The sequence below is a fragment of the Haliotis cracherodii genome, unplaced genomic scaffold, assembly GCF_022045235.1.
Source record: "Haliotis cracherodii isolate W230 unplaced genomic scaffold, xgHalCrac1.p SCAF_10, whole genome shotgun sequence".
NCBI classification, from domain to species: Eukaryota; Metazoa; Mollusca; class Gastropoda; order Lepetellida; family Haliotidae; genus Haliotis; species Haliotis cracherodii.
Window position 1 is genome coordinate 28,123,073 of NW_027266265.1, and position 121,896 is coordinate 28,244,968.

The window sequence follows — 121,896 nt, forward strand, 5'->3', positions numbered from 1 at the left end:
TAGGGGACTTAGAGACAAAGTACTTGTAAACGAATTATCATTTGAAGTGTTCGCCAGCTATGGAAGGCAGGACACACAACTCTAAGGAAGATGTAGATATTTTCCATTTGTCTTGATTGGCTTGATTCTATGGCTGCAATAATTGTACATCTGTTTGAAGAAGACAACAAATTTCAATCAACTCATTGATATTGTGGTTACTGTAAATATAAAAACAGTATGTAAATTACAATATATTTAGATTATTGTGTTTTTTCACAGCTTGTGATTAAACTGATTTGAAGTGAAACAAAGTACATCTCCTTCATGTGTTATCTTTGAAATGAAGCCATTTGAACCTCATCTGCCATAAAAAGCGCTTAGAAAATTGCCAAACAGGAACACTTATGAAGACCATACACAAGTTAAATTTGGCGTCCGAGAAGGAGAGAACAAAGTTGGTCCAGTGCCGAAGACACTAAAACTGTTGAAATAATAGTTTACAAGGTGATTGACAACTTTAATTGTATTTCCTGTGTTGTTAGTTGTGGGGGCTGACATGTATGTTAAATTTCTTGCAATATTTTTAATTTTGACCTTTGCAAATTTTGACCATACTGAAAACTGTTATTATGGAGTTACACTTTGGCTGGACAAACGAGTCAATGCATAGTCCAATCAAAATCGCGTAACGAAGTCGATCTGGTTCGTAAACTACCATGCAGATTTTTGCTTGATTGCAGGATTTGCAAAGGAGGTGTACCGCCAACTCGGCATCAACAGATATTTTTCCCAAATCTTTTCATGTATTTAATCAAGGTGCTCAAGGGATACAATGACCCACATCATTACTGCTTTTATTCCAAAGATGGAAAGAAACTCATTGTCTGCATCCTGAAAAGTATGAGTGTTATATCAAAAAACTTTTGTGTAAACTTTCGGGCAGAGTACTTGGTGTATGTAAAGATTACTCGCAAATTGCTCCAGAATTTGGTCAGGGGATGGTTATTACTGTGGTAAATGATATGTGAGGAATATAGATTTTCTCATTCATGTGCAGCGTGGTGACTAGAAAAGGAAGCTGTCAACAAGCAACACTTGTCTCAACTGTACTACAGGCTGCGACTTTATTCCTTCTTTGTTTGTGCCTTATTTTCACACTCTGGATACTGAAAATATTTTGGGCACAATTGATTCTACAAGTGCAGTATTACCCATAAGATCAAGTGTTATGGGTACTAAACCAAATCACCAACTTGAATCATGGGCCCTGAGGGGTCTTGTGGATAGAAATTATCCCCAGCAACCCCTGCTGGTTCTAAAAGGCAACTTAATTAATTAGTAACTTGGTTGACCACGTGTCCACGTACTCAGGCCACATGGGTTGTTTAGATCATGATATGAATCACCGGATTGTCTGGTTCAGACGTGATTATTTACAGACCCCATCTCGTGACCCTATTTCAAGGGTTGGAGGTGATGTAGTCTAGTGGTTAAAGTGTTTCCTTGTCAGCCGAAATAACCTGGATTTGATCCATCACATGGGTATGTGTGAAGATGTTTTCTGACGTCATAATACTGCTGGAATATTGCTACAAATATTGCTCTAACACACACACACACACACACACACTATTAAGTGTTGTTTTTAAAAGTTCAAAATGAAATTTGATGGATGTTTCATATGACAATCTCACTGACAGGATCTTTTCCTGACCCAATCAATACTGTGCCTATTGAAATGTTTCAAATGAAGCTCCGTAAATTAGAGATATTATGTGGGAGTGGCCTCCCTTGTTTCTTAAATCCATCAACACATTCGTCACCACTCTTTACTTTCCGTAACCTGCAAGAAAATTCTCTATTCGGCTTGTCCCTGAAAACACGAGTTGGTCACGAATGCCCTTTAATAAAACAAATACACAGATAATCCATTGTTTATTAAGCTATTTATTTCTTATGATAAGCTGTGGAATATTTACGTCATTCATAAAGTGAAATGGCCATATCTATATATATATATATATAAATCTGTAAAACCGGAAAAAGTATACATTTGTACGTTTCCTATAAATCGTATGTAGAATTAAAATCCATTAATTAGAATTATTACTAATATCAAAACCAGTTTTAAGCCACGAACATGATTATAACATTACTATAAAATAGTTCTTTTAAAGGCGTTAGGACCAATTCACCGAAAAATCCCGTGGTTCCATTTCTTCAATAATCTGCCATACATATCTATCCTTATCCTCCAGCATTTCCACGACTTCATCACAGTACTTCATCTCACGTGCCGCATCTATCTCAAGCTGTTGGACCTCTTCAAAGGTCAAGGACATATAATTCTCCCACCCGTTGAGCAGAAGAGTAAGGGCACAGTTTAGAAGGCTCTCCTCCTGGACTTTCTCAAACACGGCTTTACATTCGGCCGTCCATAGGGCTTTGACGTCGGTCTCGCTAAGGCATTCAGACTCTCTGAGTGTTGTAAGTGCAATACCTGTTTGTTCAACAGACGATCCGCTGATCAAGCTTTGGCAGCTTTCAGTGTCCTTGAAATTATTTTCATCAGCACCATTTTTTGATAGGCTATTGTCAAGTGTGGCTTTGTCCGTACTTGTCTCGGCATCTTGTGGTTTATTTTTTGTTTCCACTTGTTTTTGGGGTAATGTGTTTTGCATCTTGTCGTCATGTACATGATGTTGTACAGTCGGAGGTGGAGAATCTGTCGTTTTTGAGGATGTTGAAGTGTTTCTATGAGGTTTGGAGGGATGTGGACCAAATGATGCAGCTTGTTTCCATGGTGTATCAGTGGTAATTTTGCTTTCTCTCTGTAATAACTTAGGTCGTGACTGGATGACTTTAGAAGCATTCTCGCTTGTGATGGTGAGTATCTTCGCGGTGGACGAAAGAGCCGTTGGCGACATTTTAGATATTTGCGTATCAGGGGTTGTCACACGGTTCTGCAACTGCTCATCCACAGCAGATGGCTGGGTTAGTTCAGGACAACCTATCAGGGTAGTTGGGGTGATGTGTACAGGCCGGCAGTGGTTCCCTATGTCTCCTATTGGCTGATAGGCTATCATGTTTGTTGTATGTACAAAGAAATCATGAATTAACTCAGCGTCCGGAATGGATGAACAGCTTGTAGTTTTGAATGGTTCTTGTTCTTGCTCTTGATTGCTAGAAGTGTGGCTTAGATATGGATGGTCTGTCTGCACAATCTGCAACATTGCTTTGGATGAGACAGTTTCCCAGTCGATGCTATTGTCACTAGCCATGTCGTGGAAGAAGTCAAAGTCGGGAACGCTGCATGGTGACGAGATATCGGACTGATGTTCGCTGATGCCACCTTGGGACAGTAGAGCCAGCAGATCCTGAACAGAACTCGTTGGTTGTTGGTCAGGTTCGTTGTTGTTTGCAGAGGTGGCGGTCGGTTCACTTTGTTTGTCATTGAAATCCTCCGGTTGACTATCCAAATTCTTGGAACTGTCCGGAAATAGATCTGATAGAATCTCAAGATAGATCTCGTTTTCGGTTTGATTGTCGCCCTCTCTGGCAATTTCACTAGTTGTGTCACCTGAGGTTTCCGGGTCACTCTTGTCCATATTGTTTCACTCTCTAAGCTGATTTACTTCACGTGGTCACAACTTTTGATTGAAGCAAGATGTCACATCTGTTTGACTCATTACCGGCTCATGACGTCAACAAACTTTGACGTCACAAGCGATTGCGTCATTAGAACGTCGCCATGGATACTTTTGTATGGCCCCACCCCGTGTCGCATTCTAGAAGACATTAGGGGTGTTAGTCAATACATCGTTAAACTAAATATTAATGTATATTTTTGGATGGAATATTGAAATTTCACGGAAATGTATTTTGATATGTACATGACAAATACGATCGTGATTTTGTTTATTTGGTGTGTTGACGTTTCGAATGCACAAGTAATTCTTTGGGGCTTCAATAATTCGATAATTAATTTTGATTTTTATGAACATATTAAATGGTTTCATTGATTTATTTTTACAAAAACCTTTATGTATGTCGAGTTTAATATACATAACTAGTCTTTCATACAGAATAACTGTTATGTTATAAAATACATATTTCGTTAGAGCCGTCCCGATTTTTCTTACACGGTCGTCTATCTGGTCAAGACTCGATTACTTTGCGTTATATATAGCTGTGATATTGTGCAACCCTTATCTGACGTCTCAGTCGCCAAACCAGAACGAGAAATCTGGGTAAAAAAATAGGTATTGCCTTTGAACTTGTGAATATATTGGTATAATAATTTGTTTCAAAGCGATCTGGGCCCCGTTCCCCAAAGCGATCTTAGCGCTACGATCAGTGTAAGCCTATGTTAAAGATTGGGGGTTACGACCATCTTAGCGCTAATATCGCTGTGTGGAACGGGGCCCTAGCTTTCATTATTTAGATCGTTGTAGAAAATAATTCAAATACGAATAGATATTTCTTAGGGAAAACACGTTTAACAACCCACACCAAGTTACTTCATTACTTGCCTCGCTAGTGTTGTTTTATAGCGCTCTAGCCGTCGTATAATTGCCATATTGCACATGTCTAACAGCGCTATGATATGCACAAACTGTGCATATGAATCAAAGAAAGAAAATGTGTCCCATGATGAAGCGTTCGTAAAATATGAAAAATAACCGTGATTCATTCGAATTCATGACTGATTTTTCTTTGGAAAACAAGGACGTGTGTTAAAATTTAATAATGATACTTTTTTGTCGCGTTTCAATACGAAGAAGAAGAAGAATTTCATGTGAATTTTCATGTGTAGCAATTATCGTGAATTAAGAAACATCCATCCTTAAATATATTTAATGTACTAACGTCTACATTAAATGGCAAACTACTCTAAAATATTGCTCTGAATTTTCACCATGTTTTGTAGTATGGAACTTGTACTCATATCTTGTGAAATAAATATAAACTGATGGGTCTGTCGCCTCCGGCAATAAACCTTATTGCAAAAAGAGAGTAGAAACAAACATCTTCCACTTTAAAATATTAATTTATATTTATCATCTTCATCCCGGAAACACGTTGTTGTTCTACAGTATTCGTCTAGTGTTTCCTATGGTTTTTATTCCAGCTTTGTCACAAGAGCCTGTAAATAATCGAGTCGGCACCATGCAAACCAATGACCGATTGTACCAGCAACGAACCACACTACAGGGGCACCATTGACACGCAATCGTTATAGATAACAACCCGTGTGAGGGCAGTCTCGCTGGGTTCACTGGAGCTTAAGTCATGCGAGGTAATTGCCAGTCGTCATTCCGTCGTAAACTTATATATAACCTTTTACATCTTTTACAGCTTCACTAAAACCACAAGGCTTATATACTGCGAGAACCCAGTTGTGATGTCTTTAGAATTGATCAGTGAATTAATGTCCGATTTTAGACATGGTCGCTATGGCGCGGCCAAATTGAAAATGTCATTTTACTAATTACTTGAATGTAGAGCGTTTGCTAGGAGAGCGGAATGGCGGTGGTTCGATCCCCTGGCCGCGTCATACCAAAAGACGTTAAAAGATTTGTTACGTAATTGTTACGCTGCCTGGCGCTGGAGATTAAGGGGATAAAACAGAGACTGGTCGGCTCGGAGGCAGTATTGCATGTTTGAGTAGGGCATTAATGTTAAACTGCGGCATGGTATCTCGGTAGGCTAGCACTATATTTAACCGGCATAAGTCCGACCATTACAATAATCCAATCACCGGCAAGCATATTTTACTTGAGTGGACTTTGAACATGTCCAACAAATACTTTGATAAATTTGGGACTTTTGAGAACTATCTTTTTAGAACAGGCTGATTATAACATAGTATCGTATTTGAAAGATATCATGTGATATACCATGTGATATAACATGGATCTGAATTTGAACAACCAGTTTGTACATTTCAATGCGATATGGTTTCACCAATATGGTAAACGTCTGAGACCTGCATCACTTTCGACATCAAGGGCTTTTCTCCAACATTAAGCTGACACGCCGTGATATAACTTGAATACTGTTCAAAGAGATGTTAAAACCAAACTCACTCACTCACCCACTCTCCACGATAATGATCCTTGATATATCGGCACCATTCCCATGTCCGAAGGTTCGCTAAAGTGGTAAAGGTTTACGGACAGTGCTACTTATATCTTCCTTAAGTTCTAGCTGACAAGCCGTCATTCAATATTTGTATTTCAAAGCGGCGTTACTCCCTCAAAACTATCTCGGGGCGGTGGGGTGACCTAGTGGTTAAAGTGTTCGCTCGTCGGGGCCCATTATTGGGTCCCCCGCCGTGATTTTCAAAGTATATTGCTACAAGCTGCTTAAAGCCAAACTACCTCCCAACTCACCTATAAATTTTGAAAGTTTGTGTGATTTGGAATGCAACACGTATGTCTAATGTAGTCTTACATTTCATATTTCACATGAATATATCTATTAGTTTTTATTACAACACGTCATACAATACATGGTTCTAGGTTTACATAGTTTTGACATCACTGAGGCCGAAAGTTACAAGTGAGTACCCGCGAAGATCCGGATTTTTAGAATTGGTATTCAGCAACCAATTCTTGTCGTAAGGGGCGACTAACGGGATCGAGTGGTCACTGACTTGGTTGATGTCATCGTATCCCAACTGCGTGGCTCGATGCTCATGATGTCAATTACTGGATTATCTGATCCAGACTCGATTATTAACAGACTACCGCCATAAAGCAGTAATATTGCTAAGTGCGGCGTTAAACAACAAACAAACCTCGCATGACTTAAGCTCCTGCAAACCTCAGCGAGAATTATTCTACACGGGTTATTATCAAATGATTGCGTGTCAACATAACAAAACAAACAAAGGTTCAGGTGAGCTACATTGCCTGTGTCACGTGACCGGAATTCTAGATTCTAACGTGCCCTTGAAACGTTTCCAATACTAATGTCTGTAGAAATATTTAGCTGGAGGGAAGTAATTTCAAAAGCTTTTTTAATTTGTGGTCTGGAAAGCAGACGAGATATTGCTGAAGGTAGCCTAGAACCTTATTCAGAGTCTCACCTTGGGAGGCGGGGGATTATATTCGCATGACGCCATGTTGTTATGACGAATTTCGAAGTACTTTCATTTCATATATCGTGAATTTGCTTCTGTTGGTATAAAAATAGAAATTAATTCGTTATAACCGATATTTTGTTACACCAGACTTATTTATCTCCTTAGTAAGTTTATGGTTTGAAAATTCATTTCAGACGTATGTATAAAGAGTGTATTGATATACACCCTGAATTATAAATCAAAGTAAACTAAACTATGATTTAAATTTTGATTTTCTAAATATTCTAAAGTATATTGGTGTATAATTTGTCATAAGTAACCAAAACACCGGACAAACCCAAGGCTTTACGAAAATCAGTTTGTTTGATGCATTCCGGCAACGGACTCGGACTGGTTTTGGCTCAGCTAAGTGTCTATGCAGAGTTATCGAACCTGTGACCTCGTAAACGTTCTGTTGGCAGGTGCGCGCGTGACGTCACATAAACGGTAATGCGCCTGCGCATTTCCGGTGGTCCAGACGAACGCCAGTGTGGAGATAGTTGACAGACTGGAAAATGACAGAACACGGAAAATACTGCTTTTATTGTGGGAGTATAATACCCCTTCTCTAAATTTAAAGTATGCCCAAATGTCTACTAAACTCCGTAAGGGGTTACAAATCTGGAAAATACGTTGCTGGCAACGGTAGGTTTGAAATGTTAAAATTCAGTGGTAGGCCTACAGACGATTGAAAATGTGTTTATGTTGTTTATTGAGATGTTTTTCTTCGTGAGTTTACTAAATCTTTCCAAAAAGAATACAAAATTATTATTTGTTAATCAGTTGAATTATGGTAGGAATTGACTTTTAGGCCCAAGGTATGAATAAAGTTTCAATATGGCAGGTGCCCGAACATCCATCGAAACCTTACAGGATTTTTCCATATCTCGTTTTAATAGCTATAGGCCATACTTTTCTTGTCATATGATTGTAACAATTAGCATGGCACTCTCAATCTAAACGCAATATATTGATACGTTGGCTACATTACGAACCCACGATAATGTTTCGGGCATGAGTAGGCTTACCGTCTTCGACAACGATTACAACTGCCAATTTGATGACCTTGTCGAACTTGTGAAGTTGTTTTCTTTATCTTTATTCACTAGGCTAAGTCTCAACCAACATGGTCAGCAGGGTACAATGTAGCAAGTATGCCAGTGTGGCAAAAGGTTTCAGACTATATACATCTACAGGGTTAGAAACAAACAGGTTTTGTCTACTAGGCCTAGTCCTTATAATGATAACATAATTATAGCAAAGCCCTTAGGATACCTTTATTCTCTTGTGCCTATATTCAGCCCAAAGTCTGCAAAATATCTCAGTGATAGATCTTCAAGGTATTATCATAACTATATTGTTAATTTATAGGTTTGCAAAGGTGATTGGAATTTTTAAGATTACATGATAAAAAAGGAAGAAAATGCTTTATTACTTCCATATTATGTCATTGAATGCAATTCTAAAACTCGGGATTTAAGAAAGTATCAATATCATGCCGTTTCCCCCCAATTTGCCTGTCATGGGCATAGAGTTTGTAATCCTTAATATAACCCTGAATGTAAAAACTAAGATCAATTGTAATTTCACATGGTACGAATGAGTTAAATTACAAAACATGTTAGAAAATTGCAATGGGCAGTGAAGTGTTCTCTTGAACAATTTTTATATTAAACTTTGCCGAATATATTATAAAGACTACTATTACAAATAACTACAGTGCATCTATACACAGTAGTCCCTACAGAATTTTACTCTTTAGAGCCTAATAAATATTTAGGTACAAATATAAAACACTGGTTACATCAAAATATCTGTCCAGCCAGAGTGAGGATACAGCTATCCATGTTTGAATGTCTGATTCATTGCCAGTGAAATATTTTCCATGTGCGGATATTAAAATGCTAAAGTTATATACACAATACATATCTATCACTCAAACTGAACGTGGTATATAATCGGTTAAGAAACCATAAATGTTGAAAAAGTCATCTAGGTGTAATTTTATCCGGTAACCATGCTTTCAATTCCAATATTTAGATATCAATAAAATATATGTTCGTGTTCCAAAAACTGCTTTTACATTATCTTGATGTCAGATATATTCATTGAGTGTCAGACACGTTTTGAGTGCAAAAGATATCATACGATTTGTTGATTTGTATATTTGCAAGTATATACAATATCTAATGATGATGTATTTACGAAAAAAACAATCACATTTGAGTCCTAAAGTTGCCTAAGTATACAGAGCCTCAGTATCCAACTGGTGCCAGTTTATGCACCTCTGGTCGCTCTTTGGTGTGTCGGATTGTTTAGTATATCCTCCAGTAGTCAAAATATGCTTGGATCTGTGCAGAGATTATGCTGTTAGAAGTACCAGAGTACGTTCCATTTTCAGGCCCTGAGCAGGCCTTTTGGCAGGACCATGCAACATGGTGACAGCTGATGACAAATGACCAGTGTCCGCCTGGAGCAGAATTGAATTTCAAAAGAAGGAAATAAGCTTAGCATAAATAGATCTACTCATAAATAAATATGTGAGAGTAAAAACCTAACATCAAGACTTTAAAATTGCATCGAAGTTAATTAATCTTCTGACATTGTTTTGTATTTGAACATGTATAGTTTTTGTTTCAAGCTTTAATTTTGGTATATATTTTCCAATATATATGTATTTTTTATAAGAAATGGTCTCATGTAGTTTTGCATGTCTGTGCTAGTCTGTGTGGTTCCATTGTACACAATAGGGAATTTTGGCCTCTTTTTTCAAATTACATCGTCAACATATTCAAGGGTTGGAACAAGTGACCAATATCACAGGTGACATAGAAGGGCGGAGAGTGGCCAAGGGGGGTGCAGAGAGGGTCAAAAGTTGATGTTGAGCCAAGATAATGGAGGCCATGTCAATAAGCAAAACCACTGTGTAACAAAGTATATTATCAGGCTGGCTGCCTGACAAATTGTCAAAATGATTAAAGTTCTATACAGAGTTTACACTGCATAAATTACTTTGTAGATTTTCTGTTTCTGTTTCCAGTGTACGACCCATTCGTGATGACCACTCGGTCCGGCCTATCAATAAGCACTGCGCCACGTGGTCGTGTGAGCGCAGTGGTAAGGAACATACCCTCCCCAGTACCGACCGATGACCCACCACCGAGTGTGCCTCCTAAAAAGAAAAGCTTTCCAGTGAAGCATCGCCCCCTGAGTCACTTGTCGTTTGTCACACGTTTCTATATATGCCGTCGTCTTCCAGAACTTGACCTTGCAGGTGTTGGACCCCGAGACTTTGCCAACTGGCGAGAAGAGCTGATGGCCTTGAGAGACGTTCATCGGTCAGAAAAAGAAGAGACGTTTGAAACGCAGGGTAATGATTCTATATTTGTCATGGGAAATGCTGAAGATACCGATGAGCATGTCAGAGTAGATGACACCAGTCTGAACAGCGAAGATGACTGCAAATTGAACCTCATGACAGCGGAGATATCAGATGGTACATCCTATGTTGACAGAATGCCAGCAATCTTTTTGAACTCGCCATTATTACACAGAGAGCAAAAACTTCTGCAGAGTAGTGTTAATACCAATAGAAACAATAAGACTTTTCAATCTCACAAGTCGACATCTAATGGGACAGGAGTTTCTGGATCTTCCCAGACACTGCCATGTCAGAGCACCTACCAACAGTATTGTGAGCCAAGAGCTGGCACATCAAACAAGTTACTAGTAGACGATGATAGTCAAGATAGCAGAGACGATGAACTAAGTCTTTCCACGGAGAATGATAACTTCAGTGAGAGCGATGACAGTTCAGGTGAACAAGAGCTTATATGTCGAGACTGTGATGTGGAATTCTCATCTTTCTCTGCTTACAAAGCTCACATGTGGGTTCATGGAAAAACCAGAAACAAGTGTCAAATTTGTGGCAAAATCTTTACAAGATCCTGGCTCCTGAAGGGCCACATGCGCACGCATACAGGGGAACGCCCATTCCGCTGCTCATATCCTGATTGTGACAAAGCATTCGCTGATAAGTCGAACCTTCGCTCTCACATGCTCATCCACACCACACAGAACAAGACCTATTCTTGTCCAAAGTGTTCCCGCGCCTTTGCCCAGAAGAGATACCTCCACAAGCACATGCTTGAGGTGTGTCGTATCATCTAACCTCCAAGGTGATCATTTCGAGACATACTTTATGAATTCAGAAACATTGTTAAGATATTATACCACTGTTATTGTATGGAAGCACGTCTTGTTTCACATACATATCCTGTTGACTATGAATTTGACATTTGTACCAAAGTATTAATCTATAACATTGATTTGTGACATAATAATTGTATATACCCGTGACATATTTAATCTAAATTATATGCTTGTGCTATATCGCAAAACTGTATATATGGACATTTCATGTTAATATTTATTGATTTATTTAGTCACCTACAATCTTCCTTCTGTAATTTGGATTTCGGACTAAGCTCAATCAGAGACATTCCTCAGACTTTACTGCATGGGCAGTCTTATTGCTCTTTTAACATTGCATGAACTGTTCTCAGATGATCTACTTGTGAAAATAAATTCTCACCATTTGGAGCCGCTTTGTATATACTTTAGTTAAATAAACCTATCATCTTCAAGTAGCACTGGTCTGAGTAGTGAAAGGGAATTGGCCAAAGTATTTTTACACCATCTTTATTTCCAGTTTAGGATACACTTGGATTAATGTAAATAACAACAAACAAAAGTCTGTATGTGCTAACTTTTTCGATGTTACCTTTTATTTTTAAAAATATGTCACAAGGAGAACTATGTTCACACACTGTAAAGCTGGTGTTTAGAATGTAAAAACATGCAAGACATGTTAAGATCTAAACATGTTCAGGAATGTGTTTAAATCCTAAAAGGGAATGCACGTTTGCTGTCTAGTATCTAAACACATTAATGGTATAAACACATGAATTGGGCTATCTTCCCACAGCCTAAATATCACCTAAATATTACATGCCGTTAACAACGTGAATTTTAACATGTTTGCGACAAATTGCATATTATGTGTACTATCCCAACAATATTTTAGACTTAGTTGTTAAACACAGTCATAAAATATGTTTGTACCCTAAACACATCGACATTATGGGACAACGAACGCCCTTAGGTTGGTGCGTAAGTTCTGAACTCATTGTTTAGAGTGTATTTGCATTTAATGCCGTCAATGTGTGATTTCCTGAAGGTACTGAAGGTAATATATATTTAATTTCCCCCAAAATCAAATTTTATACCGCGTTTCTTTTTGTCGTGTATATCACAATTCTACCAGTATGAATTCTACTTTGAAGGTTTTACATTCAATTCGTTATATTCCACATCTAAAAAACAAATGGTGAAGTTGACTACGTGTTGTTCGGCAAGGGTGGGAACTGGACTTTTTTAGTCAGTTAACTCACTTGCCTCGGGAAGGTGGTACTAAGTAGTCTTTCATAATATCATAGCGGCCTAGTGATATCAGTTAGGATTAAGAATGTAACTGGTAAACCCTTTTTGCTGATGACACGAACAGTTATCCATAGCTAAGATACTAGCGGTCCTGACGCGTAAAGCACGTGCAACAAGCCACTCGCCACTTGTTAAAAACACAGTCAGTCGATGCAAAATACGCACATTTAGAATATTCTGAACTGTTATCTTATTTCTTGAATTCAAAAGGTGTCGAATAATAGGCATGATTAATGCAGTCATGACCTACAAAGTTGTTGGATGTTAACTCGGTTACCAACAGTTGATTACAAGCAGATTGGCACAGAAACATCGGCAAAGTAACGAGGTAAAGGACCGTCCAAAGTATGGAAGACCTGGCGTGACGACCGTACGCGAACCTACTTACTAATGTGCCATGGTACTATTTTAACACACCTGAAAGGCTAGCTGAGCCTATGTCATCGCAGGTCGTGCTTAAACTTTTTACATTTTCACTTTCTCCGAAATAACCTCATGGATTCAACTGAAATTGTGTGTGAACGTTTCTTACTACAAGGGATTCAATTTTGTGCTTCAAAACTTAAGGGACTAGAAGCCTGAATCTATAAGGTGAGATGGTCACCATATGTAGTTCCAAGTTTGTTTAAGGTCTCGTGGTCGAAAAAACATATTGGAAAATACGAAAAAGTCGCATATCATTCATCAGCATCTCAGAAACTACTGGACTAATAAAGCTGAACCTTTACATGTTTGTTGGTACTAATGACACCCCTATTAATTCAAATGGTCGAATTCGAATTGCAATATGGCTACTGCAGCGGCCACAACAGCAGCCACCAGACAGCAGTAAAAAATATCTCCTTAGAAACTACCGGACCACTGAAGCTGAAATGTCACATGCTTGTTCCCAGCAATAATGACAGTGACACCCCCATATAGTGTCAAGAGATACGAATCCTATTTGCAATATAACTGCTGTGGTGGTCATATTGAAAAACTATTCATGACCACATTCTATTATTAATGTACATAGAGTAATGAAATTGTGTAGTTGTGGGATTCACATGCTCAGTATTTTGCAACATAATTTTGACCATGCTCTTAAATTCTCTCATAAGACATAAGTTAAGTAGCCGTCTCTGGGGAAATTTCAAACTGTTGAACACATATCCAGGTGAGCTACAGAGTCGTGGAACTATTTTATATATTTGATTTTTCAAGCTTGAGGGCAAAGTGCTCAGATGATCCAGAGAAGGATTCTCTGCTTGCAATATGAAAGCTTACACGCTTCCCTGCCTATGATTATCAATGTAACGGTATGTGCTTGGTGACATGCATCAGTTAATGCTGCCAGAATGTGCATGCCCTATAGCATGAGTTTGCTGCCTTGCAATAAGCAACACTTTCCTGACACATTAAAACACCCATTGTGTCAGCCAGTGTTTGTTTGTTTGTTGTTTAACGCCGCACTCACCAATATTCCGGCAATATAACGGCGGTCTGTAAATAATCGAGTATGGATCAAACAATCTAGTGATTGACATCATGAGCATCGATCCACGCAATTGGGATACGACGACATGCATCAACCAGGGCAGCGAGCCCGACAACCTGATCCTGTTATTCGCCTTTTACAGCAAGCATGGGTTGCTGAAGACCTATTCTAACACGGATGTTCCGGTGTATTTCACACAAGATTAGATTATTAGAAGGTTGTTCACTGATGGCAACACCGTGTCTTCAGAAAACACCAGCAACTTTCTGAATGAATCACACCTATTGTGTGAAAATACCTACAGATGGCAATCTCTTAAAATAGCAAATGAATTGCAAATGTTTGTAGCAGCCTTTCATCTGAAAGTAATGCAAAACACGTCTGTGTTCAAGGACAAGAAAAGCTTCAAGTTGCATATTAATAAAGTTAGTACTACGTTGGGTAGAGTAGTCAGCAGTCCTCCGTTAAAGGGACTGCTTAATGCGTTTGCTCAAATTTGACCGTCGCAAGTGTTTTTGCCAACCTCATGCTTACAATCAATGTTTTGAGACTTCATACCTGATATTCCTCACCTACACCACTGGTGAAGCTTTCCGGACGGATTGTGACAATAAAGGTTAAGGTCACTCATTGTGACCTTGGCGTCAAGTGTAAGGGCCGCTGGGGGTCACATTAAGAGACATGGCACATTTATGTCGAAATGTGTAAAAAAAATTGCCATGTGTAAAACCTCTGTTATTTCCCAATGTATCATTATGAAATATTTATACTGTTTTATCCCATCAAAACTTCTAGTACTCAGTTTTGCATATTCAAATTCATCGGTATGATATGACCTTTATATCCCAATGAAAACATTCAGATGTACCTTTATTGGTACTTTTATTGACCAGGTTAGGATTTCAGGTAGGAATGTAAGTCCCTACCAACCTATGCCTGACTAAATGGAATTGTGTGATTACATGCCATCGTATCGCAACTGCGTGGATCAACGCTTCTGATCTCAATGACTGGATTCTCTGCATGGTCAGTATTCGGCGTAAAACAAAAAACAAAACAATATTTTTGTGTGATGGAATCGGAATGCTCGAGAAAATCCAAGTAAGAAAGGATGGCTGATTTAGTTATTGATGCTCTCTTGATTCAATTGTACACAAACAAAAGTGTAAATCGTAAAACCTAAGCATGATTTTTCAGCGAAAACATGTAGAGGTTTGCGTTTCGTCTACATATATAAGTCTTGTCGGCAATTTCGCTTGTTTTCTCAACAAAAACAAACAAACAAACGTTGATTGGGTCAGTCACGAGCTGTTCTCGTTTGTTTATACATAATTATAAGCGCTGACAGAAGACTTTACCTGCTTTGAGCTCCAACGGAAGGAGCACTGTTTAGGCACCGTACAATATGGCAGTCCTGTCGCGCTAAATTCAAGTCTCTCAAACACCACTTTGTATGTCAGCTACATTTTATGATGCAGATCAGTATTTCAGTCAATGGTTACCTTGAATACAGTGGCAATGTCTCAATCTCTCGATCGACACAGCACTAATCATAACCAAGGCACCATCGGCGCTCTTTGTGGCAGGCGACTTGAATGGGTCCGGTGGTCAGGCTCGGCGACTTGAATCGGTCCGGGGGTCAGGCTCGGCAACTTGGTTGAATGTGTGTCGTTGTACCCCGACGGCGTGGAACGTTGTTCATGATATCAACCATTGTTTATCTGGTCAAGACTCGATTATGTACAGGTCGCCGTGATATAGCTGCAATATTTCTCAGTGCGGCGTTCAACAACATTTACTGTAGACCTACGTTGGAAATATACGCCAGATCGCGGAGCAACAATATAGCCCCTCTTTCAACGATACAGTAATACGTCTATAGTTAAAACACACAACAGATACTTAATTCGTCTCAAACTAGAAACACATGAAAGCTAAGTACCAAATGCAACTGATTGTTTATTACAGCGTGAGCTGATGTTTATGCATGGCATTATACAGAATGATGTACATTTGTATTCGGGAAGTACATATGTTCTCGATAGCATTACGTACCACGTCCCGACCCCCTGCTCTGAAGTCGGACCCCCGGGGTTAACACAGCTGACTTAGGGTAATATTACACCGCAAAACGTTTCTACTAATGCATCTACCGTACGCTTGCAGCGAAATGAGATAATGATAGTCACATGTTCGTACATAATCCTTTGAAATGTTTTTAACACAGCTTAAAGGAAAATGACGCAACTTTGTTTCTGACATCATCGTTTGCACATACACGAGTCCAGAATAGATTGTTCAATTAAATTAGTTTCTATAGATGATTTTGGAGATTGTCATCTTATTAATCGCATATATTAACAGAAAGTATAACAGAGACGTTATATAGTGTATGCACTTTTATACTCAAATACACATAATGTTGAAAGCCAAGTCATGCATTTTCAAGTGTGAAAATTATGCTGCTCGCGCGTATTTGTTTCAAAATCTCGTAAAGCTACTTGAGCGTGAATTCTATCCAGGTGTCTATTCAAGCTGTCCGTGTTTGCAAACTTGAAACTAACATGTGTAACAGGTGTGTCATTAATTCATTCGGAAACTGGACGTTTACCATATTGCACATTTCACTGCATGAATGAAGCTAAACCTTTACCAATACCACATGTAAATTTTGATTCCATTTAGACAGTGTTGGTATAATTTAGGCCTAGTTTAAAGCATAGAAACTCGTTATTGGTTAGTAAATAAAATAACATAACTCCTATATGCAAGTAGGGAACAGTTAGGGGTATATATGTTTATTTACTGACCAATAACGAGTTCCTGCGGTTTTAAGTTTTTCACGTACTTTACTTGCAGATGTCGCTTCTAACAGACTGTCATGTGACCCATTCTTGCAGGCACATGCAGTTCGTAACAGCTGAAATCATCTGTTTTACCTGTTGTTCAGCCGCCTTCTCAGTTTGTTATTGTTCTAAACGTTTTATTAATACTACTTGTGCACATATAGATATAGATATCTTGAAACTGAAGTATTGCCGCCATGCTGCACTGAACTTGTTAAGAAAACGACACAGCGTGGAGGCAGGATCGATTATTGATTTAAGTCAGTCAGTTGGGATGAACGTTGTATGGAGATGAACTGTCTCCCCAACCGTGTCTCCTGGTGATGTTCCTAGCTTCCCTGACGATACAGCAGTCTGCCTGCCCGCTTGCCACACGTTGGCGTGCGCTTCTCTCTCATTACCAGATGTTGGAAGGAATCGCTTCCCTGCCGACCAACCAGCCGGCCAGTAAGGAGAGAGCGAGCGGCCGACAGATCCCGAGCAGCGCCGAGCTACACAGGAACACACGGAACATCTCTCACGATTGAAATAGCGTATATCTTCTCGAGTTCCTTGTCAGACCGATCGACCTTCTTACCCAATCGGCTCTCGCGGCCATATATGGGTAACCAACCTCCCATACACATGTAGAAGCTAGATTCTATGGCGGACATTTTCGCATAATTTATTCACCCTGACGGAGGAGAATTTCGCATCGCCCCGTACCATCCTTTCCCGTGGAATATGATTAAATTTATCACCTCACGGGTTGGAAATTTTGGGGTTGATCCACCGCGGTGTTTCGGAGCCAGGGCAACTGAGGCGAAAGAAAGGTTTTGATTCCATCAGGCAAGGTGTAAACCTTTAACCTTGCGCGCCGCTCAACGAGCGACGTATCGTTTGATTAAACGTGGATCGGAGGACGGATGGTTCTATATACAGTGTGAGTACAGTGTGCTGCCTGCCTATACCTTGTGTGTGTGTCGTCTACTTCTCTACTGCATTTACCGTCAGCTGCAGTAGCGGATCGCCACAGCCCTCCCTCTCTCGCACAAGGGGGACCCTACATACACATATACTAGGGAGTTTACAACATGTGTGTCGGGCAGACTCCAATTGAGAGGAATTAACGTTGGATATTAGCGTAATAATTCTGGATCGGCGTTTCGTTTGATTTCGTATGCTCCAGGTTAAAAAGACTCCTACTGTTACGGCATTAATTTCGTGTTGTGTGTCCTAATATATCTGTCCTTTTGAGTGGAACTGACCGTCTGTTTTATTTCGTTTGCAGTTGTTGCATTTCGTGATATCGAGCTGGTGAGTAGCGTGTTAGGAGTGAACATGCTAGGTAGGCCGGTGTTGGTGTCGCCTTGCCCTGCTACCCATAGCCTGGTCAGCATACGCTACCCTGTCCTGCAACACTACCACTTCGCCGGGATGTGAGGGTAGGCCAGCTCAATCACTGACATTCAGGAGAAATATCTACTGTTAACCTTATCATCAGCTGATTTATTGAAACTGACTCGCCTCATGTTCATCAACGATCAAACAAACTAAATGACCTCGGGAGGGGGACGTTTCGATTTCGATGATGGGGGCACGTACTGCGGGGGCTGGGAGGAGGGAAAGGCCCATGGCCATGGGGTGTGTACGGGGCCCAAGGGCCAGGGGGAGTACGCGGGGGCCTGGCAGTACGGCTTTGAGGTGTCAGGGGTGTACACCTGGCCTAGCGGAAACGCCTATAAAGGCCAATGGTTCCAAGGCAAACGACATGGGTTAGGGTGCGAAACCAAGGGCCGATGGATGTACAGGGGGGAGTGGACACAGGGATTCAAGGGACGCTATGGGGTACGACAGAGCACGACATCGGGCGCCCGCTACGAGGGGACGTGGACTACAGGACTACAGGATGGCTATGGCTGCGAGACGTATGCGGATGGAGGTAGGCCCACTTTCTGTACTGTACACGTCAAGAGTGCATATGTTACCACAGATCGCAGTAACCGCATGCACATCACACATTTCCAATACAGGAAACTGTATCAACACTAACATATACGAAACCCATGCTTAGAACGATCGACTATTGTTATTGTTATGATAATTACCAAGACAAATCGCATCATCGAAAGTCTGACAATATATTTTCGCGAGACAATCTGGTTAATAGCATTCATGCAAAAAATGTTAACTAAATACGTCAATATAAGTCCAGGTCCGGTTATGCTTTCCTTCATCACGGCACACCTAATGACATGGCGAGTTTCAGGATAACATGCAGTTATATTGATCATATAATCTATATATGCAATATATATATATATATATATATACGTTGAGGCACTAAACGGCCCCTCCTACTTGTGCAAAATTTAAGTGTTGTATTTCACTGTGTGTGATGCAGATGCCTTTCCCAAATCAAACTGATATGTATCATATAGTAATATCAAAACAACACACATCAATATTGTTTACTTTAAAGGTGGTACATCGAATGACGTCAGTATCCAATTGCTCAGCGTCTATTCAGTGTTAACCCTCCTTTAATTCAACGAACGTATTGTGGGGTGTTCTAATTTGTGACGTTACGAACAATAATAATTACGAACGTTAATACTAACACTATGTCCATGCTGACAGATGCCTTTAAACGCGTTGAGTCAGTCATAACAATCATCATCTATTTGAAATGTTTTCGAATGATTTCAACCATTCCCAGATATCAATAAACCGGCAGTGTCAGGCTGACACGGCATGGCGTGTCAATCACCGCTCTCTCTCTCCTTACGCCGAATAATACTGATGTATGACAATAGCTTATGTGCGTTTATATATATATACAAACGTTATGTGGCGCATATTCCTTACAAATAGATCACAACGACGCATCACAATGCGTAGACATTGATGTGAGATTCACGGTTACAAATACCTCATATTTTATGCTGCATTGGCCGCAAGCTGTTTTTAAATTGATTCGTGTAAATATTTTACTCAATTCCCGTGACAATCGATCCGACATCAATGCAGTCTTTGTGAGCGCCGTAGAAATACAATGCTCTAGTTGCGGCATTCAGATACACATACAAAACACTGCCAGGAAGACGATTCAGGCCGATTCCGATCACAGGGGAGTCAACCTGCCCAAACACATCGTAGTACGCGACGGAACAGAGTTCAAGGGACGTAATGAGCTCCCCACTGCAAATATTATCTGCCATCTAGTCCCAACCCCCAACGTCGATACACGTGCATGAACTGGAACGCAACAATACCCCCAAGTTTGCATCGATCTATTATCGATCGCTTGTATCACCCTTTTCATCAGCATATATCCAAGGTTTTAATGGGAACATAATTAACGGTGTGTGCACATGTCGTCGACAATCAGTGACTATTTGTCAATGTTATGTCATAGTATCGGTATTGGTATAGACTTCGATTCTGGTGTTGTCACGTGGTTGTAGCGTCAACACGCCCTTGTAGCTCTCCGTCAGCTCTGCCAATTAAAGGTTCAAATCCCTTGGCCTGAAAATAGATTGAAATCAATGCACGTTGATAACCCCTGCTAATTTCTCCTGTGTTGGTGCCAGTAATGGCCTTAATCCCAGGACGTATTCAGCAACATGCCACACAGTCACCTATACAGTGATATAGGCTTCGTTCTGCTTTGATATACCGACAGCCTTGACATTCAATATGGCAGCCATCTCGTACCTTCACTGAGTAGCCATATTAACCAACCTTTTGCTTCCGATAAATTAATTTGTCCGTCTTGGCCATCTCTTGCACCGCGTCATCACACGTCGACCAGTCCTGGATTCGAATCAATGGATTCTATATTATCTGGTGGTGTTGGCATATATCCATGACACATATATATCTTACACGCTTCTTAAAAAACTTTAATAAGTTGACTTCATCTATAAAAAAACAAACATTGATAGTTTACATGACAGCCGGTTTGCGTGACCAGTATTGACTTAGCCAGTGTCTGATAAGTGATGAGGAGCGGTCAATATTTAGGTTGATGGTTCTTGACAAATCAGGACCGAGGGCCTTTGTAAATAAGAGCGACAAAACCCTTTCCATGTTCATAAGAAATGCAGTCGATTGTAATATTTCCGACTATATCATAAGCATGAGTTTATGAATCACTATCAACTAGTGATGATATATACCGCGAGTTCGCGAAAAGGTGCATGCCCTGCCCCGCCGGTGGCACCCGTCCAGACAATTGTGCATTGTGCATGCGAAGCACTTCGGGTAGGATCATGGAAAGGTAGACCCTTATTATCCCGTTACTAAACTCATCACATACAAAATGTTCGTTTAAATACAAAATCAGTTTTCAAAAGTGAGAATACTGGGAGAATTACTTAGAAATGACATACAGAATCATAACTTGCACACAGATATTTTAACCAACCACGTCTCTGTTATGTCAGGGGAAAGAAATCACGATTAGTGTCAAGTGGCAACAAACACATTTAATTGTGACCATTGATGCAGGTCCAGGTTCCTGGTGATGGGAAAATTCCCCAAATGTGCTCATCTATTTGCCAGTGTTGAAAGCAAACGCCCTACATTGTCTAATGGAATATGCCTTCTATGAGAGGACGTGACAGCTGTAACTATGTGCGATTCTATGCAGTTTTTACTATCAACATAAACCACAGGTAAATTATGTCATGAATATTCATACAGCTGTTAGTATTCGATTCCAATTGAAACGTAAACGTGTTTGTAAATAATAGGATGTATACAGGCGAAAATGACGCTTCGCTTGAATACTGTTTGATCAACAAGATCTTCGAGCGCTGTCTTGTCCCATGAAATTACATTAGCTATTGGATTTCAAAAAGACTTCTAAAGTGGTAGAGTTTTGTGTAATCAGTGAAACATAGCATTCACATTATTATGCGTGCTAAATACGTACATGCAACCGTTCAAAAGGAGTTGACTAGTATGTTGTTTTTTAAGGTCAGTTTAGGACTACATATAGGGTTGAAGGGGTAGCCTAGTGGTTAAAGCGTTCGATTGTTACGCCGAAAACCCGGGTTTGATTCCCATCACGGTACAATGTGTGAAGCCCATTCTGGTGTCCCCGCCTTGATATTTGCTGGAATTTTGCTAAGAGCGGCGTAAAACCATACTCACTCACTTAGGGATCTCGGACACATCTACTGATACAATTATTGCGAGATATAAAACAACAAGTATTGATTTGTGACAGCATTTTGTAAATAAACACCAAAATATTAGCTTTATCTCAAAAAGACCATGTGCAACATTATGCGCCTGATTTTCTTATTTGCTGTTGTACGAAATGGAAGGGGTAGAATAGGTCTCTTACAACCCAGCAACCCATGCTTGTCGTAAAAGGCGACTAACGGGATCGAGTGGTCAGGCTCGCTGACTTGGTTGATGCATGTCAACGATCCCAATTGCGTGGATCGATGCTCATGATGTCAATCACTGGATTGTCTGGTCCAGACGTGATTATTTACAGTTCGCCGTCATATAGCTGAGTTAGGCGTTAAACAACAAACAAACATACAAAAACGAAACGGAAGGCCGCCCACACCGTTACACAATTACCTCAGTCATAACCTAACGGCGACAGTTGGACAGTGCTCCAGACGAGGGTATGCCCACGAATAAATGTAAATGTTCTAAGTATGATTGATTGATGAACGGTACACAGGTGACCCGGAGAAGGTGACTGGGCGGTGTATACACACAGTCCACCCTGGAGGGAGGTTGGGGGATACCTGATATAGATTAATCTTTTACAACTTATCAATCGGCGACAGTAGGAGGCGGTCCTCTTTTTTGTTCCATTATCTTGTGTTGGGTTATGTAGTCGCCTAAGTTTAGCCTACCTTTTTGTTTGTTTGTTTGTTTTGTTTGCTGTTTAACGTCGCACTCAGCAATATTCCAGCTATATGACGGCTGTCTACATAATCGAATCTGGATCAGACAATCCAGTGATTGACATGACGAGCACCAAGCCACGCAATTGGGATATTGGGATACGATGCCATGCATCAACCAAATCAGCGAGACTGACCACCCGTTCCTGTTAGTCGCCTCTTACGACAAGCATAGTTGCCTTTTACGGTATGCATGGGTTGCTGAAGACCTATTCTAACTCGGATCTTCACGGGTAGCTTCCTTCTCGATTCGGTTAAATCGTTTTTGAAAGCGAGCAATTTACTTCTCGCCCTGTTGGTTTCTTTGTTATTGTCTCTGCAGACGGAGAGATGTAGTCACTTGAAGGAAGTATAATTATTTTGTTATGTACACTGAAACATAGGGCTGGGATTTGACTGGAAGGATAACGTCTTCACTCTTCCCCAGATGCCATCTTGAACGGGCTATTAGCATATATACGAGCAAAGAAATTTATTGTATGGACGCCAGTACTCGCCCCGGAGCTCGGAGGGCTCTCTCTAATCTCTCATTTCACCACTCTGATTACTTTTTTACAAATTACTTGAAAGACGGAGGAACCTATTAATTTCCCTTGAACATTATTGTCAGTGTAGACGCTATCTTCGTGTTTAATATCGGCCTCTTTTCTCCCCAAAGGTCAATTACAAGGCTTTACTAACTCTACCGCATGGCGATATGTGAATGACAAGATTGAAATGTATAATCAGGGAAATATAGTGTTGTCACGAGACTCTGCGGGGAGGCCACCACAAATGCATATTTTAACCCCAAATCTGGCGTCAGGGTCAATGAATTATTCGTTGTTATTAATATTACAATACAGTTACGTTCAACGCTATATGACAAGCACTTGTATATACACTTAATGATCTTGTATATATAGATATGGTATTGATTCATGGGATATTTCAATGACATACTCGTATCGGATACCAGCCTAACAATCAATGCTGGTATATATCGAAACACTATTTTAGGGTTTCCGTATTTTCCAAAGGGAAGATGATCATATTGATAAGAACTGCTTGTACAAGAGGACAGTTGTTGTTAAAGTTCCGCCACAAATACAACAACAGACGTTGCACCATGCATAAAGACGCGTGACCATAAGATGACCTTGAGAGCTGAGTGCGGCTGAAGGTCACGTATAGATGAGGCAAGTGAAGACATGGACTCGGGAGATGGGTGGTGTGGTATTGACAGCTGATCAATATCATTGAGCTACGCGGTCATTACGATCCGCGGACACAACGCGACTTCATGCCTAACAACATTTACAGTGGCCGTATTAATATCAGTTTGCATGGCCAAAACCAAGTCAGTTGTGTCTCGAAGGGTGTATATAACATTGTCTGTATTTGTTAGGGCGCATACTGTGCTGTATTCTTCTCAGCAGCAAGGAAAGATACAGTCCTCGCCGGGTTTCCAGGAATCTGCTGACGAACCGTTTCGGCAAGCGGTGCGTTTTGGTAGCTGCTTGCGATACGCTATCTCAGTGAGGGCGCATGTCCCTCGAGGCAGCATGTGTATCGAATTCAGGGCCCGTGTTCCACGTGCATAGGGAAATACATCTGAACGTAGGTACTCCTTGCATGTTGACGGGAATCGTTACCATGACAACGTCATGGCGAATACAACAATCGCCGTTATGACAATTGCTCATTCACTGGCACAACACGCCCCTTCGCTACTAATGAACACAAGAATCCACACTGAAAGCCCCGTCTTAGTTAAGTAGACTTGCTGGTTGTGGTTAATTGTTTAGAAATATCTCAAATGGGCTTGTGTAGCTTCGTGGGAGCACCTGAGACTCGATCTGTACAAAGCTCTTGCAGAGACTCCCCCAACCACCATGTTGACGACGGCACTTAACGGTGGAACTGTGACTGTAGCGTTCGGTCATTATGCGCAGGCGTTAAACAAGTCCGGTTTAATGCATATGATTATTGATATTGAAAAATACACAAGTTTGTTTTAGAAGAATTGGTTCAGGGCCGTTTATAAATGCGTACATTTTGTTAGTAATCACCTGAGAACAATCGATCTCGTAGCTTATGTTTCGTCAGATGAGTGATGATATTGACAAATGATCGGTTGGGGGGATGTTTTTTTCTGTTATTCTTGTACGCAAAATGTCCTCGCTTTTTTTCCACTCTGTTTTGTCATTCATAACATGGACGGTTGGGGTAGGCTAATAGTTATAGCGTTCGCTCGTCACGCCGAAGGCATGGGTACAATGTGTGAAGCCCATTTATGATACGCCCCGCCCCGCCCTGGTATTGGAGGAAGGTTGCTTAACGCGGCGTAAAACCATACTTATTCGTTCATAACAGTATAAGAGCTCTGTTGACCTGTGTCTGAGGCTCGAGATTGATAGACACATGAATGAAAAACCGCACACATACCAATCTTGCAGTTTAGTATATGCAAACTATTTACAGAATCCAATGTCATGCGTAAACTAAGCCGAAAATAATTGACTGTGAACATTTTGTTAATAATCCTGGGTTGTACTCTTCAAAGGTTAGTTATTACAAAAATATCGTAATTCCTGATCCTTAATTATAACTATTTTATGGCCATCTACTGTCAATATATACTACTCAAAAGAAGTTAAAGAACACCTGATGTATTCATATTACTATACTTGGCATGACACGTCTCTTATCTGAAAGAATCGGGTGTTGTTTAACTTCTTTTGTGCTCAACATCCCGTATTCTACGTCCACCCATTGTGTAAAGGGCCCTGCTTAGTATGGTGAACCTCAAGTTCGAGGCGCCACGTGAATGTGGTCCTCTATGCCACAGCTGTCATCCCCGTAGTGTCAATGAATGGCGACTGTCAATAACGTACGCATTGTACGCTATATATATGCACACATATTACCTAACCCCACAGCATGGTGTATAGGGATTGTATTGGATTTCTCGATGTGCTGTATGTATATAGATCTACTGCAGCCACGCCAAATATTCCCTAACATTTTGGAAATAGATTTTAGTAAAGGAACGCGATTTCGAGTGGGACTAAATTGTATTTCACATAGAAGAATGTACACTATGTCATTACCTTACGAAAGCTGTTATCATTCTCGGTGAAATGCCGTTTTATTGGAATGTTTTATATGCGGTTTATAGGACATACCTTTGCTCTATATCGACGTATTCGAAATAGATGATTGAGCAGGTTGCATTTTGATCATACAGGTTTGATCATTCGAATTATTTTCAATATCTGTGAAGGATGGCTATGTCATAACGATAACTCTAATCAGGTTCAATTTTTTGTTGATATTTTGAATATCTGTATCTTCTTTTAACGTTCGCCTTTCAGGTGATAAGGGAAACAGCACATATGACGCTGCCAATCAGGGTAAATATATAAAGAACCCGGATGGCAGGAGCTTAAGTCAAACTTCTCGCCTCTCTCGTCTCATTTAGAGAACAGTAATGAGCGCTTGAGGCCTTATCTCCCTTATCATAGAACAATCGCCACTAGGTGGCGCCTAATTGGTCCAAAATACTTGCTTATCTCCCAGCCATGTCGTCCGTGAAGCCCTTTCGGAAGATGGCCAAGATATCGAGAAGGCGTGAAAACAGTAACATAATCTTTGGTACGACCAACCCATTGTCGCAAACAAAGATGATTTGTCTCAATTATCAACTTGCGTTCGTGACGTGTGTCAGATATACTCGTGTGTATAAACCGTGTCAACTGACAATACTTGAGGCAACGTTCCTTCCAAGTTTTATGCTATTAAACCACATAAACCTCGTTTGGCAGAAGCAACGTGATGAACATGCCGGGTGGAATTTCCTGCTGGAATCCTAATTGATTAGTCGCTGTTATAAATAATTCAATAAATTTGAAATCCCTAAAAGAGGTTGAACACTGTAAAAATGTGTTTAAAATGTAAACACATAGAAGGCATGTTTTGATCTAAACTTGTTAAGGAATGTGTATAAATCCTAAACGGAATACACATTTTGGCGTGTTGTAACTGAACACGTTTAGGGTCTAAACAGTGAAATGAGCTATGGGACAAGGAACGTGTTTAGGTTTGTGCTCAGGATCTGAACTCATTATTTACAGTAGATGACGTACTCAAACTCCGAAAATCTGCAAAGGTTAATATCCTTGATGACTGAAAAACACCAAGCTTCGAGTTGCTTCGGGCCCAGATATAGCAAGTTGGCCACAGTGCATATGCCAAGGTTTGAATGAACCCGGACAAAGTTTTAATGTACTAATTAACACAAGTCTCCTTTTACGTTGATTACATTGTACGGAGTTCTAGACCCTTGGTTGATTTTCCTGAAATGTACCCACTCGCATGATTGACTTCAGCACACATCTTTGTGATAGTCAAATATCTAGGGAGAAACGTCTGAACAGTCCTGTGTTGCCATATAACTTTTGGCCAGCATCACCACTGACTAATGTATATGACTATTGTAACCACCCTGAAGACACGGTCATTGTTTTTGTACCGTTCTTGAAACAATGCACTCATGGCTGTGTCGACCTCATCAGTATGCGCCATTGTATCCCTACTGACTGAGCACATCGGCCTTCTGGTATTGACGACGATGTTAATGGATGCGGTTTCGGCTTTTGATGTGCGAATCGTCTGAGTTTGTTGAACTTTAATATTTGTGTAATCGTGAGTCTCGTTAGTTAATTCTTTTCCGCCGCCTTGAAAAGTAGTGGTAATTGTTAATCTGCACCATCACATAATTCCCTGAATCTGAAGCAATCCTTTGGCTGTAATTGGTCTTCCTTCGGTTTTTGTAGGAGCTTTCTTCAGAGGCTTCGACAGACCCGTGAAGATCCGGGGTGGAATATGTCTTCAGCAACCCACGCTTGCCGTAAAAGGCGACTAACGGGATCGGGTGGTCAGGCTCGCTGACTTAGTTGATGCATGTCATCGATCCCACTTGCGTAGATCGATGCTCATGATGTCAATCACTGGATTGTCTGGTCCAGACTCGATTACTTACAGACCGTTGTCAGGTGGAATAATGCTTAGAGCGGCGTTAAACAACACACTAACAAAAAAAAACAACTAAAAAAAACCTTCGGCTTCGACACATGTATTGCCTCTTTGACAAATGTTTGCTATATCTAGCAATATCCTGCATATCTATTCTCCATGATAATGGATAACACGAAGCTACAGATGAAAACACCTGTTTTATAATGAGATGAGTAACAGCAGCACGTTCTTGCCGCTCTTCACTCCATTGTGATACCAACACCTGCATATTAGAAGGAATGTGTTTCATGCACTCTGTCGAACTTTGTACTTTGATACCATTTACCGGATATTTACGAGATAAAGTTTTAATTATACCATGCACTTCCTACACCTAATGTCCATGTCCTCGGCGGAAGTAGAGTAACCTCCCCTGAATGTCGCACCTGTTTCAATCTGACATTCAAGCAATATGTGCAGTTATTTACAATTTGAAATGGAAGAGGGTATTCCCTGATGAGTACAAATAAAACGCTGCCATGAAGGCCGTTACATTAATCACAGAAAATGCGTGTTTTGATATGGTAAGTGAATCAGACCCCCATTAAAGTGGCGTGCTCATCCTAAATCCGAGTGAGGCTAGACGATGGTGAGCGTGCTCGCCAAGCAACACACTGTGACGGCTTAATTTGATTAAACACAAATCCATGAAAGCTGTTAGTACATATGTCGGGGGGTTTATTGGCCGTAGCATTCGCATTTACACCTGGCTAGCTGCCAATCAGCTCGTCTGATTTCACAAGAATTAGCTGGGAATGGGAGCGTAGAATGCTTTGCCAATTATACTTGGGCGAAAGTGCGTGATGCATTTTGGTCATCCCGACTCCTGATGTTATCGACGGAATCATTTCTCTCTGATTCAAGGTCGATGCCTGCAAATTCCTACTGCCAAAGTCACGATCTGAGATTTCCGAGTCATGTGAACGCTTCTGACTGAGTCATGCTGGCATAACTAAACAAGAAAAACCTCGTACCTTTGGGGTTGTTGTCGCACGGGTGGACCAGTCGTCGTCTAAGGCGCCGCGATTCGCTGTGCAGAAACCTATGATTGTGGGTTCGAATCCCGGTTCGCCCCGATTATGTTTCAAGGTTTGTCCGCACCATACACGTGCTCGTGGGTTTCACCGAAGTGGTAAACGTCTGAGATCTGCATCACTTCGGGCTTTCCTCCCGCATTAAGCTGACACGCCGTGATATACATGGAATACGGCGTTAATAGCGGCGTTAAACCCAACTCACTCACCCACTCACCCAGTACCCTTAGATGTCTCCGTCGAATATGATACATGATTTAGCTAGGAATATTACTGGTCGAGTCATGTGTAATATACCTATGTCAATGAGTATCATTAATCCTAGTCAAATGTATGCCTTACATATATACCCAGCCGAACGAGGCAAACCTGCAACCTCTTGCTGTACAAGTCAATTTGGTTGTGTTCAATTACACACCGGTAGCACGTGCACTGGCGTGAACCTGGTTACGTAACTCTTCCTGACGCGTGTGTCGACCTGTTTGGAAGAGTTATGCAATAACACACATACTTACCAACCAATAATAACACCAGCTTGCGTGGATTATAGAGTATCTGTTTGGCGCCGAAAGGTCTGCGCTTCCTTTTTCTCATCAACATTGCCCAAAATCTACATCTCATCTTCAGATGACCCTGCTCCAACGCCCAGAAACATACGATATCACAGACCCATTATTTGCGGTATAGTGAAATTGGGATCCATCGCACGTAGAGGGACGTTCTTTAAAGGACCGGACATATGTTAGTAGGGTAGGGAGGATGTCAAAGGAATCAGGAGAGGGACACCCCCAAAAAATGTCAGTCTGTAGTGAAATTTAAACTTCTTTTTGCATTTTGTCTTTTCGGGGAGGGTCATCCAAAATATGACATGCATTCGGGGAGGGTAGTTATTTTCTGTAAGTTAGTGCATCAAAATCCTCTGCCACCTCCGCCCCACTGTCAAAAAAGCCTCCGTTCCCCTGCCAACTCAGGTCGGCAGTAATCAACATACTTTATTACTTACGGGCGTACATAGGCTTATTATAGCCGTTTATGATTTCGGTCGCAAAAGAACCAAATTCTTCCCCAAACATTAAGCTAGGGTCCGTACCATAAGGGAGTTGAAGACGTTACTGTCCGTCTGTATGTGTTATAATTAGCGATGATCAAAGCGAGAGGTGTGCCATGTTTTCGGTGGCAGCGGTGGGAGTATGGCAACACCTGTTTTCACTAACGGAATGAGTAAAGACCATCTTTAGCTGATGAGCTAGAACCTCCTAATGGATGCGAGCTAGGCCCCTCCAAGCCAACCCATGTGTTTGCCAAGCTCGCCCAGCTCCATGGTGACTGCAGCGTACTAACGACGGTGCTCGTACATACGCCCTGAAAGGATTTCGGTGTTTATAGTTGTTGGCGGCGATGAAGTGTGTCACATGACCAGCCAGTCAGTTGTCAACACGAAATCTTTTGATTTTTAATTATTTAAAGTAGTGCTTAAATGAGGATTCTTTTAAGTGTGGAGCCCATTCGTCCGTTACTTCAGTACGACGTGAGACAAAGGATTATATGAAGGCGTTCTGCAGCGTGTAATGTGATCAGGTCGTAACGTTAGCATTAAACCTACTCCCAGGCGTAACGCTATAATACTGTGTGATTACTGTTTTAAACGACAGTCAATACAGTACACTACGGTTATAACGAACACGCTTATAACGAACTTACGGATATAACGAACTTACTTTTTTGGTCCGACTATTTGCTGTAGTTATGCTGTATATATGCTTATAACGAACTACGGTTATAACGAACTAAAATTAGTAGTCCCTTTGAGTTCGTTATAACCGTACTTTACTGTAGTAGCCATACCACGTCATGGGTGCTTGTAAATAAGTGACACGGGGTCAACAAATACCGTTGGATGTTTACCATTGTGAGTGAGTATGGTTTTACGCCGCGTTTAACTATATTCCAACAATATCATGGAGTGTGGCACCAGAAATAAGCCCTTAGCGTAGCAACTCGACCCGTGCCATCAGAGCACTATCACGCAATCACACAATCACGCAATGCTCTGACCATAAGCATGAGGTTCTGGGGACAGATGTGTTTAGACTCTTCGTCGTCACATTGACTCTGTTATTCTTCGATGGGCCCATTCATACATCTGTGATTCGTTAATCAATGACGAGTGACTATCGTATATTTTAATAGTCAGATCGTGATACCAACATGGTCACGTGTATATTTGACATTTACTGTTATTGTTGCTTTGAACTACTCACCATCGCAGTTGATACAATGTCAGCTTCATGACCGTACATATAATCGAAATGTTATGTAAACTATATACGTGTGTAGGCGACGTTGAAGACTATACAGACGTTTATTGCCATTTTACCTTACAAATGCTGAATTCTTGTGAATGAACATGTCTTGTTAAACAGTCTCATCTCTTTATATAGGAAGATATAGTTTATCCCCCAGAATGAGACCGTAGTTTTTAACAACACTGTTGATTTAGCGTGCCGCCGAAGAGTTGATGTGAAATGGGGTTTACCGTCGCGCACAAGATTATTGAACTTAAATAGCGACACAGTATACTGACTCCGAGCCGACCAGTCCTTGTTTTAGCCCTCTTAATGCCGAGCGCAAGACAGAGTAACAATAAGTACCATCTTTTAACGTATTTTCCTCTCTCCGGGCGGACGCTCTACCACTAGACAACGGAGGCGGTCGCCGCCGAAGAGGGTTAGTATGTGACTTTATACCCTTCGACCTTGACTGCGCGATATGACGTATGTTTAACACACGTGGAACATGAGGGTTGTGGAGATGGCTTTGGATAACAGATTCGGGATGCGATGGAGAGCTGACGCTCTCTCAAAACCAAAAATTTCCCTGAAATACATAAGTTGTTCCATAAACATTCGGAAATAATGTATTATGCCTACGACTCGTGTGTTTTCTATCAACGCCAACGTCTGTTTAATGCAGTACAGGACCGCCTCCTCGGTGTAGTGAATAGAGCATCTGCCAGCAGAGGCCTGTGGTTCGATTCGCTGGTCGCATCATACCTAACATTCATTAAAAGATGGTACTTGTTGTTACCCTGTCTGACGCTTGGCAATTAGGGAATAAAACAAGGAAAACTCGGTTAGGTGTGTGCTGTCGGTAATCACCAACTAAACAAATACCGGAGTCATAACATTTTATGATCATAATGATGTAAAGTCTTCTCAATTTCATATGTGACATTTCTCTAAGAATTTTGAAAATTGACGAAACGTTTAGGCTTTGAGCCGTATAAATACAATCGAAACTGAAATTAAAGATATCAATTAGTTGTGAGATGGAGCCGTCATAGTCGCTTATTACATACCCCTTTCATCGGGCTTTTACTTGGTTCTGACTGTCGCTATAGAAGTTTGGAAATTGATTCTGGCATTCACAACAATAGTAATCGTTGAACAAAAATAAACTAAATGGAACTATTTATTGCCTATCTTTGAAGTTATGATGAAAGCAGACGAGGACGTGTGTTACCATTTGTAGAACTTCAGCGAGTAGTCTTAACCTCCTGTTTTATAACCTAACCACGTGATGGTATTCCGGTAGATTTGTTGAATTATATCGGTATTTGATTCACTGCCTGATGCCACATCATCGTTATCTGCCTGGATGAGTTTAACGGCTATTACCCGAGACAAACTGAAGAGGTGCACCCCTGCTTTACGCGATGATGGGAAGGCTGTATCATACATGACTTCCCACCACTTACCTCCCTTATTATCATTTGAAGGAGCGAAAGCCGACAGGTAGGCCACGTGGACTTATCTAGGTTATGTTTTCGTGCACGTTGAGGTAGCTACTTCTAGACAATCCCTTGGCGCGATATGCCATCGAATTCCTCGTAGCTATAGCAACGAGTCATGGCCACAGTTTTCAGAGAGATCGATTTTTCTTGGTTTTTCCAGCAGTCTACACTAAGCATACCCATCTGTGCTGCGTTGTACTCGCTCATCACCTAAGCCACAATAACAAAACTATCTTTTGCTCCATAATAACGTGTACCCGTTTTTGTGGCGGCGATGGTCCCAGCAGGTTCAACCACTACGACTAACCGGAGTACTATTTTCCGCCATGCAAAATGGAGCAGACGTGATGCCTGTCAGTACTACTGAATTATTGCAATGCAATCAATTACATGCTCTTTTTTTCATCTTATAGCGATTGATGCTAAACTGGCAACGCATTGCGACCATTTGGCCAATGAAAGTTATTTTCCGCACGCATACACTCACGAGATACAACTGATAGTGCTAGCCTTGGGAGCGTTCACGGTTTCGCAGCTAGATTTTGTGGAACAAGGCTTGTCCGACCTTAAGGACGATTGCGGAGCCTACCCCTGGAATAGCGCGGCATTAGTGTTTAAATTAGGTGTATGCTTTTCTACATTTTCTTATTTGGTGATCTAGTATGTCGAGTTGTGTTTCTTGTATCTTCTATATATGGAATGTCGAGTTGTGTTTCTTGTATCTTCTATAAATGGAATGTCGAGTTGTATTCCTTGTATCTTCTATATATGGAATGTCGAGTAGTATTGATTGTATCTTCTATATATGGAATGTCGAGTTGTATTCCTTGTATCTTCTATATATGGAATGTCGAGTTGTGTTTCTTGTATCTTCTATATATGGAATGTCGAGTTGTATTCCTTGTATCTTCTGTATGTGGTTGTGTCTCCAAAAGTATGTCGAAATGCATCTCCTATAGCATGTCCTATATACTCTGACCAGCTATAACTTCATATATCGACTTGGTCTGTAAACCATCCAACCACGTACCATCATCAGATACCTGACCTCAAAGCCTCATTCTACTTCAGTGCTACATGATACTTCCAATTATCTCCTTCGCAGTCCAAGACCAAAAGGGTTGAGTGTTTTGAGTGCCTTGCGTTTGATTAGTCGAGTATTATCACATACATTCGCTAGTGCTGGTTGTCTTGTACATTAGCTAGTGCTGGTTGTCGAGTACATTAGCTGTTGCTGGTTGTGGTGTGCATTAGCTATCCGAGAAGACCGCGTAGTGATCTAGTAGTAGAGCGGAAGGTCCGGGGTTCGATCCCTGGCCGCGTCATACCAAAAGACGTTAAAAGATGGTACTTGTTGTTTCCCTGCTTGGCGGTCTGCATTAAGGGGCTAAAACAAGGACTGTGGACTCGGACTCATGCTAACTGCGGTGTGGTAGCGTACCAGCACTATATGACCGGCATGAGTCGGGACTAGAAAAAGCAGACACATACAGATGCATGTTCGTCGCTATTTGAGTGATACAATCTTGAAAGCTACGTTTCATCGCACCACCCCCTATAAACATCCGGGCTCTAGAGTGACATCCATGTTCTTGACCCTTGAATATCCGGGTTAGAATTGGTCTTCAGCAAACCATGCTTGTCGTAACAGGCGGGTATGCTTGTCGTAAGACGCGACTAACGGGATCCGGTGGTCAGGCTTGCTGACTTGGTTGATGCATGTCATCGTATCCCAATTGCGTGGATCGATGCTCATGATGTCAATCACAGGATTGTCTGGTCCAGAATCGAATAATTACAGACCACCGTCATTTAGCTGGAATGTTGCTGAGTGCGGCGTTAAACAGCAAACAAACAAATGGTAACAGAGGACATTACGACATCATGTGGAATAAGACCAGGCCGTTGCATTGGTGGAGGGTAAAGGTTCTCAGCATACAAGATCCCCGTACAATAGTGGCACCGTCATAGTCGTATCGCAATAGTGTGCTTGACCACTGCAAGGCGTGTCGTCATCCTACAGATGACATCCGTACTGGTCAGGCTGCTGACGAGGTTAACCTCTTTGGTTTTATGGACAATGCGTCCAAGCTTGGATCAGAAGATCCGTGGTTCGAATCCCGTCACATGATTCGGAAATGTTATGGCTACACAGTGTAACGATAGTACACATGACCAAATAGTTACCCAATTGAAACACCTGTTGCCTCGAGTGTAATAGAATATCTTGGTGCACACTGTCACATGCTGGTTTTCCAGGGGTACTTGTCCTGTACCTGACCCAAGGTATAAGCCTTCTGTATCAGGACATTCTGTCGTTATCATGACCTCCTCTGCTCAGTTTTCCTCAAGAGCATGACGAACATATTGCCACCTAGTACCCTCAACCTGCAGCCTCACCGTAGTGTTGGCTCGCAGTCCCTTCAACATGACGAACATATTGCCACCTAGTACCCTCAACCTGCAGCCTCACCGTAGTGTTGGCTCGCAGTCCCTTCAACATGACGAACATATTGACACCCTGTACCCTCACGCTGCAGCCTCACCGTAGTGTTGGCTCGCAGTCCCTTCAACATGACGAACATATTGACACCCTGTACCCTCACGCTGCAGCCTCGCCGTAGTGGTGGCTCGCAGTCCCTTCAACATGACGAACATATTGCCACCCGGTACCCTCACCCTGCAGCCTCACCGTAGTGTCCCTTCAACCTGTTATAGCTCACTGTTTATGTTGAATTAAACTGCCAGGGAATAGAACATGTACCCTTGAAGAATGCATTTGACCCCAAAATTACATACGTTATTAAAAAGTCACTCGGCTGAAAACGCATGGTCCAAAACACAACGATGATACCCGTCACAAATGGCCATCCTATTTCTTGTTGGTTTCATTTTCAGCCACCATCAAACATGGGGGGAAACTTTCTTTTGTCCGGCAGTTTACATTGCCCACTGATCACCTTGCCCCGGTGCCCCTATAGTTGAAGGTACACTGCTGGTCAGGACGTGGCTGCCCCATCACACATCCTATCATCTGACAGGAGGAAGACACACTTTGCAGTTGTAATTTCATTAATTCAGCCCTGTGGCTCCCATAGTTTCATTGTGGAAGTGAGATTGCTAGCGGCAGCGGTCAGTTCTGCTCTGAGCGCTGAGAATTCGATTTGGTTGCGGACATGATAGGGGACATATTGACTGCTGTCGCCTGCTAATCGAACATTATTAACGCTGGCCCTTGAACCCGAGACGCCCAGATCACCAGGATCGAAGTCTACTTGTGGGCATTCAGATGGCCCGTCCGGCGATTGATGGGGGCACGTATGGATGCGCTGTGAAAGGAAAGGTGGACAGGGGTTGGAGCCTTCTAGTCCTGAAGACACAAATAATCACTAGAACACGTACAAGGGCTACTGTATTACTGAGCCATTTATTTTCAGATTATTGGAGATACAGTGGTATTTTGCGGAAGGAGTTGAGTGCTCACGCGTATTTTGTTATCATGGTCACGTGCCTACCGTAGATGGCGGCACGGCTTGCGGAGCTTCTGTTGTCCTGGCAGGGAACATCGATATGATTAACAGCTGATCTGACGAAGATGATGGTGATGACGACAGGAACTACTACCCTTTGACCACGTGACCGCCGACGACCACGACGATGATTACAACAGCCACAGCAGATGCTTCCTGGGAACGCATCCAAAATACAATAATGATTATCATCTTGAGAACCATCAAAGTTAGTTATCTGAAAACAGTAGCTTCATTTAAAAACAATCGAAACCCGCGATAAAAAAATATCCTTAATCTTTCATCAGCGAAACAATCTTGTTCCAACTGTTTGTCTTTTTGAAGCCGACGCCTTTAATTCTGTATATGGATAAATAAATGATGACTATTTGTTAGACTCACCGAGGTCTGACCTAGATCTCCTTTTAAATGAGTTTCCCACTTAGTCTGTTACTTGCAAAACGCCAGTGATCTCAAGAGGCTGGTGTAGCTTCTGCTGGGCCTTCGTCGATTTCAATAAATGATTTAAGCCGGAATGAACCTGTACTATGATTTGAAACAGTCTCCTTAACCAGCAGTTCAAGCGTGTTCCTGTGCCCACCGCCAATGTTCATCTTATCAAGATGGATACTACTGAAAAGAAGTTAAAGAACAGCCGATATTTTATACGACTATAGTCAATGGCATGGTAGAGTATAGTCATATGAAAAAATGGGTGTTCTTTAATCTTTTTTGAATAGTATATTTCAATATTTATGTACCGCACCAAGGAATCATGCATCATTATACGTTTTCAAACGTAATCTGGATGCTCCTAGAATAATGTTCGTCGCACAGTCCTAATTTTTCGAACATGTCTGACCCCTCAAATTGACTATTTTTCATAGTGTATGATGTTTTCTTATTCAGAAAGGGGCGGTGGAGTAGACTCGTGGTTAACATGTTCGCTCATCACGACGAACACTTGGGTTAGATTCCCCATAGCGGGACAATTTGGAAAGTCGGTGTACCTGCACTATAAACACTTCCAGCGAAGAAGATATCCAGTCCTAGTCTGTAAATGTCGTGAACTGATGCTGATGCTATATCCAAGCATCAGCCTGAACCAGCGGCTGTGGTCCAGCAGTCATCACGTGTCAAAACAAGCTATATGAACCACTAGGGAAATAGTACTTGAAACATGCAAGCAAAATACACGTTTGGGACTTGGCATTTTTGCCATACCAACAACTACGGCAAAGGATGGGCCTTTTTATCTGTCACGTTCTTCCTATGACAGATGAAACGTAATTTGTCTTTGCGAATGTGAACACGTGATCTCGCTCCACGTTAGTCAAAGAGTAACGATACAGGGATGCTGGCATTGTTGATGGCAGACATGTATGATGGCGAGATGACGTTAGTGGTGATAACGTCGGCCTCTTTAATCTGAAGAAAGCTCCACGTTAAGATACGCTGGTCTCCTGATGCATACAATAATGGACGTTATCTCGACGCTTAAAGGCAAATGATATACTCATGTATCACTGTGTCAGGCATTTGGGGGAATAGTTGCTGATTTCGGAGCCATCGACTTCTATGTCTGGAAGCTGTAGATACCAACCAAGAAGTTATTGTGGAGGCCACGGGGCAGTACGGTGGGGTCAGGTGGTTATAGGTGGGTTGCAGGTGGATAACGTGGGTGGATCGGCTAGGTGACTTCTCTCAGGCTGAGAGAAGAGTGTTAAAATTGTTACTGGATCTCCAGTGGGTAATGTGAATATATCCTAGTTGATCATTTCTCTGATGACGAAAATTCCTGTGGCATTGTAACTGTGCATTCCACATCTCTTTCTTAAGGGGATAGAAGAGTCCATTGAGTTAGATATTGTGGATTACAGTAATCGACAGGTGGATGTACAAGCCAATTCAGGGGCGGTCGGGTGGCCTAGTGGCTACAACGTTCGCTCCTCACGCTGAAGGCCCGGGTTCGATTCCCGACATGGGTACAATGTCTGAAGCCCATTTCTGGTGTCACCCGCCGTGATATTGCTGGAATATTGCTTAAAGCGGCGCAAAACCAAACTCACTCACTCACAAGCCAATTTCGTATCACATTATGATGTAAATATCTGATTTCAGTAAAATATTACCTAACACTATTTCAAAAGTTTATCAATAGCTTCTTGAATTGACATAAGATTAGCTGATATGGAACCTTAGCTACCGTGGTATACTTGGTTGGAGTGGCGACTGCGGTACGAGTGACCATAGGGATCAATAGCTAACCGGGTCTTGGTGCCAGACTTCTGACTCTCCATCAATTCCCAGAGCTGCCACTGATTGTCTTGGAGAACAAATGTATGTCAGTGCCGCCGCCGACACCGGCGTTCTCCCACCACCACCTGGTCCTCGGGTTGTTCTGGGGGTCGTCCTGCAACTGGGGAGATGCAGAGGTATTCTGGAATCTTACGTTTGGATCCATGTTGCACAATCATACGTGCACCATACATTTGTACCAATTCCCAGTTGAAATATTTAATTCATCATAATTTCTTTATAGAATAATTACCAACTCAGGATGAAATCAGGATTAAAGATAATTATATAAATGAATGTGTTGTAAAACGAATCAAATATTTTGTAACGAATAATAACCTCAAAACGTCCTGCCAGTTCACTTACAGAGAAGTATAACTGGTTTGTGTTGAGCCTTCTTTACGTTTTAACTATATATGATGTGATTTTGAAACTAGTGAGTTGGTATAGAAGTTTTATTGTAACAATTTATTTTGTGACTGAAAGTTTGGGTATGTTATCATTACGTAAGTGTAATACCCGTCAGAGATGGGTTGTAACATACCTGTATCATTGAGGGCCATCCCTGAATCAACCTCGCATTTTCAGCTTGATCGTACCATTTACTTACCTCTTTGACTCTTAACGCTGCACTTGAATCATCTCTCCAATGCAGCAATACAGTACCAACTTCATCAACTACCTGAACCCACGATTAGCATCAAGTAGCTTGCTATATTATATCTGAATTCAGCTGAACGTTTTGTCGTTCCCTCACGTCCACGACAGAGTAACAACTGCGTAGTTCTCATAGGGCATATCCTTGACATCACAATGGGCATACATAGCCTTGACATTCACCCTTCGCTAACTCTATCAAGCTACAGGGACCCGTCTTTCCAAAGAAGTCTTAGCGCTACGGATTTACCCACATACTTTAGCAAAGCCATATTATGAAACTTTGCTGATGTATGAGAGTTACTGTCGTAGCGCTAAGTTCGCATTGTGCAAGCGGGCCATAGAACGCTAAGTTCGCTTTGTGCAAACGGGCCCTAGATCGTTTCTGCCACCTACTTCATAGTATGAACTGTTTCATCACTACCGGGCTCGGTGCTACGTGCATTCTCCAGCTTAACACCTATGTACTGATTGCCTTCATTGCCCCCGATCTGAAGTGATTGTTGAAACTGTAAATGGGTAAGGTGGCCACACCACCTCTCGCCACTACCGGTGTCATTACCCTGTGGTATAGAGGTCATGATCAATGTGGAATGAGTCTGCACCTAGCACTGGCAACAACTGCTCTGCGGACCCTGAATAATTCATGCCTGTCCATCTTCTCTGACTTTCTCATCATCTCGACCTATGTACCATACAAATACATGTTCAAGGGTTAAACAATTCGCCATCGCGCCCTCAACGCGCTTTGTTATTCAACTAGTGGCAGAGGTCAGGAAGAATCAATGCTAGAAGTCACCTTATTGTTCACTGACACCCCAGCTTGTGTAGATATATGGTGAGGATAGAAGCTAGCAACTATAGATACAAGGCAGATAATATTTGCACTAGACTTGCTTCAGATTCAATGGGCAATATTTGTTGCTAGGTTTCTTTCGAGGTTAATTTCCTTGATACATCTTTACAATAAATGTTGAAAGACAGATACAAAGAAATGTTCAAATTTTAAGCATATTTCTAATCCCTCAGTTTTCTTTTAGTTTAATATTTAAAAAATAACGGAAACAGTTAGGTGAATAGTGGATGTCATATCATTGATACTGCATAGTATACTTGTTATACATTTTGATTGAGGAAAACCCGGATGCTAAGCTTTTGGCGATACCTCTTTTTACAGTATGTGAAACTATACTGCTCTTATAATATTCACAGCTTCGACAGAAGTAGAGTTAAAGTTTTTAACCGGGGAATTCCGCACTGACTGAACTGAACTATACTGTCGGACAATCAGACTTTATCTTTAATCGACCGCTGGCTACACGTAAAAACAGAAAAGAAAATGGAGCGAGGCTACGAAATTAAAACGGAACTGAAATATATACACGTTTGTAGAACACTCGAAATGTGCCTCCCAACTTTAGAATCGGTCCCTGTCAGAACAGACGAGTCAAGGTGAATCTATACAGAGAGGGCCGATTGGCCACGGCTAACCTTTACCCCCTGGAGATGGTGCGGTCACGTGTCAGTAATTCCGCCGTTATCCCGCATCTACAGAGCACATTAACTTCATCAAGGACATATCGATCATCCATGTTAGGTAAATTACTTCACAGCTTATACTTGGCTATAGATACACGCTTAATTACAGCCATGTGGTGTCAGTAAATGGGGTCAGAATTCCAGATTAATCACGTACTTACGCAACGAACCAATCGACAATCCGAATTCAGCCTCGTATTAGTAGCCGGATATGACGTCAGTATTTTGGATGGCAGTCAGGAAAGTAAGCGGGGTGGTGTTAGTTGACTGGATTTGTGTCTAATATGGCTTTCGTGTCAGTCGGATTCTTCAGCTAGAACTGATGTATCTGACACGCTCATGCATGTAGTGGTGGCTACCATATACCAAGCTCACACTTGGCACATAGACCTGTTCTTCCGATTTATATAAAGATTTAATTCGTTGTGTGAGATATGTCAGACTTGTATTTATCGTTTTAACATCATATTTTGAAATGGACGAATTGTCCTGCGGACATGAAAATACTGTTGTCATTTCCACATGCTCAGGTGAACGTGTGTTTAACATCAAAATATTGGCAAGTATAAAGTGTTCAAGAACACGTGTTTGTAACAAATATACAAGCCTAGCTGTAAACATCCAATGCACCATACGTTTATATTATTTTATTAAGTATGAATTCAAGTAGAAAGGCTCTCGAAGCAAGTCTAACCATTGCCTCGACATGCCTTCACATGCTCTGCATCCGGGTACCGTCAGAGTTGCAGGACCTTCTCGGTCCGGCAGAGAAGCGTGTTTGACAAGTTTGTTGCTCAGTGGCTACAAATATTTAGCTTGCATGTGATCCGTCCGTCAACACTGCTGTATGCAGGCGGCCAGCCAGGCCTGATTACAACACCCATCTGCCACAGATTGACGTTTGCTATTGCACTCGTGCCCAATGTTTTGCGAGTGTGGACTGGTGTATCTCATCCTGCGATGGTGTGGATTTATCTGCAGCGAACATACACCAGCTCAGGGACTTAACCGACCATGTGGCGGTTCATGGTTAGGCACTGCACAGTGCACAGTGAGTGATTATGCTTTCAGATGCTAAAAAGCGACGTTGATACCTGGCTATCTATCAGAATTATTTATTGCTTTTGGTTGCAAATGAGAAAAACAATACTAAGGATTTTTTGGATATTTGATTCGTGCATGTTTCATCGAACAGGAACAGGAAAGAGGAATGTTTGATTGAAAAGTGTCGGTAATCAACACGTGTTTTGATACAATAAAATACCATTTCCATGCTACCACTTCCATGCGACTAATTGTTGCCATGTGTAAGCGATGTCCCTGGTGCGAGCTCACGTACACGTTTCCCCCTTGTGCATGGTCTTGTCATGCCGTTGTCATGTACGGTCATGGACTCTTCTTGTCAAAGTCGTGGAGAGCCTTAGTCCAGCCTGTTGCCCGTCACAATGGAAGGCGTGACCTAATTGTCGCAGTGATAACACGTTGGGAATGGATTATGTTTCTCAGATTATCGATCAGAACGAGAGCGCTAGGCTGAAATTGACTGGTCGAGTTCACCAACAAGCTGTACTTCGCTGTGTACACAGCCGACTCAACTCGTGGTCGGGAACAGCCGGCAAAGTCGTCTCTGACGTCTTACAACTGCCCGGTTACATAACATATCAGAGTATTACGTTGTGTGGATGTCCTGTGTATTGGCACTTCCGGTATGGTCAGCGCATGGACAAGAAGCGGTCAGGGTGTAATATCTCGACTGCCATTTCCTGTGTAGAATGGTGGTAACAACATTGCTAGTGTATGGCTTCCGCTGTCTCAGTTTTGGCTTCCACTACTCCTTGAAACCAGCAATATATTTCAGTATTTCCGGTCAGGGAAATTGGCAAATATTACATAAATCCTACGAGGTGAGGTGAAATGGGTTTAATGTCGCGTCCAAGATTATTGCACTTATATAGCGACGTACATGCAAGTGTGTGTGTGCTTGTACTAGTCCGATGTTATGCCGATTTGATAGTGCTAGCCCACTGAGATACCATTCCGCAGTTTAACATGAATACCCCACTCAGACACAGTATAGTGACTCCGAGCCGACCAGCCCTTGTTTTAGCCTCGTAATGCCGAGCGCCAGGCAGGGTAACAAGTACCATCTTTTAACTCTTTTGGTATAACTCTCATGGGATCGAACCTCGGACCTTCCGCTTTCCGAGCGGACGCTGTACCACTGGACCACGGAGGCGGTCACATATATCCCCCAAAATTTAAGTACGTGATATGTAAAAATAGTAAAAACACTTTTAAAAAATGGTAAAAGCAAATCCAAAGAAAGAATGAAAAGGGATTAGTTGAACTATGTTACGTGCTGTCTTTTTTTCTACAAATCTGTTTTTGGCAACTGTCCATGGCGTTACATTTCGAAGAAAGAGCAGATAATATGATACCTATTATTGAAGAATTTTATATTTTGTATATCATATGGATGGCTTTAAATGTCTTATGAAAAAGATACTCACCCAGGGCTAACATTCACCGAGATTTCTATTTGAATTCAACGTGTAACGTCTTAATCACATGATATTCATGGTGGAGTAAAATAAAAATATATGTTACATTAACAGACACCCGTTGCTAATATGAAACTGTTTTACTGTTTTTTGGGACTGATACATATCACTGTTCCGACTAAACTATTTTTGTAAATGACCTATATTCTCGAGTTCCATTCCCCGTATTCGCTGGTAGGATATAGTACCCGTCATGCATCTTGCACTTGTGTATACATGCATCTGCCTGTCTGTAATGTTAAACCGTCTTAGACAGCAGTGAGATGTTTTTGTTGTGTATCGCGAGATCTGATGGGGAATACAGCAACGCACATTAAACTGGATATTTTCCCTACCTAACGAGAACGTCTAAAGAGGAAAAAGGCAAATTTCCAGTTAGTGCTGTCCGAGAAAACGGGTTTAATTCATTTGTAAAAGTATGTCTTTGAAGGAGCAATCAAACCCGGTCTGAAGGGTTGGGCTGAGTGAGTGAGTTGGCATTAACGTCGATTTGTATATTATTTATGTCACGGTTTGCCAGCTAAGTGTGTGAGGACATTTATATTTACCATTTTGGTAAAATGACACGGAAAAACCAAGGGTCTGTCGTGTTGAGTCTTGGAATCAAACCGACGACCGGTGATCCTGACACGATTAAGGGAGGCAACTCTGCATAGCCAATTGCGCTGTAGAGCCCTTGACCACTCGTGTCCATTCATGGTGATAAGTAAACAATGTCTAGGGGTACTGATACGTTCTGTTCCTCGAGGATGTGTATAGTAATTTATCCTGCATCTGTGCGTCGGGCCCTTAGTTCTTTGATATAGACTGAGGGGTTGATCGATGCCCATGAGTTGCCATGACCTCCCCTGATCAATACATACTCGACACTTATCGCCATCCCGGCTCATGCCATCCGCCCCACCGGCAAGGATTTAAAAACTTGATAGATTTTCAGACGATCCAGCTTCGAGTTTAATTGATAGTTGTCTCCCCTTCGCGATAATGTCGTTCAAACCACACGCCTCACTTCACAACTGCCATTTTGATTTCTGTAGATCATTTTGGATATTAAATGTCAATGAACTCTATTAAATATGTATTTATTCGTGTTTCTAAGCTACATATTGTACGCTTAATCTGTTGGACACAACTTAAATAAACGTGCAGGACACAGATGTCCTTCCCCAAACAGACCTTCATCTGAATCAAGCAGACGACAGATGGCATTGGGCGCGTGCTGCACGAGCGCTATATTTGGGCACGTGCAGCACGTGTATCACGTTTCTTTATCACAGAAGCTGTGGTCGTGTTAACGTTATAATACAGGTCCAGATGATATCGTCGCCACTCTTTCAGCGTTGGAATTCATCACGTTTCTATTAATACAAGGTGGTGACGCATCTATTATCACTTGTGCTCCTGTGAAGCTACCTTCCCATCTGCACGGTTGTGCAAGTGAATGAATGGCCAGTTTGGTCAACTTTTTATTATTATGGAGATATAAAGGAGAACGTCGTATGTTCTGGCAATTATCACATGTCAATATTTTCCGTCTTTGGTTGAACATAAGAGGTTTGATTTGGCCTCCAATAGGAACCTACTTCACCGAGCGGAATTCCCTTGTATGTTAACAATGACATGAAATAATACTTTAATGCATTCTTAATAGAACGACGTGATTAAACACTGGATGGACATCGAGATTTCTAGAGGACCGCCCACACAATTCTCTGCCTATTCCAGCAGGGATTAAACCCAGGCTTAATGATATGTAGATCTCGCCCCCCGTCCCCTCACCGCACTCTCCTATATTGCCGGATAACGCGATACCCTGTTCAGGGTGATGACGATCGAGTTGTTTGCACGATGCTGAACCCATACTATGCCATCTGTGCGCGCAACTGGAATATACACAGTTGTCATGGCAACCATACTTTTGTTTATGATTTGTTTCTTTTCCCCTACCTAGTCAAGTTGAATACCATGTTCCGTGACAAGCAGATGCATATAGCGGAGAGACTGGCGTCTTTGTGGGCCAGTTTGTTGGTGTACTGGACCAACATTGGGATATAATGATTATCTCGACGGCTCTTGGCAGTTCATTCCCCTTTGGTATTAACCTGGTTCTCTGTTCGGGAAGAAAAGTAGGCCTACATTTAGCTGCCTAGATATTATTACAACATACGTTTGAGACTTGTAGAAGGGGTCCGACTTTCGTTTACGGTTGGATTTATCTAGTTTTAAGGTCATGAGGTCGTTGCATGACAGGAGCATGCTGGTCTAAGCCCTTGTTACCAATGGGTAAAATACAAGTCCTTTTCTATGCTGTCCGACCAGTGTTTTATCATAAGTTCTGTATGAAACGCATTAATAAGAAAAAGAAACGCTTAAATAAATAATCTTTCAGGATCATATTGATCGTGTAGGATCTTCCTCAATCTACGTCCGTTGATTCCCATTCGAAGGTTATGGCTCTGGAGGTATTGCTAAGTACGGTTGGGTCAAATGCAGCCAATCTACATTTCAGGATGCAATGAGTTGGAAAGGGTACGGATTCGATGGAAACGGATCACATTGGCTCCATGACATTGGAACAGTTTCATAAAAAACGTATACCAATTGTATACGTATATAGCTCTGAACAGTTCCCTGTAGATCATTGACCCAGACTCTGCCAGCTGCTGTTCAGCCCTTGTTCAGTTCCTGATTTAAACATAGTGATCTCCATATCCTGCAATTGCGTAACCCAGTGGGCAACCGAGTCGAAAAGCACAAGTCAGAGCTGATTTGGATGTTTAACTAACCCTGCAGGAAGAAGACCAAGCAAAATGGCAGATGCATACATGCACCACAGTGAAGTAAATAGGTCATATTAGTATGGTCACGTTCCTTGGTTTCCTCGGAATGCGTGAAGTATGGTCAGTACATTTGGGTCACCATCGATGCGTTGTATTCTTGGGTTTCGGTTCTCTTGTACCCTCATGTCCTTCGCTTTCCCCAAGGTCGTCGTCTGTATCAGTGTTAAAAGACACCATGTGGGTCGATGTTGAGTGGCCACCTGAACCGTAGATGCAGAGATTGATCTCCCAAGTGTTCTGGAATGTTTGCCAACATTGTTGGATGTTAAAAAGACGTGAGGTATGAGAAGGATTGTCGACATCAGCTCCCTCGTCATGGAAGACTGTGATTCTAAATATACCCCTAGCAGATATAGCGAATCGTGGGTGTGGTGATATCTTCGTTAACACTTGTACAGCGCGTGTTTAGCACGAGTAGCTAAAGGTGAATCGTCAGAACCCTACTGTTACAACAAGAAGCCACGTCAAGACCTTTACCTTTTAATCGCAACCCTGCCAATTCACCCAGCCGCAGTTCGAGGTGTTTGCATGTTCATTCATACCATCTACGAAAGGCTAACGTTCAGGTACACAATTGTCTGATGGATTTAGCGAACAACATGGAGTCTTTAGACCGTGTATAGTGTAGTTATTTTAGATAACCAATCTTCCCGAGCGGATCCACAGAACCATGAATTTATTATGAAATAAGTTTATTCCCAGGCGAGATGGCCTGTGCATCCAGCTTGGCAACTATCTGTCAATCTATCCCCAGTCCATCTATCCATCCATCTATCTCAAGTCCATCTATCCATGACTCGTTTTATCTTAACCCCCATGCACATCGTGATGTGTCGTCTGCTGCTGTAGTTGTCGTCTGCTCATCCTAGGCTCGGCGTAAGGTAGGCATTGTCTGATGGACTCCGACAAGAGGATGCAAGCTTCGGCATCATTCCACACAAGTCAGGAAGCAGTCACGTGGAGAGCTAAAGTGATATACGCTTGCACAGTCGGCCATGAACACAACTATCGCAGAGAACATTACTCTTTGGAGTCGGCCATTATGACGACCCCTTGCAACTGTTTGACCCTCTCCGATAGTTAAGGCGCTGACTGTATCTGTACCCTTTAATCATGGTCTTACTAGAGTTCGGGTAATGGGCTCCATGTTGCGATATGCCACTGTTTTACGAAATTGTATGCCAATAAAACTCTAAACTCGACTGACCTAATTTCTTTAGCTCCTCAGTGTTTTGCCCTCAGATATGTAACCGTAAGACAACCTGGTCCAATTCTTGAGTATTTTGTTTGTTTGTTGTTTAACGCCGCACTCAGTGGTATGACAGTCCTACAACACTACGGTCGACTCCCTGTCAAACTACCTGGTATTGAAGGAAGCATACCAGTGTTATGGTATGACACAACAAAGAAATCATACAGTAGGAACACTCAGATTTTTTGTTTGTTGTTTGTTGTTTAACGCCGCATTTCAGCAATATTCCACCCACGCTTGCCGTAAAAGGCGACAATGCTTATCGCAAGAGGCCACAAAGAATATTGATTGATCATGCTTGATGACTTCATTGATACCGTGTCATCGTACGGACAGCGTTGGAAGTTCCTCATAATGTCAATCACTGGTTTGTCTAGTCCAAAATCGATTAGTGATAGGTCGTTGACATATTGCTGGAATTTTGCTCGGCATTAAACAACAAAGTCACCCCCAAAACACAAACAATCTAGTGTCGTAAAATGATTATGATGATGAACTGCAAAAAGCTTCTAATTGCAACACAAAACCGCGCTATGTAACAAGGTAGCCTATATGCACAGATGGGCAAAACGTAAATATTTTGAAACTCGGCAACATTTTATTACCCCCCCCCCCCCCCCCCCATTAACCTATTCTTGCAAATATGTGTTTCACCATGGCAACCAGACGTTAGGAACGTTGTTTCACAGTGTCGTCATATTACCTGAGGATTTATACGCATGTGATAACATTTAAGCCATATCGTTGAAGATAACTCGCGTATTACTTGGTGCCATATAACACCTCCAGACGGCAGGACTCGTCATGGGCTCGTGTTTTAGTGCTGGATGCGTCTACAGTGGCAGGGCGACAGATGGGTAATAACTCGCCTAGAATTTCCTTCCTTGGGTTACGTACATACTAACATTTATCTTGGTATTTGCTGTTTTTCGTAAGATTGCTTAACATTAAATTTACCTCTTCAGAACGTGGTTACATTTTTGGTGTTTTCTCCTTTATCAACGAGATGCGTGTTTATGCGTTCAGAACACCTGGTATCATTACTATTTGATAATGATTTATAAACACATGCTCGTGATATAGCCGGAATCGTACAATCGACTCTGCTTTATGCAGAGTTTCTATTTGACATGTCAAGGGTTTTGTCGCATTGACATCATGACATTAGTAGGCATGGCTAGCGCCCTTTCTATTATTTTACACATCAGCTAGTCTTTCTGGGCAGAAAACAACCAAACAAAAAACGAACAAAATATTATGTTCGAAAGCAAGCGTGTGCATGGTAGTTTTGTTCTGTTGAACAGCAATAGGCCCTAAAGACAATCTTCGAGCCAAAATAGAAATCCCTTTCCACACACTTCTATAGTTCATGTTGATTAAACATGTCACGCAAAAGAAATTAAAAAAGTTATCTGAGTACACACATTTTATAGTGTCTTCGTTTTTGTAACATCGGACCAGTGCCGATTGTGAACTTGTGAAGTAAGCAAACATCCTACGAGGTGAGGTGAAATAGGGTTTAACATCGCGTCCACGATTTTTGCACGAATAGAGCTACGTGCATGCGCGTGCGCGCGTGTGTTAAAGCCGATTTTATAGTGCTGGCCCACTGAGATACCATGTCGCAGTTTAACATGAATACCCCACTCAGACATAGTATACTGACTCCGAGTCGACCAGCCCTTGTTTCAATCTCTTTATCCCACGCGCCAGTCAGGGTAACAAGGACTATCTTTTAACCTATTTTGGCATGACGCGACCAGGGATCGAACCCCGGACCTTCCGCTCTCCGGGCGTTCTACCACTAGATAACGGAGGTGGTCAAATATCCTACGATACATCTATAGTTTACTAGAAGTACAATGATCATTTACTAACTCCTGTTTCAGACCTTGGAAAGCTAGGAACATTTAGACTACATTTTTCATATACATCTTATAAGAAATCGGATATTATGAAATGATAAAATCGTCCGTATGACATTGGGCAATAATAATAGAATTATATGACTTAAATATCGGATTCCAGTCTCTATGAAACATGTTTCACATGCCAGAGAGGCGTGCTAACTACAAGCATATAATCTACGTTTCAAGAGAATTTGTTATACGATTGGACTATCATTTGACATTGGCTACACGCCAACCGTTTAAAATAACGTGTTTTTTCTTAAGGTTGATCTATTCAACCATAATTATTCGTCGACACTATGCACGTATATAATTTGACCCAATTTTGTTTTACCAAGCCGTGTTTTATTCTTATGAAAAAGTAAACTTTCGAACTGCTTCAATAAAAAGATGCAGAAATGGGCATGCTAGGTTAACGTGAAGAAACTTATATATTTAAACTTCCGTTACGTGGTTCAACACTTTTCCAGCTTTCCCAAATTCGTCCCACCCATTAGATAAAAGAGTCGGTCAATTACGTTGATGTAAAGATACTCTATGTAAAACTATTGTTATGGCCAGGTATTCCCAGCAGCTGATAGATACACATGTTATATAGTTCACGAACACACAATTGTGGCTCTGCTCTGTGGGCACAATACCTGCATTCATCCACACAAGAGAGGCGTTGATTTCTTCCGCTTGGTGAAATGAAATGAAGTCTATGACCCTTGTAAAATCAGACACACCGGCATTTATGCCAAGACTCCCCCAAACTATGAATCGTTGTCGAGCACCTGCATGCAAACCCCACGCCTGGCGCCTCCCTCAACGCCAGATGTCTGGGTGGGGGAAAGACAGATAGCAGACAGACAGCCAGGGTTATCGCAGATCTAAAAACACATTCTCTCTTCTTGTGGTCCGCCATGGCTCTCAATACCAGCCTTGTGAGCAATATGGCGGCACTTCCGGTTCAGTGTAATTAACATGAACTTTAAGCTTCTATTTATTTTCTTTGCTATTTTGGGGGGTTCTGCACAATGTCTCTCCCTACTGATAATTTACAATTCACGGTTTATGTTTAATTCTCTTCGGTAAATTAGCCTAACATGAAATGTCGCCGATAGAAGGTGATCTTTGGGTTAGCTTCTGCATTGACATTGATCGCATGTTGTAGTTCTCATGTATACACTGGTTTTAGATGTCTCTCTGGATGTGCACTGGAGTCTCTAAATATAAATTGTCAATGCAAGAGAATAACCTTTTCAAGATCATCCACCGAAACATTAATATTTGGCGTAAAGGGCAAAATAGCTGCGAAAATTATATGAATGGACCACTGGAAATCAGTGATGATACCAAGTGTGCATGTAAGGGGAGGCATGTCCTACCTTGCACCAGCCATTCACACAAGTTGCATATAAAAGTAAGTATTTATTGCCTTCTCGTTGGGTCTGTCTCATTTTTCTACGTAAAGAGAGCAATATAAGTATTGTCAGTGGATCCCCACCTACTATCCCGGGGCGGGCTGTCTGCTGGTGACGTTTGCAGAGAACTGTTGACCGATGCTGTACAAACCTTTGCCAATCAAGGTATCAAATATATACGTCAATACCTCAGATAGATCGTATTTCCTATTCCTGTCCTAAATTATTATCCTCCAGCTAAAATTAGGATCGAAGGAAAGAACCTGTTTCCATCAAGTATGTATCACTGTTCCCCCGCGCGTCATATTTTATTTTTCCTTGGATATACATTACAATGATGACTGCAGTCTTACCCACCGTCGTCCCAATGTTTCGGTCGTCATCAATGACGTAGACGTAGAAGCGATGTTAGCCATGCAAGACGAAGTGTAGTAGTTCCAGAGAATGCCAACACTTCCCAAGTATACTGATGGAAATGAATAAGGGACCAGTTAGTTTTAGATCAGGTAAAATGATATGCTATCATGAGTTCCCAGCCTTGTCTACCAAATACGCGTTGGAGACAATGCACACGAGTACATTTGATTCTGACATGTGTTGAATTTGTATGCGCGCTATTTCAAATATACTGACAGTAAAGCTTATTACCTTATAGGTTTTTCTTCTCTTTTTTTTTTTTGGGGGGGGGGGGGGGGGGGGGGGTGCGCACGGGTAGGCGCCACGATTTGCTGTGCAGAGTTGCGTCCCTTTGGCAGGCTAGAAACCCGTGATTGCGTGTTCGAATTTGAATACCGGTTCGCTCAAAATATATTTCTAGGTTTGTCAACACCATACCCGTGCTCGTGGGTTTCACCGAAGTGGTAAACGTCTGAGACTTTCCCCCAACATTAAGCTGACACGCCGGGATATACCCGGAATACTGTTGAAAGCGGCGTTAAACCCAACTCACTCACTAACTCACTCACTCCCTCCCTATAGTTGCCAATGTTTCCATCAGTATATATGTCTCTGCACAGGCACATACAGAACCAGGTACACTCTACTGACCACGTTACGAGACGTCTTTGACGTAGATGTGCAGTAGTATGGCTCACGGTGACTTAGTGCAACCGTTTCTGATGATGGATTACATCGTAGGTTCCTACATCCTGGGCAGCAGTAGATGTTCCTGGTGGAGGGGCTGACAGCCAAGACTGGGTGAATAACGACATATTACAGTATGTCCCCCATATCCCCGCCTTCACTCCCTTATCGACCTGTGCTCTGAGTCAAACTCCCTGACGAGACAAAGATTGCGGCTTCCTCTCCATCGCGTATAGACATGTCTTGTCAACGAATTAAATAATCCCGGGCGTATTTCTCCATTAAGCCGTGACATTGTGAAATCAGCTTCTCACTCCCAGATCCCGACAGATCCGAAGTCAGCCAGGCATATTCCAGCGTCCATTTCGTTCAAAGATCTTTGTCAGCCAACTGGCCCTTGATTGTCCTCATTCGTCAAGTTCCGACTCGAAGATTCTAGATTGCAGCCCTTTCATGTCAATAGGCCTCCTACTTCCATCCAATAACTTGCGACCCTGCTCATCAGCTGTATGAAGCACAGTTGGCCATACATTGAATCCAGACTTGCTAATTTCCACATTTCTATTATTTTGTAAATCGAAAATGGTTTAACCTGAGTTTAACCATCATTCCTAGAACGATGTTATTATCTGGAACAATTGGTAAATGAAAACCTGACATGAGTTCGGAAGTTGGAATTTGGAGGCAAAGGAAGCTGATTGAAGTAAGTGAAGATGTGACAATGGATCGACGCTGTACAAATAAAAGTATACTTGTCTTTGGCTCAAATACAAGACGGTTCTTTTGTTGATTTTCACATTATGTAATTATGAATCTATTAGTCCAAATATAAATATTAATCACACGATGAACAATATATACAAGTCTGTCCTTGTGTGGTGGGTTATAGTGAGATACACGTTGATATTGCCCATGAAGCGGTGACCATATAATTATGTCCTTGCAATGTTCCATGTGGGAGAACGGAAGTTTCGGTGATCTTGTTTTGGAACCTCGTATGCAAATAAGTGTCGTAACCCTTTTCATACTCATAAGAAAAGCAAAGAGCGAAGTCAGTTGTACAATTCCGACCATATCGTGAGCATGGGTCTATGAATTCTCATAAAATGGTGATGATACCAAGTGTCCGCGAAAAGGTGAGCCCCTCCTGCCCCACCGGTGGTACCCGTCACAAAGAACATTGCTCGTAATCTGCTTCTTTAATCCAGACATGTTATCCGAACGATCCGCTGGTTTAAGGAGTTTCCTACTGTGAAATGACCATTTGTCATCACAAAGGGCCAACAAGAGGTCCAAAACTATTGCCCAGAGTCCATCTTTGTATAATCTCGCCACACATCACACCACACACAGAGCGAAACTGTCACAGAGATCGGAAGGTATTCTTAGACCAACTTAACTGCGAGGCTTCATCCTACACGTACGTTCATCGTAGCGCTCAGTACAAATAGCCCCTCATCAAGCATATTCTTCCCTGAGTTTCCACTCTTCTCCTGTCACCCTCAAAAGCGCCTGGTGTAAGCCTCTTACAGGAGCAGACGACAGTTTGATGGTCCATCTATAAATACACAGCGATTGGAACACGACCAGTCGTCCGTGGATTTGTCATCGAGGACTGGTTTTAGGTGTGTCTGGCGCTCGTGCTGGGTGTGAGAAGTCAAGTGGTCTGCCTCCTTGTTTAGGTCGCCATCATGAGGCGAAGGAGGCAGTTATACCAGTCATATCCTCTTTGTCACCACATCGCTACTTGGTGATATTGATCAAATTATTGAGACATCCATGTACATCTGAGGCAAGCTGAAACTCACTGCCTCTTAATTCTCCAAATTAATTCTTATGATTTAATGGATTTTTAACGATCTCTTGATGAGGAGAGGGTGTTTTCATTGCTTACTGAGTTCATATATTTGTGCTTTGTTTAATGATATCACGATATCTATCTATCTATCTATCTATCTATCTATCTATATAATGTGTTCTATTTAAGTGCTTGGGGTAGCTTAGTGGTTAAAGCGCTCGCTTGTCACGCCGAAGGCCCGGTTTCGATTTTCCACTTGGGTACTATATGTGAAGCCCATTTCTGGTGTCCCCAGCCTTGATATTGCTGGAATATTTCTAAAGGCGGTGTAAAACCATACTCACTCACACACGATATCGCAAACATACAGGAAAGTCATGCAATTCAGTAAATGAAATGTTTTGGCTAGTGGACAAAAGATTGCAACTTTTATCATGGAAGACATTGATCGATCTTTAACACCTACACATATGATCACCAGTAGTAGTCACATTACTATTGTCACAAGACACATTTGAGATGCACCTTTTCTCTTGAGCTCATCCATTAAAAGCACCTTTACGTCGGAGGCAAGTCTGTCGCCAGAGGTCACCCAGTAATTGGTACCAGGATAGAAACGAACGCCATTTTGAGTCACGTGGCAGGAAGTTAATCCATTGGTGTGCGAACATACGACTAATTGGACTTGTATCAGTCTTGTGTCTGGTTTGATGTGTGTGACACCCAACATCATTCGGGGCAATCGTCTGCGGACGATTGTTTTGTGTCGTGGATAATTTAAGTAAAACTGATCCTGTTAAATAGGCAATGTACCGGTCCGGTAAAGACCAGAGCTAGAGTAGGTCTTCAGCCACCCATGCTTGTCGTAAGAGGAGACAAACGGGATCGGGTGGTCAGGGTCGCTGACTTTGTTAATACAGGTCATCGTATCCCAATTACGTCTATCGATGCTCATGATATCAATCACTGAATTGTCTGGTCCAAACTATAATTTTTTCAGACCGCTGTCTTGTAGCTGGAATAGTGCAGCGTTAAACAACAAACGAAGAAAAACCAACAAAAAATCACAATGTACCTACTGTATGATTTCTTTGTTGTGTCATACCATAACACTGGTATGCTTCCTTCAATACCAAGTAGTTTGACAGGGAGTCGACCGTAGTGTTGTAGGACTGTCATACCACAGAGTGCGGCGTTAAACAACAAACAAACAAAATACTTAAGAACTGGATCCGGTTGTCTCACGGTTATATATCTGAGGGCAAAACACTGAGGAGCTGAAGAAATTAGATCAGTCGAGTTGAGAATTGGCATACAATTTCGTAAAAAAACTGGCATATGGCAACATGGAGCCCATTACCCGAACAATGTGTGTGTTCGACAGTGAGCAGGCCATAGTGTTGTAGGACTGTCATTCCATTGGAAATGGTGGAATAGAAGTGGTTTTCAAGACTTGAGACGGGGATTCCCGTTTAGAATAGGTCCACATCACCCTTTGCTGGTCGAAAGTGATAAGGCCCCGACGGCGTGGATCGTTGCTCATAATATCAATCACTGGTTTGTCTTATGAAGACTCTATTATCTACAGGCGGTCGTGACAGAGGTGGAGTATTGATGAGAGTGGCGTTAAACAAGAACCACACTATGTTAATCCTACAGGCTTGTCGTCAGAACGTGTGGTCCTTAATCGGGTAAATCTCGGAAAAACAAAGGTGTCTGTCCCCTGGTTGGTTGTGTGTGTCGTGTTACCCGTCCGAGTGGTTCTACCAGTGATTGTCTGCCCGATTAGGCTCCATGTGCATTGTGCCGGGATTCCGCTCAGGGATTTACCACAGTTTGTCTTGGTCTGCCAACACGCAAGTCATCCTCCACGCCCCGTTCTTGAAGACCGTACAATCTCAGAGAAGTTGGCACTGTTGTAAGCCCTACATTATCCCGTCAGCACCCACTCCATTACGGCGGAACTACAACACCATCTCTGAAGGTATATTCCCTTGGCATAATTTCTCGGACGAATAAATCAGGTTTAACATGGGGACAGGGATGTGTTCTACTGATCTCTCATCAGTAGGAACGCAAAATGAAGACAAATCTGATGGCTTCCTGACAAGGTTGCGTCAACACATTGCAACAACGCATCCGGTATATTTTAGCGGATATTTGTCAAGACAATGTGAAGATCTTGAAGGAAGAAGCTCGCTTATGTGAGGTAATCTAAAAGCAAGCCAATTTCAGCGCCACGAGAGTGTTACATTTTTTTTATCTAAGCTTTAAACTGCTTTAAGTATGGTGTCTGGTGCACGACCATTCAACTGTTTATCTGATGAAAAACGTTTGCAATATTTTAACTCCTGGATAAGTGAAAGTTAATTGTTGTCTCTTAGATTATTTTTAACAGATATTCTGTAAAATAAGGCCATGGTTTCACAAAGGCCACTGCCGTGAAATCCCCTCGGCCTGAATTCCCTTTCTCCGGACGATTATAACCAACAGCTTAGAGTTAGTTGTAGAGAAAATGATACACAGATTTTGAGGAGGTACTCAGCGGGACTCAATGCGAACTCAAGACGCTCGCCGTCGTATCAACAAACTTACCATTTCACTTCCAGCTACCATAGGGAATGCAAGCATTGAATGTCCGGGAAGAAAGCTTGTTCTTATCTCCAACTGATAACTATGTTTTTGATACCCAGGTTGAGAATTGTCCGCGTTGTTCGAGGAAAACCGATACATTGGTACCAGAAAAAACGGAAATCGCATTGGATATGTTGTTTGCGGCCGGCTCAAGATTCCGTATCGAAAAACTGATTACGTTCAATGCAGGTGTTACTCATAACGAGGTCCTGTCTTATCAAGGACTTTTGGTAATTTTGGCTCCTTCTGACTGATATGACGTCATGCACAGTTGGAAGTAAAGGTTTTGAAGGCGGACTTAAAAAGAAAAACTGTTTCAATCAGTGTAATTTATAGTCTGAAAGGAACCAATCGTATTTGCCAGGATGTTATGTTAAATTGTAACTCCTTTAAAGGTCGACATTATACCTAGCTTCAGTGACGCACATGTGTCTGGTGGTGAACTTTGGGTTCAATGGTTTGAGGACTGGGACTCGTATTGGTCTCCAATAGCGCCACTGACCTTCGCCTTCAGTGGTCAGACAAAGGGACACTGGCGTGGCTCAGTGGACATAGGTAGGTCCTCACTGAAGCCATGGTAAAGGTCACTGATGGGTATGTTCGTATTTTTCCTTCTTTCACAGGTCGGTGGTGTTCGCTGCTTGTGAGCTGATTAATCAATCAATTTACAGCAAGCCCTAGTGATACAGTGACGCACCTGTGACGTCACGAGGCGCGTGCTCCCGTCAGCGGTTGTCAATTAGAACGAGCAGGCTCCCTGCTCATGGACACTCGGGCTATGGCAGGATACAGACTTGCTTAGTGACGATTTCTTTTTGTATCCAAACATGCCACCTCTTGTCGTATATGGTCTACCAGTGTGTGGGTGGTGCATATACACCTAGGTGGAGACAGAGTCACGCCCGAATATAGATCAGTAACACATTCAGTTATAAATAAACAGTATCGTTTTTGCTTTGTGTTAGATCCATTAACTGACTGTGTTTTTATTAGGACAGTTGAAAGGTTGTCCACAGGTACCTCATCACGTTGTGGATGAAAGGTGTGGTAAAGGACCGGTGACTATCCACTATTCAATACTTAATTCACTCTGAAAAGGTGTAAGTTTGGAGTTTAGTAGAACCGCAAACTGATTGGTGGAATCGTCTGCTGCGCACTAAGAACTTGGTGCTTCGTTATACGTAATATGTTGATGACATTCCTGAGACTGTTGCATCGGAGTGTTGGTTTAGTGAGCAGATTGTAAACCCTTATGGTCACTTTGACAAGGTCAGTCTGACAGACGAGGACAGTGTTCAGTGTCTGACAGACGAGGACAGTGTTATGTCTCTGACAGACGAGGACAATGTTCAGTGTCTGACAGACGAGGACAGTGTTATGTCTCTGACAGACGAGGACATTATTCAGTGTCTAACAGACGAGGATAGTGTTCAGTGTCTGATCGACGAGGATAGTGTTTTGTCTCTGACAGACGAGGACAGTGTTCAGTGTCTGACAGACGAGGATAGTGTTATGTCTCTGACAGACGAGGACAGTGTTATGTGTCTGATAGACGAGGACATTATTCAGTGTCTCACAGGCGAGGTCAGTGTTCAGTGTCTGAGAGACGCTGGGTTCAGTGTTTAAAAGAGTGTTTAACCGAGAAGAAACAACAGAAGCCAACAGTTACCCAGATGCAATGGCTGCACTTTATCGTTTGCAAGTGGTTTCCAGTTATCCGACCTTCACCTTGAAGTAATATGTGCAGGTACCGTTAGCGCAAAGAAACGGCTTGAAATACTTGGGGAAGAAATTCCATTCATTGCCCCAAACCCGGTACAGCCAGCAATGACGTCATCAGGTGCGTTAGGGTCAGTTTTCACGTCTGCTTTACTTATTTCCGCGGGAAAAGATTTGATGCCTTTACCTGCCTTGCCATATATATCTAGGTGCCACGGTTTTAGCTGTATGATGTGGTACCCCCTCAACCGAGATGGTAAACTGGCAAACAACTTCAGACGTCTAGGGGGATCTAGTGATTTCCCTTGAAAGGATAATGGCCCAATGAGGCTAAAGAACCAACAGCTGAACGATGATTAACGAGTCATTCTTTCTCAACTGTTTACATTTGTGTCTTTTTACCATTAATATTTTCACTGTTTGTTTGTAGAATCCATGTGTTTTATGTATTCATGGAAAGTGAGTCAATTTAGTTTCGTATCAGTCCGAAACAGTAACAAAACCACTGTTTCGTACATGATGCGAGCTACCGCAGATTGTTTTGATGAATGGACATGTCCTGATATTAGTTGTAAAACAGACCTATGTGAATGTCATGACGTCACCAAGCCTAAAAACACGTCTTGGTCGTGCGTACCGCCACAAGCAAACGACATGTGCCATTACTCAGTCTACAACAGATCGACATCAGTATGTGTATCGCCTTTCATACAATAATCGCCGCATCAGCGGGTTCCAGTTTTGGGTACGTTCTATTTCTGCCGATCTGCGTTATTGGGAAATTACGTTGATATTACCCGCCGACAAAGCAGTAAAGATAATGTGTCGCTCTTGTTTCGGTGTCGTATAAATGTTTCTCTTTTCTGGCGGGAACATGACACTTTGTCGTCTGCGCTGACGTCATAAGCCGCATGAGTACTATGTCCAGATTGGTCTCTGGCGAAATGGTGACAGTATTAATAGTGTTGTCTTCACACATAACATCAAATGCTCCGAGAGGTTGTGTTTCTCTACGTACATAGCTATTTGGGGAAATATTTTGATTAGAAAATAGCTACGCCGACTGTTCACCTGAGGGATAAGGTTGATATTGATGCTAAGGTCAATAGAAAGGAGTGATAGTAGAATATCCATGTTAACGAATACAAACAAACAATTTTTTCTGGAATGTATTCAAAGGACAGGCGTGCTTAGTGATTTGTGAACAGATGACTCATAGATTTGACACTTGACCTCTAAGACACAAAACAGTTTTGCCCAATGATAATTTGTTGAAGACGTTCGCTTGCAGTCTCCTTTTCCGTTAAGTGGGGTGGCAATCGGCATTTCAGTACTTTCATGATTATTCATTAATGAAAGGACCAGATATACAACCATATGCAGTGATAACGATAGTGCTATTAAATATGGACGATTAATGTTTTAGTTTGCACTCACATGACCTATTGTCAGTACATCGGCGGTATGTGCATATCATGAGGAACGTGTTTGAAATGCACACTTTGCAACGTTTCTACCACCCCACAGCTGTGTGCTTGAGATATATACCTCCCCACAGCTGTGTACTTAAAATAGATACCTTAATACAGCTGTGTACTTGAGATAGACACCTCCCTACATCTCTGTACTTGAGATGGACACCTCTCTACAGCTGTGTGCTTGAGATGGACACCTCCCTACATCTATGTACTTGAGATGGACACCTCCCTACAGCTGTGTGCTTGAGATGGACACCTCCCTACAGCTGTGTACTTGAGAAAGACACCTCCCTACAGCTGTGTACTTGAGATAGACACCTCTCTACAGCTGTGTGCTTGAGATATATACCTCCCCACAGCTGTGTACTTGAGATATATACCTCCCCACAGCTGTGTACTTGAAATAGATACCTTAATACAGCTGTGTACTTGAGATGGACACCTCCCTACATATCTGTACTTGAGATAGATACCTCCCTACAACTGTGTACTTGAGATAGACACCTCCCTACAGCTGTGTACTTGAGATAGACACCTCCCTACAGCTGTGTACTTGAGATAGACACCTCTCTACAGCTGTGTGCTTGAGATATATACCTCCCCACAGCTGTGTACTTAAAATAGATACCTTAATACAGCTGTGTACTTGAGATGGACACCTCCCTACATATCTGTACTTGAGATGGACACCTCTCTACAGCTGTGTACCTGAGATGGACACCTCCCTACAGCTGTGTACTTGAGATGGACACCTCCCTACAGCTGTGTACTTGAGATGGACACCTCCCTACAACTGTGTACTTGAGATGGACACCTCCCTACAGCTGTGTACTTGAGATGGACACCTCCCTACAGCTGTGTACTTGAGATATATACCTCCCCACAGCTGTGTACTTAAGATAGATACCTCTCTACAGCTGTGTACTTAAAATAGATACGATCATGTCACATGTCAAAGGGTATTCAAATTTACTAAACTATCTCCTCGATGTTAGCAGAAAGATGGACACCTCCCTACAGCTGTGTACTTGAGATAGATACCTCCCCACAGCTGTGTACTTGAGATAGACACCTCTCTACAGCTGTGTACTTGAGATGGACACCTCCCTACATCTGTGTACTTAAAATAGATACCCCCTAGAGCTGTGTACTTAAAATAGATACCCCCTACAGCTGTGTACTTAAGATAGATACCTCTCTACAGCTGTGTACTTAAAATAGATACGATCATGTCACATGTCAAAGGGTATTCAAATTTACTAAACTATCTCCTCGATGTTAGCAGAAAGGCATAAATGTCTTGAGATAATCCTTTGGCTGCATCACTTCGGGGTTTCTCTCCGACATCCAGCTAACACGCCGTGATATAACTGGCATACTGTACTCAGCGGCGTTAAACACAACTCACTCACTCACTCTTAAATGGTCGTATCAACGATGTGGATATTTGCTACAACTAAATCAATCCCAGACTATCAATTATTTGACAAATCCAGTCAACCAATGTATGCGCAGGGTCCTTTGGACTTGGACAGCCTCCATTGAAAGATTTGACTGCACCTACATTGCCATTAAAATACCATAGTGGTTTATTTACACTCATATGCTGCATCCTGCATCCCCCACATAAACTGCATATGATGCCAACGTCGCTATGAACAGGCCGATCCACAATGATGGCAAGACGCTACATGTATTCCGGCTTTCGGTGGCCTCAACATCTCTACTCGTGATCTTGCTTACATCGGATGCCTCTTCGGCCAAACCTGTTTCTAACTATTTCCTTGATCCGTTGCTATGGTAACTCAGGAAACTCCAGCTGTAGCTCATGCGGCACGTGCAAGCTTGATGAGCGAAAAAGTAGAAAATTAGGAATTCCCTGTGGCTCGTGTTGTCGACAAGGATATCGCCCGCTTCGAGGGGTACCACGGGAAGCTGCTAGCTCATTACTTTAGCTTCAAGTGACCCACACGTCTTTGGTCATATTGTAGTCCTGGCTGAGGAATACTCGGTAATTTTATACGTATCTTTTATATGTAACTTATAATAATATCTGTCTTAATTATGTATTTGATAGAAGTGAGGGACTCAATTACCGTTTGTTAATTTGGCAATAAGGCGTTAACGCGAAACGTATTAGAACATGCGGACATGCCAAATGGTAGCAAGAATGATGGAGGATGGTGATGGGGAGTTGAAGTGTGTTCTGTGATCCACTCACTGTGAATGTTTATCTGACCAAAGAGCTACACTGTAGCTAGGGCTGGGACGGGTAATAGGGGGGGTGGGTACCCGGGTAGTAAATTTGGACTCGTCCCACCCCTAACTGTAGCCTATGGCAAATACCACTACTATGGTCCAAGCCTGTGTATGTGATTTTCAGCGAGCAGAATTATCTTTCGAAATTAAAAGAAAAACGATTTTCTAAAAGTGCAAGATCCAAATCACTGAAAAATTAATACGATGTGTACATGTCTGTATCTTGAACCTCCACCGCAGGAAACCCGTTATGCAGTTTGCACGATTTGTAGGAGAATCAGACGACACCATCTCAAATCACGTCCCTATCAAGCACAACTTTATAATGTTGTTGCTTGGCAGACGACAGTGTTCCGAGGCAAACAGGACCAGTATCTGTCGTTCCCGTCTATATTGACAGCAACACGCAGACAGCACCAATGCCAGTGTGGCATCTGAGAGGCTGCTTCGATGGAGTGAAGCGATCAGGAAGCTTGAATCGAATGTCGCAGACCTCTGATCGAAATCGATAGGTCAAGGTCACGGACATTAACTCCTGTTCCGTTCGCCTCGCCGTCAAGGCCTACCCGGCAACGTCGACCCAGACAAACAGTAGATTGAACGCACATTAATACAAAAAAAAGGATGAAGGGTTAAATACACATGTTGATCATAATTCACATGTCAATCATTGTGTACGCATCAATCATAACGCTTATATAAATCATAATGTTTCCCCTTGTGTTCTGTACGCGGCGTTATGTAGCGGGATGTGTTTGTCGCGATAGGTGACGTTGAAATAAATACATAGTCTGTCTTTACAGACCCTGATACATTTATATCAACTACAGCCCATGCAAGTCTATAATGTGTGGCAAGTCTAGATTACTGCAGTATCAGGAAAATGAAGAGAATCACTGGGCTCCCTTTTTATTAGATTTTTATTAAGATAACTGAACAACTGTTTTTTTCTGTATGATATGTTCATTTCAGAGACTATATGTTAGTCTAACAAATACACTGTATTCACGTTAATTGAAAAATACAATTTTGACTTTTCCTATACGTTCCTGCATAGAGGAGAAGTGCACTGAAACATATGGCACCATGTCGATATTTTCGAACGTTATAACTGTGAGGTCAGACTGTGAGTATATTTATCAATAATGTGTGATTTTAAAAAAATATCCAATTCATATACATCCCATCTGTTTTATCGTGCACTTTGTCAACTAGACGAGCATATGTTGGTTATATAATCCGTATGAGAACACATGTTGTGGAGATTCACGAGTTAAGTATTCAATCCAAACAGATGCCGCCTTCATTCGTCACAGCTTCGTTAATCTTTCCGTATACTGTGGTCTAGTGGTAGGTCGTCCACCCGGAGAGCGGACGGTCTGGGTTTTGGCCGCGTCATACTAAAAGACGTTATAGATGGTACTTGTTACTCTGTCTGGCGCTCGGCCCGGTGTCAGTATATTGTGTCTGAGTTATTCATGTTAAAATGCGGCATGGCATCTCAGTAAGTTATCACTATAAATTAGTCTGAACTAGAACAAGTTCTCTCTCTCTCTCTCTCTCTCTCTCTCTCTCTCTCTCTCTCTCTCACACACACAAACACACACACACACACACACACACGTGCATGTGTCGATATATTAGTGCAATAATCTTGCAGGCTACGTTAAATTCCATTTCCCCTCACCACTGAGTGACAGTCCAAGAGGACAAACGGTCGGCAAATCTTCAGTGTGTCGTGTGCATCAGTGGTCTAGTCCAGGCCAAGATGCAATCTGCTTTATCCCATGGCTGGGGCAGGACTTGAGGCTAGTCGTCCAGGATTAATAGCCTTAGCGAAGTGCACGCGGGTCCTAGTTTTATTTCCTTCTCCCGTGAGCAGGATAAACCCCACCAAAGTATTAAATAATCCCTCTTCTGACCGCTACATGTGCGGGAGAGTGGTCGGACCCGGGCCGTCCCCAGGGTTAGAAGCTAACGGTCAAGAAATGGACACGCGATCTCCTCCTCGTGTTGAAATGTTTGGGCAGTTTTGGTCAATAGTCATTTATGTCCGCGAGGTCGCAGCAGGGCTACCTTCATTCACTGACCATGCAGATTGAAATACAGCTACAGAACATGTTACAGGGGGATTACACTCTGACCAGCTGTTAGTCTGAGCAAATTTGATTCATGTCTTTCAAATCCCACCTTATTTATCTGAAAACTATTATTGAACTAATTTTTCAATCCAGCATTTGATGATTACCTAATTACACAGAGACCGTGTCACAATTGGCACCAGTCACTATTACAGAAAACATGATTTTAGGGTAAATGTCGTGCAAGATAGAATCACTGATGGCAGTGTTTATTTGTATTTCACGCTGGCTTGTATTTCAGTCAACCAATGGGTGATCAAGAAAACGATTTCTCCGGAACTATCACTTTATCTCACACAAACGCTTATTCCCAAGGGGGTTGGTATTGGATGATATGAAAGATTTTGTGTCGCTTTTAACAATCTGGCATTACAAAGTGGACACTATTCAGGTATAAAGATACCTTTTCAACCCTACATCACAAGAAGTAACTGTTTTCTCGTCTCTCCGTGTCACAACACACGTACATCACATGTTGCGAGGTGTAGATGTTTAAACATTTAGATGCGACATATCAGGTGCCATATTACAAACTAATCTAAGTGAATGCATATAACAAGTCACATTGACAGCCCTTGCCTTCTCCGAGGTCCGCGCGTTGTAATCAATGCATGTCTGTATCGCCGCCATTGTTCAGATTACCACTGTCAGCTCGTACGGTTTGTAATATCTACCTGTCGTTGTTTGCTGCCCATGGGATCGATACGATATTTGTATAGTAGGGAACAATACCTAGGCTAGTCCTACCTTTAGTTTAACCGCAATCGATGGCTTTGGTTACAGGATATAGTTGCGACGAAGGAGAGGCCTGGTGTGTCTACAATCACTCCAGTCGCCCCTTTCATAATAAGCGAAGCGTGTGATATTACCAATCTACGTTTCCTCTGTGGAACTGGCCAATAGAAAGATTCCTGGTGAGGATACCCTTTCATCGTGGATGTTAGAGATGCTATTAACACATCGGGGAACAAATTACTTATACAAACAATATCCAATTTACCAATAAAGGACTGTTTGTAAATGGGTTTTGCGTTGATGCATTAAAGGCTGTATTATATAGGAACTAACGAGGTAGTTATGGGAACAAGCTGATACGGTAGTCATGGTCCACATTTGTCCGAAGGTAATAAATAACTGGCGTTTTTAAAATTTACGTTAAGATGAGAGTTAGGGGGTTCATGTTATTATTTTATTATTATTTAAAAAAAAAATTCTTTAGAGGTGAGGGAGGATCAGTTGTGTCTAAAACCATCAATAGTATATAATCATCCAAGTTGGAATTATTCCCATTCGCTGTATATTGCAGATGTGGAGTTGAGCAATGGTCCCTCACTCGCTAGGTACCACAAGAACATACACTAGATAGAGCCTCAAAAACCGCTGAGTTATGAGAATCTTTCGAAATTTCATCGTCTGTAAACCAGGAAGATCTGTTAGGAATCCAACATTTTTTTTATGAGGACTCCGATAGCAAGGAGTAATGTTAAAGAGAGAACAGTCACCTCTCGGAGAGCGTATGGATCCGTTGAATGAGTCTGTTACTATATCGACTGCTGACACACTGGGGCTCAGCGATTGGTCAACAGACAAAACTGTTGGACAGTCAATACAGTTTACGTCGAGAATATACCAACGGGCTACAGAAAGGAATACTTATGTGTGACCTATTTCGAGGCTGCTTATCGATGTTGTTATCGGCATTTGCTACAAAGAGCAGAGCCCAATCCTTGATCCTGGGTAGTCTCTTGTGTGGAAAGTGATGGCACAAGGCAGTTGGATCACAAAAGGAGACCGTTTTCAAGGAATCTGACCATCTTGAGTTGAGTGTCCTCAAACACTGCCACTGTATTGTTTAAACATTATTGACCTAATTTCCTGCACGTTTTACTCAAGCCAGCAGACGACTTCCGCTCCACGAACATTGACCTCTGTACGACCTTGACAATGGTACTAAGAGCAGACGACACATCGTCTTAAGGTCATACGTTAGCTTTAGCAAAATTAAACTTAATTGTCATCCGTTCGGAATGTTGGAGACTGATAAAGCGATTTTCAAATCAATAGCGTCAGCCCGACACGAGAAATCATCCCGTCTCACCGCCAAGGCGGTTTGCACCGAGCGTGCAATTATACTTCATTTTTCTCTTATTGATCCGCTAGTGAAAACAGTCTCATGTAAACAATCCTCCACTCTCAAGCCTCGAGCTAAGCCCTGAGGCTTCTCTCCCTGAAAACACAATGTAGTCAAATTCCTGGTCCTTTTACTATCGCCAAATGACCTACCCTGAGTAAATTCGATTCCATTATCATACTACTGGGTAATTTCAACAGCGGATGCTCGCGGTGCTCTTTGGATCGGAGACTCAAACCAAAATCAAGTTTGGAACACGAGGTGTTGTCAACAGGTCTTCGTGGACAGGTGACCTTCAGTCTGTTATCTTCAAGGTCACAGTTGCCGCATGTCGCTACTCTTGCGGCTCATTAGATGGTCGTGTTCAGAGGAGGAAAACATCCAAGGTTATGCACTTCAGTGAAGGACTTGACACGCGTTTGACAAGTGTAGAATAAACAGTGTGCAAAACGTGTGTTTTGCAGTAATAGCAAGATAGCATAACGATTTCAGCAACAGTATTGCACGCCAAGTGTGTTCGTTTGAGGTCGATAGTCAAATCCACGAATAATATTAAAACACAAGCCAGGCGAGTCGGGCAATCATTAAACAGCAGTGCTTCGTTGATGACAATGTAGTGATTGTACCCTATAAGATTATGAATTGAATTTACCGGACAGGATTTGTGTCACAGTAGCTTGAGACATGCCGTTGCCGAGTATCGCTGTGTTGTATATTTACAGATTTGGTTGTAACTCCGATAGTATCAGAAACATTACGCTCACGTGGACATGTAAATACTTTCTCCATTGTAACGTTCTTATGGAATCTGGACAATGGGCACCTGGTGGGTTGAGGGAGGAGCCGATAGGATCAGGACGGTTTACAGTGTCGGTACACTTGCCCAGGTCCCTAAGGCAATAAGTGTTAGTTTACATCATAATTTCTAAATAATATATGCAATAAGATCAAGTTGTCTCCATAAAAGACAGGAATCCTTAGATGCACTGTCCGCTAATCAAAACTTACCCATTATAAGAATAGAATAGTACAGCCTTGGAGCAAGTCTACAGTTTCGTCGGCGTCTATGCCCCACTGTCGTGCTGGTGGATTCCATTCTTTGGTTTGTCTTGTACTCCGCATCCTGCGGTGGCTTGTTTATTGTTCTAATACTTATGTAGACGACGCAGTGGGGAAAGGGAGTTTTCATATTGTGTTTCATTTGTAACCAAACTTCTAGATTGAATCCGTTCTTGTAGACACACCTGATAACCAGACGTAGATATACGTATGGTAGAACGAAGACTCTTTATTTATCGTTTATATTTAGGGAGGACATACCGGAAGACATTTCTGTTTGTTTGTTTGTTGTGTAATGCCGACATCAGCAATATTCCAGCTATACGACGGTAAATAATTGAGTTTGGACTAGACAATCCCGTGGTTGACGTCATGAGCATCCATCCACGCAATTTGGGTACGATGATATGCAGTCAACCAAATCGTATCTTACAAGCACAGATTTCTTGGGACCTATTCTAACCCGGAATCCCCACGGGTCTGTTCGATTTGCAATTGCCCACGATAGATATATAAATATAGAAACATATAAAATACAACCAAACACTCACTACCCACAGTATCAATACGAGCACGTATCCTATCCAACCCACATCGCCTGTCATGAGTTGGAGTGTAGTCCGCCATTCACCGTTATCTGTTTGTGAGACAATTGTAAACTAGCGTGACAAAGACCGTACAAGATTCTAGAGAGCAGTGATGCTAGAGGACAACCAACCAAGAGGGTGTCTGCTGCAGGTGCATATAATTTCCAAAAAACAATTCTTCTTAATAATCGTGTTACGTTCTAGTGTTCAAACGTATAACTTATGCCACAAGAACCAAGTTACAAACGTGAATTGCCCCGACAGCGTGTGCATCGTAAGATATCTATTTGCGTTCTCGTCATATGTTTTATACATTTAATAGTAATATTAATTTCCCGACCAAATTCACTTAATATGCAGAGAAAAGCAGCTTGAAGATATGAAGCCAAACAAACGTGCAACTGTCGACTTCAGTAGACTTATCTCAGCGTACAGCTAGGTATTTTACACAATAATGGAACAATCATCAGCCTGGCCCGTTAAAGAGTAACGACTTCTTGCAATAAACCATTTTCCATGACGGGTTATGAACGAAGGAAAGATATTCTTGGCTGACTTGTTCCTCGTGCATGTCCGTGATAAACCAGCCCCGAGGACACCCACGAGGATTTACCGATACCAGATAAACTGCCACTACGTATTCTTAATATGTCAAACTTAACATTTCCCATTATCCCGCAATGGTCGTCAGTGCAAGCAGTTTATGCATGTATCATTCCCAGGAATCTACGAGGTCGCGCAGTTATGTGGCTCCGAGAACGCTGGCTTTCTGCTTCAAAGACGTTGTGATTGGACGTCTGCCACGCCGCTAAATCTTTCCGTGAAGACAACGTCTAAGAATAATATTTGTATCGTGAATTGAAGACAGATCTTTGTGATAAGCAATTAAAATATCACGCGTTAGCAGTTTGAAAAATATACGTTCACTTATCAATTCAGATGTAACGCTCTATTTTTACGATTGTAATGCAAGAGTAGCAATTTCATAATGGTAATTTTTGAAGGTTTACACAATTTGCTATGTTGTGCCAAATATTACATTCGTGAAATGCAAGCGACACATTTAAATACTACACTCAGACTACCCTACACCTGCACACAACAAATATATCATGCATGAACGTAAACTATACACGTATTAAATATATATATATATATATATATATATATATATATATATATATATATATATATATATATATATATATATATATATACATACATCCACCCATACATATATATATATATATATTTTTTTTTTTTTGATTTATAGAGGAACCTTTGGGAATAATTAATTATATATTTATCGCTTTTCTCAAACTAAATCAATATATAACGGTAAAACATTTATCGTACATTAGCTATGAATGTAATGGGTTCTGTTAATTGAAAGTTTGGCATTAAGCTTGAGATGTGAAATCATCAACAAAAACTGAGCTCTGTATATATTTCAAACGTTCTTGTGTTTTGGGTACTATTCATCCCTGTCTCGATATGTGTGTTCCGAACATAATGATGATGGCTATTACGAATATTCATTTATAACGAAGTACGTTCTTGTATTAAAATTGATATTGACGTTGGAGTTGTGAATGTCTCTTGTTATACTTGGTATATAAATACGTCAGGATATAACTTCGATATATCCGGATTTGATTGTTATAACATTGGATTATACATTATATATATGTGTGTGTGTGGGGGGGGGGGGGGGGGTGGGGGGGGGGGTGTGTGCATGTGCAGGTGCGTGCGTGCGTGCGTGCACACACACATCCTCGATCACACAGTGTAATATCTCCATTCTGTTACGATAAATACCCCGAGCCTTTTCGAAACCACGGCCTCTTCGTTCTGTGTACCAACCCCACTCGATGATAAAAATAACCGTCCAATCGAAATTAAACTCACTGGGAGACAGAAACTCGGTGCGAACTGGAATATGGAAATAGTGACGTCACTTCCTATCCGAAACTTTAGTGACGAATAGGGCCAAGTATTCATCACAATAGAATGGAGATATAATTCACTGGATATTCGAGGACGTGCACACAGGTGCTGATGCAATTATTGTGTATTATCTGTGTATATGTGCTGGAGATTCATGTTTACCTGTCTTTGTTGAAGGCACCTATCAAGGCCAGTGGTTACGGGGAACACGTCACGGGTACGGCGTACGTCAGAGTGTTCCCTATGGATTAGCTTCCCACTACCGCCCTAATGCACTCCGAGCCTCCCTCACCTCCCTCCGGAGCGAGAACGAGGATGAACAAGTGGTCAAGAACAGGGATCGGAAGTTGGACGAAAGTCGAGGCGGGTTTGTTCTCAAAGCCAAGAGCGATGAAACCCCGCCTCAACGCCGGAAGTCCATCTTCGACAAACAGGGGCGGTCGAGTTTACGGAAAACGCTTATGTCCGGGCTGAAGTTAAAAAAGCAGAAAAGCACGGGGGACATAAACGACTCGCCAAAACGTCAAACAGGTTCTGTCAGAAGTACAATCAGCAACATTAGTCACGTGAGCGCTGACTCCACGCAGTCGGGCATGACGAATACTTCCATGTACACTGACAGCAACTTGAGTTTTGTGAGCCAGGACGACATTACCGACGTGAACGTCACGGAGATGTACATGGGCGAATGGAAGAATGACAAGCGATCTGGATTTGGGATTAGTGAACGATCAGACGGGTTGAAATACGAGGGTGAATGGTATAACAACAAAAAATATGGATACGGTGTTACTACGTTCAAGGATAATACCAAGGAGGAGGGGAAATATAAAAACAATGTTTTGATATCTTCGGGAAAGAAAAATAAATTATTCTTGATACGGACCTCCAAATTGCGAGAGCGTGTGGATAATGCAGTGTTATCTTCCCAGAGGGCGGCACAGATTGCCCTTCAGAAGGCTGACATTGCCATTACAAGGTAAGCCATGTTTACTTCTCGCACTCTTTTCACATCTCGGTTCAACTTGACGAACAATATGCAGTGATACTTAGAAAGGACTTGCACGGGAACATCATTCATCAATCACGCGTTATTTCAGAACAAGAGTGTCACGTTTCGGAAAAAAGAACGACGAATACTTCAGTAATCTACAGGCGACATCAGATATCTTGAAAGATGTGCATAGATCCTATGATAATGTTACAGAAATGAAGCGATGGCGCCTTAAGGGGCGTGAGCACCGTTTCACAAAGCGATCTTAACTGCACGATTGTCGTAATTCAGTGTATAAGTAGGGGAGATACGATCGTCTTAGCGCTAAGATCGCTTTATGTAACGGGGTCCTCAGTAGTGAAAGGGTAGCTTTAGTTTTGAAACTGTTCCATTTGAAACTGTTCCGTTTCTAAATACATCACAAACCTTCAGCATGGTTCCTTTTTCATTGTAAGAACTCTTGTGTTCCCGGGAAAAGCCGTAGGTTACGGAAAGATGCGAGTGGTGAGGATTACAGTAAGGCTGCCGATAGTCCCAAGTAGTCACGATCTGTTCAGACGGACGTTGGCCAAGTATACAAGATGAATTTTGAAACAACGCTGTGATTATCAGTCATATTCATATCGCCAGTGTTTCTCTGTGTCCTCAGCGACATTAAGCCATGACAGGTTTCCGTTCGACAAAACATAGTTACGCATCAGATTGGGTCCTATATAACGGGGGCACGGGTGGCCCAGTCGACTAAAGCGCCGCAATTCGCTGTGTAGAGTTGGGCACCCAGAAACCTATAATGGTGGGTGCGAATCCCGGTTCGCCCTGATTTTGTTTGTAGATCTGTCAGCGCCATACCCGTGCTCATGGGTTTCACCAAAGTGGTAACGTCTGAGATGTGCATCACTTCGGGCTTTCTTCCAACAACAGCTGACACGCCTGATATAACTGGAATACTGTTCCAATCACTACTTTCTCACTACTTTATAACAGAGATACCAATCGCCATGTTACCCTGCTTTGTTCACATAGTTTTCCATTCTCCTTTAACTCTAGGTACTATGGGTCAAATATACATATAATACTCAAAACATGCTAAGGATTCCCCAATTCTCTCATACGACATGGCATGGCGGATTAACTATAGCAATATGAAAGAATCGGGTTGTCCTTAACTTATTTTCAGTAGAATAGAAAAACACATGCGTCCATTTACTGTATTTAGGTTCATATTATGTTAGATGTCCTGATCCACACGTTTCTGGCAAGAGTAAGTATGGTTTCTCAACTTTTAGCAATATTTCAGCAATGTCATGAGCTTCAGACAGTGTACCCATGTCGGGAATCGAACCTCGTTCTTCGGTGTGACGAGCGAACGCTTTGACCACTAGGCTACCCAACCGCTCTTTCTGACAACGTATAGGTTGCATACTGCAATAGATCTGTGAACTAGGTCTGTAGATCACTAATAAAACATGGTTGATACATGTCATCGTATCGCAAATGCGTAGGTCCGTGCTCATGATTGTCACTGGATTGTCTGGTCCAGACTTGATTATTTACAGGCAGTCTTATAGCGGGAATATTGCTGAGTGCGGCGTTAAGCAACACACACTCACTCACTAATAAGACAGCGTGAGGGACAAAATGTATTATTTTGGCGGGTTTGGCATTTACCATTGATGGCAGTAACAGGTTTAAACCGTTATGTGGATGCCACATCTCCCATCGCTCTGAGGATTCGTGTAGAACTGCAGGTAAATCTTCTTTTACGACAGAAAACAAGCCATTTTGAGACTGGTACGCTTCCTTTAACGTGTAGTTGCTGTGGCATCTGTAAAGAGACACATCCGGGTACTGAATTGAATATCCCGTGATGGATCATGGAATGTTAGTGCTTCAGGTGGCGTGATGAACGGGCACTTTGTGTCTATAGACAAGAGATGAGGTGAAATGGGGTTTAACGTCGCGTTCAAGATGATTGCACTTACATAGCGACGTGCATGCACGTGTGTGTGGCTGCTTGTACTAGTCCGGACAAATGTCGGGTTTATAGTGGGAGCCCAGTGAGATACCATACCAGTTTAACATAGATACCCTTCTCAGAAGTATACTGACACTGAACCGACCAGTTCTTGTTTCATCCCCTTAATGTCTGACTCCAGGCAGGATAACAACAAGTACCTTATTTTAACGTAATTTGATATGACGCGGCCGGGGAGCGAACCCCCCGACCTTCCGGTTTCCGGGCAGACGCTCCACCACGGAGGCATCGTCTTGAAATATACTGCAAGCGATGTTTCACTGCACTTCACTTTTCCCCATATTTTTTTCAATTTTATAAAAAAAAACATTCAGTGGGGCCACTAAAAAACTCAAAGGAGCGATGTTATGCATATAGCATTAAGCATTCGTGTATATTTGATGAGCAAAAAAAACCCGGTCATCCATTACCAAAAGGCGCAGTCTCGCCTGGGCAGTCCACTATAATATGACTGGAATGTGGCTAAAAGTGAAAAATAAAATCGCTCTCTTTTGTCCAGTTAAGTATTCAAAACAAATCCGTTACACCCAGGTCACGCATTGTCAAATATAAAGCATCTGCGACAGAGAATAATCAGTCTCAGTGTATATCTGCCGATCATTCCATTGGGCGCGAAAGATATAACAGTGGTGAAAATAACATGAATGGATCACTGAAAAGGAGGGATGACACTTGGCGTTCGCTAAAAGGATGAGTATGTCCTGCTCTACCGGTAGCATCAGCCAGCCTTATAGGTTAGTGGTCTTTTACTCGCGTACCCTTCCATGGCTTGGACTTCATGGCTGCTTTTGGTGACTTCGGGCTTTAATTCATGTTCAATCCAAGGAATCACTTCTGAAGAAGATTTTTCAATGGCTTCTTCCTACGTCCGCTACGGCTTGGCTTCCATGAGGTCGCAGTTCAATAACATACGCACAGGAAGTTTCTTCAATGGGCTACAAGTGAAGCACCATCTTGTTGGGGGATTGGTATCATAATCCTACTTCAAAACGTCCATATGTCGTTATCCAGATTATGATATTCTGGGCATCTTGATGGAACCGCGAGATTCCAGATTAATGGAGTTATTATATTTTAATGCTCCATTATTGATCGTGACAACTTACCGTATAAAACAATTGTTCACATAAAAAATTTATTAGAATTACATTATTCGTGAAGATGTATGAAACAATTCACACTCACCGCCATAAGTTAGTTAAATGCCTTGTTATGTTCCATAAATATTAATGAATAAATGCATTATTTCTTTCGTATTTCTATATTTACCGTTACTGAGCCCAACTGCTGATTTTACCGTTATGTAGCACAAGCACTTTATGACATTTAAAGGGTTCAGTGAAATATATTTTAAGCACAGCATGACTCTTAACAGGCATCGTGGTCATATCGGTACGGTTATAACTTCATTTATACTTAGTTCAAGTTTTGTAATGAGCGCCGCGTTCAGTCGATGAACGTAATGGATAACAAGCTATATAAGTAAATTCATTATGGCAAGAAATAGGATATGTAATTCGATATATTCTGGTACAACGGGATAAGACTATGTTTTAAACCCTCTGCTATTTTGTCTGACACAATAAGGCATGTGATTATTACATACACCTTTCAATATGTTGCGCCATTTATGTACAGCCGCTGAGAACGGTGAGGTTTTCTCGCGATCTAAACAGATGGTTTGAATACAAAATAAGCAGACTGCCAGTCGGGAGAACTAATTTGCGAATACCTGTACAAGAAAACAGTACACCATGGCGGTTAAAGATTCCATTGATGATAAATATATTGTTTTGAATGTATATTTACAATCCTAGTTATATATATATATTGTAGATAAGGATTAGGGTTTCAATATACCATGGTACCTGTATTGCAGACCGCGTACATTATAAGACCATCGCTTGATATGGATTATATTGACTTCTGCGTGTGTTCATTGCAAAACGAAATCTACATGTATGTGCACCTATATATGTCAAGTATTATTCGATAATGCAAATCATATAAATTATTGTGTATATTTGCCATATATATTAATAACGCTTTCTAGAAGGACGGTAAATGCAACATTCGTGTTAATGACCTGTCATATCAGTCCTGGAGTTCGGTTGTTTTGTGTGATGCTTTGTTCAGTTCTGTAATGCTCTGTTGCGTTCTGTGATGCTCTGTTATGTTCTGTGATGCACTGTTGCGTTCTGTGATGCACTGTTGCGTTCTGTGATGCTCTGTTATGTTCTGTGATGCACTGTTGCGTTCTGTGATGCACTGTTGCGTTCTGTGATGCACTGTGAACATACCATGTTCATGCTTTGCGTACTATCCAGGGAGTATAGCCGGTTAAGTGAATTCCTGATTTATGAATAATTTGGCATCTGGTGTATATCATTTGTTATTATCAAAGCAGTATTTGCATAAACGTATTCTGTGGATGTCTAAACGTGGGATAACCTTTCTACACCGTAATAGTAGTATTACAGATGGATATAGTTCCCATTTTATGTTAGAAATGTGGGAATCCGAGATGCAAAATCATATATTTTTGGTAAAAAAAAGTGGATCCTCCACAGAGTTTTACTTTTGATCTATCCTGAACATCAAGATGATACACTCTCATTATTTGACATGCCAACCACCACCATTTAATGTCAAACTGTATCGTTATGTCTTGTTGGTCATTTGCGTCCAGTATTCGTTTGAGCTCAGTGAGAAAACCAGTCAAAAGAATGCGGCATGCGCAGTAAAGACCAAGGTTATGTACACAGTAGAAAAAAACTACACGCGTTCTAAACGCTCAGGAAGTTTTTACAACTATACACGAACATTCGTGCGATATTTTCTTGATATATGTTTTTGTCTATTACATTCAGGCAGCATTCAAAGAATAGTTAATGCTGCACATCTCCGAAATTCTCGAAGCATGATTACCAAGAGCGCACCTGCATTTTAGACTTGCGCTGCCATACGCAATTATCTATATTTCCGCTCACCTTACCGTTATATGGTTTCTGGGTGTCATATAGTTCTGGTTTCTGGTTTAATGTGAAACCGATAGCAGTAAAAACAGAAACGGATGTATTGTTCCGCATCGTGTAGTTTGCGTCATCATCAACAGCTGGTGATTCATCGTTAACATAACTGGTATTGTGTATCTTCAATATACGAACGAATCCTGGGCCGTGAACGTGCTTGTACAACAGATATTGTTCATTCATCCACATATTTTTCACAAGTCTCATTTATTCATTACCCACGCATGACAGCTTCCTCTGTTTCTCTGATATATAACGCCTGTATATTGATAGATTATTTATTGCACAAACATTAAGCATAAAAACTGACAATATATCGTGGATAGTATAAATAACGTTTATATGGTAATCCGTGTGACTAGAAATGCGTTTTCTGTACTTTTATGTTATTTTGTAATTTATGTTATCGATTGCGTATAGCTGGCATAAAACCATGATCCTTGTATGTATGTGGCACTTGTATATACGTGTATCTTCAAGAGTGACACTTTTATAAGCAGTTCATTCAGCGACGGTGGACGTAGAAACATTGCACTAAACGTTATTACATCCTGCATTAGATAGATAGGGATTATATTCTTCAATGCCTACCACCCCGTCATACAAAAGATAGCAGTAACTGTAGACCGTATGTGGCATTTAGGGACAGGAATGGTGTTCTACTCGCGTTTGTATGAAGACCGGCATTACCCTACTGCACCGACCCACTGTCTGCCCTCACCATCTCATACACGCTTGCAGCCATAGTCACGATCTCTACGGAATGTTGCTGCCAAATATGGTTGCCATGGCGCTGTATGCCGTTTCCATGACTACCGCAGGTTCATGTTTTACGTATATTCTTCTTTCGGTTCGGTGATGGTGTCTGGATGGGTAGAATACAAAGGGCTTGTCAGCCGTACTCGAAATTATCCCGTGCTGCTCGGATGGCTGTAGGTTCGCGGAAACTGTTGTAAGCTTCTCCAATGTTCGTATTGGTACACGTAGGGTATACTTGTGGCCATTTGGGTCATCCTTAAGGTCAAGGTCGCTTGAAAATCGAGCAGAAGTGATTTTTAAATGCCATCTATTGTCGCAAATAACGACATTGCTTTACTGAACGCTAAATACACGCGGGGGAGAGTAACCATTAAATACTCATGGAATAGATTAAGTTCAATGCATAGCTGACACTTCATACACTGACGTTCAGTGTGTGTATTAGTAAGCCGGGATCATTCGACTGTTTGACCAATGCAATACATAGAGTGAGTGGTTGAATAATATTTTACGCCTCTGTCAGCAATAATCTAGCAAAATCGTGGAAAACTGTAAATAAGGCGACTAAACTTTTCCATATTCAATAGAAATCTCTGCTAAAAGCAGAGTCGATTGTACGATTCCAACTATATCATTAGCAAGTGTTTATAAATCACTATCAAATAGTGATGATTTCATGAGCGAAAACATGAGCGTGTCCCGCCCCATCGGTGGTACATGTCATAAACACATGCAAAGGCAAGTCAATTTTTCACCTGAAAAAAAACACGGGAACATGTGGTACAAGTCAAAATAGGGAATTTCATCGGCCATCATCTAATCTGGTACGGGCAAACCCCGTTTAATAGGATAAGAGTGAGTGAGTATGTTTTACGCCGCTTTTAGCAATATTCCAGCAATATCACGGCGGGGGACACCAGAAATGGGCTTCACACATTGTACCCATGTCGGTAATGGAACCCGGGTCTTCGGCGTGACGAGCGAACGCTTTAACCACTAGGCTACCCGACCGCCCCTAATAGGATAAGAAAAGCCATTGGGGTACGGTGATACAGACAGGGACGCCACCAACTGCTGGTGAAGATAACGACGATAGTGATGAAGAATAACCTGAAACCTGTTTACTGTTGTGTTAGAAACCATTGTAACAAACTCTACACTTAGTTCTTTCGGCAATAGTACAAGTACAGTTCATAGTATCACGGTGACCGTTGCGCCTTATACACCCGCAGTATGGTTAATATAATTTTACAAATCAGGATGTAACTACTTCGTTAAATTATGCTTCCTAGCAGAAAGTTTTTAAAAAACAACTATGACATTATTTTCCAAACCTATACAGGTTAAAAAGCTATTTCGAGGTCTGCCAACAGGACCAGAAGTGCGTCAAGGGTTTGTGGAGATGATGTAGAAAGTGATGAAACTGACACTGGTGCCCAGGGGGTGGTGCCCAGAAAATACAGCGGTGGCTTTTGCCGACTCCAGAATCGGAAGTCTTCCACCTTGATTATTATTAAGAGAGGCAACCATGTACTTATACAACTAGTTGTGTAAAGAGGCAAGCATGTTCTTTTCAGCTGGTTATATAAAGAGGCAAGCATGTTGTTGAAAGGCCCGTGTTCGTGACTTAAAATGGACCAAAAAAATATCTTCAGCGAGAAAAAGTGTATAGAACTTGAGTGAGGCTCAGCGGGGTCAGTAAATATGGCCGGATGCCTCGGCTTGAGCTGGGTTTTGGGTATGTGTTATGCTGCTCCAAGCAGTGGCATCACCAAAATATGATCATGCATATTTTGTTCTCAAAGGCACCAGAAAAAAGGTTTTATTGTAGTCCCTGTGTTACGTTTAATGCCTTCAATTGAAGTCCATGCATCCAGTTTAATACTGTTAATCGAAGCCCATGCATTAGGTTTAATACTGTTAATTGAAGACCATGCATTATGCTTAAATCGTTAATTGAAGTCCATGCATTAGGTTTGATGCCGTTATTGAACACGTGGTTCTGGTGAATGAAACGGTAATGTTTGCAAAGGAGAAATGTGAAGTGCATCCGTTGTTTGCATAGATACTTTCTATTGTACATTTGGGGATGAAAATGTAGGATGCAAGATTGAAGTTCTATCTTATTATATACAGTTTTGTACAAACATTTTTTTACACATGCAAGTTCCATGGATGTAGATTTTAACTCTTGGTAAAGAACTTGATGTTTGTTTGTTGTTTAACGCCGCACTCAGCAATGTTCCAGCTATATGACGGCGGTCTGTAAATAATCGAATCTGGACCAGACAAACCAGTGATTGACATCATGAGCATCGGCCTACGCAATTGGGATACGATGGCATGCATCAACCAAGTCAGCAAGCCTGACCACCCGATCCCATTAGTCTCCTCTTACGACAAGCATAGTCGCCTCTGAAGACAAACCTTGGTAGTTGAAGACCTATTCTAACCAGGCTCTTCACGGGTAGTAAAGAACGTTCACAGAGGTGGGGCTTGGATGTGGTTTTGGGGAGTGGGGGGTGGAGGGTGGAGTGGAGATTTATGTGTAGTATTATTCTACTACAACAGGGTTGTATTGAGTTGCAACAAACCTGGCCACCGGATGTAGGGTCCATGACTCAGTACAATGTGTGGGAGGCTGCAGACCACGGTGGGAGGGGGGTAGCGTTTTCTGGCAGAAAGGACGGGTTGGGGTGAGTATAAGAAGCAAGAGAGATACAGCGAGCTTTGAAATACCTTGGGATGCAAGGAATACGGTGAAATGACGGGGGGTGAGAGAGAGGGGTATGTGAAGGAAGAAACCAGCTTGCTCTCGGAACCTGGATAGGTTTCATTCATGAAAGGCCATATGGCCTTAGTAGCTCCTGGCAGTGTTACGCAGACGTGGTGTGGCAATGAATCAGTCTCTCGCCTTGCCGGGCGCGTGGCACCTCTCACTACCTGAGCGTTTTTAGGTGGGCGAAAGCTTGAGAGGGTCCAACACCCATGAAAGACCCTACCTCGGCCAAAAACCGAGAGGAGGTCTACCAGTCCAGACCCTAATTCAGCCGATCTCACGCAGGATCTTGTCGTTATTAGGGGGATGTGCAGGATAAGAAAAAATACTGTTTTCGCCATGTAGTCAGTTACCCATGTTGGTTGCAATAGTTACGCTGGTTGTGGTCGTTCGCTTCGATGACAAGTGGATATTCCCGAAACTATTGATACTTAAACTTTCCCAGACTATTGATAATAAAACTCTTTCCTCGAAAACATTGATAATAAAACTCTTTCTCCGAAAACATTGATAATAAAACTTTTTCTCCGAAAACATTGATAATAAAACTCTTTCCTCGAAAACATTGATAATAAAACTCTTTCTCCGAAGTTGATCGCGTTCCATTGATCAAGTATCCAATTCACATTCAATCCAAAGCACACCTGTCCGATATGGTACAGGTCTTCATTTAGTAGTGTTGTAACATTGTAAAGCTGTCTTCGATCCCAATTGCGTGGATCGATGCTCATGATATTAATCACTGGATTGTCTGGTCCAGACTCGGTTATTTACAGACCGCCGTCATATAGCCGAAATATTGCTGATTGCGGCGTTAAACAACCAACCAACATTGTTAAGCAGGATATCAAGATGGGTGAGTGAGTTACCTTTTATAGTCACATCGGCAGTATTTCAGTCATATCGTGACTAACAGGATGTAAATGAACTGGTGTTTAGACCACCGCTCGTCAACAGGGTTGATGAAACAGGCTCAAGGGATGGGCGGGGTGATTTCACGATCAATTCAGATACTAAACGGTCGTCAATTTGCATAGGTTCCAGTATGGACAAAAAAGAAGAAGTAAAAACTGAATTAAAAAAAACCGGATATAAATTCTGTTGATTGGATCTTTTGATGAATATCAGATATACTAGTCTCTCACACAGACCTTGAAACAAAATACCCTTACATGCTTAGTCTTGGTATTCTTTAGTTTCAGAAGAATGAACAGATTCTCTTGGCTGATTTCTATTATATTATAAGACAATTTCACAAAATATGACATTTTCATTTCAGAAACTAAATGTCAGTTTAGTCGTATAGATTGTATTATAACACTTTAACAGGTTCAACGTCTAGTATGTGTCTTTTAACGCACGTCCGTTATATAGGTTTGAAAGTGGATTAAATACTCCAGGATGTGCTATCGATTGAGAGAAATATGTCATGCCGGTAAACATGTTGGTGATAGTTGGATTTAAGTATGGTATTGATAACGTGAATAAGCTGATAGCAAAATACATTGGAAGCATTCCAAAAGCATACTAGATCGTATTGACCTTATTTTGTTGTATTTGTTGTAAACACGAGAGGAAGGGCTAAACCTTGCTACCATTTAACATTATAGGACTGAAATTCCTTTCTAAATTCGACTTTATAATGAATGGTGTTTGTCAGCTAATGTAAATATCACCCATTCATGTCAAATACATAGGTTAGAGGTAATTCCGTCTTACCCCGGAACGGAAATTATCGCTGTAGTTTAAAACAGCCGTCCCGCAAAACACACCAGCTACTCACGTGCAAGGCTGTAGGGGAAAATTATTTTCAAATCGTAGTAAAGAATCTCAGTGCGTTATGAGTTGCTGGATTTTATTTCCCCGAAGGCTGGAGAAACATATCGCTCTTACATTTCTGTTTGCAAATTGTAATTGCAATACAATCGTTGTTTAACTTGGCAAAGCAGTTGTTATGTTTCGCTGGGCCGGGAACATGCCTCCACGTGTGCGATTTCTACGATTAGCTGTTTAAAAGCGACATAAAGGTAGAGGCCATTTTGTCCGTGGTTCTGTCAGTCTTAGGAACTGAACACAATGTTATGTAGAGTGCATTTACAGAAATATACAGATACGGTAACATTTACTACGTCAAAGCCAACATTACTTCGCGGACTTTGGATCTTAAAAGATATTTTTGTCCGTGTGAAAAAATTGAAATCACGAAACTATTTAGAGGTGAATACTGACATGTGTGTCGCTGAGTGAAACATGTTTTCAAAGACAACAGCCTGTGATGCATCAAGAAATGTCTTTTTGCTTCTGATTGCGATGTTCCAAACTTGACATGGTAAGCCGGCTGTCATCCAATCGGAGTGTACCATCTTGTATTACACAGACTCAACTTCCGGTAGGGCGATGCGCCAGGTCTAGCAGACAGAACGCTTATGCCTTGAGATACGTTTCACCATGACAGGGTGTCGACGGAATAAAGAAGTTTACATTGTGGAAAGAAATGATGCTGACAGATTAGATCATAGATTGTTTCATATATGTAATGTTTCTGAGGTTGGCTACAAGTATTTGCGTGACGTTGTCGTACACATTGTGGTAAGATTTCCGCCCACAACCCCCTCCCTTCAAAAGTTATATGTATGCATTACCGCTCAATCCTTTTAATCATATATATTTTTAAGGGGGGAGACGAGTGGAAGTTTGACCTAACCTAAAACCTCTCTAATACAGATTTGAGCGGTTAACTGTAAATGGGACTGTTTGTTTGTCTTTTTGCTGTTTAACACCGCACTCGGCAATATCCAGCCATATGACGGTGGTCTCTAAATAATCGAGTCTGGACCAGACAAACCAGTGATTGATATCATCAGCATCGATCCATGCAATTGGAATACGATGACATGCATCAACCAAGTCAGGGAGCCTTACCACCCGATCCCGATTGCGATTCAACCCTAGACCTTTACGGGTCTGAATGCGAATTAAATATGGTATGCAAAGATAGACAAAACATCACGAACCTACTAACATAGCTGCATTTTGTGTATTGACAAACCAAAATTTTCTGGGATGAGTGATAATTCTTCTTGGTGAAGATTTCAAAACAATCTTCCCCATGTATAGTATACAGTTGTTATACTTGTTATTTTGATGTTATTCTTACTTATTTCCTGTGTCATAACCATTCATTGTACAGGGATTCATACAGGATTGTAAACTAAGTGCCCTTGTGCAAATTGTGATTTTTCGGGGGGATTTTCATAGGTATTTTAACAATGTATTTTCATATTAAATTAAATACAGTAATGTAAATCTAACTAGTAAAGCCTATTACTCTATTTTGATCCTGTTATCCATGAAATACTAGTAACCAGTACAAAGCCATAACATTCCTTATACTGTATTAGCACCAAGTGGAAATGGTTAATACCAATTTGGGACAATTATGGGCATTTGCTGTAGACTTGGGGCCGAATGGTCTAGATAAATCCTTGCTACAGGTTATTTGTTATGGCTTTATCAATAGATTTACTTGCTCGTACAACAAATTAATATGTCACTCGTAGAATGATCGGCCTGATGGGTGATTCAATAACACAATTCCCCTGTTTGATCAGATCTGCTGCCAACATGGAGTATGCATCTTGTATGGTGATGTACGAAGGAAGCCAGGTGGAGCTGTGTTAGGAAAGCCATGGCTTGTGCTGGATGATACAGCCATGTTTTAATAATGATCAGATTGCCTGGCATATTTCTGATCAGCCTCAGTTCACTTTTTGCAAGTTTACATGCAGTATTGCCACGGCAATTTCACCATTCTCGCATAAATGCATGTTGCGCAAGTCTGCCAGTAATGCCCCCTTATACAATACATTGTGGTGTAGCCATGAAATCAGGGTCTATAGATAGATCCTGATTTTGAATCTGTGCAGGACTTTGGATTAAACATTCTGGAATATGTACAGGGATCTTGATAGAGTCAGGAATGATGTGAAGTTTGCATCTATGAATGTGTGCCAGTATATCATATTTTAGGCAATAGCTAAACAAAATCTTGGTTATTTCCAACTTGAAGATAATCATGAAATTAGAGATTTTTGCTATGAAGAATGTTGATGGCATTAATATATTGCTGATGATATGAATACAATGCCCCTAGAAACAAGATTGTCTACTGGTCTGTTCTTCAATCCAAATGCCACCGGCTCCCGGCTTGTGTAGGCTTGCCCATGTGTTATGCATCTTGTGTTTGCTTGGAGTTTGTGTTCAAATTTTGAAGTAATATCTAATCCATAGAAGTGCAGCATGGAATATGTAGTGGTTCACTGGATGAGTGGAAGTGAATGTTGTTTAATGCCACAGTTGGCAATAATCACGGTGCAGTCGAACCCCAGTACCTCGAACCTAACAGGACAACTATAACATTTGAGATAACGAGGCACAATAGAGATATATTGAGGCGGTCAGGAGCGTAGTGTAGTTTCGAGATATCTGTATTTTCGAGATAATGAGGTTTTCGGTGTTCGAGATAATGTTTGTTTGTATATCAAGGGGCATGTGAATAAGTAATAACAGAAATAATCTTTCATTAATACACAGCACATCTTCAGCATCTGTGTACAACCAGATCGGTCTTTAGAAATATATGATTCTTGCCACACCTGGTATTGTGGACTAGGCTTTGAGACGTACATGTACCATGGAGGACACAGGTGTTCTGTGAACATCAATATTGCTGATCAGATGTGTGGGAGTGGAGTATGTGCTAAGTGCAGATGCATTAAATGATATTCTTATGTTTTTTTATTGAATTGGTGATAATGATGTCAAATAGAGTATAATTATCAAGGCCAATATATTACAGGTGTTTTTGAATAATTACTGGTTTGATGTGATCACATCTGAAAACTATTTTCGTGAAAGTAATAAAAGACACAATCAATCATCTTTCTTGAGCCTAATGGTATTGATACAATGATAACAGTAACAGTTTATCCCCCAGAGTGAGTGAGTGAGTATGGTTTTACGCCGCTTTTAGCAATATTCCAGCAATATCACATCAGAAATGGGCTTCACACATTGTACCCAAGTCGGGAATTAAACCTAGGTCTTTGGCATGACGAACGAACGCTTTAACCACTACGCTACCCAACCGCCCAATATGCCCTAGAAACTCCGGAGGCAAGCTTGGCCTGCCAAACTGGGTTACCATCTACTTCCTGTCCACGCTGCTGTTGCTTAATTCGCCCAACTTGTGACCTGTGTGCTCCACAAAGGACCATATGGTCACTTCTGTCAGTCTACTACAACATTTCTCAAAGTGCTCAACCCAAGGGTTAATGTAATGACCATCCATTGATTACCTGTGCCTATAAGAGTCTGAGTAAAACTTGATTTATGTTTATTGCCCTGCCATTAGATATTACAAACATTTGGTGACAGATGTGGACAGATCAAGTAGAAGGATCTGTCAAGCAGTAAAATGACTTGAGCTGGGTTCAGACCTGACATTTACCACTGACGATGGGAAGTGCCATTTTGATAAAGAAATGGTTATAATGCATTTTTGGAAGGTCACTTAGATATACTACTATACTCGCTGACTAAACAGTGGTGGTTCACTCATGAAGAAATACTAAACTAGATCAAGATTTGGGTCCCAAGCAGTATGAGTTATTGAAACCCTAAATAGATGTGGATGTGTCTTTATTTATTGTAAAGAACCTTAATCAGATCACATTAGAGTATAGGGTATGGACTGGTGAAAGGGAACACACTCTCAGCATATGATTACAACAGTCAGGAGTGTATATGTCAAGCTCGTCTCCTTGAATAGAGCCAGCACAATTCCAGTGTTCATGTTTAAGATATCCATGAAGATATGGGTGACAATAAGTCTTCAGCAACCCATGCTTGCAGTAAAAGGCAACCATGCTTGTCGCAAGAGGCGACTAACAGGATCAAGTGGTCAGGACTTGCTGACTTGGTTGATGCATGTCATTGTATCACAATTGCATAGATCAATGCTCATGATATCAATCACAGGATTGTCTGATCCAGACTTTATTATTTCCATACTGCCTTCATGTAGCTGGAATACTACTGATTCATTTCACCATCAGGTTTGTTTGGGGGGGGGGGGGGGGCAGTCTTCTAAGGTGCTGTATTTTACTGTGGAGAGTTACATCCCTTAGGCATGTCCTATTGCTATAATTGTCAAATCCAAGATTTGCCTGATTATGTTTCTTGGCTTCTCAGCACCATGCCCATGCTTGTGGGTTTCACCATAAATAAGTGTCAAAGACACGCATCATACAACAGTTTCTGGCAGTAGACCAAACTCACTCACTCACTTTTATGACTGAACATGCTGAGTAAGCAGAAATCATTATATGATTTATATGAGATGTGCAGTGCTGCAACTCACACATCTTGGCAACAGAAACTGCAAATCTAGATGTGTCAGCTGTTGATACTTTCAAGTATCTACCAATAAATTATAAATGGTGTATATTTCAAGAAATAACCAAAAAAATACATCTGGTTAATAGTTTCTTAAATTTCTCCCAGAAAATATTTCATCAATATATGCAGCCCTCATGTCATTTTCTTAGAATATAAAACAAAACAAAGGTATATCATGACTTCCTTGTAATTATTTATATGTATATCATATACATCTTGTCAATTTATGTCAGATCATGTGTAACTATTTGACAGATAGTAGCTTATCTATCACAAGACAGTATTTTTAGACAGCTAGAAAATGGGACTATAAGTCTGCCTCAGCATCACAATAGAAGCACTTGAAGATAAGAGAAGTGTGCCACCATGCTCTCACAGCTCCATATATCTCCCGTAAAGAGCCAACCTGCTCCTGGGCCCTCGTCCCTCGCTCCCTGTCACCTCTCCACCAGCTGCGCTCGGCCTCAACAATGCCTTGCATTCCTCCGAGTATGTTTTTGACCCAATTTATTGCTAATCAATACTTCTCCATCAGTGCGACTTGAGTCGGTTTGTAGACCATTGTTCCAGTGGTGGAAGCTTTCTTTACAGAGTGACGCCATCAGCTCCAGAGGAGTATCTGGTAGTCCACTGAAAACACATTAACGCTAATCGTTGGCCAATTGCAGTTTTCCATTTCATTTGGTGTGGATTGTTTTTGTGGCAGGGACGATGTCCCTGACCCACACTGGCTCCCAGCTGTTGCTGGCTATTGTAACGACACCTTGATGTAGCAGGCTGCAGCGATCAATATGTCGTGGTGGACGCTTGTCTGCTGACTGCTGAGGCTCATGATGCTGAGGTGCAAGCAGTTGCAGTGTTGGGAACATCTTTGTATCATGGTTACCCATGAAACCCTTGATTCTTGCTTAAGCAGAAGATCCAGAGTTTGATGATGATTAAAAAGATAAATTCCTTTAGTTTGAGATCCACCCATCTAAATCTTAAATGTGAAAATATTTAGATGCTCAAGAGAGTTTCGGTAAGAGAAACACATAAACACTGCCACTGAATAAATGTAATCAACATATTGCACAACAAACATGCCAGGAATGTGTTATGAACTGGCCCAGTCTTTCCTGTGTTCCAACCGCTAGGTAAGTGGGGATGTTCATTGTCAGAGAAACTATGATAATTGGAGCTCATTGGCTTGAACTGTAAAAACCCTTAATGTATATTTTTTGGGCTAGAGTCCCTGCTCAAAAGCCACAAATTGAGGGAATTAACTTTTTCATCTGACATGAAACTATTTAACTTTGTCAGCAGCATTGCTGTTTATCGTGTAGTATCCAGTAGGTGCCCAGTCCAGGTAAATTGGAATCCTTGGCACTGAGAAGGCAGATTGTGTTTGTTTCCCTGAAACAGTTAATTTGAGATTGCTGTCTTCAGATTTTGTAGCACAGGTGGGTGTAGGACTTGCAGATTCTGCATAAAGTGTTCTGTGCATAGGTGGATCCAGAGGAAGGGTCCAGGGGGTACGACTTTAGTGTGTCCTCACCAGGTTGATGCTACTTGTGTGTACAAATAGAAATCTTCATTTCTACTGGGTCTGCTGACAGAACTGTCACTCAAAGCATGGCCCTGGTCAGTTTCAATCCATACTGTGACCATGTGGCAAGCATTGCACCAGTAATTCCCAACAACCTTTGAACAAGGTGTTGGAGTGTTGGAGGTAAATAGGCCTGTGTGTATGTCGGCATTGTGATCATGACAGCAGTGGCTCCTCTGTATGGGGAGTCATATTGCCTGCTGAAACTACACTACCGACATTCGGACGTATTTGGACATCAGGGTGTAGTTGTAATACTGATAATTAAACAACCATCTTCAGAGTTTGGTCCCAAGGTGTTCAATCCTGTTTGTAACCAAATAGCTCTGTTATTGGGGTCCTGGTTGTGTTTTAGTGTTGGAGGTATCATGGGTCATTGCTAGCAGGGCACCTACTATTGAAATTGCAACCTTATATTTATATCTATGTGCTCCAAGGGCATGTAAAATATTATTCGACTTTATGTGTCGACACAACATTGATACCTACGAGCTTTATTTACCATACTTTGCAGACCATTGCAGATTAATGGTTACCTTGACGTCACAATCAAATGACATCACTAATGTCTCTGCTACTGAAGCTGTTAGCAGTACTTTTTACACTTAAGACACTGCTTATTACTGTCTTCAAACTGAAAAATGTGGAAGAATGATATTGGATGATAAATAAAATCTCACTCTCATGTCTTTTGATATCAAATACATCAACTCTCGTTGATAAAAGTGGAAAAAATCCGAGACTTGCCGAGAGACACTGGTGAGATTCTATATATCACTAGTCTGTCATGTGTGATTCATGACACATGACACAGTCATCAGAGATTTGAGATTTAACTTATTTGGCTAACTTATTTGGTAGTTTGTGCATCTGTGTTTCAAGTCTGATAAATATATTTGACCAGGATGCAACTGGTTATGTCTGGTGCAACTAGCTTGTCATGTCAAGATACATCTGGTACCAGTTATTTCAAGTTCCTTAAGTTGAGCCTTGGATAGTGTTATATGAATAAATGAGTGAATGTTGTTTTTCAGTACTGCATCAAGGTTATGGCACCAAACTTAAATAAAATCCTTGTTGAATTTAATGTTCTTTAGAAATGAAGTCAAAGTCATCACCAATGTGATAGTGTCTATTGATCAACTAAGATACACATAGATTTGTTTCTGTGAACTTTTGTACATGACTATAAAAATGGTTGGCAGCTGACATTTTCCTCCCTCAACAATCAGTTATTGTACTACCATAGAGGAGACCTCGGATTACGATTCAAGGATAATGACTTTGAAATAACAGCAAGTAAATAGTTGGAGCAGCAGCATCATTCATGTCCAGACACTCAATGGTAGGGATAGAAGCTTCGTCTACATTGTACTGTCATGGATTCAATTCAAAGACTCTCTGTACAAGATTGTTTTTCTTACTGTTAATAGTACATGAACTTTTGGTCGTCAAGAAACTCGGCACAGTACTGAGCCTGTTTGATGAGGCTTGATGTGATTTTAGTTTTTTCACTCATCTCATTTAAGATGTAAACTGAGTGGAGTTTTATCGGATGAACTGTTGTTGGCTGGTTGTGTTTTGATAACTGCCAGTGCTGTTTAAGTTCTTCCTTGTAGTGTTTACAATCATCACATTGATTTGGCTGTTTGTGACCCATGTTTCTGTGTGCTGTTTAACTAAGTGAGAACTTGTCCCAGTCATCTGAGGCTACGATATCTCGCTGTGCAGAGTTGCACAACTGATTAACTAAGTGAGAACTTGTCCCTGTCATCTGAGATACAATATCTTGCTGTGGAGAGTTCCACAACTGTTTAACTAAGTGAGAACTTGTCCCTGTCATCTGAGATACAATATCTTGCTGTGGAGAGTTGCACAACTGTTTAGCTAAGTGAGAACTTGTCCCTGTCATCTGAGATACAATATCTTGCTGTGCAGAGTTGCACAACTGTTTAACTAAGCGAGAACTTGTCCCAGTCATCTGAGATACAATATCTCCCTGTGCAGAGTTGCGTCTTTTGGTCGTGCTGGAATCAGATGACTGATGGTTTGAATCACATGGGTCATGATTATCGTTTTTGGTTTGAAAGTTCCATTCCCAAATTTGTGGGTTTACGATTGAAGTAAACGTCCATGACCTTCAAACAATCTGGTCGTCGATACACTGAAGTTGACCTCGAATGCGAACATTGGTGACTTGATGTGTAACCATAGAGATCTAGGTAATTCTTGTCATTAAACAGTATATCACATGGCTAACCACAGGAGTGTGTCCGGTGCCTCTAGGATCAGGGTCTGTTGTACAATGTGCCACATTTATGGGTCTGGAGTGTGTCCGGTGCCTTGATCACTAGACTGATCACAACCCTCTAGGATCAGGGTGCGATGTACGATGTGCCATGTTTATAGGCCTGGAGTGTGTCTGGTGCCTTGATCACTAGATTGATCACAACCCTCTAGGATCAGGGTGCGATGTACAATGTGCCACGTTTATAGGCCTGGAGTGTTTCTGGTGCCTTGATCACTAGACTGATCACAACCCTCTAGGATCAGGGTGCGATGTACAATGTGCCACGTTTATGGGTCTGGAGTGTGTCCGGTGCCTTAATCACTAGACTGATCACAACCCTCTAGGATCAGGGTGCGATGTACAATGTGCCACGTTTATAGGCCTGGAGTGTGTTCATTGCCTTGATCACTAGACTGATCACAACCTTCTAGGATCAGGGTGCGATGTACAATGTGCCATGTTTTGGGGCCTGTGCCAAGAAGCATCCTCGCTCTGTGAGTCAGAGAAGACGAGTTAATTGCTGACTCGACAAATACTCATGACATACCAACGGCATACAGAATGTTTATTTATGTAGTGGAAACATGGCAACTTCATATGATCCCAGCAAGCTTGAAGAGAACATGCTACATGGGGATGTCCCACTAATAGATTGTGTAATTCTGGAGGTGGAGAGTAGGTGTGGTCTCTGACATTGGGGGGCGGTACTTGGGGAGGAAGGGGATGTGGTTCTAGCCAGGAAATGATTGATTACCACATGTGGCGAAGTTGTGTAACAGTCGTAATTAGGCGGCATTTGTTTCATTCTCAGGTGTTGATGGGGCAGAGTGCAAGTGGGTGAGATCAAACAGCAGGAAAGTGAGGTAGTCGATGTAATTAAGAGATGGCCATGAGTCAGAAGAAATCAGATTGTTCGAAAAAAATAGGATGGTAATTGTGAAATAGGGATAGCTGTGTTTCTGAGAAATGGTTTTACCATTGTGTTACCAAAGCCTTAGTGTAGAAATTGAATTTGAGTTTTTTTTAATAAATGCCTGAAGGTTAACTAAGCTTCAGAACATGGGAGTGAATATTTCAGCCAGCGGCAAGAAAAAGCGAAGCTATATTTTGTGAATACCTGTCGACAAAGATTAGTAAAATTACTGGTAATATATCACAGATTTGTGTTTGAAAATAGGGTGAAAACAAAGATGAGGCAATGACACAACAGTTAAAAGTTAGGCCGCCATACCAGGGACTGTGGGGACTTTGATACTTCTGCTCCCCAGACCCATGAAGATCTGGGGTAGAATAAGTCCTCAGCAACCCATGCTTGTTGTAAGAGGTGACTGATGGGATCGGACGGTCGCTGACTTGGTTTACGCATGTCATCATGTCCCAATTGCGTGGATCGATGCTAGTGATGTCAATCACTGGATTGTCTGGTCCAAACTCAATTATTTTTGCTGGAATATAACTTGGAGCAGTGTTAAACAACAAACAAACAAAACTTCTGCTACCCCAACAGGATTAACACCAACTCTTTACATGGTGGTGATTGTTGACAAGTGTTGCCGGAGATAAACACCAAGCAAAAAATGGTCAGCATCATAGCAGGACTGGAGATAGCAACAGAGTGTTACATGATACAAGAATAAATGTCTGAAGGGTGAGAGGCAGTGTTGATAAATTGGTAGTGTGTAAGGTTAGACTTTACTGAAACACTTTGAAATGTAACTTCATCTTTTTGTAATGTTGGACAAAATGGCCACAAAAATCAGATCAGGTTGTTCTGTGTATTTAGGCATGAGATAATCAAACATGGAAATGTCATTTTGTAAGACAAATCTATTGCTAAAATTGTTTTCTTGTCCTTTGAGTTAAGGTTGATTATAAATATTCATTGTGTCAGAATTCAGTGAAATACAGATCATTTGTAAGCAAGCTGGTGATGATGATGAAGATGATGATGATGGTGAGATAGTATCTGTTTCTGTTGTGAAATTGTTCCTTTGTACTATTTTACTTTTTTCGTCCAGGGGACTTATTCCTAGGAATAGTTTTTACTTTCAAATTTTTTCCAAGATACATTTACATGGGCAATAGTTGTTTGGGATGGAACTGATAATCATTGACCGCAGTTGTGGTATTCTGAGTGGAGGAGTATGTTTCTGGTTTTCTGTGTGGAGGGGTATGTTTCTAGTGAAAGAAACCAAGGAGAGCTGACTTGAGGAGTAAGGTAGATGAACTTTACTTTTGACATTTGGCTCACCTGTGCACAATGTAATTTAATCAGCAGCTGTTGAGGTACATCAGGGGTGTACATGTGTGTGATATCTTCTGTGGCACTTGGACTGTTCCTTGATTGTGTTGTAACTGTAAGACAAGAATGCCATTTAGACAGAACCTTGTGCTGGAATATCAGTTACGGGAAGTTGTTTAACGCTGCAGACTGAACTATCACAATCGCCTAGACCTGACCGGAATCAGAAAGCATAACCAGTGACACACTCATTGGGGTGTGATGACCCTCTGGCAGCCAAGTCACCGAGTCTGACCCACTCCTCTAGGGTGTGATGACTCTCTGATAGCCAAGTCACCGAGTCTGACCCACTCCTCTAGGGTGTGATGACACTCTGATAGCCAAGTCACTGAGTCTGACCCACTCCTTCAAGGTGTGATGACAGTCCGGCAGCCAAGTCACTGAGTCTGACCCACTCCTCTAGGGTGTGATGACTCTCTGATAGCCAAGTCACCGAGTCTGACCCACTCCTCTAGGGTGTGATGACTCTCTGATAGCCAAGTCACCGAGTCTGACCCACTCCTCTAGGGTGTGATGACTCTCTGATAGCCAAGTCACCGAGTCTGACCCACTCCTCTAGGGTGTGATGACCCTCTGGCAGCCAAGTCACTGAGTCTGACCCACTCCTCTAGGGTGTGATGACAGTCCGGCAGCCAAGTCACTGAGTCTGACCCACTCCTCTAGGGTGTGATGACAGTCCGGCAGCCAAGTCACTGAGTCTGACCCACTCCTCTAGGGTGTGATGACACTCTGATAGCCAAGTCACCGAGTCTGACCCACTCCTCTAGGGTGTGATGACAGTCCGGCAGCCAAGTCACTGAGTCTGACCCACTCCTCCAGGGTATGATGACACTCTGATAGCCAAGTCACCGAGTCTGACCCACTCCTCTAGGGTGTGATGACACTCTGATAGCCAAGTCACCGAGTCTGACCCACTCCTCTAGGGTGTGATGACTCTCTGATAGCCAAGTCACCGAGACTGACCCACTCCTCTAGGGTGTGATGACCCTCTGGCAGCCAAGTCACCGAGTCTGACCCACTCCTCTAGGGTGAGATGACACTCTGATAGCCAAGTCACCGAGTCTGACCCACTCCTCTAGGGTGTGATGACCCTCTGGCAGCCAAGTCACCGAGTCTGACCCACTCCTCCAGGGTGAGATGACACTCTGATAGCCAAGTCACCGAGTCTGACCCACTCCTCTAGGGTGTGATGACGCTCTGGCAGCCAAGTCACTGAGTCTGACCCACTCCTCTAGGGTGTGATGACAGTCCGGCAGCCAAGTCACTGAGTCTGACCCACTCCTCTAGGGTGTGATGACACTCTGATAGCCAAGTCACCGAGTCTGACCCACTCCTCTAGGGTGTGATGACAGTCCGGCAGCCAAGTCACTGAGTCTGACCCACTCCTCCAGGGTATGATGACACTCTGATAGCCAAGTCACCGAGTCTGACCCACTCCTCTAGGGTGTGATGACACTCTGATAGCCAAGTCACCGAGTCTGACCCACTCCTCTAGGGTGTGATGACTCTCTGATAGCCAAGTCACCGAGACTGACCCACTCCTCTAGGGTGTGATGACCCTCTGGCAGCCAAGTCACCGAGTCTGACCCACTCCTCTAGGGTGAGATGACACTCTGATAGCCAAGTCACCGAGTCTGACCCACTCCTCTAGGGTGTGATGACCCTCTGGCAGCCAAGTCACCGAGTCTGACCCACTCCTCCAGGGTGAGATGACACTCTGATAGCCAAGTCACCGAGTCTGACCCACTCCTCTAGGGTGTGATGACGCTCTGGCAGCCAAGTCACTGAGTCTGACCCACTCCTCTAGGGTGTGATGACGCTCTGGCAGCCAAGTCACCGAGTCTGACCCACTCCTCTAGGGTGTGATGACCCTCTGGCAGCCAAGTCACTGAGTCTGACCCACTCCTCTAGGGTGTGATGACCCTCTGGCAGCCAAGTCACTGAGTCTGACCCACTCCTCCAGGGTGAGATGACACTCTGATAGCCAAGTCACCGAGTCTGACCCACTCCTCTAGGGTGTGATGACTCTCTGATAGCCAAGTCACTGAGTCTGACCCACTCCTCTAGGGTGAGATGACACTCTGATAGCCAAGTCACCGAGTCTGACCCACTCCTCTAGGGTGTGATGACACTCTGATAGCCAAGTCACCGAGTCTGACCCACTCCTCTAGGGTGTGATGACTCTCTGATAGCCAAGTCACTGAGTCTGACCCACTCCTCTAGGGTGAGATGACACTCTGATAGCCAAGTCACCGAGTCTGACCCACTCCTCTAGGGTGTGATGACACTCTGATAGCCAAGTCACCGAGTCTGACCCACTCCTCTAGGGTGTGATGACTCTCTGATAGCCAAGTCACCGAGTCTGACCCACTCCTCCAGGGTGAGATGACACTCTGATAGCCAAGTCACCGAGTCTGACCCACTCCTCCAGGGTGAGATGACACTCTGATAGCCAAGTCACCGAGTCTGACCCACTCCTCTAGGGTGTGATGACGCTCTGGCAGCCAAGTCACTGAGTCTGACCCACTCCTCTAGGGTGTGATGACCCTCTGGCAGCCAAGTCACCGAGTCTGACCCACTCCTCTAGGGTGTGATGACCCTCTGGCAGCCAAGTCACCGAGTCTGACCCACTCCTCTAGGGTGTGATGACACTCTGATAGCCAAGTCACTGAGTCTGACCCACTCCTCTAGGGTGTGATGACACTCTGATAGCCAAGTCACCGAGTCTGACCCACTCCTCCAGGATGTGATGACGCTCTGATAGCCAAGTCACCGAGACTGACCCACTCCTCCAGGATGTGATGACGCTCTGATAGCCAAGTCACCGAGACTGACCCACTCCTCCAGGATGTGATGACGCTCTGGCAGCCAAGTCACCGAGTCTGACCCACTCCTCTAGGGTGTGATGACACTCTGATAGCCAAGTCACCGAGACTGACCCACTCCTCTAGGGTGTGATGACACTCTGATAGCCAAGTCACCGAGTCTGACCCACTCCTCTAGGGTGTGATGACGCTCTGGCAGCCAAGTCACTGAGACTGACCCACTCCTCCAGGGTGAGATGACACTCTGATAGCCAAGACTGACCAACTCCATCAGGGTGCTCATGATGTTGATCACTGGAGTGTCTGGTCCAGATTCCATTATTTACAGACTGCCATGAAATAGGTAGAATACTGTTGAATGCAATAATCACCACTGTCATTAGATTGATTATCTCTTGTGGGGGCACGGTTGACCCAGTCGTCTAAGATGTTGCGATTCTTTGTGCAATTCCCTATGCCAGAAACCGTTGATTGTGGGTTTTGAAACCCGGTTCGCCCTGGGTATGTTTCTATGTTTGTCAGCATCATACCTGTGCTTGCGAGTTGCACCAGAGTGGTAAATGTCTGAATCACTTCTGGCTTTCGTCCCACATTAAGCTGACACACCATGATATAACTGGAATATTGTTCAAACCGGCGTTAAAACCTACTCACTCACCTATTCACTCTTCAACTTCAAGTAAACAGTAACTGTTCAGTTATGAAATGGTTCATGGTATTTCAGGTACTTGATGATCTATGGCAAGATCTGTATCATGAGAGGTGAAAGAGTTTCATAAGTTGTTTTCCAGTGGTCATGCTTAGGTGTATTCATCTTGTTTACATACAGTGTATCACCAATAGGCATAGCATGTCAGTAGGCATTGCATATCATGATGTCTCGAATAGTATGGGATCCAATCATAGTGTCTTCCAAAACCATTTAATCAACCTGCAGCAAATACATGAATAAGAATATATCTCGCCTTGTATTTCAACTGTGTTGTTAAATAAATCATTTTTATCTCATTTTGAAAAATGTTATCATGTGATGATCTAAAGAAAGTAGTATTGTTTATATTTTTATTGTTTATTGACTGATAGGCCTCCTGCAAGGTGAAAGACATTCCAAACAAGGTTCTTTAACAAGTCAGTCTTCTTGTTGGAATACTTTCATCCTCGAGAGTCCAGTGTATTATGTCTCTGTTCTATTATGGTAAATACCCTGGTCCAATTCTTCATCATTCAAAAAGCTCGAAATGGATGTCAGTCAAATTACACTGTTCTTTTTGGACTGAAACAAGCTGTAATATCGCCTGTACTCAGCTCGCCTTGTTCCATACCAGCACAGATACAACTCGGGAAAACATTTTTTCCCAAGATATCATTTAATACAGTCTACTGATCTGATTAAATGTATTGAGGGCATGCTTGAACAAGGCCGCAATTTTTAAACCAGATCTATGTCAAACTCTCATTCAGATCAGGAATTTTGATTGGTTGTTGATTTCAAGGTCGTGAGCTAGAAAAATTCAGGACGACTGGTAATAACAGAGATGGAGTCCAAGACACCACTTCTAAAACAAAATTTTATTGGCTAACGGGTACAGGGAATCTATAATATGGGGCTTGAAAATTGAGGATGGAATATGTTAAGTTGCTAGTAGCCTGAGCTGTTCAGATGCCTCAGGTATTCAGAGGTGTTGGCTGCAGGGAATACCAGAGCATGGTCAAATCCACTCCAATGGTGACCTTATTGCCCAAAGGTCAAAGATGGCTGCCAAATGGGAAGCACCTTGGATAAATTATCCATGTGGAATGTTATACAAGTCATTCCCATTTGCTGAGTCGACTAATTTGTGTGGTCGCCAGGTTAACCGCAATATTGATGCCAATGTTAAATGTAGCACATTTCTGCAGCTTCCATCTAATAAAGTTCTGACATATTCCCCCCCAATCAAAGCCGGTAATTAAATGTGATTAGCTGGGAGGAATTGATGGCAAATACGAACAAACAGTAATTAATAGATGTAATCAGCATGTAAGGCCAATTCCATTGCCAGATTGATAATAAGTGCCAGAAATGGCTTGTAGGGAAGGTTTTGTGTTATGAGCATCTAGAAAATTGAAACTGATCATAGGTCAATCGAATATTGTGATGTTGATGGAAGTATGTCCTTTTTTATCAATTTGTGTGTACAACCATAGTTATTTTCTTATGATAATGGTAGCATTCTGAATAGCTTGAGAAACCTTTACTGTAACCTTTTGGATAAGGTTGGTCTGACTTATTGTAGTATTTAAACGGAAGTTACATATGATTTACAGTGGTTTTCACAAATAATTAAGTAGAACATATCAACAGGCATTGTTTGACTTGGAGGTTTGGAACAGGCAATGTGTGACTTGCAGGTTTGCAACATGCATTGTTTGACTTGGAGGTTTGGAACAGGCATTGTTTGACTTGGAGGTTTAGAACAGGCATTGTTTGACTTGGAGGTTTGGAACAGGCATTGTTTGACTTGGAGGTTAGGAACAGGCTTTGTTTGACTTGGAGGTTTGCAACAGGCATTGTTTGACTTGGAGGTCTGGAACAGGCATTGTTTGACTTGGAGGTCTGGAACAGGCAGTGTTTGACTTGGAGGTTTGGAACAGGTATTGTTTGACTTGGAGGTTTGCAACAGGCAGTGTTTGAGTTGGAGATTTGGAAAAGGCTCTTTGTCTGTTTCCATTGATGATTGTATGGACTGTCGTATCATCGATTCAAGCTTCTTCTTCTGGGATTTGTGGGTGACAGAAGCCATGGTGTGGGATTGCATATTCATAACTCAAAATCATAGCATCTTCCCAGGCACTCAGAGATCAGATGTACAATTCACCACTCCCATGGCTCAGGCAATAGCACTGGCTTCATAAGAGCTGATGTTTGGATGTGTATGACTTCATTATTCCTGGAGTCGGGTGTACACAACATGTTGTGTTTTGGCATCATATTGTTGATTTGCTGGAGTTACTGGGATGTTGTGTTTCAATACTGAGTTTGTAAAGTTCTTCCTTCTTAAATTGTCAGTCCTCACAATCAGCCAATTATGTGCCAAACCCTAGAGCTGTAGAGAAGATACAATACCTGCAAGCTCTACAAGGGTGTGGATTTGAGTCTAGTAGTTTCTTTAGAAGGACACACATTGAACTCCTGATCAGTGACATTTTGGCTCTTCTTCACAGAAAGAATACTTGGTTCACAGATAGGAAATGGAGGGTTTTGTAAACGTTTCCGAGAGGTTGAGAATGTGCCAAGAGGTTGTAAATTATGTTTTCCTGGCTGAAAAGAAACAGTGTCATGAAGAAAATGGAAGAATTTATTTAGGAAATGGGAGTTCAAATACACAGGATATTTAGCATGTTTATGGATATATGTCACAATAATACATTTTCTTTTCAAAAAGTCAAATTTGGGACACCTTCTAAAAATAAAAATATTTTCGGGACATGTTATGTTTACAAAGATTTAAAAACATAAGTGTTGGAGAATATTTAGATCGGCACAGTGCCCAACAGAATGTGGTTGACGAGAAAGGCAGGAACAGAAAGATGTGGTTTATGTGCAGGTTTTTATGTGGAGTGAGTGAGTTTGGTTGATGCTGCTTTGAACACTATTTCAGTTATGTCACTGCCTGTCAGTTTGACATGGGAGGAATGCCTTGTCATTGGACTTTTACCGCTCTGGTGAAACCCTCGAGCATAGGTATACACAGTATGGAATTGCTGAACAGCAGATCTGAATTACACCCTACATTTTGAACAGATTACACCACAGAAGAAGCAAACATGTTCACACCTTCAGAGAAATGTCATAGTTTTAGTATAAAATGGCAGAATATACCAACTAAACTGTGCACACTAGATCAGATGCGCGTAATGTACCACCGTACCAAAATCTGTACACGTATGACTGATAATACCGATAATTCACGATGTTGTTCAACAATGCTGTTGTTTTGATAATAAGGCAGTCCTGACATGTAGATAGTTTCTGTGATGTTCACAGCATTGATTTTACTAGTTCTTTTGTCTTAACGTTGAAAGGAGAGACACCAGAAGTCGGCAACCCTGTGGTTCTGTTGTATGGATTACGCAAAGGGCATCGAACAAATCACACTTTTGAGTAATTTAGTACTTGAGTACTTTTCAGATACATGCATTCCATATCCGTTCTTGAGAGTGTGGTTACCACGTGATTTCTTGAGTACGGATACCTTTATGGTCTGGACAAGCAGTGGGGTTCCACTGTATATGTATATACTCTCAAAACAATAGGGGATAATGAAATATAAATGCTTAGATCTCATCATAAGAAAGTTCAGCTTTGAAAAATGACTGCCGGAGATAGAATGTTTACCAGGGCAAATCTGGGATTCAAACACACGATGTTATAGGCGACTATGCTTGTCGTAAGAGGCGACTAACGGGATCGGGTGGTCAGACTCGCTGACTTGGTTGATACATGTCATCGTATCCCAAATGCGTGGATCAATGCTCATGATGTTAATCACTGGATTGTCTGGTCCAGACTTGATTTAATTACAGACCGCTGTCATATTCGTGGAATATTGCTGAGTATGGCGTTAAACAAACAAACACACAGTCATAGTTTCCTCAGCCAGGCATGCCTAAGGGAGGCAACTCTGCACAGCGAGTGCAGGACCTCAGACAACTAGGCAACCTTACTTCCCGTGTTTGTATAGATATATCAATTACTAAAATGTGATGTGGCATGATTGTTGTAGATTTGTCAATATGTTGCAGTAGTGTTGATTATTTGACTGTTTTGTTGAAAGATGAATACAATGTAGTGCCATGTGACACCACTGGTTATTACGTGTTGCACCAGTATGACATCAATCGTGTTAGGTATCACAAGACAAAACAACTTGTCAATAAAGGGTTAAGTTACCTCAATAATGCATCGACACTACAGATACTGCGTCATGTGTGATGAAGCATTGATACTAGAAATACTGTTTCATTAACAATGACAAGCCATCGATACTACAGATACTGCGTCATGTGTGATGAAGCATTGATACTAGAAATACTGTTTCATTAACAATGACAAGCCATCGATACTGCATCATGTGTGATGAAGCATTGAAACTAGAAATACTGTTTCATTAACAATGACAAGCCATCGATACTACAGATACTGCGTCATGTGTGATGAAGCATTGATACTAGAAATACTGTTTCATTAACAATGACAAGCCATCGATACTACAGATACTGCATTATGTGTGATGAAGCATTGATATTAGAAGTACTTTTTCATTAACAATGACAAGCCATCGATACTACCGATACTGCGTCATGTGTGATGAAGCATTGATACTAGAAATACTGTTTCGTTAACAATGACAAGCCATCGATACTACAGATACTGCGTCATGTGTGATGAAGCATTGATACTAGGAATACTGTTTCATTAACAATGACAAGCTATCGATGTTACAGATTCTGTGTCATGTGTGATGAAGCATTGATACTAGAAATACTGTGTCATTCATTGATAATGCTTCACAGTTAATCCAATGAATCAATCCTAGGATAAAGCTTGCAGTCCCAAGTTGTAGGTTCTTCGTGTGAACTGTTTCCCCGCCCCTAAGGCTACTGGTGCAGTGCCCAGTATCCTCCTCCTCCATGTCACCCTACAGCGAGAAAGTGCAGTGTCAGCAGGTCTTTCGACGTGGCTTCTACCATCAGTGTAACGAGCTCACGCAATCATGTGGAAACACACTACATTGGGTAATGCCTATTGACTTTCTTGAGCTATTGAAATGACCGTAAAAATACACTTCATAAATATCAGCTTGGCTGGATCGAAATGGATACGCCTGTAACATAATTGATTCAACTTTTGATTTCTATTTATTTCTACTTATTGATTTTATGTATGGGGATTTCATAAATTACGGTGTACAGACTTTGTTAGTTGATATGTTGAGTGTGCAAGATGTGACCTCTGCTTCAAGATAATGTCATATGCCGTTAGGCTGGGACTGGTAACTCGGGTACTTGGGTCGGGTACTTGGGTCGGATACTTGGGTCGGGTGGGATCTGACAAGGACCCGGGTACCCACAGGACTGCCCGGACCCATGGTTAGTCACGTGATACATTGTTTAATGACAAATATTATCTAAAACTCTATGGTTACACTATACGTCACTAATGTTCCCATTTCTTTCTGACAATGCAGCCATTCCTTCTAACTTTTATATGTTTGAACAAAGATAAAACTTCAGTGTATGCGTGACCGGATCGTTTTACATGTGTATCTAAATACATTTTGCCAGGGCTAAGGTCAGACTTTTCCATATCGGACAGTTTGTACCTATCTCTAAATATCTACAGAGGGTACCCGGTTAGGATCGGGAAATAAGTTGGTGGGTACCCGGGAAGTAAATTTGGACCCGCCCCAGCCCTAATATGCTGGTAACAAGACGAAGTTATTTCATGTATAGTTATGGACCTCGACCTTTACACAAAGTGATCGTAGTGCTATGCTTTTCATAACTCATAGACTTACAACAGTTGCAGCCCTGCTACCATCGTAACTGCTATACCTTAACATAGACTTACAACAGTCATAGCCCTCCTACCATCGTAACTGCTATACCTTAACATAGACTTACAACAGTCACAGCCCTGCTACCATCGTAACTGCTATACTTTAAAATAGACTTACAACAGTCACAGCACTGCTACCATCGTAACTGCTATACTTTAAAATAGACTTACAACAGTCACAGCCCTGCTACCATCGTAACTGCTATACTTTAAAATAGACTTACAACAGTCACAGCCCTGCTACCATCGTAACTGCTATACTTTAAGATAGACTTACAACAGTCACAGCCCTCCTACCATCGTAACCGCTATACTTTAACATAGAATTACAACAGTCACAGCCCTGCTACCATCGTAACCGCTATACTTTATCATAGAATGACAACAGTCGTTCTTCTACAACATTCGTAACTCCTATGATTTAACATACACTAACAGTCCTACATTAAATTCTGGTCCTTTGGTTTGGCCTAAAATGATGCGATGACACAGCAGGTATTTTTCCTTTCCTTGTGGGCAAGCTAAATTGCATAGAGGGAAATCATAGTTGTCTCTGGTGTTAAAATGTCCTTTTCACAGTGATTCATATATTTCAGTAGAGTTATTCTGAACTGTGCTCAGCCCCAAAAGGCATGAGGGGCATTGTGTACCATGTTGCTGTCTGCATGTTTGTTTGGGGAAAAGCAGGTTAGAGTTACCTGACCTTAGTTAAAAAATCTGGAAAATATAGATGCACGTACAACAGGGGGATTGAAAATGACAATACAACATTACATAAACAGAAACACAATGCGTGCGTGCGGTAAAATGCCAAATGTCATCTCAGTCAGTTACTGAAAATGTTCTTCCATTTTGTAGTTTATTTAATCATTTTGAACCAAAGCTATGAAAATAACCCAAACATCGTGAGATTACGTTGAACAGTCCATTTTGATTTAAGTTGATTTATATCTTTTCACTTTGAATTGTGTGAAGTTGAGGTCTGTGAAGGGCAGCTCAGGACCTGTTGCCTCACTTGCATGTATTGATCTCTGCACCATATGGAGCGATCAAGTGCACCCTATATTTCATTATTATATATTGTCACACTTCTTCATGGCTCAGCTTTGTATCAATGTGTTTCTAATAAATTAACGCTGTGGATTCTGATTCAGAGAATCCTGAGACAGATCAGTTACAAACTCTCCATGTTTGACCTGAAAAGGGACTTGAATGAGATATTCTGATGAGAGGAGACTTCATAACCTCAAGACACTGTTGCAGTGTTGCAACATATTTTCTTTTTCTAATGATTTCCATCATCACAATCATCTAAATCTTTGTAACAAATTAACCAATTTATATTCTTCCAATCATGTGGTATGTGATATGGGGCGGGGTGGGGTGGGCAAGCAGTGGAAAGCGCCATGCTAGCAAGCGCCAGGTGCTGAGATCGTATCTCACGAGTGACTTGGTTGTTATTCAACCTTATTCAACAGGTCCTTACAGTGTTGTCACTACCCTAGTGTACAGTACATTCACTCTGTGCACTCAAAAGAACCCACTCGTCCTTTAGTAGATGACTAGATGGTGGATACATGAATACACATACACCCGAAACACAAGTGTAAACACGTGTGGTGTCAGCCTGGGTATGTGACTTAGTTCACGTGTGCCTCTGTTCACCCAGCAGGGAATGGGTACCCGATATGTGAGGTGGATGTAAAAACCTTCTAGTGCCTCTGGGCAGATTGGATTGTATAGTTGAGAATGATAACTGGAATGCAAACAGATCCACTGGTAGGGGAACAAATAAAACCACATTTGAGCAGATACTAGTACCTGGATATCTGCGGTATATAAATGTGTAGTTTAATAAAAATGTGATATGTGCTCACTTTCAAGTTGCTTCCAACATGGTGCTGCTGTGAAAACTGCAAGTTAAGACTAAAAACAATTTGACATTCAAAGACTTTTCATGACAAATATTTTTTTCGTTGTGAGCTGTTCTTTTGTATGTTTGTTTGTTGTTTAATGCCACACTCAGCAATATTCCAGCTATATGACGGTGGTCTGTAAATAATCGACTCTGGACCAGACAATCCAATGATTGACGTTATGAACATCGATCCACGCAATTGGAATACGATGACATGCATTAACCAAGTCAGTGAGTCTGACCACCTGAGCCTGTTAGTGCAACAATGACATTTTAAAACTATATTACTGGGAAATAGTGTATTTGAATTGTTATATCTTCTATTAATAGCATATTTTGGGAGTTGACCTTCACGCAAATGAGATATGATGACTCACAATCAGCCTAGTTAACAAGTCGGTCGCCTCTTACAACCAGCATAGGTTGCTGGGGACCTAAGTTCTCAACCATTCCCCTTGGGCTCATGAGTGAGTGAGTGAGTTGGGTTATTGGTAGGAAGGATAGCAAGGCATTTTTTCACAATTTAGTGTCGTCTGTCACTCATTATTTAAGTATAGGTAATCTACATTATATTCTGATAAACCCAGATAGGCATCTTTGTAGGAATGAATACAGAAAAATGTTAACATTATTATACTTAAAACTATTGACGTTAATCAGCCAAACATATGGAAATATTTAATATTTATATTCATAAATGCATATCACAACATGAAGTTGCAGAAATATGTTTGTGATAGTTAGAAATTTGTTAAACTAGAAGTGTAAAATAAGTATTGGAGCAATCTTGGAAGTTAGCCCAGAAGAAAGAAATATTGCATCACATTAAAGCAGACTTGGGCAATACCAAAATCAATAAGAAGAAATTTCCTATCGTGTACAGCTGACCTTGCACCACCCCGACCTTACACGCCATGATGTATGGTAAAACTTCCCCTCCAACAAATAGCAGCTTTTCTATATAAAGATCTAGCACTCCTCAAAACATTGCAGATGATGGTGGGGATGGAGCATGCAGTCTCATCATAGTGAAAAATTCCTAGTTCCACTGAGCTTGTTAATTGAGTCATGACGCCCCTGGCTGCCAAATATAGATAGATTATTGCGGTAGCGTCTAATTTTACCCCTGTTAAAAGGATTGGTTGTTGGAAACGGTCATTACTCAAACCCGTCTGTGTCAGTTAGTGACACTTTGCTCAACATAATAAGGCTCTAGTATGCCTGTTCACAGAATCAGAAAATGAAATTCACTATAAATGTCGGTGCTGGAGAATAAAAAACAATTTACATCTTTAGCATCCTTAATGTAAACGTATGTATTAATTTGATAGAATAAATGAAGAAAACATGGAATCAATGATTAAATCTCAGCTTTTAGAAAGAGATTCAATAAAACCTAAAGCTAAACCACATTTCTCGTGGATTGTTTTATAAACCAAACATTTTGAAAATGGATTTAAACTAGTTACATTACAATGTCTCAGCTTAATGTGAGAGGAAAACTCAAAGTGATGCAGGTCTCAGACATTTACCACTCTGGTGAAACCCATGAGCTTGGTGCTGGCAAACCTAGAAACATAATAAGGGAAAATCTGAGAATTGAACCAATCGTTATAGGTTTCTGTCACGCGTAAGGGACACAACTCTTCACAATCATGTATGAAAAGATGGTGGGTGCAAATAGGCCTCCTATGACCCAATCTTGCCCTCAATCCAGTTACTACTAAGTAAAGATGCTCTAAGCATTTGTTTAGAATATATGGCAAGGAAGAAATAACTGAAATGTGCTGAGATAAATGAGAATTTACTGAGGATCTTTTTATGAGAAGATTTTATGTTGTTTCGTTTCCATTCCAGAATGGCAAATGCTCGGGCAAAAGCGGAACAGGCAGACAGTTCGGCGGATCGAGCACAACAGGACTGTGATATTGCCAGGTTAAAAGCCAAAGAATTCGCGCCAGAATTCCATCAACCAGGTAAAATAGACACCCAGAGTCTTTTATTTTTTCAGCAATTATGATACCTTAATACAATTTACCCTTTCATTTACAGTATATATGTAATAGCATTTTTAAATATGAAATTGAACTTACAAATCTAAGGTGTGAAGTAGTCATATCATTTTGAAAATTGTGGTTGAAAAATGACAATGAACATTTTCTAAACTTTCAATTGTTTTGATCATAATGAATCTCTACAGAGCTCCTGATTAGATGCATATTTGCATAAAATATGCAAAATAAATCACTATAACCCAATTCACGTGGAGTTGCTTGTGTACAAGTTTGCATGAAAAATTAACAAAAAACATAATTTTTCAATGTATCCTTTTCAGCTTTAAACGTCTATATTTCCTACTGAATGCTCGCATCATCTGTACATTAACTCCATTGCAGGGAATAATGCTTATTGCTTATTGTGTTGTGGTAGAACATGGACAGAAGAGAAGTTATCGGAAAGGTTCATCTAAGGCAGAATAATTTAAAAAATAGCAACAAAACCCTTTCCACATTCATATAAAATCTCTGCTAAAAGCAGAATTGATTGTATGATTCTAACTGCATCCTGAGCATATGTTTATGAATCACTGTCAAATAGTGATAATACCAGGTGTTCACGAATAGGAGAGCATATCCTGCCCAACCGGTAGCACCCATCACAAACACATGCAAAGGCAAAAATCAGTTGTTCACCTGAAAAACAAGGGAACATATGGTAAAGTCCAAAAACATGTCTACCAATTGATTAAAAAATATCTATCCTTTGACTACAAAATGCCCATAAGACTGGATCCAAGGAAGTAAAATATTTTGAATAGCCAAAGAAATAATCAAATACCGAATGTTAATGATAACATGTGAATAAATACTCAATTGTTTCGTTTCTGTTATTTCCCAGTTCAAAATATCTGCCATTTATCGAAACAGTATAAAGCAATGTCATCAAAGGAAGGTGAGCTTCTGAACCTTTCATACTCTGGTTGAAAATCCCCACAGCGACACTTTACCAGTCTATAGTGATACAGACTAGATTTCTCAATAACATTACATTTCCTAAGTTACTTTTGTGCAAAGGTTTTGGCAGCTATGTCATTGTTCTCCTATAGGTCAAGTTTGTGTTTCTTAGTACTGTCTGGGTGTAGTCATGTCTGGGTGTTGAAGGAGGACAATGAGTATACTAGTGCCTGCTAGATAACACACTGATATGTGTACACCTCACCTCCAGGTAGACCTACCACCTGTTCACCCCATGCCCTCTGGAAGCACCACATCCAACCCTACTGGTCCACATGCTTACCGTTTCAGAAGTGACATTTGTAATTGGTTCTGTAGTTCCAGGCTTGATTGGAGGAACTTGATTTAACTTGCACCAGGTGCATGTTCCATGAAAACCAAGTTGCCCCGGACAACCAGGTTGCACCCTGGTCTCATAAGTTAATCAAAGTTAAACATCGGCCAGCCTGCTGCCAGTGTCACAAAAATAATAATGCATTGCCGTAAATCATACTAGAAACATGGGCATAATCTTGAAGTACCCACTGTTTGATGACATCAAGCCCACAAAAGGATGACAAATTACACATAACACAGGGATTAGTGATGTAGTATGGTAAATAAATGTTATAGGTACTGAGTGTGTTCAAAGATCAATTATGTGGACAAGTAAGGGTTAGTCAGACTAAAGGTTGAATGTATTTTTACATTGACTTGGTGTATGTAGATATAATATAAATATTAGGTTGCATTTTTCAATAATAGTTTACAGTTGTGCATGTTTTATGTAGCTAAATCGATCTTTGTGTTCCATTTCTTGTACATGAGGCAGTTCATGCTAACTCTAAACATTCTGGATGATGCGTGAAACAGACATTTCTTACTCATGTTTTTGCAAAAAATGTTTTTTACAGAATTCAGTTTTTCTGTGTAGTGTGATAGGATGAGGAACTACATTTCTATGAAAGAACCTTTCTGAAAGGAATTGAGGTTCACTTGGTAATTTAGAGGAAACTCTTTTGTCATGACTACTCAAGCTGAAAATCAAACAATGACAAAAAACTATTTTGGAAAGGAAACCCATCCTTTTTGTGTGAAGCTATTTGTGCTGCTGCTCTTCCCCTTCCCTCTGCCTCATCTTGTCTTGGAATGTGAGCTCGTCTTACTTCATGGCCCAGTTGATAGGGCTTTCTTACAGGCCGACCTCATCAACTTGTGCAGGGTAGGACTGGTAGACTCATTTCAGTAACACAATAAATGGGAAGATGTTAGTCATTAACACAGTTGATAGACTCTTTCAGAGACATGGATTATGTGCTTTTTCCCCAAGGCACGGGAAATGGAGGTGAAATTTTGAAACTTGTCTGTTTGTGATCTATACAGAATATACTCAATGCCCTGCATCCATTACTGTGATGACAGTTCATGGGGCACTCCACGTTGTGGCAGGCGCTGCAGTTCGCAGTGCAGTGTTCCGGTGGTCATAAGTTCCATGTACACCCTGATAATGATTCTTAGGTTGTTGACATCTCATAAAAATCAGATCTTAGTTCTCGCTACCACTAAACAAAGATCTGAGGGCATCCCATTATGGGTCACGTCAGAACGACCTTTCATCCAACCAATCAAAGCATCGCCAACCAGTTCATTAAAGTGACAGCCTGAATGTGATTTCTGATCTTGCAACCCTGAAAGATTTAACATGGGGTGTACAGACTTTATGATTGAATCCATGCAATCAATAGGCCATCTTTTAGCCATTCCAGAATGTTCGTTTGTTCTGTTTTCAAATTTATATTTGAGAATTCGTCAAAATATGTTTTAAAGCATAGTCGCCAGTTTGAAACTAGTGCTGTAAAGCATGAGAAGGCTGCCTTCTGATTGGCTAATGTCGACTTCTTGTCAGTCATTCCATTGGTCAATCAAACTTCGCAAAAGGTCGGACTGACGTGACCCGTAATGGGATGTCCTCAGATTGGTAGCGAGAGCTAAGATCTGATTTTAATAAGAATGGTGGGCACCATTCTTGTGCTTGTAGGTTTCTAAGTACAGGATTAACATGACTCCGACGGTTTGGTTAACATAGTAAAAGCTGAGGGAAGCAGTGACCCAGCATTAGCCCGAAGTTTTACTGGTGATGTCACTGCTGCCCAAAGGTTTTACTATGTCAACCCAAACCAAGGAAGAGTGTTTTATCTGACTTAAGAACCATCCAAACAACATTTATTGATAATTGTTTAATATATGTATAAATGTTTGTTACGGCAGGCTAAAGTAACACTCGTTAAAATATCTAGCTAGGAAATATACCCTAATCATGGTACCTTCAAACGAACCACGTATCTTCAACCAGTTCTGAGGTGGAATGGTTAGAGTGCCTGACAACTGATCAGGAGGTGGTGGGTTTGATTCCTGTCATCCATGAGGACAAATTTCATTTCTTCTTTTCTATTTTCGAACATTTGACGTTGTCAATGTTGAATCCAAACTTTTCCAAAACAATGGTCAATATCCACGAATGGTTTCTAAGACCTGCATCACTTCAGGCTGTCCTCCCATGTTAAGCCGTGAAATGACTACAGTACTGTACAAAACACTCCTACACTTAGAAGAATTGAGTCTATTACTAGTGTGTGGGAGAGGTGAGGTGTCACATTTTTTACGATCAGTTTCAGGATTTTGTAAGGTGCGTCCACCACTACCTAGAAATGTTTCCATTGCATGTTGCGTGATATGTGGTAGTGACTAAAACTGCTGCATCATGTACAGCAGTCTGCTATTCATTACAGTTAATTCAGTTAGGGTTTGTTTAACAGCAGAGAGAATGCAGCGGTAAATGTAAAGTTATCCCTGGTGGGAGATGCACAAGCTAATGGTAGGCTGTTCCCAAAGTTATGTCCACCATTTAATCATTAATGAATCCATTTGTATGTGTGGGTTGGTGTGTTCATGTGCTCCGGGGGACAAGCATCAGTCTCATAAACACCATCATGGCCAGGGTAGCGTGACCATGCTTATCTCCACCCTCAAAGGAATATTTTATCTACCATTTTGTTAATTGTTTTGGGCATTAATTCAGAATCGGTCCCTCATCAAAGCGTCTAGTTATGTGCAGTATTGCGGCTTGCAATTAATATATTGAAACGAGTGTTGTCATGACTTTCTGATTCAAACAGTTTGGGTTGGGTTTACTGAATGTGTGTCGATCCATTGCGGTAATGTTCAGCACAAAGGGGAATGTGCATAAGTAAACAGATGAATGTCATGGCATTGATTAGGAAGGCAATGGTACAAGTGGTGGCAGGGATGCAGGTCAATTGCCACTGATGGATTATTTCTGTATCATCTTCACAATGGCCACAGTCAACCCTGCTGGTTAGGATGGTCGGATGACAGGGATAGGTCAGATCCTTGCAGCTTGTAGTAAACTGGTAAATGTGAAGCATAGTTCTGTTTGGAAATAGTTATTGCGGAATAGATATGGTTCGCTTATAACATTTGTGTTATGACAGTTTCTGATAACAGCAACGTCATGTAAAGCTGAATAGTGTATTATACCCTGACAAAGGTCTGTAATTGACACAAAAAATAAATTCCTGTAAACTGTTAGGGTCACACCCTTCTCAGGAGGCATTGCTTTTAGGTGGGATGCATAGAGCTGGTTTTGAACGCTAGATGTTGAAATTCGCCTTCCTGTTATTGTATGGAATATTTGAATCTATTGAGTAGTGGGGGCACGGGTGGCCCAGTCGTCTAAGGTGCGGCAGTTCGCTGTGCAGAGTGGCGTCCCTTGGGCACGCCAGAAACCTATGATTGTGGTTCTAATCCCAGTTCGCCCGGATTATGTTTCTAGGTTTGTCAGCATGATACCCCTGCTTGTGGGTTTCACCGAAGTGGTAAACGTCTGAGATCTGCATCCGTTCAGGCTTTCCTCCCACATTAAGCTGACACGCCGTGATATAACTGGAATACTGTTAAAAGCGGCGTTAAACACAACTCACTCACTCACTATTGAGTAGTGCAATTAATGAAATGAGAGGATTTTGTCTATGTGTCGTTTTTTTAGGCTTGCCACACCCAGGTCTTATTGCAACCCCGCACGATTGATGGTACTTGGTCCCACATTCTTTTTTATTTGCCAAACATTGAGACAACTTGAGATAATGACATCCCCCCCAGCTATCGTACCCATACTTCATCATTTTGTCTGTCTCAGGGTAATTTTTAAGCATGTGCTTAGCTCATTTGCATTAGTGACTGTGAGTTTCCCTATAGGTGCACACACTCTGGCTTATGTGTGCATGTCCATCACATGCTGTTCATGCATGATGCACAATCTCATTGTGAGTAGATGTTGCGTTCAGATGCAAAGCCACAGCATTCTAATTGTCACCTCATCGATAAGCTACATAAAAAATTTCCCCCTTTTTGTAGATGGTATATTTGACAAACTATTTTCAGCCAAACTATTGTTTAATTCATAAACATAGCTGATACTTTTATATGGGGATGTTGGAAGGAAGACCTGTTCCTAGCAATTGATCTGGAATGCCTTAATTCCAGTATCTGATCCAGAGCCAAGCCAAGGGCTAAAAATGTCAGTCATTTGAAATGATTACTAAGCCAGTGAATATGAACCACTGTATGCAAATCTTTGTGATGTAGCCTGAAGAAAACAGATATATCCCTGACAAATGACAAACATTGTACTGTTTATTCGTACATATTTCTAGCTGCAAAACCAAGAGAGACAATGCTACTTGCTGTTATGTTCTTCTCACACTTACATAACCTGGCAATGCCTACCTGGCAGACGGCCACAGTCTTTTTGTCTTGCAAAGTTATCTCTCTTCTTTGGCAGCCATTTTGAATTTTCATTTTGCAATGTTTCTTTGACTCAAGTCATGACTGTGACCTCAGTACCTGCCCACATCAGTTGTGTCGGGCTGACAGGTAGCCCCCCCTGGCAACTACTGGCGGAGAGAACAGGGGTGGAGGGGTGAATTAGAGTCGTCAGCATTTCTGTTCAATAAGGCCACACTTTTTTAATTGTATGTTTCACAGATTTATTCAAGCTTTTCCACACCAAGGTCAGTCGAAATAAAAATAAAAATAAAAATAAAAAGCTATGTCAGTCATTTATATATTTATATGAAAGTCATTCTGCTGTGGAGTTAAAACCGCAGGTGGCCTCTTGAATCACTGATGTGGACATGGAATTTAAGAGGGACTATATTACTAGAGGGAGACATGATAAAAAGAAATATTTTTGTGTTTAATTTATTTCTTTTCCAGCTGCTTTTCATTAGGGGTGGTGGCTAAAAGAATTATATTGTTTTACAGACAAGTCTACCTTGAATTTTTATCATTTTACGGGAAAATCTACATGAAATCTTGTTGAAGTAATTAATATGCTTTTGGAAAGATGTCTTTGATTGAAAATATTGAAGTGACCTTGACAACCTTTTTTCGTTATTTGATTTTCCCTCTTGGAATATTGACCAGGAAAATCAGCAAAATAGAACATGATGTTGCCTTATTAAATATGATTTTAAGCTGAAGATTACAGAATTATGCTGATAAAGTAGACTATTATGTAAAAGATATAAAAATCAATTTGTTAAAAAACCAGCAAACCTTTAGTAGTTTACTTGTTGCTTTGCATGTAATTTGCTTTGAGATGAACATGATGTCCTGTCCAGTGGGATGCTCCTAATTAAAATGTATTGCATCAAAAACTATTCCGTAGTTTTAATTTCTATCAAATAACTATAGAGTGAGTATGTGAAGATATGTGAACAGTATTCCACATGTACAGGACATGCACACTGGGTACTACTCAACATGATGTCGCCCTCAATGGCAGATGGCAATAGAAATTTGAAACAAAAAAGACAAACTAACCTAACTTTGCCCCTTTGCTAGGGTCATTACTGACACATACATAAAATGAATGAAAGTAATCCCTATGTTATTGAGATATAACTGAGAGGGCATAAATAGGGTAGGCACCTCTGCCTTAAGAATCGAAGTCTGACTAAAACCCAACCTTGTCTACTGTTTATTTGTTTTGATTGTTTGTTGTTTAATGCCGCACTCAGCAATATTCCAGCTATATGACGGCAGTCTGTAAAAAATCGAGCCTGGACCAGACAATCCAGTGATTAACATCATGAGCATCGATCCCAGCAATTGGGATACGATGACATGCATCAACCAAGTCAGCGAGTCTGACCACCCGATCCCGTTAGTCGCCATTTACGACAAGCATAGTTGCCGAAGACCTATTCTACCTCGGATCTTCACGGGTCAACCTTGTATACTGTGAGGGGAGTTTAATTTCCAGAATAATCTATGTATTGCTTGACTCATTGCTTCTCTGCACTGTTACCTACATAGAAAAACAGTTATATTTTCTCAAATAAACCAATTTGACCATAAATAGAGCACTGCAGACAGTAACAATGTCTTGTTCATTTTGTCAGGTTTTTATTGACAATGGTTGCCACAAGACCAATAAAGCAGAAAACTCATGCAAAAGATATGAACTACATGTATTTAGAAGAAGTCTCAAGTGTGTTTGGAGGTGCCATGATATTGGCCCTTGTTGACTGTACAAGTAAAATTCCAGTGTGTGTATTTCCAGGAATCTTTTCCTTTCTGACCCTCTTGTTAAGTTGAACGTAACTAACATTACATGTTTAAATACTAAACACGTTTCAAGATAAGAGTTGAGATATTATTTCTGCATTTGTCGTATCAGGAAACCAAAGGGGAAAGATGGGAGCATCCAAATTAAGGATGGTTTTCTACAACTGTTAAACTGATACAGGGTTTTATGGTGTATTGGGAGTATTTTGAGCTCAAACACAGTATTTTTGTTCCTATAAAAGGTTGCTGTAAACATATTGGTTGTAAATCTGTTAACTGGATTAATGTTTACTACATAAACACAACCCGAAGGCTCACACTGGCTGTATCACAACTCATGTTCAGCACTCGGTATCTGTAAACTGTCTACCCACATCGGTTTGGCGATTATCAAAAAAACTTGGATGTGGTATGTTATCTGATGACCATGTTATTTTAAGAAGACAGTTTCCCAGGAATACAAGCTTCGTTTTTATTGTACTATTTCTCATGAATTGTTTTATTAATACATTCATATTCTTACATGTTTTTGTAACATTATTTATTTCATAGCAATATTGAAAATGCTCTTAAAGTTTCACAAATGCTTTCAAGGAAAGACATTTTGTTTCGCTGTATACATTTTAGTGTTTTATGTATTGATAATGTATTGAGAATTAATTGCTGATATGTAAATGTGTCAATGGGGTATTGATTTATGACCACTCTGGTTGTACATACTGAAGTTGTATGTGCTCATATTTGTTCAAGTTCAGGTCGTACATTCTCAGGTTGTACATTCCGATACAAGAAGGAATGGTTATACAGATATTCTGCCCTGACTACTGGTACAAGAAGGAATGGTTGTATACATATTCTGCCCTGACTACTGGTACAAGAAGGAATGGTTATATAGATATTCTGCCCTGACTACTGGTACAAGAAGGAATGGTTATATAGATATTCTGCCCTGACTACTAGTACAAGAAGGAATGGTTATACATATATTCTGCCCTGACTACTGGTACAAGAAGGAATGGTTGTATACATATTCTGCCCTGACTACTGGTACAAGAAGGAATGGTTATATAGATATTCTGCCCTGACTACTGGTACAAGAAGGAATGGTTATATAGATATTCTGCCCTGACTACTGGTACAAGAAGGAATGGTTATATACATATTCTGGCCTGACTACTGGTACAAGAAGGAATGGTTGTATACATATTCTGCCCTGACTACTGGTACAAGAAGGAATGGTTATATAGATATTCTGCCCTGACTACTGGTAGGAATGGTTATATAGATATTCTGCCCTGACTACTGGTACAAGAAGGAATGGTTATATAGATATTCTGCCCTTACTACTGGTACAAGAAGGAATGGTTATACAGATATTCTGCCCTGACTACTGGTACAAGAAGGAATGGTTATATAGATATTCTGCCCTGACTACTGGTACAAGAAGGAATGGTTATATAGATATTCTGCCCTGACTACTGGTACAAGAAGGAATGGTTATATAGATATTCTGCCCTTACTACTGGTACGAGAAGGAATGGTTATATAGATATTCTGCCCTGACTACTGATATAAGAAGGAATGGTTATATAGATAATCTGCCCTTACTACTGGTACAAGAAGGAATGATTGTATAGATATTCTGCCCTGACTACTGGTACAAGAAGGAATGGTTGTATAGATATTCTGCCCTGACTACTGGTATAAGAAGGAATGGTTATATAGATATTCTGCCCTGACTTCTGGTTCAAGAAGGAATGGTTATATAGATATTCTGCCCCGACTACTGGTACAAGAAGGAATGGTTATATAGATATTCTGCCCTTACTACTGGTATAAGAAGGAATGGTTATAAAGATATTTTGCACTTACTACTGGTATAAGAAGAAATGGTTATAAAGATATTCTGCCCTGACTACTGGTACAAGAAGGAATGGTTATATAGATATTCTGCCCTTACTACTGGTACAAGAAGGAATGGTTATATAGATATTCTGCCCTGACTTCTGGTTCAAGAAGGAATGGTTATATAGATATTCTGCCCTGACTACTGGTATAAGAAGGAATGGTTATATAGATATTCTGCCCTGACTACTGGTACAAGAAGGAATGGTTATAAAGATATTCTGCCCTTACAACTGGTACAAGAAGAAATGGTTATATAGATAATCAGCCCTTACTACTGGTACAAGAAGGAATGGTTGTACAGTATAGATATTCTGCCCTGACTACTGGTATAAGAAGGAATGGTTATATAGATATTCTGCCCTTACTACTATTACAAGAAGGAATGGTTATAAAGATATTCTGTCCTTACTACTGGTATAAGAAGAAAAGGTTATATAGATATTCAGGTTACCACCCTGTTTTACTTGGAGTTGGTTATCATCCTGTTTTACTTGGAGTTGGTTATCACCCTGTTTTACTTGGAGTTGGTTATCACCCTGTTTGCACTCTATAGTAACCAGGAACTGTAGTGAATGCCTTCAGGAAAGCATGTCACGATGTGTTGGCCCGTTGTGATGACGTCAAGGTATTTCAATAAGTAGTCAGTGACATTTACTTTATCCAAAAGTGCTGCTAATCCAGTCTTAAAATAATCAACAAGAATCAAAGTAGGTCTGTTCTCTAGAATGTAATGGGAAAATGGGATGTTCATCAAGGATGGAAAATCAATGGAGCAAGTTGGGATAGAACAGAAATACTAATATACTAATTTGTTCTTAATCTGTTCCAGAAACTTGTGGAGGAGGGGGGTGGAGGTTTCGGAGGGTGACTGGGTGGGTGGGGTGGGGGGAGGAGTTTCATTGGAATACTATGTCATAAGGAATTTTTTCATTTTTCATATTTTTTATCTTGACTAATAATTATTTATTGGTAAGTCTTATATCTGAATGTTAATTTTAGTATTGTATAGTGTCTCAGGTGCTTTTTCACTTATGGTTTTATGTTTACAGTAGTGATGATAGACAGTCTGAAACTAAACATTCTGTGGTGGATCAAATGATAGTACTAATGGTTTCACAGAAATCAAGCCATGTCAATAAAGTCTTTACAGGAATCAATTAATAAAAGTATTAAACATACCATGTATGATAATGGTATTGATGAAGATTTAAATTTTTCATCAGATTTTATTCTTGCATCCAAAACTGGCTGTGTGTTCGTATACCTTGTTTATGTTGTGTGGGGTTGTGGGAGGAGAATGGGGAGGTTGTGGGCGGAGAATGGGGAGGTTGTGGGCGGAGAATGGGGAGGTTGTGGGTGCAGGTAAAGTCATGGCGTGGCTGTACAGGGTCATCTGTAGGAGACTCGCTCACCCACACCTTGCGGGGTCAGATTTCTGACATCGATGACGACAATGCAGTTCTATTCCCCAATACTGACGTACCTGGCTGGCGATTAGATAACATGGCATACTTTCCGAAAAGGTCATATCTGAGAGAATAGATCACAAAAATGTGACCTTTTATGTATCTTGGAAGGAAAACTAGGCGTTTCTATGGCAACTCTTTGTAGTTTCTCTGCAGTAGATTTGGTGTAATTGAAGTCTTTAGTCTGTGTGCAGATGTGCCTACCTTAGCTAGCGGAAGGTTTCGCTGTGTTGTTTATTGGCATGAGGCTATGAGGAAAGCAATATTGTGGTGTTGTTCAATATGAAGATGGCCGGTTCTGTAATTACTTAGTGATCTTGAAACAGTTGACTTCTTAATGAAGGACGGGAAGACGAAACGATCTCTTCAACATAGCCTACACAAGCTGAGAGCTTTTCTGTCGTTTCGTGAAGGGAGGGGCACTGCTAGAGTGAAGTGTGACACAAGCCTTGGTCATCCATCTTTGTCACAGGGCTCCAGCATTAAGAGGGTTAATTTTAAAGGAATAACAGACACAGACAGGACATGTGAAGGTCAAGAGTTAACCCTTTGTGTGTCGAATGGAGGCTATTTACAGACATTTCTGACAATCAGTCCAAAGGATCAGTATATGTTTATTGAAGATTTAACTTGATCTCATTACCCTTTATTTTTTGTCTGTAACTCTGTTGATTTATGGATATGAGGAAGTAAACAAAATTTGAAAGAAGTTATCATGAAATTGAGTTGTTTTGGATACTTATGTGGTTATTTTGCATGACAAATACACTTTTTGTTTTTAAGGTTTAGTTAGACAAATCTAAATTTCAGCTTGAATGGATTTCTTTTCGTGTGGATGTGTGATGAAAATGTCTCTATAATGCATTTCTAACTCTTGCTCGTATTTTGCAGGTACAGATATAGTAAAGAAGCAACTAGAAGAAAACAACCACGAGTACGACTATAGCCACGTCAAACCTTTACAAAATCATGCTCCCTTTCGCTCCAAGTCCATGCAAGCTCCAAGGCTTGACATGCAGGACGGAGGTGGCATGTTGCCGGGTGGCTTGCCAGATATGGACTACCAAAAAAGAACAAATAATCCCGCTAGCTATCTCAACGCGGGTTATCCCAACAACCCTGGCAACCAACAGGAAGTGATGCAAGCGCTCAACGTCAACCCTCATAGTCGAAGTCCGTCACTGAAAGTTCGCAGGTATAGTTTTCTGGCAGGCTCCAGAAGAGGCCGAGGTTTCAGTGAGATATTTAATTCAACCATATTGAATGATCATTTTGACCAGTACACTGCACCACACGAGGACAGTGGCTTCGGACGCGAGATCTATGTGGCTGGCGATGACCGGCAGCGAAACACATCGCACACTAGTGACACGTCCCCCGACTCCGGGGTGTCGGATACAATGGAGGAGGATAACAAAAACCGTCCATTGCAACGGCGTAGAACTCTCCCGTGCATTGTAAATCAGCCAGACAACAATGCGAAAAAAGCAATTGTAGAGAAGGAAACAGCCCACAGTAGTGAAAATCTGACTGGGAAAACTGCAGAGACATATATCATTGAAAACGGAATCAGGAAGCGTGTGCGTGCCGAAGTTCACAAAAACCCTGCGGACGACAAGGGGGAGCAACTACTGAAGCAGTATAAGATCGAAAGCCAAAAGAAACTGTCTGAATCGGGCAAACACGGAAGTCTTCCGGACCTCAAACATGTAGTGAATACAGCCAAGCCAATCACACGTGTAGAGGCATACCGACTTGCTACAGCACGCCGGGAAGAGTTGAGACGACTACAAGACCTTGCAGAACGGCGACGACAGGGCGACGTGGCAGTTATACTCGGAGATGTGAAGGTATGTGTTGTTCTCATGTCACTTACATTAAACATAGTAATCCCAAATGAGGCAATTAAAATGTAAACAGTGTTCAAACATATAGGTATTGACTCTCTTTCGTTGACATGACTGTGTAATACAGACTGTTTTAAGAATCTTAGCTGCATGTATTTTGATTTGATACATACTATTCAAAAGATAAATTACAGCAAATGAAAGAATCCTGTGTTCTTTAACTTCTTTTGAGTAGTATTTTTTGTAAAGAACTTACTTGTTGAGACTAAAAAACTATATAAATTGCTGTTATGTTGTTACTTGATTGGCCATGGTGGCCTTGACCTTCATAGTTGTCCTTGAACCAGCATTGACATGTAACCTTGACCTGTCTGTTTTTCAGGACTGGTGTCAGCAGAGACAGCTGCTAGTGTTGGTGATTGCGCTCAACCTCAGTCTGGCCACCATGTTCTTCAACTTACTCTCCTGAACCCACGTGCACATGCGGCCGATGCCCGCAGGTTAACGTTTTATCTTCGCCATCGCACGTTTTGTGTGGTTCCCCCAAAGCCCTGCACCCAGCATAGGGCGGGACCCAGCCAGAGCCATCTGGACTGAGGATGCTTTTGACCCGAGTCGGCAAACTCAACTGTTGAGTCGGCCTTTGGACTGAGATTGTGCTGCAAGTTTAATTGCAGAGGAGAGAGAAAACCTACTATTCCCCAAAGAAAACATTAGGAGTTGTTTCTGGCTTTTGTAATTCTGCAATTAGAGATATTGCAAATCGGTCATGTTCATGATTGAACACGTTTGGTGAAAGAAAGGAGGTGTTTGTTTTTAAATCATTAAAATGGCACTCAGATTATGCACTGTATTTTTCTACAGTGACATGTCCGCAGTGACTATTGCGGTTGTCTTTGTCGAGTGCCTAATTAACATTGTTCATGATCCCAATTATTTGAGTGACCTTGACATTTAACCCTGACCTTGCCGATGCCACTGAGTGACCTTCACCTCAGAGACCCCTCAGATCATGTGATGAATGATGAGTACGACATCCCATTTCCATCTGTCTCATAATTGGACAGTCCAAGGGAGATAATTGATGAAAGTCGACACAGATTGACCAGTAAGATGTTGTTGAAGGATGTCATGCGATGAAATCTCAAAAAAACACTGTAACAACACCCAGATTCCTTACTTCTGTGATAATACAATGAGCTCTGGGCCAATTGTATGATATTTATCCCATGTAAATCTATCAGAGTGTACAAAGTCCTTGTGATCAAAGGGAGGCAACTCAGAGTTTTTAGATCTTCTAGTGACTGAGTTGAGTTTGAATCTAGGTCATTGGGAGATAGCCAGCCTTCCCACTCGAATCATCAACTGTGAATACCATTATTTAAAACCTAATTTAATTCTCAATTGTGCAATTAGATGAAAATAATAATTTGGAACTTAATTTATTTTTTAAGTTCATTTCTATTCCATTGTGTGGTTTGATCTTTTTTCATAGTTATTCCAAGAAAGTAGGTCATTTTGACCTATTTTGACCTATTTTTCTGTGGTGCAACCACTACTATGAAAACTGAGATTGTGGGTGACTGGGACTATTTCTCTTCTGGGTGCAATGGTTGCCTCCGTGGAAGCATCTCCGGCGGCAGTGGCAGTGTCTGCTGCGCCAGCTGCTCCTGGTTGATATCGGAAAAGCAATAGCGACTGTTTGAAAGCGTGTTCTCAGGCAGCTCTTGGGCCTGTTTCCGGGAGTGCGGACGATTGTACCTTGTATTATAATATATCATACCTCATGTCCCCACTCCACTGCTCCCAAGCATGATTCCTTTGCTTGAGACTACCAGGTTACATTGTGAGGGACTGTTGAAACTGTCAATAAATTATAGTGCAAAACTGATTCATAGCGAGTGATAGTTATATCTCATTTTGGCAGCAGTAACACTGGCACAACAGTTGCAATAAGTCTGTAGGGAAACAGTATCAACTCCAAGCCAGTTGCATTGAATAGCCTGTTGGATGCACGATACATGCAGAGGTAGTTTGATGGAAAACAGGTTCTACGTATTGCTGCAAAAATGATTGATGTGTACTGAAGAATGATGCTTGATACTGTGTCTGGCTGGTATTAATGTGATGTAATTTCATGTTATCAGATATACGTTTAGAGGAAACAGGTGCTCACCATCTAAAACAAATAAAACAGTGGGTAATCACTAGTACATTATCCCAGCATTGCAATCAGTTGAATATCACCAATTAAATGATGAATAACTCACTTCAAGTCATTCATTACGGAAATTTGGAAGTTCACCTGTTGTCAAATCTCACTTTCTCCAGTTTCAAGACCTCCTGTTTGTATTATTTGTTGCAATGTATATATTATCTATTGATTTCTTGAGTTTGGAAAACACAAAAATGACATGTATGAGTGACAAGTTGGATAGTTGACCATTTTGTTGCCACACTTCCCCTAGCATCATGAGAGTGAGATAGAGTGATCAAAGTATTTGTGTTCTTGTATGTATAATAAATAACCAGCTCCTTGTAATGAAACAAGATAGATATTGTTTAGTCACTAAACCCATGAAATATAGTCAGATACTATCCAGGATGCATTCCGCAAACATACCCGACATTTAATCATCACCAATTTGCTGAATAACTGTTATATTTGCCTTAATGTAATAATGTTAATTAATGTATATTAGTGTCAATGTTTACTGTTCCACATGTTCATTGAACTACAAAATCAGCCAGCACTCAGCCTTACCAACAGTAGTTATATGAAGGGGAGGTAACTCTCATTTCCTAGGAAGGGGAGATAACTGATGCTGTTTGTTCAGTGTTACTGCTATCCACCATTCATCTTCTAAGGTTTCATATTTTCTGATGTTATTTACCTCCGTAGGTCCTGAACAAATTACAATGATTCCTGTCATAATACGACCAAGAGCCTGGAGATTGTTAAGGCTGCGATGGCTATTGCTGGGATCACCTAATGATTGCAGTGTAGATAAGACAAGCCCTCACCATTGTGCCCAGTGAATGTATTTTCTTTTAGATACCCTTTTTTATAAGAAATATTGCAAGTGACTTCCAAACCATGGTTTAAGTTTTTTGCACAGACCCTCTTAGTATCTCAGATGTGTCCCTGTCCCTTTAATGTAGAAAGCAAAGTGGTCTCAACCTGCCCAGTATGCAGTATATTTTAAAGGGGAGTTTCAGCCCCCAATCAAAGAACACTGCTAATACTTGGTAGGGAGATCCTGTTGTTGGCCTGCCTCAGTCATACACGTGGCAGTGTGGTCAATTTGTTCTCCCGATCTCAGATTTGAGTCTCCACTTTGCTAGTTTTGTTTCTCCATCTTATTTCTTGCTTGCTTGTGTTGCTGTCTCCAAAACACCTCTGTATTTCATTTTGAAACAATAACTTTGCCTTGAATTTCAGTTTTCATAATAAAAATCCATTTTGTAGACAAGTGTACATGTTTTTGTGATTTTGATTTCCATTACTGTGGCATTGTGTTCATCTTTCATGTGTTACTGTGAGTCTGGTTGTATTTGGTTACGTTGCAAAACACCTGGTGTCGGGGAACCAAGGTAGAGCATGATGCACTGGTACTTTTAGCACCTGGTGTCAACCTGCAGTCTAGTTCACATCTTGTAATGGTCTTTACAACCTCCAGTGTGTTGTGTCTCCATTGCAAACAGAACAAAAAATGGTCAGGAATCTTGAATTTTTGGAGGGATATGTTTCTGTGCCAGTTTTCACTTCCATAAAATATACCCAAAAATATTCATGATTCCTAATATTCTTTGTTCAGTAAATTATGATAAATACCCTGGACCCATTGGCTGCCATAGCCTTATTTAGAGCCTGATTCCAACAGCACTAAGCTAAAATTAGCTTA

The 121,896-nt window shown here is 41.4% G+C and overlaps 2 protein-coding genes across 3 annotated transcripts; both read left to right on the forward strand.

Annotated features, from left to right (window-relative positions):
- Positions 1 to 7,692: 7,692 nt before the first annotated feature.
- On the forward strand, positions 7,693 to 11,281 carry LOC139448515 (polycomb protein PHO-like). Its single transcript, XM_071230075.1, has 2 exons — positions 7,693 to 7,756; positions 10,152 to 11,281. The coding sequence occupies exons 1-2, from the start codon at positions 7,693 to 7,695 to the stop codon at positions 11,279 to 11,281; spliced, it is 1,194 nt and encodes a 397-aa protein (XP_071086176.1).
- Positions 11,282 to 17,367: 6,086 nt separating this feature from the next.
- On the forward strand, positions 17,368 to 121,465 carry LOC139454237 (junctophilin-1-like). Of its 2 annotated transcripts, XM_071235841.1 has the most exons (6): positions 17,368 to 17,858; positions 18,207 to 18,857; positions 69,722 to 70,523; positions 104,984 to 105,102; positions 117,036 to 117,994; positions 118,374 to 121,465. In XM_071235841.1, the coding sequence occupies exons 2-6, from the start codon at positions 18,473 to 18,475 to the stop codon at positions 118,458 to 118,460; spliced, it is 2,352 nt and encodes a 783-aa protein (XP_071091942.1). In that variant the 5' UTR covers positions 17,368 to 17,858; positions 18,207 to 18,472; the 3' UTR covers positions 118,461 to 121,465. The 2 variants fall into 2 exon arrangements, with proteins under 2 accessions (XP_071091942.1, XP_071091943.1); XM_071235842.1 differs by lacking the exons at positions 17,368 to 17,858; positions 18,207 to 18,857 and adding an exon at positions 57,492 to 58,063.
- Positions 121,466 to 121,896: the final 431 nt, after the last annotated feature.

What these genes read in the sequence shown, in the direction of transcription:
- LOC139448515 (XM_071230075.1), top strand. Translation starts at nt 7,693, where the DNA reads ATGCCCAAATGTCTACTAAACTCCGTAAGGGGTTACAAATCTGGAAAA. An exon ending in AAAATACGTTGCTGGCAACG is followed by an intron (nt 7,757 to 10,151) that starts GTAGGTTTGAAA and finishes TTCTGTTTCCAG; the next exon opens with TGTACGACCCATTCGTGATG.
- LOC139454237 (XM_071235841.1), top strand. Translation starts at nt 18,473, where the DNA reads ATGACCTCGGGAGGGGGACGTTTCGATTTCGATGATGGGGGCACGTAC. An exon ending in GCCAGAATTCCATCAACCAG is followed by an intron (nt 105,103 to 117,035) that starts GTAAAATAGACA and finishes CGTATTTTGCAG; the next exon opens with GTACAGATATAGTAAAGAAG. An exon ending in TTATACTCGGAGATGTGAAG is followed by an intron (nt 117,995 to 118,373) that starts GTATGTGTTGTT and finishes TCTGTTTTTCAG; the next exon opens with GACTGGTGTCAGCAGAGACA.